The 144,179-nt window shown below is 42.7% G+C and overlaps 2 protein-coding genes across 3 annotated transcripts; one reads left to right on the top strand and one right to left on the bottom strand.

Moving 5' to 3' along the window:
• The first annotated feature begins 25,942 nt into the window (after nt 1-25,942).
• On the top strand, nt 25,943-119,767 carry KIAA0930. 2 transcript variants are annotated; one of them, XM_082280847.1, is made up of 10 exons: nt 25,943-26,272; nt 52,014-52,162; nt 99,165-99,269; nt 100,488-100,565; nt 104,593-104,694; nt 105,800-105,940; nt 107,993-108,187; nt 110,341-110,503; nt 113,129-113,284; nt 114,947-119,767. In XM_082280847.1, exons 1-10 carry the CDS (start codon nt 26,149-26,151, stop codon nt 114,985-114,987), a joined length of 1,254 nt encoding a protein of 417 aa, XP_082136973.1. In that variant the 5' UTR covers nt 25,943-26,148; the 3' UTR covers nt 114,988-119,767. The 2 variants fall into 2 exon arrangements, with proteins under 2 accessions (XP_082136973.1, XP_082136972.1); XM_082280846.1 differs by having other exon boundaries at nt 99,162-99,269.
• Nucleotides 119,768-128,609: 8,842 nt separating this feature from the next.
• On the bottom strand, nt 128,610-141,754 carry NUP50 (nucleoporin 50). The gene is made up of 8 exons (XM_082279857.1): nt 141,530-141,754; nt 138,867-138,945; nt 137,671-137,754; nt 134,487-134,682; nt 132,323-132,982; nt 131,019-131,097; nt 129,869-129,987; nt 128,610-129,183 (listed from the first exon to the last, which is right to left on the bottom strand). Exons 2-8 carry the CDS (start codon nt 138,933-138,935, stop codon nt 128,981-128,983), a joined length of 1,410 nt encoding a protein of 469 aa, XP_082135983.1. The 5' UTR covers nt 138,936-138,945; nt 141,530-141,754; the 3' UTR covers nt 128,610-128,980.
• Nucleotides 141,755-144,179: the final 2,425 nt, after the last annotated feature.

The following is a 144,179-nucleotide window of genomic DNA, read 5'->3' as shown; positions in this document are numbered from 1 at the left end:
CACAAGCAAAGCCAAACAGGGAATTCATCCTCCACTTCCCATGGGCAGGCAGGTGCTCAGCCATCCCAGGGAAGCTGGACTCCATGATACACAACTGTGACTTGGGAAGGCAAACACAATCACTCCAAATGTCTCCCTCCATCTCCCTCCAGCTCTATATGCTAAACATGACACCATATAGTCTAGTATGTGCCTGTGACCAGCTGGGAAAAGCTGTCCCAGCCATGTTCCCTCCCATGTCCTTGTGTCCCCCAGTCCCTTGCTGGTAGAGTGGGAGAGGAGCAGGAAAGGCCTTGGCTCTGTGTGTGCCCTGCTCAGCACTAACTAAAACATCTCTGTGTTATGAGGACTGTTCCAGCACAAATCTAAAACACAGCCACTACCAGCTAGTGGGAAGAAATTTAACTCTACTCCAGCCCAAACCTGCAAACCCCTTCTCATTTCCTCCTAGGAGAGGAGTCATGCTGCTCCACACACACTATTCCTTCTTTGAAGTATACACTGTCCCGGTGAGAGTGCTTACCCTTTTCTGTTGCTTACCCTTTTCTGTAATAGCAAGAAGTTTGGCTTGGACAAAGTCATACAAACTGGATTATTTGAGACTAGGAACCTCAAATGCAGTGGTTGTCAAGTTCAGTCATAAGCTCACAGACTATCCCGGTAGGAACAAAGAAGGAAGCAGGAACACAGTAAGATAGGCACTGTGGCAAGCATCCTGCTAAAATAATGGGTTATCTCTTGGCAGGCTTGGAAAGGCTGCAAAAGCTGCTGGGGAATTCAGTGTTAAGAATCCTTCAGTTTAAAACCAAACTAAAGTAGGTGTGAGGCCTATAGAAAGCTGGGTGCAACAGTGGAAGTTATGGGGTGGCAAAACTGTACAAATGTTGTTTCAAGACTGTTGGAGGAAACTACCATGAGTGTTAAGGGCTGATAAAAGCCATAGGCAGGTGACAATAAAGTTGTATATTATAAGGCAAGCAAGACTCAGTAGGACTAGCATTAATTACAGCGCCCAGAGCAAAGTGTTCTCAATGCAGAAGGCAGCTACCAGCTGATGAGGCCTGCATGGAACACTGGCCATGGCACAGGCCAAAAAAACTGTGCAGTGGCGAGGTCAGTGCTCAGGGGTGCAGCTGTCTTCAGACCCTGACTGCCAGCACTGCCTAGAGGATCATCTCACACTGGAGCTCCACAAACATTCCAGGCTGGCCTGCACCAGTGCTGTAGCTTGGAAAGGTGTTCGCACTCTCCGTGATGCTGCTGCAGTCCCTACATTCCTGTTACCTCTTGGGACTGCGCAAGCAGCTGTGAAGGGGAACAGCCAATCGCTTCATGTTAAAGTCAGCCCCCTGGAAACAGACAGCTGTAATTAATCCAGAGAATTTCACTGAAGTTTCACTGCAGAAGATCTCCAGGAATGTTTGAGCATATACAAATGCTGATGGGAAAGCAGAACTCATTCATGTGGGGTAATTTTGAGATTACATTAAAAAAAGGAACATAATTGCTCAAAGCTCGAACATTTTACAGAGAGCAAAAAAGTTAACAAAGAAGCATAACAAAAGGAGTGTAAAGCTGAACCAAAGAATAACTTTGGAGATGGTTAGACCAGTCCAAGTAATAGGTAATTGGCCTGGGATCTTTTCTGTGTTCATACCGAGGAAGCCTTAACAATTGCAACATTTTTCTGGAAAAACAAATCTGAGGTGTGATGAGTGAAGGCAGAGAAAGCTCTTTAAAAGAAGAGGTGCAAGCTGAACCTAGCATCCAAGTCCCATAAATGCCTCTAGAAAAAGAAGCAGTAAACCCCCCTGTAAATCATATATTGGGGAAAAAATTGGGAGAAACAAGCAAATATGCTAGTCAACATTATCACAGAAACTGAAAAGGCTTCTAAAAACCACAATGTAAATCACTAAATTAAGAAAAGCAAAATTCTGACTGGCAAGTTTATATCAACTGGATGACCCGTTACAAATAAACAGACGAAAAATTTAGAAACAGAAAAAAGCAAGCCTGTGGACAAATCATGCTTAAGAGATGGAACACTAGCAAGCAGCATGGAAAACCAGCGATGCTGTCAGTCAGCAGTCATAGCCAGAACCTGAATCATTCCACATCACAAACAGAGCTGTGAAAAAGCTTTATACAATGTAAAACCAGTGCAGTTTCAGGCAAAGAGGAAAAGCTCTAAAAGAAACCAGTCACAAAAATCTGGATTAGGTGAGGTTCTTAGTAAAATCACCAAACAAGGTTAAAACCTCTATGAGACAGGGAAGCTTTCTCATCAATGTGAAAGCAGGACTTCATTCAAAATGCCAAGGATGACCTAAGCATATGCACAAACTATCAAGGCTTTGGCGTCCCTTCAGTTTTCTCCAAAGACAGAATCAACTTAAACTGAATTAATGAACTAAGGCAAAAGTAAAGAAAGATCAAGATATAGTTCTTTCCAGAAAACCAAGGGCCCACCAGATTTTTAGCCTAAGAATAGTCATCAAAGAGATCATTCAGTAGCAAAGGCCAACAAATTTCATGTATTTAAAAAAAGCTTTTGACAGGCTTTAGTATCAAAGCCATCTTGAAGTATTATGAAATCCAAGAAAAATAATAGGCATGAGAACTCTTCTAGCAAGGGATAGTTTTATATTTTAAGTAAACATAGCTTCAATGAACAGTTTAACAGAGCTGAGTGTCAAATGAAAAAATCTTGTTTCACCGTTATGTCACTGCCTGCTTCATTATGAGAAGGGATAATGAGAATTATATGAGAAAGTATTTATCATTTGTCTTATATAGCACCAGATATCTTAATAACAGCAAGCTTGATTTGGATTTTGCAAATGATACTGTGACCACCCTACCAACACAATTATAAAACACCTTCTCCAATATGAACCAAAAAGCTTTAATAATTAGCAATTACCAAAGTCTAGGGAGAACTCACCAATTTGTAGTTCAAATTGTCTACATGATATCAGCCAGAGTGATAAAGGTGATACCAGAAGAGGTTTAATTAGGCAACACAACAAGAGCTTGCCCCAGTTTAAACACTTACAGTTTATCACTGTTTGGGCTTGCAGGCATATTAAAGGCTGTATCCAGTCAGAGCTCTATCTGCTGATAAATCCTGTTAATCCCTGGGCAGTGCTTAGGGTATGTACATTGTATCCTGAATTATGAACTTGTATTTCATGTTCACCACAGTGAAATAATATATGTACAGGCTTGAGGAACACATTCCATCTCAAGAGTCATCCATTGATTAAGTAATCTGAGCTAAATGAAATGGAGAAAGGGCTAGAGGAGGACCTGGGAGGCAAAGTAGTTTTGCATCTGATTACCTTAGGAATGTCCTTTAATTTGGTGAGCAAATAATTACTTATTTGCTTAATAATGCCTTCTATACACACTGCCATAGGTAAGTCTACAATATACATTAAAAGCAAGATGTTAGCTTTTCCCTTGATATTTCCATGAACTTACAAACATGACTGTTGAGACTATGTGAAGGAGAGGTTAAACCCCCAGGAGGAGCTAAACATGCTTGGACTCCTCCATGCAAACAGCGTGGGTGACAGGGGGTTGGATTAAGTACAGCATTGGGCCTCACATTTAAGTGTCAGTCTCATGGTACTCCCCACTTACTCTGATTTTAACACGTACTGAATGTGGACTAGTATTTTTCTAGGTCAACATTACTATGTGATGAGTGTAGACTTCAGTTTTGCAGTGGTAGAAATTATCTTCTAATCTAAAAAATCTTCTAATCCTGCTTGCTATCCAAGATGAAGTCAGCCAGTTCATGAAGAGGGAATCAGTTCTGTGGGATCCATGGAACTGATTAATCACTGTCAGTCAGTGAGCTGGAAATGCAAAATATACATTTAAAAACTTTCTGTTCAACACTAACACAGACTCAGAAAACAGTTGAACTGTCAGGGACCTCTGGAAATCATTTTATCCAATCCTTCTGTTCAAGACAGGTTACCTGGAGCTGGTTACCCAGGACTGTACCCATTTGGTTTTTTTAATGTCTCCGAGGATGGAGATTCCACAACTCTTCTGGGCAACCTGTGCCAGTGCTCAGTCACCCACACAGCAAAAAAACATTTCCTGATGTTCAGAGGGACCCTCCACTGTGTTTCAGTGTGTACCCATGGCCTCTGCTGGGCACTGGGCACTGCCGAGAAGACCCTGGTTCCATCCTCTTTTCACTTGCCCTTCGGGTATTTGAACACATCAGTGAGATCCCCCAAGCCATCTCTTCTCTAGGATGAACGGTTCCAGCTCTCAGCCTTTCCACACGTGAGGAACTCTGGTCTCTTCATCAGCCTGGCCCTTCATTGAACTCTGTCCATTATGTTCATGTCTCTCTTGTACTGAGGAGCCTGGAACCAGACACAGTGCTCCAGGTGTGGACTCACCAGCGCTGAGAAAGGGGCAGGACTAAGGATCACTGCCCTCTACCTGCTGGCTATATTCGGTCTAATGCAGTCCGGGATGCCACTGGCCTTCTTTGCAGGAAGTGCACACTGCAGGCTTATGTTCAGCCTGATGTTCAGAGGGACACACAGGGGGTCCTGGTCTGAAAGGACCTCCCCCCCCTCAGCTGCTTTGAGCATATACTAGTGCCTGGATTGTCCCTCCCCAGGGGTAGAACTTTCCATTTTTTGTTGAACTTCCTGAGGTTCCTGTCAGCCCATTTCTCCAGCCTGTCAAGGTCCCTCTGGAAGGCAGCATGAGACTGGTGCATCAGCCACTCCTGCCGGCTTGGTGTCATCTGCAAATTTACCAAGAGACCACTCTTCCCCCATCCCGAGCATTAATGGGGATGTTAAACAGAGAGACACTAGATTTACTGTTGTACTGAATGTATTCTTTTATTTGTCAAATTTCTAACTATAGTCTACTTTTATAAAATCAAAACAAAGTAAATATTTGAAAATGCCATCTTTATAATGGATTGCTTTTGATAAGCATTAGAAGACTAAGAACTAATTCCCTGAATTGTGGGGTAGCTGTATTTTCCATTAATATAAGTGAGACCTCATGACTGCTTAAAACTGCGCTTCTTATGGATACTAAACAGCTCTTTCTCTTTAAAATTCAGGTGTCCTTTATGCCATTTCATGCTCTCTGTTCAGCTGACAATTGAACAGACCTATTATAGATTCATATTTTTAGGATGTGACTCACAATTATTTAAAAAAATCGTTATTCAGGTAATGTAACAATGTATTCTAGAGATTCTGCAATTAGAGAAAACTGCTGCCACTGAAGTGTCATTTGAATAGCTCTGTACTGGTGTCTTTCACTTTAGTTCATTAATCCTTAGGCTGTGTACTTCAGGAGTCTCAGATAGGGATTTTGACTTGCAAGCAACTTTCTAAAATACATCATCAATGTCATTCTTACTTTGTGATAAAGGAGAAAAAGCTGTGAAGAACAGGGGAAAATAACCTATTTTTTTCTTGTGTTCATGGCAAACAAATACTGCAGCTAATAATATTGCTGACTCAGGGTCAGCTGCAAGCTGCATTAAATAAGATGAGATTTTGTGAAGTGGTTGGTTGTTTTTCTCCTAATTAATTGGGATGATTTCTGGCCTCTGGCACTTGACAATAACTGATTCACACGTGCATTTCAGTTTTGGAGAAGGTAAATCCCCATTCCTCTAACACCAACCTGCTTTATCTGCAACACTGCTTTGGCTTTGAGTATGTACCTCCATAGAAATTGATAGCATCCCTAATTAATTGTGGAATTAATTTTAAATGGTAAAACCCCCCTCAAAATTAAAACAATGTGTTTTATTCACACTTTCATTTAAAATGGAAATAAAAGCAAGAACAATGGACTTGGAATATGCATAGCCATAGGCTTTGGTCATGCCTAAGGCTGCCTTCCCATGTCTATTTATATCCTAGGTTTCCAATTTTTCTTGAATGTCAATGAAGCTTCTAAGTCAACCACAAAAACCCCCTATTTTTAGAGGACCTCTCCTGAGGTCCTGCCTTAGGCATCTCAGAGATCTCTTAAGCTTACCTGAGAATGACTGCCTTGAAGGGTAGAGGGATAACCCATTCAGGAAACCCATTCCTCTTCTCATATTTATCTTTTCGTTTAATAAGTCTTTCGAGTAACAGACTTACTCTGTTATACAAATCACATGATAAATGGAGGGGAGTTTTTATTGTGTACCTTGTTTACTGTCATTTTGGGCAGCACAGCATTTCATTTGCATAGTAAAATGGGATGCCGATTTTAAGAAGCATCCTGTCTCAAGATATCTGCATCCAGGTTTTCAACAATCCATAAATGGGAAGTGGTCTGAAGAGAGATTTTGCCTTTAGCATAAAAGGAGAAGTTCCGGTTCTTCATAGGTCAAAATGCCTCTAGACAAAACAACATTCAACAAGTGACATTTCAGTAATATGGAATTCTAATTTGGGCACTCTGTTGTAAATGGAACTTTTGACTATTCTTTGTTTTTTTCACTTCTTTCTATATATATTTTTTTTCAAACTTGAACAAATTTTTCTGCTTCAAAGTTTGTTTCTTTGTAAACTTTTTTTTGCCAGCAACCCCCAAAACAAACTACCTCAGATGTGGGGAGTGGGGTGATTGGTGGAGGGTAAGAGTCCACTTTTAGTTTAGATTTCAGTGCCTGTAGCAAAAGTAAAAGATCCAAATTTCAGGCCCAAAATTAGGGTCAAATAATGAGTTTATTCTCCATAAACATACTTTTTTTTGTAGTAAAAGGAAACATTTAGCTACATTATACAGGTAGAATGGTTTTAAATTGACTGAGAATATGTTTAGATTAGATGTTAGCAAGAAGTTCTTCCCTGTGTGGATAACACAGGTTGCCCAGAGAAACTGTGGCTGCCCAAACCCTGGAAGTGTTCAAGGCAAGGTTGGACAGGGCCTGGAGCAACCTGGTCTAGTAGAAGGTGTCCCTGCCCACGGCAGGGGGGTGGAACTGGTTCATCTTTAAGATCTCTTCAAACAAACCATTCTGTGATTTGTGATTTTAATAAAGCAGCTGTTCCCTGCTGGTATCATTCCTAGAAAGGGGTCAGTAAGATTGCCTTACTTGGAATCTGAGGGGATCTATTGTTTTATTGCAGGGTTAGCAACATCCCAGCTTGTCTGCAGCACAGAAGAATGTTCCTGCCTGTTAACCTTTGTCAGTCACTGAAGACTTCCCAGAGCTGTAATTTGTTGAGCTCTGGCCAACTCTGAGCTGAGATCATTTAGAGTTTTACTTCCAGCACTTCAGCCTGTGTTTTCACTCGCAGAATCCTCATGGCTTTCTTTCTAAACTGTAATCTTACAGGAACATATTGCATATCTGGATTTTGCACCCTGACAGCAGCTGTATTTTACCAGTAAACCCCATAATGGGAACACTGTTCATCTTCCTTTAAGAAATATTTGAGATTTTGTTAATGCTAAAAAAGATTTTTGGAAAGGTTTTGTTGAAAGATATTTTTCACATGTGAAGTATTCTAATTTGCAATTATTATTTGAGTACCTTTTAATTGCTCTGTTTATTTCTCTGCTGTGTGAAATTCCTTCATTTAGGGAATGTTTGGAAAGCTTCTGAACTCTGTTGGTGAGGAATATGTAATGAGAAACCAAAGGGAAAAGAGGCCTTGTGCAAGAGTGATTCACAGCTTGTCTCTTCCCTCTCCAAACAAAATTGTAACACCAGCATCTACTGATCACAGTATAAAATAATTTCTTTTGAAATCACTCTTCCATGTCAGATTTCTCTTCTGATGTAATACATAAGCAGTGTTACCCCTAATGAGAAGTGCTGTACCTGGCAGCAAGATCTGAGCCTGAGCTTAAAGGCAGGAGAAAATTACTTTTGATATAGAGCAACCTTTCCAAGCATAGTGCTGGCTGCAGTAAATTGAGATTCCTAACCTGCATTGATTAGAATCAGTCTGAAAGATTCATGCTTAAAAAAAACCAAAAACAGAGGGAAAAAAAGAAAGACTGTCCCTGCCCCCTGCCATGACAGGGGGGTTGAAACTAGATGATCTTTAAGGTCCCTTCCAACTCAAACAAATCTGTAATACCATTCTATAAGGTACTGTAAGGATAATGAAACCTTTCTTTCCTGTTAGGACCCCTGTTGTGTTCAGGACAACTTGTCATCTGTTATAGCTTATTTTAAAGCTAGTTAAGGAGTTTCTTAAGAAGAAATGCAATAGAAGGGATTGAAATGTAAATACAGGGCTGGATTGCAGTTTTGATGTGTGTGCTGTCAGTGGTAGGCAGGAACAGAGCAGTGGTAAGATAGAAAGAGCTGAATATTTAGCTATGAAATGCTGTTAGTACAGCACAGTTGACCATTTCTGCATTCCAGTCCACCTCCTCTTAGGCTTTGGCTTCATAAGAAACCTTTGTAGAATACACAAAGATCTATGCATCAAATGCACCATTCTGCACAAATTTTTTTCTCAACATAGTATGTGTCCCTTCTACAGTTTAAAAAAAATTTCTTCAGGATTAGACTAGGTTTACTAAATTACCCTGCAAAAAACCACTGTTGTGTCATGAAAATGCAAGCAGGTGAAACAAATTATCACCAATCTGCCTTGTTGCATACACATGGGCAAAAGAAAAGAACCTCAGGGCAAATGCTGAGTTTAATTCTGAAATCCTCAAATTAAATTTAGCAACAAGAAGTTTCTGGAGCCTAAAGAACTTTTAGTGTTTGGCCCCAAATGAATAGCTTGGCCTGAAGCATTTCTCACAGACTTAAATATGTGCTTTTGAAAATCAAATCCTAGTGGGCATGCCAAAATGTAACTTCAGGGTTCAAACTCTACTTTGCTATTGGCAAATATGCTGATAAATGCCTGTAATATTGCATTTCTCCCTTCTGTGGAGCTACCAGTTCTCTCACAGTCTAATCAGGGAATGCATGGGGTGGTCTATCTCCATCTCTTTTCCTAGATCTGAGCACATACACACTGTCTGCCCCCATGTATCGCCACACGAGTGATTCCCGAGCTCAGAGGGAATGCAGTGTCCCTGCTGCACCACACACGCCCTGCATGGATCTCAATTCCCAGCTGCTCTCAGTGCCAGGACACAAGTCTGGACAGGTTGGAAGTGGAGGGGTTAATGCTAACGCCTTTGTCAATCCTTTAATAGTCACTTTAGGCTTCATAAATTCAAATTCCCCTTTGTGCTGGGCCAAGGGGAAAAGATAGGGTGATGCATCTTTAAGTAGTGAGGATGAGATCACCTCCTTTTTATAGAAATTGAAATCATCCAAAAGCTGCACAGCAGCAGGCTGAGCACGTTCCTCAAGCTGCATAAAAAACAGCACTATCTGGGAATTTCTTTCCAAATAGAAAGGGAGCACATATCCAGCCCCCTCTTATCTTGAAATATGACTCTTAGACACTGCTTTTATTTCTTGGCAAGAATTGAGGGGTTTGACTGGTTTTTTGTTATTACTTCTCCAGTCATTTAACTCCATCTTAACAGTTGTGAAAGTGAAAACGAGATCCTTCATTTTCCACTGGATGTGATGAGAAATCATTATAACACTCTGAATCTCATCTAGAGAGGAATAATCTGATGCTGTGATAGAGCAATTAATAGTTATAAAGATAAAGCAATAAATCCCACATAAAAAATTATCCTGTCCTAATACTGTGCATTATCATACAGGCTCTTCAGAGAAAGAGTGAATATTGTTCATAAAATAGACTTTGCCCACCATGCAAGCACACACAAGAACTCCTGTACACACACAGACAGCCATGCAGTCTGAATCATTAGTAGGTTGAACACAGCCAGGTAAAGGCCAGAACCAGGATTCCTGCAGGAGTGATTACAACATCACAGGGCATGTTTGCAGCCATGGTATGTCCCCTATAAAACCCCCAAGAACATACTCTAAAGTTTAAGTCCAGCAGGTACATCCACAAATCAGAGCAGTGCCTACATTTAACCACATATTGTGCAAGATGAGTGACATCACTTTGTTCTGACTGTTCTGTATCTTGCATTGCTTACATAAGTCACACTACCATCAGCTTTTCTTGTGTTTCCTGGTTTTAGGAGAGCTCCTCATGCTAGTTCAAAGGACGGGATTCAAAGAGGATTTTAACACCTGGTGTAAGCAGGACAGGAGGGGGTTGAAGGTCTGAAAGTTTTCACTCGTGAATTAAAGGGGTGAGGAGATGAATCACTGCAGTTAAGTGCCTTAGCTCTGGACCCCATCTCTCTCAGTCACAGGTTCCCTGAGCCACAAAGAGCCATGGAGGGTGACAACTATAAGGAAGCATTTCTCTTGGTCATTAATGAGCCAGGACTATAACAACAAGAAAGCACAGCACAACAACATGTACTGGGCTGCTGAGACCTCACACAGACCAGAAGGAATCTGTGCAGCTCCCTAGTTACATCTGTTTCAGGCCCAAACTGCTCCCTGCTTAGAGGCCCCATTCCTGTGTCCATTCACCTGTGCCCTGTGAATGAGTAGACAGTGGGACAAGCTGCCCTGGGAGACCTGGCTGTCCTGGGCCCTCTGCAGCATGGCTGGCTGCATGCCAGCATGGAGCAAAGGGCTTCCTGCACAGAATGCAGCAGCCTGTGGGAAAGCAGAATTATACCACTTCACTAATTGGAAAGTGCGTTAAAAGTCAAGTCCTGCATTATCTTTTGGGGGAAATGTAAAGCAAAGGAGTGGGTGAGAAAAATGAGCTCACCTGTTTTTTGAAATGTCTGTGTGTGTGTACAAATGTGGACTCCACAGCTGATGTTATTTTGATTTATTAATGTATTTGTTGTGTTTTACTGTGGTACAGACAGACCTCTGCAGCACAGTGTTACAGTGCGATGGGTCCTGCTGGGAATGACATAGATCAGAGAACCACAAAACGAAAAATGTGATTACAATAGAATGCAAATTTCATTTCAGAAATAATGTGTTGTTCTATAGCTGTCCTTTCAGGTTTCATTTCCATAAGCCTCTTAGAAATTAAGCTGTGAAATTGCACTCACCTTCATTAACAGCCAAAACCCAAGTACACTGCATGCCATGAAAAGCAGATAGTGTATGACTATCTAATATATCCATACAAGGTATTTATAGTAAAGATTTATGATATTTGCTAACACATGGCCAAATCCTTAGCACTTTAGGCTTGCACAGCTCCATTGGTACATAGCCAATATATCCCAGGTCGGAACACAGCCTTCAAAACCTTTACTCATTTGATTGTTGAAAGGCTGAGGACAGAAAGTCTCACAAAAAATTTTACACTCATCTGAAATATCTGCCTGATAAAGCAAGAACTATATTTTTTGTGATTTGTCCAGGCACAAAAAGCCCAGACTTGTTTCAGCTGAGTTTTTCTCCTGGAAGATATTTAGTAGATGCATACCTAGTTTCTAAACCAGAGATATTCTTTCAAGTTAGTTCTCTACATAACCCTAAATTAACTGAATAATAAAAAGGGATCTGAATGTTTAGAAGGTTTTTATATCTTTTCACTGACTTTTCCTGAAAACCAGTCATTCTATGAGTGCATTACAACTTAAATGAAATAATTTCAAAGACATGGTGGCATTACATTTTTTGCTGTCCAGCTAAGATACTGACTTAAAACAAATGTAAATAAAAAGAAGGTCTCACCACTGAAAAAGTGTAATACCTCTAAAATTAAAAGCTCTGGCTTTTTCGTTAAGGTTCATTTTGTTGCACAGACAGAAATTAAAAAGAACAACACAAAATCAAAGACCAGCATGACTGCTTTTCTGCCTTAATTGTGGTAGGCCAGTGGTAGCTGAACTGCTGCAGAGCCATGTGCTGTAATTCCAGCCATGCTTGGAGTACGCTGTGCCTGTCAGTAGGCACTCTGCTGCTCTGGCTGCTTATCGTAACAGGGATATCAGAGCAGGAAGAAGCACTTCCTGTGCTGCCCACAGGCTGGGCTTAGAATATCCTGCAAAGATGTGAGGCAAATGCTGAGCTGTCCCTGGAAGGCAGCCACATCTGGAAGCTGGATAGTGAGGAGAGTGGAAGAGCTGGCATTCCCATTTCAGCATCAATGCCAAGACAGCACATTAACTTCAGCTTGCTCTGATTTTTACAGAATAGGAGAAGATTAAAACTCTCCTTTTAGAATGTACTTGCCCACATAATAACTTTGGCCAAGTTCTGATCTCAGTTCTTGGTGATGTTGTAAATTCTGTGTTTATAAGCAGCTAATATGACAAAATGTGCAGAGCCATTGTTCTCTTCAGCAAAATAAATGCTGTCCAAGTCTGGGCAGTTTTCAGTTGCACAGGTTGAGCTACATTTCCCAGTGAAATGCAAGCAGAGCAGCTTCCAGCTGAATGTAAGTTCGGCTGAACTTGTCTGGGTAGGGTTTCCTGTAATGCCATCAAATCTGAACCAGTTTACTTCAAGGTACTTTTGGTATTTCTACCTGTTACACACTGTAGACATAGGGAATTCGTGGAGCTAGAATTATTAAGCCAGATTCAGCGCTGTTCTTATGCAGTTACTTGACCAGTGCAGAACAAATATTGCAGCCATTTTTATTTGTTGCTATATTTTGTCAGCCTTTCTTAACAAAAAACATGCAGAGATGAAAAATTGTGCTGTAATTTATTTCAGTTGTTTGGAAACCACGAACTATTATATGTTTATCTCTCAACATACGGGAAATCACTGTCTCCCAAATAGCCAAAATTCAGAGTTGTAGGTTTATTTCTGTTTGACTCAAATATTGATGTCATAAGGAATGTATATTTCTTTTAAGGATTTTTTTTTATTCATAAAAATGCATCTAAAGATCTGAAAGGAACAATAGTTGACTCTTTCTTTGATCAAGAAGAACATCAAATGTGCCTCTCCACGTATTCTCATGCTCTTATCAATACTTCCCCAAGCTTCCTGCTGACTTACATAGGCTGTTTTATATAGACTCTGCTATAAAGTATCCTAACATTTTCTACAATCCACCCAACCTGTCTTCAGCAGAGCTTTCACTACACTCAACTGTCTACCATGAGGAAGGAAATATTTTTCTTTTGTTTGGCCTCTTATTATATCCGTTCAATTTGATTAGATTTGCTATAATCTTCATGTTAAGATTCACCTAATGGCAACTATTAGCAATCCTCTGATTTATTTCATAATTCTAATGAAATACTTGAGTGCATTATAGTATAGAGACCAAGAAAAAACATATCTACTATACCATCCCACTGAAGAACTGAAAATAAATCACCTGGTATTTTTGCACACAAGTTATTTACTTTTGTGCAGGAAGGGACTTATGTCTATGAATCAATGGAATTCTCAGTCAGCCAAAAATTTAACCAGACTTTCAATAATGCTGAAGACCATTAAGCAATGACCAACATTTTTCAGAGTTCAGCAACCACAGCTAACATGATACTTAGCATAATTTTTTCAAAAGAAATAATTTGAAAAAAATATTTTTGAACCCTGACCTATCTGCAGGCATTTAATTTTTTAAAACATCCTGGCCAAACAATGCCACGGATGTCTGTAGTGGTGTGAACTTCATGTACAAACCACAGTCAGTCAGAGACTTGATTTTTATCTAAGTTTAGGAAGTTGATTGTCCTACCTAATTCTTACTTCTCCTTCTTCACTTCATATTTCTGCAGGAACATACTGAACAGGCACAGAAATCCCATAAGTCTTTGTAGACAAAGAAATTAAGGGGAGAATAAGCCCTAAACTGTCATAGCCCAGATACAGAATTTTGGGTGTTTCTCCTGGGTGTTGAACCATCTTGGTTTGCTTTTTTGGATCAAGTTTGCTTTTCTCCTTCAATAGCTTTGGGCAGCCTTTTATGATCCTCCTAAGAATCAAAAAATAAAACAAGGAACCAGAGTCAAAACTTCAGATCTTCAGAGTTTAAGACAAGTATTTAATGATAAGTTTATTTTTCTTGATACGAGCCAAACATTTGAATTTGGAAGCACAGGAGGATTTTTGCTCACCTTCAGGAGTCATGTTGTGGTATTGCATATAACCTCTAGCCCTTTTCATGGGGAAACCAAGAAACCAGTGTCCTTAAACAACTCTAAAGTGTGTTTGCACGTAAGGGTTGTGCCTAAGAGGCTCTATCACCGTCACTAACAAAGGACTTTGGGTGGGAACTGTGAAGGACACAAAAGGGGCTGTTTTACTTTTCTTTGGTCAGAACCAGGTGAACTCTAGTAGCTGCCATTTTTTCCTGTATGAGGTAAAAATAAGTGACTGCTCTTCGAAGGGATTTCTGCCACTTTTTTCCTAATTACTGTCATCTTGTTGACAGGTTCAAATCAATTGAATTCCCTGATTTCATATTTGCAAAGTCAACAAGATCTATCCCTTGAACTTTCAGGATCTTCAGCATGTTCAATCCTGCGTTTAAAACACTGAAGCATGTAATTGAAGACACTGCAAAATCTGTTAAGGGTCCATCATTCTTCTTTGGCCAAGTTGATTTGATGACCATTTCTATCTACAGAAGTTCACGTGCTCAGAAGCTGTTATTTAATTTTGCCTTTAAAAGTAGTTCTATGACTGGTTTGATTTCTTAAATATAGTAGATACTATAGATTAAAGATGGCACAAAAATTTAATTCCATTATCACACTGCTTCTTGAACATAACCACACTGGAGTTATCAGTACTTTCTCTTCTCTCAAATATTAAGTGCTAAGGAGTGGGCCAACATGGGAAACCTGTTGAGTCATGTATCATGAATTGCTCCTGAATACCTGTGGCACTTCAATGCCATTACCATCACATGTGCTGTGCTCATTTCTTCCATTTCTGAAGTCTTCCTCATTACAGCCATGGATACTAATAAATGATTCATAGCTCACAGCACATCTATCTACTGCTTTGGAAACATCATTAATGTGATCCATTCTTGGCTCTAGAAATGGAGTGAAACATTTGGATGGAGTTGCCAAATATTGTTCGTGTCACTTGTCCTTTTGACTGGATCGTAAAGACCTAATGTAAGGGAAAGCTATTTTTTTTAACCTTTAAACTGTGCAGTTCCATTTCACATTCTCATCGGCAATGGAAGAAGCCAAGTTCTACTCTACTACTGGACTGAGGAGCCAAATTATTTTCTGTCACTGGATTTGTCCTTTCAAATTAAGATACAGATATATTAGAAGTATGGAAAAGCTGCAGGGCTCAGTACTAGGGCCAGATTAATTAATATTTTATTGATGATCTGGATGTCCAGATCAAGTGCACCCTTAATAAATTTGTGGATGACACAAAGTTAGCTGGGAGTGTAGATCTGCTGGAGAGCAAGAAGGCTCTGCAGAGGGACCTGGACAGGCTGGATCCATGGACTGAGGCAAATGGACTGAGGGTCAACAGGGCCAAGTCAACAGGGTCAACAGCAACCCCAGGCAATGCCACAGTTCAGGACCAGTCTCCGGTGTACTTGGTTTGCTTGTAAAGATACGGTAAAAACATTTCAAAGTTCAGCAGCCTGAGCTGTAAACAGGGTTCCTTTTCCTTATGGGTTGCAGGATTCCTCTAGGTTTGACAGAAAGGTTGGAGAATGGGAAAAAAGGGAAAAAAGAAACAAAATAAGGAATGAGGCTTGCAACCAGCTATACGGAAAGCAGATTTTTATGATGGTGAAATGTCAGGTGACATTAAAGTTAATGTTAAAGTTCCAAGTTAAAGAAAAGACCTAACAGTTTGTGACGCTTTTGTTATAACAATTTCTTCATCTGACTGCTGTCATATGTGATTTTTAAAAGACTTCTGACATCTAATTTCTAAAGCTTTGTTCATAAGCAATAACTACAGTGTTTAATCTCTTCAGGACAAGGACTCTCTTCTTTTGTCCATGCATAGTAATTAGACCTAGCATAATTTAGAACCTCTAGATAGTGCATGTGTGGGATACTGTAGTATTCAAAGCTAAATGCATGGCATTTTTCCTTTAGTTTAATTGGAAAAGATTACCCTTATTTTTTTCATACTGCCAAACAAAAGAATATGGTCTTCCCAAGTATAATTTTCCCTTTCTACCTCCTGCAAAGCCTTACAGGTGTATTTCCCCTGAACATGCATTACAAGCAAGCCTTTGGAACAAAGCATGACATCAAACTGGCTCATCAAGAGAAACTCTGTCAGCTGTCCATGACACTGCTGAATGAAAGCATTTGTCAGAGCTAACACACAGCCAAGGGAAGCGCTCGCTAATTACCTCCCAAGCCTTCCTATTTACTTGATTGTGCCTGGCTCAGAGATACAGTGTGTGAAACCCCTGCTCTGCAGGGACTTGGTGCTTTCATGTAGAGATGCTAGATCTTCCTTACAGGAAGTTGCTTTTGTCCCTTAATGTTTCCATAAAGAACTGGTAAGATACAGGAAATAATTCTGTGACTTTGGCATCTGATGTTCATGAAGCTTCAACAGTCCCGGTAAGCAGGTAGGAGTAGGTGTATGTATTGGTGCGCACTTCAGCTCAGAGCAGGCATGGCAGCACCCCTTGGCTTCCTTACATGGAACACTGACTAGAGAAAGGATTTTCCTACGACCACGCTTTGGGTGGATTGACAGAGACAGCTGTGAAGAAGGAAGAGATGTTTGCAATACAGGATTTCTTTTGGCCTTAGCGACCAAATTCATGTTTCAAGAGTGAAAAGTTTCTGCCTAAATTCATGGAATCAATTAATCCTCACTGTTCTATAAGCCATTTGAACTGTGAAATTCAAATTGATGTTCTTCAGCTTATTTATTGTAAGTATGCTAAGAACAGCCTTTCTTCAGTGGAAAGACACATCCCACCTCCTGAAGCTCCTTAGTTGCCTCTTTTTCATTGAACTGCATGAAGAAAGGAAATCTCATAGCCTTCTGCCTGAGATAAGCACATAATAAGCTCCCTAAATCTAACAGATGTCTCTACATTTTAAGCTGATCTGGGGAGCACTTTTTATAGTCTATATTCTAAAATATTTGGATAAGGAAGAACAGCACTACATGAAAGAGTACTGTGCCTGAGTATACCCAGAAACTGACTGGCTTAAGACTTCATCTCTTCCTGCTCTGCCTGCACCAGTGTGATCAACATCCCCCAGGACAGTGTGGGAATGTGGAACCAGCCAGGGAACCACCTGCCGCTAACAGGAAGAGCATTGAACACCTCAAGCCTCCAAATGTCTTACTTTTTCCTCCTGGTGGGACCCAAATGCCTTACAGCACAGAGTAAGCTTGTCTACAAGCAGTACAGAAACTTCTAACACACACAAGCCCTCTAAAGTACCATTTGGGGAATTCTTCAGGCATTGTTAAAGGATGCCACAAGCCCAGTTAAGATTTACACATATATAAATTGTCTTTAACAGGAGACAGTATCAAAATACAGAAACACAACACTCTTCCAAGCCTTCTGGAAATATCTGGGTCATACCGGGATTTAAGTCTGATTTATCTATTTCTTATGTTTCATCTTGTCAGGATGAACTTGCTCAATTTTAGTAAATATATGTTCATTGTCAGAGACACAGTTGATTTAGATACAAGACATATTTTCCAGGCATTTCTGTGCATCAAACACTGTATAATACACAAAAAGTTGCAATGTGTGACTGTCAAGATATATGGTCTGAAACTTAGGAGTTAATTGTTTGTAATTCGACTAGATAAGAAAAAGTTTTATTTGAAGTGATCATAAATTGTTGTGAACTCATTAGATGGGTACCTGCTTAATATATACTGGTATAATTTCTATCTTTTTTTGCAATAGCAGATCACATGATTTATAAAAGCATTTGTTGAAGGTGTAATAATCACTTTGGGCACTAATAAATGCTTTACAAACCACAAAATAATTGAGACCATTTTCATAGTTTAAGCTACCCTAGCTAGTTGCATTTACTCAGTTCACCACTGGTGAAAAAGGAAGATCTCGAGACAACTGACTGAGCCACATAACGCAGTACTTGTGCTCGAGGCACGAGCTCTGGCGTGTCCCAGGTCAGAGAGAGTCCAGCTGCGTTACTTCTGTGCGTTACTGGAGCGATTTCAGCATCAGGAAAAGAGCTGCTGGCTGAGCTAGCTAGCTGGCTTCTCTGCAGAGGGAACACCGCAAGAGCCAATGGGATCGGCTCACGTTAGCTTGGAGACAAAGGAAGAGAGAGGCTGTTCTGGTCTGGCTCCTAACAGGTTTATTGTTAGAAGTTTCACAACCCAAACAAGCTCAGAAGGGATGGAATGCGATTGGACCCTCCCCTGAGGCTTGTCCTCAATTTTATAGGGAATTTGAAAACTGCGGTGAAAGGGGAAAACAACCAATGAGTTACAAGCCAGGGGGAGGATACAATTTAACAAGAACCACTGGGGGAAACTGAGAGGCGGGAGTTATAACAGAGAACCAGTGAACAACTGAGTAACCGAGAATTTTCCCGAACTGGGGGAGGCAGCTTGTACCAGGGCGCCGCCCGGGGGGGTGCGGCTTAGGCTTCTGAGCCGCCCATCGACCCACCCTCTGAGTCTGCCTCTTCGGGAAACTCGATCCAGGGGATGGGCTGGGATTGATTGGCATCACGCTGCCCCAGCCCCGCAGTGGGATGGGTCACAGCAACAGCTTAATGCCTCAGATAGTGTGCAGAAAGGCTGGCAGCTCACCCTGAGCTAGTGTGCAGAAAAGTGCATGTCATCATGACTCAGATCCTCCAAACCAACACACCATAAAATTTAGAGAACCATCTTCAGAATAAAATTCCTGTTTCACAGGCTTCCTCTCTCCCTACCTCTGATCAAACGAGGTTATTGTGTTTCGACTTGACAGAAAAAGGCAACATTTCACATACTCTCATTTAAACATAAATAGTACTTTAAGCCTTCAACTTCTTTTGTTTGCTTTACAACTTGAACACAACTTCTCTTCTTGCACATGCAAATAAGTTGATGCTTTTGTAAGATACATTTATTGTCTATATTCTACAGAGGCAGAAAAAAATATTGAGTTAATTAAAAAAACCCTTCAAGATGAACTCCTGACCTTTTTGACACCCACTGACCTCTTCCTTTTACATGATTGAGTCAGTAAGGCTAAATTCCACTCAAAATCATCCTGAAAATAGCTGGGTTTTTTTTAATGTTAAAAGCATTTCTCTAGTGGGAAACTTGATTTCCCTAATTCATGTATTTATTATATATATTGGTATGAGCAACAAAATATTTTGAAAAGGTGAAAAAGTATTTTTATTATATGAGAGAGCACGTCAGAGCAGCGTTCAATGAGGTAATCTGTAGAGAAAAATCTTTGTTCTAGAGGTAAATTGTTGAAGATCACAGAATCACAGACTGGTTTGACTTGGAAGGACCTTAAAGCTCATCTTGTTTCAATCCCCTGCCATGGGCAGGGGCACCTTCCACCAGAACAGGCTGCTCAGAGCTCCAAAGGTTACCTGAATTGTCTCGAATGTAGCTGACCTACTGAATGTTTAAGTAAATATGAATCTAAAAAAACCTGCCACACTGAGTCCTTTATCTGGAGCAGCTGCTTGAGTCATCTATTAGAGCAACCCAGATAAGAGCAGATCTTGTGGAAAGAGCAATTTCTTTTGCTCTCTGCTCACAGATTCTTTCTTATCTTGCCTGTTATTAAAAATATTAACTGATGTTCATTAATACTGAAATACTAACATAATTATACAATATAGTGTAATATAGCACTAAAACCAGTAAAATAAAATCACACTAGTGCCAAAATTGTTAACTTTTCCAACACCCTTTTGGTTACATATTTCTAAAATACCTAGATAATTCTATTGTTGAGACATTTCTAAAAAAAAAAATCTACATCATTACTAGTTGCATTCATAGAATAGTTACTCAGATTTTATTTTGCCCCTATACTTCCAGAGGTGTACACACTAATTCAGGAGTTAAGAAAAACGAATTTCCAAATTATAACATAATTATTTAGAAATTACCTCTGAAAAGTCAGTTTGTTTTTAGAAAGTTATCACATAATTTTCCCAAAAGAATTAAGGATGTAATCACTACATTCTTTATAAACTTTGCATTATTTGATCACTTCTCTGGAGAATGGGTTTTTTATACCCTCTTTTACTGCCTGTTGAGATTGAATTTTCTCTTTAAGGCAGACTGAAACCTGTTCTTTGTGGTTACAAACAGGTCTTGCACTAGCCTTGAGCACCACCTGAAGTGGATGGCAAACACACACTTTCCCGGCAGCAGCCTCCCAGTGTGACACAAGGTCACCTCCCAGCCCTGGCTCGCCTCACTGAGCCCCTGTGGCCTCACCACCCAATTCTTTTCCACCAGATTTGTCCTCTCAAAGGACACAGGTAATACTTAGGCAGATTTACACGTTCACAGTTCTGAAATCCTGTGTCCAAGAGGTGGTGAACATTTCTTTAGCAATTGCTACCTATGAATTCAAAGCCTGTAACACACAGAGGCTGAAGAGTGCAGGCACATAAAGGTGAGACACAGGTAAGGTAACACGTCAAGGAATTAAGCAATGTACTGCCATCAAGTAAGAGTCCTGTGGAAAGCAATGCTGTGACACTCTCTGGGACAGACTTCTCAGCAGATACTTGGCCTGTGCAAGCTCCTGATTACCTCTGCTCTCTGAGGTGACTTCCAGCCAGTTCAGTTTTTTCAGCAGAATCCCATGCCTTGAATGGAAAACCCTACCTAGCCTGACAGGGACTTCTTTCCTGCAAGGAACTTGCTTTTGTCAAGGGACTGCCCCATTTCCTCTTATCCAAGAGCTTAGCTATATGAAAAAAATAATTCCTGCATGGATTTCAGATTTGCTGAGCTGGTGAAGAGCTTGGGATGGGTTCATAAGTGGCTTATGGGTACAAGTACAAATACAGCTCAGGAAAAACAATGAAACATGGATTCTGTGTTAGTGGCTTATAAATCTCAGAAGTCTGTTATCACAAAGTCTATGATTCCTATGTCACTCCTATTGAGATATTTATCCTCTCAGGAACAGCGCAGGAACAACCTGGGATAAAAGTCTCAGATGCAGAAGGCTCAGTGGTTTTGGCTGAAGAGGAGAGGGATCAGACTGGGCTGAAAGCTCTACATGCAAGTTCAGATGTGTTTCTACTCCTACAGTGCAAGGCTGAGCATCTCTGGCTTCCATTCAGTATAACCCATGGCAATTAACAGATGAAAGTAGGAGCAGGGGTAGCAAGAGTGGTACAAAGAAAGGGGGAAGAGCAAAAGAAAACTAAACACACAGAACACCTCTAACTTCAAAATTGCATGACCTTAAATATTCTGCTGTGCATTCAGAGGTCTAACTCCAGAGAATTATTTTAGCTGAAAAAAGATCTTGTAACATTCTGTAGATAAAACCTTCAGTAATTTGTATGTTTAATCTTGGGAGCAAAATCAGGCCCATGTTCAACACGAGGAAGTTCTAGAAGTAGCTTTGAGTTATCTTTCAAGCTGGCCAATTTAAAACAGTTTATAATGGGAGGCCCCAAACTGCCATGTCCTAAGTCAGAATGCCTTGATGCAATTAGGGAGGCAATTAAGTAAAGATTGCAGAATTCCTTTTTGCATATAAACTGCCTGGATGGCCACTGACTCATAGGTATGCCCTCAGCAGAACAGCAGACTGCCAAAGATGGCAATATCCCAATTTAAGACTGAAATAGGATTAGAATTTTAAAATTGCCTAATCTCTTCCTCAAAAAACTGCATTTCATGCCCTGTGATGATCTATAAGCTAGATATAACATTCAGTTGCTACATATAGCTGTTATTAATCTTAATTTCTTTTTATCAGTAAGGGAAGACATGAGAAAAATGGGGGTACTTTGCATGTTTATAATGGGTTGAATAGAACTTCCAAAGCTTCAGAGTTACAAAATCTGTTCCTGCAATAGTTTATGCACATAGAGAGCTTGAAGTGCTCAAGTAAGACACTGGTCTCTGATGGGCTGTAAGTAGCCACACAGATTTGCCAGCATCAGGACTGTCCGGTATGTGTAATCTAGGACTCAGCCAGTAGATGGACACTCAAATGCATTCAATAAGCCCATATTTGCTAACTTGCATGCTCATTTTCACCATTAGATATTCACACCCAGTGTGGTCTTACTAGCACACACTGCAGGCTATCACTATTAGCTACTACTAAAATAAGCATAGTAAGAATATATGAATAACTTATATGACTTTTGCATAGCAAAGATGATTGTTATCAACTAGTGCAAAAGAAACACCCCACAACATTAAGCCAGTTAGATATTTTTAATAGCCTAAGGCTTTTGTATTTACCTTTCTGCTGTATAGAACACACATCCTAAGTTACAAAAATGAATCCAGCCCAGTCTCTGCCTGTCTCGGTTTTGAAAGACAGGTGTCTGCTAAGGAAGGCAGAAGCCTCCCTTGAAGTGGCAGATATAACCCCTTTTCCCTCCAAGTTATTATATTTTGAAATCAAGGGCCTTTAGGCAAAGATGTGGGAAATAGGAATAACAGTTCTTTACTATATATATATATATATACATATATATATATATGTATATAACCAGTCAAACAAAACAACAACAACTATGGCAGTAACAGCAAACACAAACCCAGTCCCAGCCTTCTCGGCTGTCAGGCCCTTTCCCCTCGGGTGCAGTTCCGCTCGCAGCCGGCAGGGGCGCTGGCGGCTCCCGGTGAGCAGGGCAGGTGCGATGGTTCCTCCGCGGCTGCAGGGGGCGCTCCGGAGCGAGCTCGGGAAACACGCGGCAATGGCGGCCTGGGATCCCGGGAAGGGAAGGAACAAAGGCTTCACAAACCCCTGGGCAGCCGATCCCGGACTCTCAGGAACAGCAGGTTGGAACGGCAGGCGGGAACGGCAGGCTGGGACGGCAGGCTAGAGTGGCAGGCTGGAGCGGCAGGGACGAACGCAAATCCCGGGTGGCAGGCGAGATGTATCCAGATGGGAGAACCCCACGGAGGCCCAGGCAGGCAGGGCGAGCTGGGCTACAGTGTAGCGAAAGCTCGAAGCAGCAGCGGAGCGGGGCAGCCACAGCTCGGTCTCCAACAGGGCAGAGAAAGCGGCTTTTGGGGTCCCGGCGTTGTTTCCAGCAGGAAGAAAAGAATGGCCAAAAAGAAAGAAGCAGCAGCTCCTTTCTTTGCAGCTTCTCTCTCTGGACGCTCAGAGCGAACTGACCCCACACCCAGGTGTAGACAAAAGGAGTAGCCAGGCCCGCCCCACTCCCCTTTTTGTCTTTCTTAAGTACAGCTATTTGTCCCCTAGCAACATGCATATGGGAGAAAATTCCTTTAACAGAAAAAAAACTAAGACTAAACTAAAACCCCAACACTGCCCCAAGGCCTATCCCTCTTGTTAATCAATATTTTACATCAGGATGTGAAGTGCATTGTTATATAAGAAAGCACAGGACTCTATCATTAGGGCACTGTGCAGTTTAAAACCTTCCTGGAGAGACACTCCCAGGTTGGCAGGGCCTTTGTGGTCCACAGCTTAGCATAACAGAACCTCAGTGAGGGAACAGGGTAAACCAGAGTTCAGGCCCAAAGGTGCCTCCAGGGTCTGGAGGCAGGTCTGGGGCTAAGCTCAGCAAGGAGCCTGCAGCTCAAGGGCCAGAGGAACAGCAACCACAACTGAACTACACCCAGAGACCACTGCATGTTCCAAAGGGCCTCAGGGCTGAGCTTAAATAGGGACCCCAGTCTGGGGGGGGGGGTGGGAAAGGAGGCCCCAGGTGAGGGTGATCAGGGCAATTAAGACTTTTTAGAGCCCTCAGGACCATAACACCCATTATGGCTTTGTAAGAGAAGATTTTGTGCACAATTGAGTTCAGTGAGAGCGTGCATGGTCAGATAGTGCTCCTGGTGCCCATTGTAGTGATAACATCATGCTAAGTATCGCTGAAGAAGATCTTTAGGACCAATATATAAAGATCAGATACAAAGCCCCCTCTCTGTCAAGACTTTGGCTAGACAGAGTGGTTTCTTGTTTTACAATGTACTGTGGGATCCTTAAAAACCAAAATCAATTAGTATTCTAGGATTCAAACTGATCCTAAGGGTACTTAATCGATAATCTCTTTAAGAAAACAAACTTTATTCCTCTGTTTTCTGGTCAAGTGCTGTGATCTACTAGGAGGTATGTTTGGCTAGGGAAGCCTACAGGAATGAAAACATCTGCATTTTTTTTCCATGGGCATGTTTTGATAGAAGCCAGAGAAAGTAGAAGGTAGGCTGGGGAGCTAAGAAGGGGTAGGAATACCTTTTCATTTTACAAAAGACCTGGACAGGGCAGCAGCAGGTTTCCTTGACTGCTTTTTTAAAGCAGGGTGGCTGGAACTTTACAGATAATGTTTAGGGCACAGCAGAGAGGCTGAACTCCTGGAGACTCTGGAGAAACTGCTGCAGGGTTGTCTACTGGCTGGTGACACAACTGTTCCCATGTGCCCTCAATGAGACAGTGCTGTTGGGATCCAGCAGCAATCTTCAGGGGAAAGACATCTAATCCTTAATGAGTACAGCGTGGCATGAAGGAAGTGAGACTGTTGCTTCTCTGGCAGCAGAGAGAATCATTCCTCCTGACAATGTCGGGAACAACTTGGAGGGTAACAGTACAGGACAGTCTTCTGTTGCTCTTCCCCATGGGGCAAATAATTCACTTACAGGGCTAGCATGTGACTGCAAACCTTAATTCTCTCCAAGGGAAGAGGTGCTTAAGTCCTGAGATTGTATGTCCCTGTTTTCTACTGCTTTGTGAAAGAGCTAGCATTTTACTAGCAAAACACTACATCAACTTCAAATTTCTCTCCTCTGTACAATTCAGTAGAAGGGCCTTCCACAGAAAATACTCACCTATATTGGTGTCACAGGAAATGAGTGCATGGCTGTAAACTGCATTCAGCAGGTGTCTGATTGTTAGTTTATTGGTGTCAAAAGCTGACATGAAACTGAAATTGGCAACATGGGGTAAATATATGCCATTGTGGAGAATAGACATGCAGTATTTGAAAAGTTTTCTTTCTTATTATGCTGTAGCAAAAAGCTCAACTCTCAAATGCTGTCAACTCACATTTGAAGTCCTCTGACCCTTTTGCTTCTTCCCATCACCACTTGCAAGGCCTGCCAAATTTCAAATGGGGCTTCAGAGAAAAGAAGTCTGCCTAGGCCTTTACAGTATTTTTAGGATCTAAGGAGAGCCTAAAGCAATATTATAAACAAAAAAAATGTTGAGCAAATTGTTTGCAGGAGAACTGGACAGGTGGTGGTATTGCTCTCCAACTGTGGCTTGGAAAATCCTTAATTTTTGAGGAAGTTTTGGCCATTGTTGGAATCTGCTCTTCACAACCACCAGCAGCTGCAGGAGGACGTAGGATTCAATCTCTGCAGCACAACCTGGGTTATTCCCTGAGATCACCCATTCATTATTTACACAAGAGATGCTACTGAGGTGACTCAGATCTTGGTAGAGACTTCAGCGGACACCTTAGGTTGGGTTTTGTCCCCACAGGGGGCACATGGGAACAGGAGAGCAAGAAGGAAGCAGCAGCTCATCTATGACATCAGTGGGGTGGGCAGGAGAGATCTGCCTGCAGTAAGAGTAGACAAATCTGTGGGACATAGTGAGAAGGAAGGATAGTGAAGAAGGTGTCCAGAAAGCCTGACCGGAAACAGTCGTTAGATGTCAGGGATGCAGGAAGGGTTTCCCGGGATGCTGGTTGATGTCAGGGATGCAGGATGGATTGTCAGGGATGCAGGATGGGTTTCCCAGGATGCTGCTTGATGTCAGGATGCAGGATGGGTTGCCCAGGATGGCGGTCGGTGGCAGATCCGCCCTGTGGGCGTGTCCGGGCGGATCCCGGCCCTGCTGGTCCCGCCCGGCGGCCGCAGTAGCCGGAAGCGGCGGAGTGCGGCTGGGCAGCGTCGGTGCGAGTGATCACTGTGTCCCGGGAAGGGGCCGGCGGCGACGCCCGGGAAACTTCCCAAAGGGGGAAGCGGCGGGGGCAGCGGGATCAGGAGGACTCCTGGTCATTCCCGTGTTGGGAGCGCCGGGTGCCGCCTCCGCGGCGGCCTGACATGAGCTCATCGGCGGCAGCGGCGGCGGCAGCGGCAGCGGCAGCATGGCCTGTGCCCGGGGGGACGGGGAGGCGGACGGTGAGCCCGACCGCTCCTTGCGGCACATGCTGCGGGCGATAGCGGAGGAGCGGAGCCGCGCCGGCCTCCGGCACGACATCAGCGGCCTCGGTGAGTCGGGCGGGGCGGGCGGGGAGCGGCACCGGCGCCGGGAGCCCCCGGAGGGAGCGGCATCCCCGGCCCGACACCGCGCCCGGTTCGCTGTCAACAACACCTGTTGTGTTCCGCCGGCACGGGGTGGGGCCCTCCTGCCTTCCCGAGCCCCGGGGCGCCTCTCGGGCTCATGCCCCTGCTCTATTGTCTGAAACGCCCTTGGAGAAAAATGGTCAGAAGGCACCGCGCACATCAGCCCGTATTGTGTTTTTTAAGTGTAAACTGCGTATCGTGTGTTTTGGGATGGAAACAGAACCGATTTTTGATGCCTCTTGCCAATGCTCGCTTTTGTGCGGCTCTCAGACGCTCTCTAGAGATTTTGAGCCTGACACCTCCCTTCTCTGTTTAAATGACTTGACACCACTTGCCATGGTCTAGTAAGCACAGAACGTTGTGGCTCTTGCAGGTCAGTTAATTTTTTAAACCGTGGAGGATTTCTGTAGCGCTCTGTCTTGTTTACTTTCATCTTGGTTGATGCAGATTTCACATGGCACGTCTTTATTTAGCTTTTGGCAAAGCTTATGCACTGTAAAACAGAAATTTTAGGTTGAAATTCAATCGACTTTAGGCAACAGAATGGTATGGCAGCTCCTTAACCAAAATTGTTCACATCAGGTAACTCTTCTGGCCAGGCTAGTGAATAGAAATTACTAATTTTTATATGCAGCAGTAGAGATCATGGAAATTGTTCTTCACATCCAGAATTTCTGTCTACCTTATTCAAAGCTTCTGTGTAGCCAGGACTGGACCTGTGTTCTGAGGGGATGAATATCCAGAAGTTCTTGCAGGGGCAGAGCTTGAAATGATGAGAAGTGATGTGCAACACTTGTTTCTTCCATGGTGCCTTTATTAATGACTCCTCCCTCCTCAGCTCATTTATAAGGCCCCAAAAGTCTCCTCCATTTTTGAGTCTTTGTTAAAAGCTCAGAATAAGTTCTTATTCAGGTCTTACAGGCTGTGAGGTGTGTGGATTGACATGGGGAATCTCTGGTTCTCTGCCTTTATGCATGAGTTTGTCTGCCAGTGCTTGCTGTGGTCTCCCTGGGAAGGAGTGAGTTCTCTGTTCTTTCTTTTTGCTTTGCCACAGAGTGAAATCTTGTGTGAACAAAGAGAAATGATTCTTCGTTTTTTATGCCTTTTTCTAATGGAATTGGCTCTGTGTGCTGTAATGTGGTGTTGAAATGTTACAGGCCCTAATAAAGTAAGTAAAATGTTGTGGCAAAGAAATTGTAAACAAAACGGGAGAAATCCCACAAAATCTAAATGCCTGTGAGACTGCATTCATTGGAAAGCTTCTGTCAGGTCCTATTTGGCCATCTCATGTTTGAATGTGAGATAAATACTCCCAGAGAAGAGAAATACCACCATCACTTTCTTTTGCTGAAATTGGAAAAGGGAAAAACTGTGGTAGCTGGTAAGACCATGCGGATACTTCCTCTCTGCTTGTGTTTGAACACACATCCACAATAACCTATCATGGGAAGTCCTGCTGAGTAGCTTTGGGATAGTCACACGAGGAATAGGACAGTGTACCTCTGTTCTGCCAGATGAAGACTTGAAAGGAAAGCTTCAGGAAAGCTGCTTAGCTGGTGGCACTGAGGGGCTGCTCGTGGCTGTAGAGACTTGCTCATGTATGTCTGTTCCTGTGTGGAGATGTGCATTTTGCAGAGTGCTACGTGTTCCCTGATCCATAACGTTGTCATTCCCAGTTAATAAGAGCTATTTCCCCTATGCTGTGGTTGTTGCCAGGTTAGTAAATTGTTTAAATACCTCCCTTAGGAAGAATACTGAGCTTTTGGAGTGGTGCTTGGTAGAAACTGTAGATGAACCCAAGCTGTAATTCTGTGTCTTAAATTTATGCGCGTCTGCTCTGTACTAGTGAATGCTGTTGCGAGGCATGCAACACAGCTGGAATAGCCTGGGCTGTTCTGGAGTACGCTGGGCTCTGGCAGCACAGCAGATGTAAAGGGTTTTCCTCAAGTTCAGAAGTCACGAAAGTAGTCACAGTCTTGTCTGGGTTCAAGTGGTTAACACAGAGATTTTGTCTGCCTTTTGTGCCTGGGTGGCACATAACCTGTGGGACTTCAGGACCTGCACACCCACAGCTGGTTTTATATTCATGGTGGGGTTTTTGGTAATGGCCATATCCTTTTGAGCTGTATCAGTAGGTGAAACCTGTTGTTTTTCAGTTCTCTTCAAATCAGCTGGAAAAGACTCCAACAGTGGCTTTTCCCTAGGTGCTGCTAATCCCTCAACAATAAAATGGGACTCAATGGGTCATAAGTTGGCCATCCTCTCTCCTTTTGTGTATTTCCTAGAAGTGAGCCCAAGGAGGAAGAAACTGCTGTTTTTGCTGACGCTGAGGTTTGGTGAGAGGAATTGCTTTGTTTCAAGAATGTCACATAAGCATTTGGACAGGCTTTGTTCAAAAGTGTAAATCCCCTTGTATGGTGGGGATTTTCTGTAATGTCCTATTTGTGTAATGTACAAAAGGTAGCACTTCAAAATAATGACTCATGTCATTATTTACCAAGCTGGGAAGGGTGATGTCTCTCCAAGAATTCTTGGCTGGATGTTCGTGTCACCCAGTTGTACAGTACTGCTCTGGTGTTGTGCACTAAGCTCCCTCTGAAATGCTGTTGGTTACAACATTTCTCTGGCAAAATATTTCTCCTCCTGAGGGAATGATAGATGTGCTGTGTGTCTCCTCAGCCAGGCTACATGTAAGGCTCTGAAGTTACCTTTTGACCAAACCCCTGAACCAGGAATGTTTTATTTTTGGTGGTTCCTGATACTACTGTGTAACATTTTCAGATGCTTAATTTCCTTGTCCTTCTGTCTTTCAGTGAGAATTTGCCCTGCTTTTAGAGTAGTAGAGTGGGTTTGGGTGGAGGTGTGACTTCATTCGTACTGGAACTTAGAATGAGTAAGAAAAAGTAAATAGATAGATCTGAATCTCTTGAACTGTGGCTGGTCAGTAATGGAGACATGTAGTGGGTGAAAAATGGAGAAGTCATAGGGATCCTGAAAAGAAGGTGAATGCCCTGTGGAGTGCAGCACATGGGGCTTTAACATGCAGCTGAAAACTGAGGTGTGTAACGGGAACCTGTTCCAGGTGCCAGCAGAGAGGCCCAATAGTCTTACCTGTCATGAGAGTTTCTTGTGCTTGCTTTCCTGGCAGCCCTGGGGCTGTTCTGGGACTTGAATGGCTGTTAAGGAGACGAGGGTGTACCTGGCATGGGGGCAGCAGAAGCAGGAATGTTCATCCTCAAAGCCAGAGGGTTGCCTGGACTTGTTTGTGCAGCAGTGCACAAACCTCGGGGCTCATCATGTGAGAAAAGACTGTGGCATGATACATGGGCCACATTGCCTTGATGAATAAGACCTAGAAAGAATTCTTCAGCCTTCCTGAGAGAAGGGAAGGTGAGGTGGCATACAGTAAATGCTGGTCCCTGTGATGGAAACATAATGTGGGTAAAGGGATGAAGAATAGGGGAAGAAATTTTTGGAAAACAAAAGAGGTTAAAATGAAAAGTTAAAAGGAGGGTTAATTTGGATTTGAAATTACTAGATTCAGGCCTTACCTTCTTCATAGTGTAGTAACTTTTACTTAAATTATAATATTCAAGAAGGATATATTTTCATCTGTAACTTTGAAGAAAGCGTATCCACAGAGTAGGTGGAAGTGTCTGCAGAGAATTTCTGCAGCATAGAACTGGTTTGACAGGAGTCACTTTCCAGCAGACACAAAACATTCTTCATTCATGGTTCTTGGAGTTAGTTCAGAGAGTTGTGCAGTCACAGGTGAGAAACTACAAAAGCTGAGAAGCTTTTTTTACTTTTGATCTGTCAATAACAAGAAGGTATGAAAGTCACATCTGTCGTAACAAAAACTTGAGGGATGTATACAGCCAAATTCACCAACTATGGGTAATGTGGCCTGTAATGAGTTTGTTTAATTTAGAACAATTTGATTGCAGTTTAAAATACATTTTTATTACTTTTAACTTGTTATTTACACTATTTCTTTTGCCCTATTTATAAAGTGTTTTGCAGCTAATGAATATGAAATGTTCAGTAAAAAATGTATAGTCAAATACTGAAGAGAAAAAAAAAGATACTAATGTAAGAAACTTACAAATAGTAAAATAAAAAAGTGTTTATAGAGTAGCTTCCTAATCAGTCAAAAACAAAAATACCCCCCACAACATTGCAACCAGGAAGAATCTATTTCTTTCCAGCAAAAGTTCTAGAAAATGCAAACACAATGCAAGATCAGAACAGATTATGTAAATCAGAGTTAAAGTAGATACTTTGAAGTCAAAGTGATTTAACCAGTTTACCCTCAGGTAAATACCCTGAGGTATTGAACCTCAGATTTGTAGTTGGAGAAAGATGAGCAAATAGCAAAGAAATTCCAGTGTGAAAGATGATTTTGAAGCTGGTTTGTTTTGTTGGTTTTTGTTGTTGTTGCTGGCATTGAAAAAAGTCTGGAAGAAATTTCTGCAATCAAAAAATGCATGTAGACATTTGATGTGTAGTTGAGCACTTGGATGGTGTAGGAGGAACCACAGGTGGAGCAAATTCTTTGATCTAGTGGCTTTGGCCGGGGGATGGGAATGTGTTTCTGCTTGTCCAAGGGCTTTGTGTTCTGGGATCCCATCCTGTCACTTCTACAGTCGAGAGTGGGAGTGTCCCTGTAGGATCAGGCCATGGAGAATGGCAATCTGTGGCTAAATGCTAGGCCTGCAGCCCTCCAGGGTTAATACCTTTTTCTGTGTGGGGTTTTTATGTTTGGTTTTGTTTGTCTTTTAAAGGCGATTAATTTAAAATTCTGTTTTGATTGTTCCTTAGAACCCTATTCATGCTGATGTCACTAATGGCCTGTCAGGCTTTCCATCACTCACCGGTGTATTCAGGGATTTGTCATGTGGCTGTGAAGGTTAGCTTCTGTCTGGATTGTGGCAGATATTCCATGCCACATCGATAATATAACAGACTGTTTTTTATTACAGATTTCACTTTGTTTTTAAACAGCTGGGCTATTAGTTTATTCTTTCATTTTAATAGAGATGAAAGCCTGTGAGATTTTTCATGTCCTGCTTGGGAGTGTGCATGCTCTAATTGTCAAAGTCAGACTGGAGATGCTGAAGTAAAGAGGCAAGATTCTTTTAAAAATTAGAAAAAAACCCAACACCCCCCCCCCCCCCCAAAAAAAAAAAATCCCCACAAAATACCTTGCAGAACATTGTTGCCCTACCAAAATGAACAATTAAGTTTCTAAGTCATGGCATACTGGTGTTCATTTTTGGATGCTAGCAGAAGTTGCTGGACCACCCTGTTTCCCCCCCCCTTTTTTTTTTTTTTTTTTTTTTTGAGTGTCCCTCGAGGCAGAATTACGGATCCATAAGCCTGATGGTGGGAACAGTCAGGGTATTTGAGAACATCCATCTCTTATTTATGTGGTACTGTAGCTCTAGTAACCCTAGCTGCTTAGTTTTGTTGTTCTAGTAGTGTACCCTAAATTTTTAGTAAGGTACTAAGCCGTAAATCCATTTGGAAGTCTGAGTTCTGTTTTGGAATTTAAGATGGATGGGAGGTTTGTCTTAGGGATTAGGACACATCTTACCTATAAATTTCAGGATGGATCTTTTAAAGGTTTAACATTCTATCTCTTTGGATTCTTTCCAAGAAATGAAAACTGGAATTTCTTGAAGAATGAAGTGTGTTGGTCTCCCCTCTAACTGTTAGTGTTCAGGGTGCTGATCAACAGAAAAAGCTCAGAGGATGCAGACTCTTCAATAGGTGAAATACACTGTGTCTTATATTCCAGCTGCATTTCTGGAAAACCAAAACCCTGCAGTTAAATAGTTAGTAATGATGGTTGCAATCTGCTCATCCTTGTAAACTGTCTCAGTAGGATCAGGTAGCAGCTCACTGACATTTTAAGTATTACCAGGAAGTGAACAGTAAGGTAGAAAGAGAAAGTCTGCACAAAATCAGTTCATGGTGTCAGGAGCCCACTGAATAGTGAAGCTGCTTTCTACAGACAGTGTTCAGAAGTATGTGAAAGAAGCTGGTTTTGGTCTGTCTGCAGTCCCTTGGGTTAAACAGTGAATTTCAGGGAATCAAGATTACTCTTTTTTGGGGGTGTGTGATCCTAAAGAGGGTTTTGTTTACCTTTCTCTACGCAGGAGATAAAATGCAGTCAGAATACAGGAACAGCAGATTCAGCATCATGCTGCTGCTGCTGTGGAGTTGTGGTCACCTGCTCACACTGCAGCGGTAGTTCCGTTGGCTGAAGTTAGTCAGGTGCACCAACAGTCCTAAGTAATTTTTTTCCCCTGAATTCTTACTGTTTAAGGCACAAATTATACGTGTGAAGATTTATAGGGTTTTCTGCAATTTCAATGCTTTAAAACTGAAGTTCTTGTTTTTTGAGGTTTTGGTTCATCTTGTCTCTAGACAGTACTATGCAGAAGTGGAACTCTGAAAACAGTAGTATTCTTTATCTTCTTACTCTGGGGGTTCCCTAGACATATTTCATTAGGGGCCACAAGTTAAATCCCTTTAGGAGAATGTAGTTTTTTGCAGGCAAGTAATGTATTGTGATGTGAAGAGCAATTCATTTTGGAGCCGTATCTGTCCTGCCACAGCAGTGAGGAAACAGCTTCTAGTGCTGGTATTGAGGCTGCATTAGATGTTTCAGAATATTTTTTGCAAAATTTTCTTTCCTATGTCAGAAAGCAGAGCAGATGGCAGGCAATCATTAGTCCTTCACATTTGAAGCATTCTGGGTTGTTTCCAGATACAACAGTGTGCTGGATATGCAAAAGTGCATTTGAGGTGACCTAACCTGTTGAAATTTGCTGTGTTTCCTTGTAGAAAATGACATCATTGGGCTTTTTGTCCCTCCTCTTTAGGCAAGAGATGCTCAGTGAGTCAGGCCAAGACTACCCCTAGTTTTGCTGTTTGTGTTGATGAAAATCTGTATGGCTCAATAGTGACCCAGCTCTTCATAAGTTCCCATGCAAAGGCCCCATGTCAGGAATTGCCCTGTGTCCATGCCCAGAGTGATTTCAAGTGTCAGGAATATTGTGTTAGGTGTTGCTCCCATTTTATTGATCTGTTGGTACTGCATCGTGTCGGGTCTTCTGTAGAGTATCAGTGAACACTTGGGTGGGGTTTCCTGTGAGCACATGGAGGTGGAAGATAGGTTACTTTTGATTATCTATGTCTGGAAGTAACGCAGGTAGTTTTAACTCTGTTTGCATGTCTAACTGCCAAGCTTGGATAAAAGTTAGAAGTGTGTTGAGAGTTCTTGGTCCTGCCTTGCAGGGCTTTGATCAGCAGAAACTTGAGAAATGGATTAAAATGCCAGTGAAGCTTGAGCTATCTTTCCACTATGAAGAGCTTGATTTAGTTGCCTGGAGATTCCGAAACACCGTGCAGATGAGGAAAGTGTTTCGAAATGGATTTATAACATTCTGCTAAGAGCTGCGAAGGATTTCACTGGAAATGTATTCCTCTGTGTTGTTGGAGAGCAGATACAGGAGATCTTGAATGTCTAGCAGTGTTATAGTTCCAATAAGGGATATGTTTACTTACCTGCCTTAAAGGACCCTAAGAGGTGGGTTTCAAATTTCCATAAAACTCAGTGCTCTGCAGTAATACACAGGGTGTTCAGTGTGATTGAAATAATTGATCTTGAGGAGATGAGTTTATGGCCTCATGAGGGTCACTCCTGCTTAGTGATTACCTGATCTCATCCTTTCATAAGGAAAGCAGCAAGCTCATGGCAGTACAACTTGGAGATAAAGCTCTATAAACCCAGGTGACATCTGAATAATGATGATGCAGCTTTTTGTATACTTTGTAGGAATGTTGAAGTACCTTTTTTTTGTTTGTTTTTAATGAGTAATTTAATTCTGCCTGAATAATGAAGGTCTGAACATGTTTTTCATAACAAGGGTGACTAAACTCTACTCAAAGCATCATTTGAATTGTTAGTAGCCCGTATTTTACATTATTAAAGGGAAACTGATTTCATCCTCTTCGATCTTTGAAATTAAAAGCATAGATTATGTTATGCTGAGTTCTTTGCTCTGACTCTTCAGATTCATTCTGGATTGTTCTTCCTTAGTGGTTTTTCCTTTCTTTCAGTTAACAAAGGAACAAAGACTTAAAGATTTGCATTAGATGCTTTAAAAATGTTACAGGACCAGAATAATTCTTATGAGATTTTTTAATTTCTTCTGTTCAACAACTGTCAGGCTAACTCATTTGGTGATAGATATCTAAGTAGTCGTATGTGTCATACTTAATACAATGCATTAATCCTGTGACACAACAGAAATATTTTTGAATGGAAGAATGATGCCTTTTGCACTTGTTCCACACTTGAGTGCATCTAGTTGTTCCTAGAAGCCAGTGGGGAAAATGTGGTTGTGAGTCTCAAATGGAAAAGTGGAAAGGCAGGCAAAGTGTAAGATCCCAAGTACGCTGTTTGCCAGTTTTACAGTTTTGCTGTCTTGAATTCATTTCTAAAGTAACGTTTCTAGGTGTCTCCAAAATAAAGAGATTAAAAATTTAGACTTGCTGTGTTGAAGCTCACTCTAATATTTTGCTCTGAGGCTGCTGTAGCTGGTGCCAGCAGTGTCAGAGTTGCACTTGGAGCAGGCTAGTGTCCTGTTCCTGGAAGCTGTGCTGTCTTCTGTTCCTTCCTGTGACATGGCCAGGAGTACCACCTGGCCTATAAATAACATAAATTCTGCTTTTTTAACAAAAATATAAATACAGAATGGTCTGTGATTTTTTGTGTAAAAACTTGGAATTCTGAGTTCCTTTCCAATTTGAGTCATTTTCTACAACTGCCAGAAAAGAAGAAAAGTCCGGGTTCAAGTTTTTCACTCTGTATTGTTCTGAATGGGGCAAAAGGGGAAAATCAAGTGTAAACATGTCCTTCCTCTGTCTGTTTTTCTGGTAAGAAACTTTGAAGGGAATCACAAATGTTTCTTCAGCAAAATGCCATGAAGAATGCAACGAGTAAAAATTTGTACTTGCTTGTCACTGTCTCTGAAACCTGAGGTTGAGGGCATTTCCTAAAATTTACAGAAAACAAAAGGATAGGGGGAAATTGGACTTATTGTGGCTGTATCTAAATCCTTGGTGTGTCTCTTCAAATGCAGGATCTATGCTTCAGTGCTTTAATGATTGAATAGAAGAATATTAATATTTCTATTCTTTACTTCTAAACTGTAGTTGCAACATCAAAAGGCAGTGAACTATGTAATCAAAATCTATGGGGAGGATGTTTGTAAGCCCAGTGGTGGGGAAAAGCAGTAAAAGACATTGCCTTGTGGTGTTTGTGCTGAGGAATTTTGTAAGGAAGACCTTTCTTTTTCAGCTCACGTGTTCCCACTTGAGACCTTGTAACTGTCATGAGATAGAAGAAGTGATTTCTCAGTAGATAAAGGTTGTGACTTTCTCTGGTTGTTTATAAACCATTTTTTGTAACTCTTTTTGGCCTGGAGAGAGTGCCTGTTGAGGGTTATTAGTGGGTGGGAGAGACCCAGGGAGGGAAGGAGGGGGAAAGAAGCAGAGCTGAAGTGCCAGACAATAGTCATGTTGCAGGTTGGAGGCAAAAAGCTTGGAAGTGTCTTAACTCTTTAGCCCAGTATTGTGTGGCCTTGGCCAGGTTGCTGTAGTACACCCATGTACAAGCTTTCCAGGTCTGTAGGGATTTGTAGCTGTGCAAGTCTCCCCTTTGGAGAAGACAGTGGGACAGTGATGCTGGTTACCAGTGGAAAGGGATGGCATGTTTTCAGTAGCTAAAATAGTAATGGAAGACTGAACCTCTGTTTATGAAATAGAACAGCAGCTTTGCAGTAGTTGCTCTCCCTTAAGGAGTAGGGTACTGGCTTTAGGGCAGTTTTTCGGGTTCTCTCTGACTGAAGGTAGTATGCCACGTCTGTTACTAAAATTCCGCCTCCCCTCCCCTCCCCTCCCATGACCATTTCCCCAGAGAGCCAGTTTTTTTCTTGTTTCCAGTTGTTTGGTTGTGGACTAAATTAACTTATTGTGCCTTACTTGGGGCTGTCAAGAAACTCTCTTTCCTCACATGTACAAGGTGCCTGCAGCATGAAAATCTGTGGTGATGATAAGGGGATCCATGGTCTCCAAACCTGCACTGCCTGCATGACAGCCTGGGAGTGCTTCCCTTGACCGTTTGATGGTTTCACAGTAAAGTGATCAGCTGCTAGAGGAAACATTTTTCTTCCATGCATGACTGTGATTTGCTTGAAGAGAGTGGCCTGCATTTGCCGTTAGAGGAGATTTTACTAGGATGTAGGTGAGTGGGCAGGCAGTTCACTTTTATTTCTAGCTAAACAGCTATATTTGTTGTCTTAGAAACCTGCATTAACAGTAATGTCAATGCTAAAGGGAGTGATGCCTAATTAGCTGAAATATCTAGTCGCTGGCAAAGACCCTCTGTTGGACAACCCAACCCTGAACAACCTAAACTGGGATTTTTAACGGGCTTTTTAAATTTTTTTAAAGAAATACATTCTTCTTTAGACTGATTGTCTTATGTGTGCATGTCAAGTTGGACACCCAGCTGAAAGATGGCAGTATCAAAGTTGTTTTTTTAAAATCTTGGCTGCAAGATAGATGAAAGTGTTGGTTGTCATCTTCTAGAAGTGAGTGGGTTTGTGGTGTAGAAGGTAAGTGAAAATTATGGCTTCCAGCATAAAGTTGCCAAGTGCTCACTAAGAAAGATGCTGCTGATGTTTCTAACCAGAAAAGAAACAGAATTTGGAAAATACCAGCCTGTGATAGTAAGTATGGGTAGGAAATAACTCTGCTTCTCTGCAAACTGCTGTTGTGATAACTACTCCTTCCTTCTGTCTTGGCAGCATGTTGCTAACTAGCAGCCTGGGCAAAGATAAGGTACTGGGGGAGATACGTACATGAAATTATCAGTAATAACCACAGTCTTTTGTAGTTTTGTAAGGCTGGAATACTTCAAAAATACAATTTGCTGGTTTTACCTGATCTACCACAGTAGTAGTATTTATTAAGTGTGAAAACAGAGACTTTGGATGTCATAAATTTACAGAAGTAGCAACCTTTGATTGGAGGGATTGCTTTGGCAGAGAACAAAAATAGCATGTAATTTAGCAGTGAAAAACACACATTTGTACTGTTATAGACAAGTTTCTGCACTGCAGCAGTGCCAGCATGCTTTGTAAGTTGCCAAGTGACCTTTCGAGATTGGATTTAGGTCTTGGAAAGTTTGGGACTGTTGCTGGGTAATCCTGGAAGCAGCAGTAGGAAACGTGTAACCATTTGTTCTTCTTTCACTGGGTTTAAAGTGTCTGCATCCAGTGGGGTTGCCTCCATTGAAGGAGAATGTTTTCACCTGCACTAAATCCTCAGGCCAGCTCTGAAACACAGCAGCTTTTCTGCAGTAGTTTCTTATGAAAGGCATAACAAGGTGATTCCTCTGGTGCTTCCCTAATGAGTAAATAAAATCTGTGGAGGTGATGCTGCAGTCCTTTGTGGAATTGCACATGGTTTGAGAGAAGTTTGGGTGCAGTTTCTAGGGAACTGAACTACCACATGCTTTAAGAGACTGAAGTACAGCAAAGTAGCTGACGACTGTTGGATGAAAATGGGTTTATTATTTCTGTGCACTGCAATTCAGTAGCACGTAACCATATCCTTTCCATTGCATTGACCCTTGCTAGGATTAGATATTGAAAGTAAACTGCCACCTGTAAAATGCTGTCTTTATTTGGTGTTTCGTACTGACCTGTGATATTTGATGATTCTTCTTTAAATTTATCTTCTAGGGTTACTCTTGTTGGAAAATATTTCTCATGCTGCTATGGTGCCATTTGAATTTCACTTTTCAAAGTGGAAATCTGTAGATGGTACATAGTAGTTTATGCTTTTAAATTATATGGGCTTTGATTCAATGGTGAGTGTTAACTGAAATGATGGTTTGCTCAGCATATGATGTAACAGTAAAGAAGAGACCTGCAGGAAGATGTGTGAACTTTAGGAATATATTTTACAAAATTTTTTTCTAGAGGAGATTGTGTTTGTCTTCTCAGCAGTGATGCTGTACAGCAATTTTCTGCTGCGGAAGAAGTGCAGGTAAAAATGGAAATGGAGAATTGAAATAAATGTGTGTCTTGGTTTGAAAGACAGGTGTCTGCTAAGGAAGGCAGAAGCCTCCCTTGGAATGGCAGATGCAACCTGCCCTTCCCTCCGAGTTATTATAATTTTGAAATCAAGGGCTTTTAAGCAAAGATGTGGGAAATAGGAATAACAGTTCTTTACTATTATATATATATGTAACCAGTCAAACAAACAACAATAACTATGGCAGTGACAGCAAACAATCACAAACCCAGTCCCAGCCTTCTCGGCTGTCAGGCCCTTTTCCCCTCGGGTGCAGTTCCGCTCGCAGCCGGCAGGGGCGCTGGCAGCTCCCGGTGAGCAGGGCAGGTGCGATGGTTCCCCCGCGGCTGCAGGGGGCGCTCCGGAGCGAGCTCGGGGAGCACGCGGCAATGGCGGCCTGGGATCCCGGGAAGGGATGGGACAAAGGCTTCACAAACCCCTGGGCAGCCGATCCTGGTGTCCGGCTGGAGCCTCGGGAACAGCAGGCTGGAACAGCAGGGACGAGCACAAATCCTGGGTGGCAGATGAGATGTATCCAAGCGGGGAACCCCCCAGAGGTCTGGGCAGGCAGGGCGAGCAGAGCTACAACACAGCAAAGGCTCGAAGCAGCAGTAGGGCAGGGTGGCCACAGCCTGGCCACCAGCGGGGCAGGGAAGGCAGGCTTGGGATCCCGGGGCTGCTCTGGCAGAAAGAAAAAATGGCCGAAGAACAAGCAGCTTCCCTCTCTCTCCGAACGCTGAGACTGACTGACCACACACCCAGGTGAAACAAAAAAGAGCAGCCAGGTCTTTTGTTCTTCTGAAGCACCTGGCCATTTGTTCCCCAAGCAACATGTATGGGGGAAAAATCTTTTAACAGATAAAAAACAAAAAAAAGCCAGGGGAGCTCCTAAAACCCCAACAATGTGGATGAAAGAAAGTAATCTCTCTCCCACCTTCCACTTCTGAGTAACACAGAAACCATCCCAAGTAAAATAAAGGAGAAAACTGCAGTGCCCAGAGTCCAAACATGGAGACTTCTTGATGCTTTCGTGCAAGTGAACACTTATTTTTCTTCAATATTCTCACTACCTGCATGAAATGAAGTAACAAATAAGCAATACTGTTTTTTTCCAGGATGTGAGGAATCAAAGGGTCCAAATTTGAAGAACCTCTGAAGCCACAGCCAAACTCTGTGGCCAGTGTTCAATCTCAGGCATGTTCAGTTATACCTTTCTCTGTCACTTTTAGTGAACTTTCAAAATATTGCACAAAAAGTTGTGTGTCCCTTGCATTTTGGCGGCCAGCATTAAGTGCATTCCAGTAATATGTATAAAACTGTAATATGTGACACAACATGGCTGTTGTGTAAACCTTAGCATGAGTTGCTCTCTTCACGTGTCTTCAGCTTAAATAGTACATGAACTTGTGCTGGACTTCCCCAAAGTCATTCTGTGCTCCTCTCCATGAGAGAAAACAAAGGGAAAACAAATGTGGTAGAGGTAATCACAGTGGCAGATCATATGTGAAGTTCAGAAAATGGAATTAAAAGCATTCCAGAAGCTGAAGTTTTCTGAAGCAACCACAAGTACGTCAGAAAGCAGTTGAGGATGTAGATAAGACATGTTATTGGTATCTAGAGCAGTGAGATGAATACTGGGCAGAAAATGTTAGTTTGGTAAGAAAATAGTTAGAGAAAAACCCCAAAGTTGAAAGATGATGCTTGTTAACTCTGGTAGTTGAACCATGTTGTCCCTTCCTCATAAGGTAGCAGCTCTTCATGGGAGTTGTTCTACTGGATTTTAGCTGTTTTCTATATAAGGAGGTGCTCAATTAGCCATAGAAAAAGCAGTTTGGTCCTTAAGAGAACCGTTTTGTATTGTGTATTGTTTTCCTTTCATTGTGCATTGCAGATGTGCCTAAAGCCACACTCAGGTTTACTTCTGTGAATGCCTTCTCTCTTGGGTGAAATTCAGTAAAACATAAAATAGCAGAAAAGAATTGTTTGGATTCAGAAACGGCTGTACAAGATCTTAGGAGCAAGGGAGGCAGCTGAGAAACTTGTATTGGTTGACTGCTCTTCAGTGTCAAGGGTATTCCTCAGGTGGCTGGAATTGTTTCCATTGCTGATGCAGTGGGTTTTTATAAATTTAATCTTGGAAAATTAAAGCATATTAAATATTGAGCTTTCCTATGTAAGGTATTGATAAAGATGCAGTCAAAGTGAAGAGCTCTGGGATGGATTTTCTTAATGCAAAGCTGTGCAGTTTCACACCTGGTTGTGTTTGAAGTGTTGCCTGTAGAAGCTCTAATGTACCCTCTTCTAGGCCTGGTAATGCGTCCACTTGTGCATGAGCACATTTGAAATCCGCACTGTTGTTCTGCCTGTGCATAAAGGTTCTTCCTTTTAGTTGTGCTACAGCTCTGCAATGAGATGTGAAGAGCAAGGGAAAAGAGGAAGTAGTTTTGTGGAAAGGCATGTTTGTGCCCCAAAACTTGTTGCATTAGAAACTCTGCCACTGGGTTTAGCTGATTAGCAAACATCGTCTTCGCAGAGCAGTTGGTATTACCTAGTTTAGGAGCTGTAATTGTTCCCCTGTTCAGTGCAGTCAAAAGAGGATGTCAGGTGTTAGAAGCTGTGAGGGAAGAGATTGAAATCAGTGTTTTGCCACAAAAAATTTCCATGGCATTTGCTCATCTTTAGTATTGTAGACTTGAAAAGGTTCAGAGAAGGGCAGTAGAGGTGCTATGGGGATGACTTTTGTACGGGGGGGTACTTATCTGGTAGGGTAGGACTTGTCAGCCTGGAAATGGGATGCTTCAGGTCCTGTGTGCCACAAGATACTTGTGAAGTAGATGGTGTGACTATAGTGTGTAGGCAGTAATTGCTCACTGTGCCTTTCTGTGAATAAAACCAGTGCTTAAAGTTGGAAATTGGTAGGAAAAAAACCCGCCAAGCCTCTAAAAAAACTCCCAAACCAAACAAAACCACCTCCTGGATGGTAAAAGCTGTGGTATTCATGGTCACAAACAACTGTAGGTTGTGAAAGTCTAGGTGTGTCCAAGGAGATGATGAACAGGTACTAGAATGGCCATCCAGCACAAGCTGCCATGTTCACTGGTCTCTGGCACAGAAACACTGGGGGCTATAAATGTACTGAGGAGAAAGGTAATGCCACCCCTGCATCATCCTCTACTCCTCCCTGTCCATCTCCAGGGCCAGCTGTTTAAGGCACAATACTGGAATAAACAACCTTTGGGCTTAACTCACTGTTCTTACATGATGTTTTTGTATTCCTTGGAATTAAAAGGAAAGTGTTCTTCAAGGGATTTCCTCATCAGGAATACCCTGTAGTAGTGTTTTACTATGGGGTGTAATACAGAAAGAATTTGAAATATTTCTTCTTTAATTTCATACTGTGCAGTTTTTGATTATCTGAATTTAGCTACTTTGTGGTATTTCTATGCTGATCATTTAGTAACTCTGTGGAGTTACTGGATGTATAACTTTGATCATTAAACCCAATGTAAGACACTGTGCTGCAGAATAATACTCTGGTGTTAATCCCAAGAAGCTCATAGGAGACAAGAAAAATAAGCTCTTTGTGTCACTATTTAATTAAACAAGGCAGATCAAAGTGATAGCAGGGAGATGGTTTAGGAAGATGTTAAACTGCAGTTCTGTGGTGTCCTGTCCGGACGCTCCAAGTGGTAGTTCCAGACACTTGATGATACTTATATTGGTAATTGGTGTCTAAATAGGTTCTTGGTATCTCTCCTATGTTTCCATGGATGCTCTTAGGCTCATCTCTGCTTACACTACTTTCAAGTCGTAATCTACACATATGAGAGCATTTTTGACGAAGAATAGCTTAAAGCATGTTTCTCATTAAGTACAAATGAAATATTTGGAAGGTATTTATTAAACTGATCTGTCTCTGTGACAGGATGACATATGGAATAGTCAGGCAGGGCTGCTAAGTAACTTATTCAGACCAAAAGAGTTGGTAATGGGGGCAGACAACCCTCTTCTGGTGGTTTTTTGATTTGCGTTTTCATGCCTTCTGTACAACCTGGATCATTTGGGAATGTTTCTTTTTGAATTCAATGTCTAAATATGTGAAGGAGCTCCTTCAAAATGTGCAGGTACTATGGTTAGAGCTGTCTGACTCTGCTCTCACTGTTTCATCTCCTTCTGATTAGTCTCTCTTTCTCTGATGCTTTAAGTGTGCAGAAGTAGTGTGCTTCACACCCCTGCCACTCCCCACCCCCCCCACCCCCCCGACTCCCCTTTGTTTCTGAGGAAATAATTAAACTTTTGGGCCCTAAAATAAATGTTGAAAAAAACCCTTCAGATACTGAGTTGTTAAGCCCTACTCTCTGTGCTTTGCCCTCCACTTTGTGTTCTCCAGCTGGGGAGGTTTGCAAGGCCAGAACTGCTTTTGGCTGTTTTTTTTTTCCTTAAGGCCTTTCCTAGGTGAGCTAGAACCATCTCTTATGCATTTTCTTATCTCAAAGTACTGTGTTTTCCTTTGAAAACCAGCTGACACCTTCCTTTTCCTAAACTTTTCCTGCAAATTGTGGAATTGGTAGTCGTGTTTGAGGATTCTCTTCACCCTGAGCCCTCCTCTCCCCATTCCAAAAGTCTATGAGTACCACTGGGGCCAAATTAAGTCCTTAAATGCATGAGCTGTGCATTAAGTGTTTGTAACTTGGACTGGCAGGGCTGTCTGTGCTCTTAGGCACAGAAGTAATGACCAGCAGTCCTTTTAGGTGCTGCATGGTATTATATTAATTAATCTTGCTGTGGTCTGACTTTAATTCTTTGTAGATGCACAGAGAAGAGGCAGTTTCTGTCAGGAGAGGTTAAAACAGTAGGAGCTGCAGGAGAAGGAAGGGAAACATTGTAGGTTTCAGGCGTTGTTGTAGGATAGCAAGACTAACTTCATTGACTTTGGTAAAACATGATTTAAATGGAAAAAGCAAAAGTAATTCAAAAGAGACCACCAGATGGATGAGCTATAGGAAATACTTCTCTAGTGATAAATTTTTAAATAAGATAATTATGGTAACCTCTTAAAAAACATGCTCTAGAAGTGAGCATAATAGGTAGTTACACCTGGTAAGAGTCATGTATAATTAGGTGCCTGGACTATATGGACTTCTGTACAAAATCAGCAGGTGGTAGAATAAATGTACTGCCACTTTTTTTGTACAAAGCTGGGGTTTTTTTTTGCAAAAGTCTGCAAAGAGATCTGCCCTTTGTCTCTATTGGATAAATCATTATAGATACTGTTAATAAACCAGAAATAACTGACAGATCAACAATCTAAAGGTCTGCTCTGTGCTGTTGTCCTGAGTCAAATGAGAGCAGCTTTGTGGAGGAACCTTGCTCTGGTCTCTGGGCACTGGCTGTGTCTGCACTCTTCCTCTTGCTTGCCAGGGGCTAATTAGAAGGTAGAAAAACTCAAAAAGGTGTTACAGAAATACCATAATTACATTTAGTAGGAAGTCTGTGCACATGTGTTAGATTGGCACCAGCTATCCTTGTCTTTAATTATTTGATTTGGTTCTACAGCCAAACTTCTTGTTAATCAGGGCAGATTCACACAAGCCCCGGGTGCAGTGCTTGAGTACACGAAGGCAACCAGGGGTAGGGACTTTGGTGTTCCTGCATTCTTCCTGTGGCTGTTTTGGGAAGGGGATGGGAGACAAGAAGTTAGTGTGGCTGTTGAGCTGTCAGGGAGCAGTGCCTTGGCAGTTCTCCTGCGGGAGCTGCAATGGAGTCACCCGTCAAACTTGTGTGGCTGCAGTGCGCCAGTCGCTTCCAAGGGCTTTTCCAAAGGCTTTTATAGCAAGAGCCAGCAATGTCTGTGCAGGAGACAGGATTTGCTGGGGGATGACAGCATAGGGAAATTTGTGTGGTAAAGTGCCATGTGATCCTGCATGGAAGGGGAAAGTAATGCTGCTTGACTGAATCTCTCATCAGCTTTATTTTCTGCAGCTGTGGGATAGTGCCACTGGCATGAAGGTGGAGGTGGGCATCACCTGTGTCTGACACGGGGAAAGGGATGACACCTGCCAGGTCCTTGCCTTGGCTCAGGGCTGGCAAGGAAGGACAAGATTATGGGCATTTGCACTTGCGGGTTCTTTGGGTTTGTTTTATTATGTGGATTCTGTGTTTTGTAAAGCAGAGCTCAGGTCTCCCCTGTGCCCTGTGTCAGAGGTGCTGAGCAGAGTTCCCTGGTTGTGCCTCTGTTTCCTGGCACTTATGGGGATCTGTTGTCTCTGAGACTTCCCTTCCCTGGCTAGATGTGGTTGGAAGTGACCCAGGGTTTCAGAAGGCACTGGGGTTGCTCTGGTGGGAGATGTATGTGCTTGGGAGCCTTTGCAAGGGCCTGGGAAGCAGAGGCTTCTGCAAGAAGAGGCCATGTAGAAGGGGCCAGCTGGTGACCTCAGGGTTCCATGCCTGGAACCTGAGGCCACAGCAGTGGCCAGTGTTACTTGCATAGGAAGCCCTTGTGTAAGCAGCAGTTCCCAAAAGCCTTTACTCCCTGGCACATTGTCATTGGGGCTGGTGAAGATGAAGGGAGCTCTCCTGAGGTACAGACCCCTCCTGGGGTATTCACGCCTTCGGGATGGGACAGCCCCATGGGTGGAGGAAACGCCTTATGCAGAGCCTGTTTAGTGTTGCTTTGGTCCAGATTTATTGTATTTGGGAATTTATTGGATCTTATTTTACCTTCTCTTGGCTGTACACCTGATAAAAGACATTTGTCAGCCCAAAGTCTGGCCAGATAAATCTTTTCAGTCACCACAGGGGAGGTGGCAGCGCATGTGCTGAAGGCAGGGCAGAGCTTTTCCAGGTGCCTCTTGGGAAGGAGCTGGGAGAAGCAAGTGGTGGGACCAAGCCCAGCCTGGATTTGAAGGGAAGTGCCTGTAAAAATGAGTCTTGAGAAGTTCTGGTCCTACTGGTGGCAATTCAGCCGCTGTCACATTGAGCAGCATGTTCTGTGGCATCCCCTGGGTGTTACCAAGGGGTAGCTTTGGGCAGCGTGCCCTGGCTGGCAGGCCGTGGGAGTGGAGAACTGGCTGCTGGAGGAGGAAAGGAATCAGGAAGAGAAAAGAGCAGCACCCAGGAGCTGTTCCAGAGAGCTTGAGGGGTTCCTGTGGCTCTTTGAGAGTTTTTTCCAGAGCACTGGGACGTTTCCCCCATCGGGGGCTCTGCCAGGTGCTAGGAGGAGCCAGTGACAGAGCTGGAAAAGCTGTCAGTGGCATCATATGGCACTGTGTCGCTCCTGTCTGGTGAGGCAGAGCACCAGCCCATCTGTGGTGGCAGGTGGGGGCCTGGATCTGAAAGGAGGTGCCTGTTCAGTTCCTGGCCAGTGGAGCTTTGGGAGTCTGGAGGGAGCTGGCAGGGCTTCTTATCTTGGGAAGAAGGAGATGGGGGGAGGTAAAGGTTGTGTGCGTGTTGAAAATTGTTATATTTTCTGCTCACTTTCTGGTGGGGGAAGACATGCAGACAATCAATGTGATTGGTAATTCAAGCTTCGTTTATTAGCAATACAGAGGCACTTATATAGTGTGAAAGTACAAGCTTATCTGTTCTTTAATTAGTTTAAACTTACAAAAGCGCATTCTTGCTTCTACATAATTGGGTTAGATCAAAGACTACATTTGGCAAGCTTCTATTATTTATGTTTTGTCTTGAGAGATTAAAGATTTTCCTCCCTTCTCATGGTCAGCACATCTTTATCAGAACAGCACTGTACCTCCTAAAAACTCCCTTTTTGTTCTCAGGCCTGTTTCTCACGCAGGCATTTTCTCATGGAGGCTTTTTCTCATGAAGGCCTTTGCTTGCAGGCCTTTGCCTGCACAGCTCTTCTATTGATCTGGTTTTATCAATAATCCATGTCCCTGATCCTCTAACCATTCTCCAACAATTTTCTATTTTTTATTTTGCCTCTGACTCGCGAGTTCTTTTACTCAGAGTTTGCATTAAGAGGCGGAAGACGCGGAGTTGTTCTTCTAATTGATGTTTATTAATTCTTATCTATGGCATAGCTGCACAGAGTGTGCCTTCTAAGTTAACAAGGTGGAAAATGGCCCCGAGTTCTAACTTCTAAGGCCATTTAAAGTCCAAACCATCCAAATATAGAATGCCAACTAATTTATTTTTACTTATAATCCAATAACTAATTATTCATGATGCATTGGTTTTTTGAACCAATACCAAACCACCTAGATTTGTGAAGAAGAAGGAGGAACGAAGAAGAACTAATCCACACCCAAAATCCTCCATATTGTTACTATATCCCATAAACCTAAATTTTCTACATCTCTACATATTCCACCCAGTGATACAACTAATTACACAGCAACAATCTCAGTGCTGTTACAAAATCTGGGAAGCTTTTCCCAAGGCCTCAAGTCAAATGCAGTGTGCTTTTGAAGATCATTGCCTGTCAGCACTGAAAGACTGAAATTCTCTGAACCCAGAATTCCAGCAGAAAATCACTTGAAGGCTGAAGAAAAGACAGTCGATACCTGTTTTTGGTGACAGAGTTTCTTCTTTTTCAGTCAGTTTGGGTTTTCTTCTGCTTCTGGGTGGAGCAGCATCAGAAACCCTTTAGGTTCTTCATTGCCTGCTTCTCTGTAGTGGTGCTTTCTGCTGCTCTCCTTTCTGCTCACCTTCATGGGCTTCTTCGGTCTCTTAAGCTGGAGAGGAAAGAGGAAAGCAGCTCATTTTCCCAGACTCAAGAGGAGGAAGGGAGGCTGAGTGCTTCCTCAGTTTAGCTAGGAGAAGGAAGAGAGCTTCTTCTGTTCTAGTTATCTCCAGACCATTTGATTGTGTCCAGCCAAAAAATTGGTGAGATGGCACAAGCACTATGAGACTTCCTGAATTTGTAACTGCACAGCTGGGGAGCCCAGTGTGCAAGTATAGATTTCCTTGAAATCGATCCTTGCCTCCCTGCAGCCTGGTTCCACACCCTTTTATGGATTTCTTGGCTCATCTCCAGCTGTTTTCTGGATAAACATGTAAGGTAGAGATCTCAAGTTCTTTTGACTGGAATAATACTGAGTCTTTGTCATCTTCGATTAATAGATGTGTGCATGCCACACTTGGTGGGGTAGAACAGTTAACTCTAGGGTGAGGAGGAGGATTGTGTCTGTGGCATGTCTTGCCCCTGTCCCTGCTGCTACCATGATGCCTTCCTGTTTTAGCCAAAGTTCTGCCAATAAAACTTTTTCCCTCTGTGTCACCTGCCTTCCAAATATTGGTTGCCACTGAACTTCTGGAAGTTCAATGGAGTCCTCTTTTTATAAGGTCAAGCTGAAGGGATTAAGTGGTGTCCCTGTACATAGTCATGGGATAGATTTCTGATGATCTGGTTAGCTGGCAACTATCTCTAGAGAGGGACCATCCATTCTGATTTTATGCAGTCATAGTTACAACTTTATAACATCAGAGGCAGTTTTAATATACGTGAAGCATTTCACATATTGTCCTTGCAGAATACTTGGCTAAACTCAAAACAAAAATTAAGTACAGTGTGAATTGCTTAGAACTCTCACTTTGTCACTATGCTGGGGTTGTAAAGATCTTCATTAGTGTTTAATTAACCCCTTAACATCTAAGGATGGCCATTTTACAGGTGATCACTATGGGAGTATTGGATGAAATGAGTTTTATAATGTTTCACAGTGAGGAGTATCTCCTGGCAGACTAAAGGAATAAAAGCATAGGAAGAAACCCTGTCTAGCTGAAATTATTGTTCCTCTAAGCTGTGAGTGGTGCATGCTGAAAAAATGATTATCCACTGAATGGGAAGTCTTTTCTTCTCTTCCTTTGAAGCAAAATAATAACCTGACACTTTTCTTTATCCAATGATTTTTTGGAAAGCATTAAAAAAAATGAATTCACAATTTCCTATGTGGATATGAAGTCAGTTCCCTGAAATGAATATTCAGTATAAAAATCTAATAGGTAAGAAGGAAGACATTTATTACATAGCAGTTGGCATAAATTTTGCTTCTAATGAGGATAAAATACATGTAAATGAATAATTACAGTAATTGTTGTAATTAGGACTTGTTCATGACAAAGGTCTCATATAACCAACTTTAGGTTTATTAAGATTTATAGTCTGAACTCTTAATTCCATTTTATTCCTTTAGAAGTAGGATTTGCTAGGGAAGGAGCGTTTTCAGCAAGCTGACTTGCTACATGCTCTCAACTATAAATTCAACTATAGAAAATTCCCGTTTTCTTCATGGCAAAGCTGGAAGGCTTCCAGTGAGATGCTGTAAATGACCAAAATTACTGTAATGTGGGGATCTAATAGTTGAAGGCATTCATGAGTGGACATACTGGGTCTGACAGTTTCTGGCTTTAAATTGTAATAGATTTTCTCCCTCTCAAGTTTTAAGAAGTTCTGGTTACAAATAAAAATGTTGTCTCCTTTGCAAGTTAATGCTATTTAATAGTAGATTTTGACGGCTAAATCTTCTTGTGTGTTGTTGCACATCCTCTCTGCTTCTACTAGAATTGAATAAAAGCAGCTGTTTTGCTGTTGTTTGATTCTTTTTGGCTTCAAGACAAGTCCTTTAGCCACTGCAGTCACAACAGTCATAGCATCCTCAGGCTGGTTTTAATTACAGCAGAATCTGCAAGCATCCCTGAAGCATGGAGAAGAGTTTTGCATCTCATCAGTTGCAGGTGGGGTTGGAATTGACAGTGATCCAATGTGGCTCTTAAGGGTTTCCGGGGTTTTTTCCCCTGCATTGTACTGCAGTGCTGAAGTAGGTTGAGTGCTGCAGCGCTTTTGACCCCAGGTTTTCTGTTTAAACTAGGGTTGAATCCATGGAATCAGTTTGTCTTGTGTTCCCCAGCGAGGGAAAAGCACACACACAAAGTCCTGGTATCCTACCCAGTTCTATTGTTCTCCTCCAGAATTGTATATGCTATATATATATCCTAAATATATATGCTATAACTACCCCTAAATAGTTAGGTGAGCATAATAATTCCTGTGGTTTATAGCCTAAACCACACCTGATAGTGTCAGCAGCTCATGGACAGCTTCTCAGAGTTCTGCATGTACTGTCAGAATATAGAAGTGGTTAATAAACCCTTTTTTATAATGCTGGGTTTAGGTAACTTGATTTTGCATTATAAACCTAGGAGTGGCTTGGCTAGAGTTATTTTGTTTCCTTGTCTATGGAGCAAACCCAAAGCAGTTTCTGAACACTAAAGCACTTTAAGATATGGTTCTTATAGAATGTACATTCTTTTTTTAGTTTTTCCTTTGTCTTTCTTAGAATTTCAGAGGAACTCAGGGCAATCCTCTTTCCGTGTTTCCTTCTCCCTCCCCATCTAATTAAGGCTGGGAATTCAGGTACTCTAATGCCATGAGATTTAATAAGTGTCTTTGAGACTATTAGTGAATCACGATGAATGTGTGCCATTTTCTGCTCTTTGCTAAATATAAAGGAGGGACTGGGTCATGGTGTCCTCAGCTGTCACGGGTACCACAGGAATTTTCTTAACCAAGTTGAGCTCTGTCTTAGCTGCAGCGATTTTTACCTTCACTATTCCAATTGAGGGGGCTGCTCCTGAACTTTGTGGCTTGAATGCATAGGAATCAGCTTTGAATTTCCAGCCTGCATATGTATCTGTGGGTGGTTTAGAGCCATTTGTCCTTGCATTAGGGAGGTTTGTCCTTAAATCCTGAATAGTTCTTTTTCTCTTCTGGATGTTCCTGTGTGAATATACAGACTGGTGATAATCCTGTCCTTTTTCAGACTGGTTTTGTGAGTCTGAACACAGTGGAATCCACTCTTGCATGGTATGCTCTCAGGTGTAATTGTTCACTGTACACAGTTCAGTCCACCTGTTCCCAAAGGGGACATTCCCATGATGAAGATGCCCAGCATTCTGTGTCTGATCTCTCCAGCGCTTGATTCCATTTGTCTGCTGGAAAAAAATTGATAGTCCTTAAGTACTCAAGTATTTAGTGCAGATTTTATTCAGGATTACACATTATGTTCCATGCTGCCTTTACTAATTGAAATTACTTCACTGCAGTCATGCAAATAAAGTAATTGCAGTGTGGCCTGGAATTAACCTGCACTGGGATCCACCTCGGCCTTTTTCTTTTCTCCCTCAGCCTTTCCATTTTTTTTTTAATACCAGCTATACACATATTTTCAAATACTGTCCTGCTTGATGTTGATTAACGTATTCTGTGCATGGTCCATCAGTGGAATTTTAGTGTGGTTTCAATATTACTTTTTTATTTTGTTTAGAGACACTTAATATTTTTCTTTCAGTCACACATCTGTCTCTGAAAATTTTGGAAGTCTAATCTCCTGCCCAACCCCGTAATTAAAGATTGGAAGAAAGATTTGTCTGGCAAATACTGCACACGGAGTGAAGTAGGAAAATGTGCTGAGGATGTCCTGTAAAGGGTGGATGTTCTGGAGGAGGGGTTGGCAGTTGTACATGTGTACATACACCTCCACCTGTCTTGCTGTCTTGTACATAATACATTATCCCCATTATCCATTTCAGGGTTTTGCTGTGTGTCAGCAATATAATTATTTGTATCTTTTTAGTGTTTTTCTCCTCACATGTTTAAAACAGCTTGATTGTAACAGCCAGTTAATCTCTCAGTAGGGCTTTGAGGAGGGGATGCAATCACTGTAGAGGAATAATCAGCTCCCCTATCACCAGGCACAGTACTGCATTTTCTTCTTATCTTTAACAATACAAAAGGTGCAGCACCCTTTGCTGTTTTATTACAGCTAAGTGCTTTGAAGAGTTTCACAAAATGAGATGTCACCTCTACTGTGCCTCCTTTTCTTGGGCAGAGGCCAACTGCAGTGCTATTGCTGATGCTGATGTCATTTGTCTCCTTGAATGAGACTTTGTGGCATCTTCCTTTTCCCAGTTTTGCCCTTCTCCTTCTGCTTTTTATTGTGTAATTGGGATTCAAGACTTGTGAACTTGTCGTTTCCTGGAGTTGGATTTTGTTCCTTTGTCAGAGAGCGTGAATTACAGTTGCCCCTGCACAGGCACATTCTTGTTCCTGTGTATCAGTTTAAGGAAGACATCAGCTGTTAGTTCCTGAAGGATTGGCTGTAGTCCCCCAAGAGCCCATAAGAAACCTGTTGGCACCTTACGGCTTCCAGTCATTAACTGGAGCATGTACTGTCACTGCATGTCTTTGAAAGTGCTGGAGTGTGGCTTTGATGTGTTCTCCCACAGTGTGTTGGCCCTGCACTTCTTCATGGCACAGGCAGAGCCACGGTCTCCTCCTGGGCCCTGACCTGTGCTTGTGGGGCAGAGGGGCAGATTGGTTGCTGGGATGTGCTTGACAGTGGGCCAAAATAGGCTGTGGACTCAGGCCAAGTGACAGCTGGGCTGTGCACCATAGAAGAACTTAGAGCTACAGTTCTGGTGTTAAGCACAAGCAAAAGTGACATCCTCATTCACAACTCTTATCTCTCCTTTCTTTTATACCTCTTAGGTTGTTTCAAAGATGACCGTATTGTGTTCTGGACTTGGATGTTTTCGACGTATTTCATGGAGAAGTGGGCCCCCCGGCAGGATGATATGCTCTTCTACGTCCGTCGGAAACTGTCCTATGTCAGTGGGGAGAGTACCGAGGGTAAAAAGGTGAGTGATGATGTATTTTAATTTGGGAAGCTTAAGATAACATAGGATTTGGTGTTGTGGAGTACCTGCAAACCAAGGATAAGGAATTTCCAACTCTGCTCACCACAGTTATACAAAATTGACCCATAAGGACCCATGGTTAAGGTTGTGAACTCCGGGTGACCCTGCCTTGGCAGGGGGGTTGGACTGGATGGTCTCCCGAGGTCTCTTCCAACCCTAATGATTCTGTGATTCTGTAACATCAGCAGCAGTGTAAATGAGGTGCACTGTCATAGACTTGAGAAAATAAGAAAGCTTGCCTGCTTTTTTGGGAAGCTGATTTTTGTTTTGCTTTTCAGTGATGATACTTTAGAAACTCAAAGTGCAAGTCTAGAAAGAGAGAAAAAAAGGAGAAGGAAGATGGTCACACTGGTATTTCTAGAAGAAAACTGCCTGAGATACCAGAGTATCAGGAATGAACATCTGTTGGGTGTACTCAGTAGCAGAATGCAAGCAGCCTCCTGGAGCTGGGATACAGCAATGACAAACAGCGGAGAAACTACTGTGTTCTCATAGTTTACATTTAAGACATTTACATTAAGACATTTAAGCCCCTCCTAAAGAACTATTGTTCCTTGCAAACATAGTCAAGTATCCTAGTACTGCTGCACAGGTATTTATTTCCCCATTGGAGGTCTGAGAAACTTCTTAGCATTCCATGGCAGTTTTCATCTTAGGTAGGGGAAACAGAAGCAGTAAGTAGGATGGTTTTATTAGGAATTAAGGTTGGTGGCTGCAGGAAGATAAACGGAGGAAGAAAAGACGGGGATTAATTTCCTGACACGTGTAAATAATGGACACTGTTGTTAAATCGCAGGTATTAGTGAATGGTGTATGTGAAAGTGTTTGTAACCAGCTATACAAGAATTCTCTGGGTTCAGATTTGGTAGTGCAAAGAACTGCAATTGTCAGCTCCCTTGAGAAAAAGATTCCAGAACGTTTTCCCACAGTTTTGGTGAAGATGCAGAAAATGGACAGAATTATCTTCTCTCTTCTCCCTGGCCCTCCAACTTCCATCGTGACAACCACTAAGAAGAAGATGGCAAAATATGGTTCTTTCTCTATCAGATGAATGGTTTAGTCTTCAGCTAATGTGTTTGGAGCTTTAAGACTCGTGGGAGAAACTTCCATCCTGATTGTTGTTTAAGTGACGGTAAATGCATCCCTGTTTCACATCAAATGATATTATGGCTTTGTTCAGCCTGGTAAAAGCATGGGTTGTTTAACCTCTTGTCCTTCTCAACAAGGAAGGTGAATCTCAGAGACAGCCTAGTTGCTTAAATCCATTTGCAGACCCCTGATCCATCTGTTTAACTGATTCATTAGCTTAACGTGTTTGAATCTCTTGTGGATAGGCGACAGTGACATAAACCCTTGTATTTGCTCTCAGAGCATTATTTAAGCTTTCCAAAAGCACTATAAATAATTTTTATTTGTGAGGAGGATTTGTAAGTGATGGTGACTACAAAATCAGCATTAGTGAATCGTGTGTGGTAACAGCTGGGATTAGAAGCGGGCCTTATAGCACACAGCGTTTTGTAACTCTCCCTTGGCTGTCTGTATTTTGCTTGGCTTCTAAGAATTGAACCTTTCTTGTGACTTTGAAGTACTTCAGTTGCTTTCTGAAACTTCATAGTTGGTGATTCATTGGTACTTGTTCAGCTGTCCTCCTGTTTGATTTGACTTGTCTGCTTTGTAGTTCCAGTTCCTCTTTTATCTGATTTTTGAGCCTGTCCAGTGAAGTGAGACAGCAAACAGCTACCCGTACACTTTGAATTATGATGTCTTGGTTTGAAAGACAGGTGTCTGCCAAGGAAGGCAGGAGTCTCCCTTGAAATGAAAAAAAAAATGCAACCCCCTTCCCTCCAAATTACTGTAATTTTGAAATCAAGGGGCTTTCAGGCAAAGATATGAGGAATAGGAATAACAGTTCGTTACTATTATATATCTATATGTGTATAACCAGTCAAACAAACAACAGTAACTATGGCAGTAACAGCACACACAAACCCAGTCCCAGTCTTCTCGGCTGTCGGGCCCTTTCCCCTCGGGTGCAGTTCCGCTCGCAGCCGGCAGGGGCGCTGGCGGCTCCCGGTGAGCAGGGCAGGTGCGATGGTTCCCCCGCGGCTGCAGGGGGCGCTCCGGAGCGAGCTCGGGGAGCACGCGGCACTGGCGGCCTGGGATCCCGGGGAAGAGATGGAACAAAGAAGCTTCACAAACTCCTGGGCAGCCGATCCCGGTGTCCGGCCGGAGCCTCAGGAACAGCAGGCTGGAACAGCAGGGACGAGCACAAATCCTGGGTGGCAGATGAGATGTATCAAACTCCAGAGCTGCGGTGGGAACCCCTGGAGATGTCAGCAGGCAGCATGTGTGGGGGCTACAGAGTGGTGAAGGCTCGAAGCAATGGCGGGGGCAGGGCAGCAGCAGCCCGGCTCCCAGTGGGGCAGGGAAAGGTGGGCTTGGGAATCCTGGGGTTTCTCTGGTAGAAGGAAGGCAGCCGAAAAAAAGCAGAAGCCTGCCGTGCTGACAAATTCCTTCCAGCCTCCCTCTCCGTCCAAACACCAGGAACTAACACCCCACAAGCCCAGGTGAAAGAGAGTAGCCAGATGGACCCCTCCCCCTGTGGCCAGGTCTTTTGTTTTTCTTAAGCACCCAGTAATTTGTCCCCCTGGCAACATGTATGGGGAAAATTCTTTAAGAGAAAAAGAAAGCAGAAGGAGAACTCCTAAAACCCCAAAGTATGACTGTATGGCTTTTTAATTTACTTTGTGGTTTTGGACATTCTTTCTTGAAAAATGATGCCAAAATGTGAAAGTCATACTGTTAAAGGGGAGGGAGATGGAGACTGGTATCTGTAGAAGCTGGATAGAAGTACAAGCCTCCCTGCCACCCACCAAACAGTGCTCTCATTTAGATTCCATGGGGTAGACTGAAAAGGCAAATGAAGGGGAGAGTTCAGATGTTTGGGGACATTTAGGACTAGAACTGGAGCTGTGCTGTTGGCTCCTGCTTTATGCCAGGCTGAGCCAAATGGTCTGGTGATGATTCCTTCATGGACCACATTGAGGGTGACTTTGTAGTCTGGGTGTACCGTGAAGCTAGTTCATTGTAGTTCTTCCACAAACACCACTATATATGTGCTCAGTGCTTAACTGGCTGCTGCAGGTTTTGGCTGAAGAATATTGGCAGAGGTGACTCATCCCATGTCAGCTCAGAACATTAGTTTATGTTCATGAAAATAAGATCTGTGCAGCTTTGAGCACAGCAATCATCGGACTGATGACAAGGACAAAAAGGTTTGAATGTGGAGAGGCTGTTTGAATGCTGACAGTGGTGGTGTTTGTGTCATTTCCATGCCCTGGTGTGATGGTCTGTGTCAGTGGTGTGAAAAACGAGGTTCACTCTCCTGTTAGAATTTAAAGAGTTTAATATAAAGACAATAAGAGACACATAAAATAAAGCAAAGGGATAATGGCTGGGTGCCTTGGCGCTCTGCCAAGAGCACACCTGATGCTCGAGGTGAGTCCTTTTTATACCATTTTTACTGTCTGTTCTTTATTCATATTAAAACTTTTCCAGGAATTGATCTGCATGGCCACTCCTTGGGTCCGCCTTTTTAGAGCATGCGTAGTCTTCTGCCTTGTGGTTTTATTTCTTTTGATTCTTGGGGTTGGGCCCACTAGGTAAGAGTCGATGGTAGGGTGGATCTTTTAATTCTCCAGACAGTCAGGGCTGATTGCAGCTTTGGGCCTCTTTGTCCCCCGGGCAGAGCGGTGATAGCAGCTCTTGGACCCTCCGGGCTGCCCATTCCCCGGGTGGAGTAGCCTTTGGGCCCTTTTGTTCTCTGGACAAAGTGTTGATTAGCAGCTCCTTGGGCCTCATCCTCTGCTCGCTTGGAGGTTATCTTACTTGCTCACACTTGCTAACATTCTTGCTAAAACGAGAGAAAACTACATCCACACAGCAAAAAGCATTTCTAACATTATATAATATCTACTTTAATACTTTGCGAGAAGCCAATACTATAATATATGTTTATAACAATCCCCCCTTTTTCTATTTTATGAATCATTTGGCTTGAGCACTATTTCTTTTTTCTTGGCTTCTAATGTCTGTTTGTTCTTTTCACAGATCAATTTGGCTTCTTCGAGAGGGTCTTTTATATCACTTTGTTTCTTTAATACCATAATTTTTTGTGCTGTTCCAGACATAGCCAACTTTGGGTCAGTAGGCATTGCCACAACTTGCATGCCTTGAACTACGCTGGTGATTAGCCGAATAAAGCAGGGGATCAAGCAAGGGAGAAATATTAGACCAGCTGTAGCACATAAGAGGAAGAAGCCTAGCTTCTTCCACCATTCTTTCCTCAATATGCCATCCCACCAGTTAGCAGTCATCATTGATTCCCATTTTTGGACCGGTACATGGGCTATTTTTCTAATATTGTTGGCGATATCTAGAACAGCATCCCCATTGTCATCAATTTTTAAACAACATTCCGATGTATTGAACTTCCCACACACACCCCCTTCTTCAGCCAGTAAATAGTCTAGAGCCAGCCTATTTTGATATATTGCAGCTCTGGTTTGGCGTTGCTGGCTGACTATTAATTTCATAGCCTCAGCTGTTTCATTGGTTATGATTTCTACAAGGGCTTGGAGTCCGATGATACAATTCAGCATGTAAATTGGGGTTCGATATCCCCAACTTCCATCTTGTGCCCAGGTAGCTGGCCCATATGTTTCTAATATTCGTTCAGGGGGCCATTCCTCATCTTTCCATTTTTGGAATCCTCCAATTAGATCTCTTTTCTTTCTTTTGAAGTCTTCATAGATAGGTATTCCTAATTGATCTCCCTCTGGTTCTGGTAAAAGGAAAAACCCTGGTTGAATGATTCCTAATGTACAACTCCCTTTCCAATATGAAGGGAGTCTTGGGTATGCCCTTTTCCCACATATCCAAAATAAGCCATCTGGTGCTTTCCAATAATCACCTTCTTGTTGATTTATATTCTCCCAAAATTTGAATATTTCTGGGATTCCAAAATAAGGATTTTTCCTTGTGTCATTACACCAAAAGAGTCCAATTTCATTATCATATATATAGCCTTTTCCTTTTTTCTGAGCCCAATACCAAGTTGGTTTTTCTGGGACCCACCACGTGGAAGTTTTGTTGCTCACTTTATACCTTTTACAGGGAGTGTTTCCTATTTCATTAAGAAAGTTCTTCCCAGTTCGCCAGAGGCATTCTTCCCCTATCACTGTTGAACTTAAAATCCACCCCTCAGGTCGGTTCCCCCCCCCCTTATATTTGTCCGGTTCCATTTAAGGAGCTCTACTGGGCCTAGGCTGCTACCTTTCCATGGCCATTCTTCTGTCATCAAAGCTCCTCCACAGACCCAACAGTTGGTTATGTTAAGTTCCTTACCTATCCTCTCCCCCAATTCCACAAACAGGTTTTTTCCTAACCTTGGGGTGTTTTCCTCTTTTAACTGTTGTTTAAGTTTTGCATACAGGTCCTGGCGTGAAGTGAATATAGGGCGAGGTTGCTGTGCTGGCTTTGTATTTTTACTTACCACTTGTTCTTTTACCAAATCTTGGACTGTTCCCCTGGTGGCAGCTGTGAAACAAATCCATTTTTCTCCTTTTGGACAATTGCTTCCTAGTCTGTTTCCACTTGTTCCCAAATTTTCTGTAATCCAATATTTTTCCCCTTTATGCATACAAATACCTAATTTGGACGAGTCATAACAGTGACTGTTGATATGGGTATGAGTAATAAGAAAGAAGCCCCGGTGTCTTTCCATGTAGAGCTTTCGGTAGCATTTGTAACATGGTCTTGCCGGTGTCCCGAAAGGGACCAGGATAAGTGACAAAAGAAGGAATAACAGAGGTCCGGTATGGCTTATACTCCCACCTCCCTTGCCTATGAGGTTGCAACCCATAGCAGGTGTATTGGATCTTCTCAGTGGCGAGTACAGTGACCAACCCGGTCTTGCCCTCTATTTCCTTGTCACTTCCTTTATAGCTTTTAGGCACCTTTTTTAATTGTTTGTGTCTTAGGTATTTCCCATTCAACAGGCACTGGTATTTCCCATCTGCAGAGCAAAGTTTATGATTTTGTCTGGATAAGGGGTTGATTTGTGCTTGACACCTTTTACAACTAGGGTGTCGATGATGTGAAATGTCAGTTTCCCTCCAGACTAATTACTTATATTTGACCTGGCTGGCATGCCCCGTATTAGAATGATTCAAACAGGGTATATGATGTGGCACTGATGGAAGTTGTGATTCTCCCCCTTCTCAATACAAATCACAGGCTAGAATCAGAATATGAGAGTTCCCTGTTTGATACAGTCCCAACCCTTCCTGTTTGAAGTGAGAATATTCTTCTCCAAGATGTCCCAGAATTTGTCCAGGGGTCACTGATATAAATTTGGCTTTTACTGCTCAGTTAGGTGTGATTCTTTGCATATCCCTTGGATTATTCAGATTGCTCTAGTTCTTTGCCACCTGGCCTCCATTTAAGAATCAGTTTGGTGTCACCTGGTTTGGATATTACAGTCCACTCTTCAGGTTCTTTTACAGGTCCTTTGATTCTGCTGGCATGGATCCACCCCCGTTCCTTGGTCCAGACTGCGGCCTCAGTCGTCAGCAGTACCTGAAAAGGACCCTCCCATTGTGGAGTCAAAGACTGTTCCTTCCTTGTTTTTACCAATACCCATTCCCCTGGGTGGATATTATGAATTCTGAACTCCAAAGTTGTGGTTTGAGGGATCATTCCTTTCAGCCTCAAATTTTCAAGTGTTCTGGCAATTGTGGTGACATATTTTTTGACACTTGCTTCTCCCACTTCGTAAGTGGCTGTTTCATGTTGAGTGGTAAGGAAGGGTAATCCGAACATCATCTCATAAGGAGATACTCCCAGATCTGACCTGGGCTGTGTTCGGATTCTCAACAGAGCCAAAGGTAAGCACTTTACCCATGACATTTGAGTTTCAATCATTAATTTTGTTAAAGTTTTCTTCAAAGTCTGGTTCATTCTTTCTACTCGGCCTGAACTTTGAGGGTGCCAGGGGGTATGTAATTCCCATTTTATTCCCAAGGCTTGAGTTATTTGTTGTAAGATTTTGGATGAAAAATGTGTTCCTCTATCTGAGTCTATTTTATTAACCATTCCATATCTGGGAATAATCTGTTCCAGAAGGGTTTTGCATACTACGTTAGCTGTAGCTCTGGTAGCAGGAACTGCTTCCACCCAATGAGTTAGATGGTCTACTATTACTAACAGGAACTTCCATCTTTGTACTTGAGGAAGTTCAGTGAAATCTACTTGGATACTTTGGAATGGTCGCAGAGCTAGCTCGCGGCCTCCTAATGTTGTTTTTCTCATTATTTTCCTATTCACTCTTTGGCAAGTTATACAGTTCCCAGTTATTTGTTTTGCTACCCCAAAGATTCCAATACAACCATAATTTCTCAGAAAATGATCACACAAAGCTTGAGTGCCCCAATGAGTTTTTTGATGCATATCTTCTAATATTCTCTTAGTGAGTGGCTTATTAAGTAACTGTCTCCCATCAGGGAGTTTCCATTTTCCAGATTGATCCTGTTTTCCCCCTATCTTAACTAATTCTTTTTCTTCTTCTTTACTAAATTTGGGGAATTCTAATTCTCCCCTTTCTGGGGTCAGGATTAACATAATTCGTTTAGTCCCATTTTCTGCTGCATCTTTGGCTTCTTGGTCTGCTAGATTATTCCCTCATTTCTGGGGTCATCCCTTTTTGGTGTCCTTTGATATGCACTACAGCTATTTCTTCAGGCAATTTTAGTGCCTCTAACACTTCTGAAATCAGGCCTTCATGTATCAGTTCCTTCCCCTTCGAATTTAGTAAACCCCTTTCTTCCCAGATTTTTCCAAAGGTATGTATTACCCCAAAGGCATACTTTGAATCAGTATAGATGGTCCCCTTTTTGTGTGCTAAATGCTCCAGTGCTCTCTTTAGAGCGTATAATTCACAAGATTGCGCTGACCAATTTGAAGGTAGTTTTCCTTTTTCTATGGTCTGCATATTTATCCCATCGACTAAGGCATATCCTGACATTCTTTTTCCTTGCAAGCATCTGGATGAACCATCCACATATATTCTTTCCCCTTCTAAGAGGGCTTGTTCTTCTAGATCTTCCCGAACTTTTGTTTGGTATTGAATAATTTCCAAGCAATCATGTGCCAAGTCATCTTTTGGTTCTCCATAGAGGAATTGGGCCGGATTGAGGCTTTTGCTTGTTTCTATACTTAGATCATTACTGTCAATCAAAATTGCTTCATATTTTAGTATCCTGGAGTCTGTTAACCATTTTTCAGCTTTTTGATTTAGCACATTTCGGACCGCATGGGGTGTGGATACAATCAGTTTACTTCCAAAGGTGAGCTTACGGCTCTCCTCCACCAAAATAGCAGTAGCTGCTATGGCTTGAATGTATACTGGCCAGCCACGGCTTACTGGGTCCAATAGTTTAGATAAATAAGCTATTGGTCTTTTCACCCCTCCCCATTCCTGGACTAATACACCATGAGCTACTCCATTTTCTGCATTCACATATAAATGAAAAGGTTTTTCTAGTGAGGGTAAGCTTAGGGCTGGTACCGAGGCTAGTTTCAACTTCAACTTTTCTAATTTATTATCATCATCTCTGGTCCATTGTATATTGTCTCCCCCTGTTAATTTTTCATATAAAAATTTTACTGCTTGTGTATATCCCTCAATCCATAGTCTGCAATATCCCAGTAGCCCCAGCAGTCTCCTAACCTCCTTTTTTGAAGAGGGAGGAGGGAGGGATAAAATCCCTGTAATTCTTTCAGGGCTTAGTTTTCGGCTACCTTTGCTTATCAGGTGGCCAAGATATTTTACTTCTGATTCCACAAACTGTAATTTCCTTTTTGATGCCCTTAGTCCCTTTTCCCCAAGAAAATTTAGAAGCTTTATAGTAGCTTCTTTAACTTTAATTTCATCTTCCCCTGATATTAGAAGATCATCTACATATTGGATAATTTGTATTCCTGGGGGAGTGGGGAAGGTTTGTAATATTTCTCCCAAGGCTTGCCCAAATAAATTTGGGGCCTCACAATACCCCTGTGGCAGTTTAGTCCACCTCAATTGGTTCTTTTTCCCTGTGTTTGGATCTTCCCATTCAAAGGCAAAAATATCTCGGCTTTCCTCTGCCAGTGGGCAGGCCCAAAAGGCATCTTTAAGATCCACCACACTAAACCAGTGATGTTGAGGTGGAATTTTACTTAAAAGAGTGTAGGGATTAGGAACCATAGGGTAGCAGGCCCGTGTTCTTTTGTTTACTTCTCTTAAATCTTGCACTAATCTATAATTTCCATCAGATTTCTTCACTGGGAGAATAGGGGTATTATGAGGGGATTTACAAAGTTCTAGTGTCCCATCCTTTATTAATTCTTCTATTACTGATTTTAAGCCTTTTCTCCCTTCTGAAGATATAGGGTACTGACGTACACGAATGGGACATTCTTCTTTGTCAATTGTGACCCTTATGGGGTCAATATCTAGTCCACCCCTATTCCCTTCCCCAGCCCAAACTTCTCTGTTAATTTTTCTTTCATCTTCTTGGCTAAGTTTTAACACTTTGGCCGTCATTCTCCCTTCTTCTGGTATGACCCCAATCCCCAGCTGGATTTGTAAATCCCTTCCTAATAAATTGCTGCCAGCCCCAGGAACTAACAAAACATCCCCTATCCCTATTTTTGTTTCCCCTTCAATAACCACATCTTTAATGACAGGGACCTTAAATCCTTCCCCCTTTGCTCCCGTTACTTTTACCATATCATTACTTACATCACACCCTTTTGGAATATTCATCACACAAGTCCTTTCTGCCCCAGTGTCAACTATAAATTCTAATACTTCCTCTTGGGGGCCTACTTTTAAAGTTATCACAGGCTCCAGATGGTATTTATCCCCCAAAAAATAGAGCCCATGACTTCCCATTTCTCTTCTGTGTGTGTCTCTTGAAATATTTTCAGATCCCTTCTCAGGTGGGGGCATTCCCTTTTATAATGCCCTTCTTCCTTGCAATAAAAACAGGCATCCCTGGGTTGTTCTTGGAAACTTGATTGTGCTGAGGTTTTATTTTTCTCCCTTCCACCATTTCTGTATCTTGAACGTTTAGGAGTGTTACCTGAGGGCTTTTGATTTAGATTTTTTTGGAAGGTACTCTCTCGCATAGTGGCTATCATGATCTTTGCTTCCACTTTGGCTTTTTCTTCATCCCTCCGGACATATATTTTTTGAGCTTCCCTTACTAGGTCCTGTAATGGCTTCTCATGCCAGTCTTCTATTTTTTCCAATTTTTTTCTAATATCTGGCCAGGCATGTGTGACAAAGTTAACTCTTAGCAGGGCTTGCCCTGCTAGGGACTCTGGGTCTATCCCAGAGTATTGTTTCATATTCTTGCGGAGCCTCTCCAGCCACTCAGTTGGGGTTTCTTCCTTCCCTTGCTGCCCCTCAAAGGCCTTTCTGACATTTTGTCCTCGAGGTGCCCCTTCTTTTATCCCCTTGATTATCAAGTTACGATAATCATTCATATGTCCCCTCCCAGCTTCATCATTTTGGTTCCAGTTAGGAGGTGTAATGGGCATTTTCTGATCCCCGGGTGGACCTTGTTGGTTTTCTCTTTCCCAAATTTTTATGCCAGCAATTCTAATCATTTCTCTTTCTTCTTGGGAGAATATTATTTTCATTATTGATTGCATTTCTTCCCAAGTGAAAATGTTGGGACCTAGGAACTGGTCCAACTGTTCAGCTGTACCTGTGGGGTCTTCTAATAATCCTTTAATTTCCTTTTTGAAATTCCTAACCTCTGTAGAGATTAGAGGAGCATTCACAAAGCCGGTTCCCCCTCCTCCCATAGGTACTTCTCTTAATGGAAATAAATGAATTTCTCGGCTTCCCTCTGTTTGTTTAGCAATGGAGGGATTGTTGGGCTGCCTCTGAGCCTTAATGGCACCTCTTGTATTCTGGTATGGTGCTCCTTCGTTAAGAAGAGGGTTTATTTGGGAAGAAAGCACCGAACTCCCCTGGGGAGGAGGGGCAGATTCAGAGCCCGGCGCTGAAGCCGAATATCCTGCGGTGCAGAGGGTGGGGGTGGGGTGTGGCAGTGAAGCCGAATACTCCGGAGCACAGGAGGCAGGGACCGGCACTAAAGCCGGGTTTCTCAAGGCAGGAGAGGTGGGGGCTGAGGCCGGGACGTGTGACGTTCCTCTTGATTCAATTGGGGCTGCTGGGATTCCCGGGATTCCCGGGAAGGGTGGGATCCCCGGCATGGGCGGGGGCAGGGCTCCCTCCCCCGCTCCATTGGGGCGGGAGAGCTGCCGGGGGAGAGGCCCCCGGAGCCGGCAGAGGGGGGGGTGCGGCTCCTGGTGCTGACGGCGGGGGCAATACTTCTAAAGGGTCCCACCCTTTTTTTCTCTTCTGTTTGCTTTTCCTCTGGGGTTTCTGATATTTTAAAGACTTTGGTTCCCAGAGGTTTTGTAATTCCTGTCCAGCAAGAAGCATATTCTCCCTCCTCAGGGTGAGATGGCTCTTTTGAATTTACAAATACATTTAGAGCCTGGCAAATCCATGCCTCATCAGACCCATATTTTGGCCAGTACACATGATCAGATCTGATTTCCTTTTTTACCCACTCTCTCATGCAGAATTGAATCATTTTTACTTTATCTTTTCCTTTTGTGGAAGGATCAGTTTCCCAGTTCGCGAGTTTGACCCCAAGGGGACTGTCTTGGGGTATCTCCTCTGGCACTCTTGAACTTATTCTACCAGGTAGCTGTCCCATTTTCCCAGGAGTTCTCTATTCCAACTTACTCAAAATACCAATTTATCCCCCCCTTTGAAATACTAATTCATTCCTTTAAAACACCAATCTTCACTGCTGTAAAGTACTACCCACCCCTTCACGGTACAAAAAACAAACAAACAAAAAAATTATTACAGCCCACCTCCCCAAAAACAAAGTTAACTTTTAATTACACAGTCTTTCATTCACACATTCACTCCTTTTTAATATTTATTCACTCACTCATTCTTACTCACAACAGAATAATAAGGTACCTCTTTCAAGTCACTTGTTAGTATCCACCCATGGGTATGAAATAATCCTTAGGATTCTGGGTGCTCTTGGATTTCCCTCAACCCAGCACTGTTAGCATCCAACCCCAACTCCTCTTGGGGTACTTTTAGACCCTGGGTGCTCTTGGAGTTTTCCTCAACCCAGCACTGCTAGCATCCAACCCCAACTTCTCTTGGGGTACTTTTTGACCCTGGGTGCTCTTGGAGTTTTCCTCAACCCAGCATATGGGGGGTGTAGCTCCCACTTTACAACCCCTTCCCTGGGACCCTGTCCCAGTCACCCCCGGGAGATTCTTTCACTCCTCTTATCTCTCGCTTCGTCTCCTCGCTGGCCGCTGTTCTCGCGAACAAGACAGAACCGCAGCACTCAGAGACTGCCACACTCGCTTCGCAGATCTGGGGCAACCAGTCCGCGTCTCATTCACACACACTCATCTCCTGTAACCACCCCCTTTTTGTTTGGACAATACTTACCAGTCCTGTTGCTTTTCCAGTGTCTGTGGGATATTTGTCGAGAGCGCTCTCTTTCATTTGCTTTATTTTTGTGTCTTGTCCTCCGGGTGTTGCCCTGCTGCCACCAAACCGCGCCAGAGGATGCCAAGCAAGGGTCCTGCCAATTTGGGCAGGGGGCGCCTTACCCTCGCTTCTTGAATCCTCCCACGCTTTTCGGAGGCGAGGTGTAGATCCCGGGTGGGGCCCCAATTGTGAAAAACGAGGTTCACTCTCCTGTTAGAATTTAAAGAGTTTAATATAAAGACAATAAGAGACACATAAAATAAAGCAAAGGGATAATGGCTGGGTGCCTTGGCGCTCTGCCAAGAGCACACCTGATGCTCGAGGTGAGTCCTTTTTATACCATTTTTACTGTCTGTTCTTTATTCATATTAAAACTTTTCCAGGAATTGATCTGCATGGCCACTCCTTGGGTCCGCCTTTTTAGAGCATGCGTAGTCTTCTGCCTTGTGGTTTTATTTCTTTTGATTCTTGGGGTTGGGCCCGCTAGGTAAGAGTCGATGGTAGGGTGGATCTTTTAATTCTCCAGACAGTCAGGGCTGATTGCAGCTTTGGGCCTCTTTGTCCCCCGGGCAGAGCGGTGATAGCAGCTCTCGGACCCTCCGGGCTGCCCATTCCCCGGGTGGAGTAGCCTTTGGGCCCTTTTGTTCTCTGGACAAAGTGTTGATTAGCAGCTCCTTGGGCCTCATCCTCTGCTCGCTTGGAGGTTATCTTACTTGCTCACACTTGCTAACATTCTTGCTAAAACGAGAGAAAACTACATCCACACAGCAAAAAGCATTTCTAACATTATATAATATCTACTTTAATACTTTGCGAGAAGCCAATACTATAATATATGTTTATAACAGTGGGAAACAAGTGTCAATGAATCCAGTGGTTCCCAGGTTTTGGTGCCTGTCTTGTGTGATTAAAAGTAGTTCCTGCTTGTGGGTTTGGATTCTTCTGTGCTTACTGGAGCTGAAGAGCGTTGGCAATAACATTTGATTTTAAGTTGAAGTGTAACAGAAGATAAGCAGAAAAAACCTGGTAGGATCAAGATTAGAGGTTCTGCTCTGTTTTGAGACTGGATGAGAAGGGCTTTGGATGCAGCTTAGTCACGATAGCTTTAAGTAATAAATTATACCATTTGGTATGTCCAGTAGGTGCTGCTGTTAAACTTCTCTACCATCATAAATTTTATTTTAAAGGGCTTTTTAAATTATCTGCTTTGCAGTCTGTCAGGTCTAAGAGACTTTCCATTTGCTTCTCTTTTCCTTCCCACCAATTTCTAAACTGAGCATAGATGGATGAAACAGCAATTAAGCTCCTAATACATGAATGCCAGGGCAGAACTGCCTTATCGAATTCTGGACTATATCCACTACACAGACTCTTGGATCCCAGAGAAGTACATTTAATTCTGTCTTTCCTTGGCATGACACAGTAACACTCTTGAAGTTTTCCTTGCCAAGTTATGAAGATACTTCTTCTCTTGGTGTCTTTATGCAAAACCACAGACCTCCTGTGTCAGGTTCTGTGCAGACCAAGGCATTATGGAGTGTAGCTTTTCCCAAGGTTAAGGAATTTAGCAGGATTTTGTAAGGTGGAATCCCTTTGACTTGTCGCTCTTTATTAAGTCAAGACTCAAAAGCCACTTTGCTGCTGCCTCTCATGCCAGCTGATGAGACCTACTAGAAAATGTAAGCCCTGATCTTCGCTTCCAAAGAGTCTTGGACACTGCAGGTTTGAAAGGTTAACATGGTTGGACTCTGGATTATGATTTTAAAATGCTGTTAGGTCAAGATTGATTAACTCTGATCTTTCTGTAGAGAGCAGCTTTATGTTCTCCTGGGAATCCAGAAGATGCAGGTATATAGTGTTACACAGACAGCTGGGAAATGAAGATAAAACTTCAGTGATGGACCAGCAGGTTGTATTCTGCCTTTCAGCGTACCTTTTCACCTGAAAAGGTACCTTATCTACAGGGCAAAGCAATTAAAACAATAAATGTAAGACACCTTGGTCATGTTTTGAGCTTGCCTGGATATTGGAGTAGTTCCTATTTTCTTCAGCATCTGTTACTGTATCCCGCAGCCATAGGGAAGAGAGGAGAGAAGATCCAACAGGCAGGAATTGTGCAGCAAGATTGATTGATTTAATTCTTTTACAAACTCTTTTATAGACTTTTTTCTTCATAGTCTAATTGGACAAAGGATCAGCCACCCCCTGGGTTGATTGGCTAGAAATCCTAAATATCCATTGTCAAAATATTTTTCTACTGTACCATAAACATAGTTCTACAAGGTTGCAGGTGTTCATAGTTTACAGAACTTCTGCAAATATCTTCGTGAGAGAGAAAAGTATCTCACGGGCTTAGAAAGAAGCAATAAAAATTCTTGCTAGCAGCAGTATTGTATCCACAAGCATCCTATGAATGTGGAGGAGTAGAGTTGCTGCCAAATGCACAGGTTAGTCATTAGGACTGTTAAGTCTTCAAAAAGCTTAAGCTACTGATGTTGTGACTGCAACTTCAGAAACAGAACTGAACAGAGCCATGGTTTACATGTTCATGTGCATCTGGACCTGTGACTCGACAAATACTGCTTGTGGTGTGACCAGTCAGTTTCCAAACCTAAATTACTTCAGGCACATGACTTGCACTGAAAATCATAGGATTTTCCTAACTGAATCCATAATTCACTGTCACCATCTGGCTGCCTGGAAGATTCAACAACATGAACTCAGCATCTAATAAAAATACAAGTTTTAAGAATCCTTCATTACTGGCTCTGTTGCAGTGTTGGGGTTTTTTTCAGCCCTGCAAGCAAACAGGATGTCTCCAGAAGAGCTCTGTGCCAAAAATTGCATCTTTCTTGCTGAATAAATTTTCTCCTTGTTCATGGGTAGTATGTGGGAACAAATGATTGCAACACATGCAAGCAGATACAGAGTTGGCTGTTGTGCCTCAGCTCTGCCATTGTGCTGCACTTGTATAGGTATTGCAGTGAGCAGGCTCCTGCAAAAAGTTCAGCATCCAAACGGTGCTTTTATTTTGAAGCATGAAAAAGGAACCCTGACATTATCAGATTGATTAATTTTTTTGTAAGGAGCTCAGCATCTTCTGTGCAAAGATTTGACCTTTCTTTTGCAGTTCCCCTTGCCAGAAACCCCTGTGCTTTCTCATGCTACTTTGCTGATACTTGATTGTCTAAATGTGTGAGCATAAAGGAGTTGCTACCTGAGAACCTCTGCTCATGATGCACTTACGAAATCATCAGGGTTGGAAGATGCCTTTAAGATCATCAAGGCCATCTCCATTTCCTCTGTGTGCTGTGGCAGACTGCTTGGAAAAAAAGCAAAAGAAAGAATGTACTATGATGAGTGTGACAGGAGCATCTTTTTTTCCACAGAGAATGATCCATGCTGTCTGTGACCTTCACTATGCTTGTGACACATGTGACAGACTAACACCAGTCCAGGGTGGTGATGCTCTCATCTTCTGCCCTATTTCCAGAGTAAATTCCTGTTGAGGCAAAACAAGTGCACAGCTGAAATACTTTCACAGTATCACAGTTGCAAAACTCCAGACTCAGGAGGGGGTGTGGGCTGCAGGGGCATTTTTAATAAATTGCTTTATATTGCTTTCAGTCTCTGAAGAAATCTTCTTAAGCAGTCAAACAGGATGACAAGAAAGCCAGAATCAGATGTGATTTTAATATGAATGGCACTGAAAAGTGGCAGCCTGCAGCCATGTGGCCAAGAAGATGCTCTGTTCTCGACTGCAGAGAGCAACTTCACTGGGTAGGGAAGAAGCCCAGACCCAGTTTTCCCATCTGATGAATTATACTGAATAATTCAGTATCAGAAATGCATCATATCTGTCTGAGTCACTGGGGAGCGGAGGGACAGAAGAGCACTGCTAGTAGGCTGGGCTTGCATCCTGGAAAAGCTAGAAGTGTCTGCTTGGAGCTCCCTGAAAGGCCTCATCAGGCCACTGGTTCATCAGAGCACTTAGTGGATTTGATCTGTGGATTACAGGCTGGTCAACTTGCTTACTAGAGGTATGGGAATGTCTGGGTTCAGTGTCAAAATTAATATGCAATTCAATTGGAGCTCTGGAAAATCATCATCATGTTTGTAGTAACATTGGTAATTAGAATTTAAATGTCTAATGTCTGGACGAGGGTTTACTCCCACCCTGTCTTCTGGTTATTAACCCAGTTTATGCATTTCTGTATTCAATGGAGGTGGTTTGAAATACACTGATTTATTACCATTCTGTAATGTTCCTTCTCCCATGGCAGTGTCTGCTGCCTACGGATGTAATGTACCTTCCTGAATCCTGGTGACTGGATACTGCAGAAGGCACGCTGTGTGTTGCTTCAGGTACTTGTGCTTCTCTATGAGCTTCAGAAAGGCTGGAAAATAACAATACAGGAATAAGGTAACAGTGAGCAACTTGTTACACCTGAAAATATGAGTTACTCTGTGGTCTAGGACCATATTTGATAATGTTTAAATAGTCACACATGTATCTCTTCCCTTCATTTTGGAAAGCTGATTTAGCAGATCATGGAGCATTTGGGGAATGAAAGTTGGTGGGATTCACATAGTAAAAGTGTGAGGCAGCAGCAAAGATGACTTTGTCAGGATCCCAAAACCAAGTCATTCTTGCCTTGCTGATGCTGCTCAGCATATTTGAACTCCCAGCCTTGTCTTACTTAGCCACTGTTAACCACTGTCCTGGTGCCACAGCCAGGCTAGGGATAAACTGTTTCCACACCCATGTGACTTATGGTTTGCACATTTTTGCTTTCCCCTGATTTGTTTGATGAGCATCTTCAAACATTCAGACTGCTCCATTATTTGAACAACTTGCACTTTTATTTTTCATCTTTTATACCTCTTTTGCTATTTCTGGAGTTACAAAGGCAGAACTAGATTTTTGGGGTTCTTTTCACCTAAGTAATTTGAATTATGGTTGGTTGAAGTCAGCTTTTAATTCTCACAGTCCTGTTAGCATTCTCAGTCTTATAAGTTACTCATTCTTATCACTCCAGAATCTTTCTCATATACGATGTGCAGATACTGAAAGCAGATGTGTAGGCTTGTTAAATCTTTGTTTCCTATGTCTGTGACTTGCCAATCAGAAGGAAGGTCATGTGCTTCTTGAAAAGAAGAAAACAGAATACATTTGGTAGGTATTCCTTGTGATGAAGTACTTTTACAAGAGCTATAATTAATTTTAAGGTGATTTCTTTAATACTGAGATATAAACTTATGTAACAATGAGAAGAAAGTAAGAATTCAGTGAGAAAACACAATCTCAAGGCAGTGCAGGATCTAAAAAACTTGTGTTTGATGTGTCCCCTCAAATGAGGAGGGCAAACAGTTATTTGCTGTAGAGTGATGAAGGGCAAAGGTTACAGGAGAGTTTTTTGTCTTTGAAGATGGAGGAAGCTGCTGTTTCTAGCTGCCAACTGATGGTATAGATTTCCCTGCATGCCTTTTACTCTTGTTCTCATTAAGAGCTAAATGAGATCTGACTTTTTGAACTTCACCATTCAGTTCAGAGCTACTCATAGACCAGTGTTTGTTCTTCCCCCAAAAGGACACTTGGGTGGGAGGAGAGGGTGCCAGCAAATCAAAGCTGGGAGATGTTTGCAGTGATACCTCATCTCTAAGAGAGTTGGGATAATGAGCAGTGTAATTAACCCTAAATTTTAGGGCTGGACTTGACAAATCAAAGCACTTCTCATTCTAAGGTAAACTAAATTGTTAACTCCAGGGCAGTCTTAGGTTATTAAGCCACTACCTGCAACCAGAAACATAAATGACAGGAGAAAGATTAGGTTGTAAGGAATTAGAGGAATTACAGCAGTACTAAAACCCACATGAATAATGGGAATAGCTTTCCAGGACTGAATATCAAAAGGAATAAAGTCTACGTGTGAGTTGACTTCGTTGTTTCAAGCTGAGACTGCAACTGCAGTTGTTCAGTGGAGACAGTAAGGGATCCAGTGTGTGGGTGCAGCTCCCTCTGAGAGTCCCAGGCTGAGTACCATCAGTACCTAGAAGGTACCAGGGTGGGATAATAAAGTGGTGAAAGATCAGAATTTTAGCGTATCTTACCCAGAGTTTTGTTCAAGGAAAAAAACTCTGCTTTGCTCTCCTTCACAGCTATTTGAGGCTTTCTCCCTAAGAGCTTTTGGCTAGCTGCCTTAGGGTGGTTTTCTAGTCCCTGACTGTCTGCTCTATGCCCAGAAATGATTGTTGTAGCTTTAAGGTGGGTCTGGGGGTGGGAGGAGCCTTGGGGCTCTTGGGTGGGCTTGTTTCAAAGCCTCACTCCCAAGTGACAGCGTTACCTTGTTTCGTAGCTAGCTTGGTTTTTTGTTAGCTTAGGCAAGAAGTTTTTTTTCCTTTTCCTGACCTTGGAGACTGTGACAGCAATCCTTCGGTGGCCTTTGTTTTTTTTCCTGAACTGTTCAGGTTGGTTTTGGTCCAAGATTGGAGAATTGACGGGAGAAGAATTGGCCGGGAGATGGCCAGGAAGCTGAGGGGCTGCACTATCTTGCTCCCAGATCTCAGAAAAGCCAACCCTGTGAAAGAAAGTGTATGGAAAATCATGCTATGAAAAGCCAGCATCCACAAAGGAGACAGAGGAGTCCTACAGCTTTATTCAAATAAAGGGAGAGAGTCCACTGGGGCACACGCCTGTGGTGTTTTCTCCCTCGGATTTTGGAGGGTGTGGCCTCCTTTTATCCTAAACTCCCAGCCCTCTTCTGTTCGCCATTAGCTGAGGTACTAAAAGGTATGGCCTTCCTGAATGGCCTACCACATATCCTCCCCTGAATCTGTCATTTTACCCCAAAGTTCAGAAGTTCAGGCTTGTGCAGACCCCCTTGCTGTTTCAGGAGCCCAGCTGTCTGGGCTCTGTAACAAACCTGCTGCCCAAAGTTAGTAGAGACATTAAGACCCATTTTAAAGACATTAACACCCATACCTTCACCCATCAAATTGTTTGTAAAGACATCTTCCCTATCAATCCCTCCTTTTTTATTTATCTTTATAAACCCTAGTTATTATTAACTTTACCAGTTTGAGACAAATTTGGAGGAACATCCGAAATGAGCGTCCTCTGATAGAAGGCAGGTTACAGCCATCCCATTCCTCCACCAGGTTTGGAAAGAATTTCCCTCGGAGGAAAGTGAAAAAAACACCTGTTTATTTAATAAGTAAAGTGCATGGAGACACGGGAAAGAAAAAGAATAATGCTAAATAATGAAACCTCTTGCTGTGGAGAGAACCTGGGTAGATTTCAAAGTCCTTTGTGGGTGTGGCTTTTTCCTCTCCGGAGCTGGGGTTCGGCGTGGGCCCCCTCCGGGCCAATGATGTAGGGTATCCCGATGATGTTCCGGTGTTCTAAACAGTTCCAAAAGAGAAGAAAAAGAAACCAAAGTCCCAGGGCTCCATGCTTTAGCTAACGAGCAAAAAACTAGCTAAAAAAACAAGAGGAATGTAACTCTTCCCTGCTGCAGAAGTAGAGCAGCTGGGCAGGAGACGCCAGCGAGCTTATCTGTGTTTTGAACACAGTGCTGAAGGAATTCTACCAGCTCTCCCCCCTCTCCCATAAAGGTACAGAAAGGCACAGGGTTCATATCTGGGCATAGAGCAGATGACAGGGGACACACATCATAAAGTCACCCCAAGACATTTGTAGCGGGTTCAGTTCGTAAACCGGACAGAAACACCAATTGAGTGTAGTGGTTTTGTTCAAAATATCCATTACTTACTTATTTTCTTTCTGTGAGATAAGAATTAGGAGAAAAGCAAAGCAGGCACAAAACTGAAAAGAATATGAAGAAGTTTATTAACTTATTAGACCTAAAAGAAAGGGAAAAAAAAAAGTTAGACTAAACCTTCAGAACACCTTCTTCCCCCCCCCTTTCTCCCTTCTCCCACTGACAATGTAAAAAGACAACCCTTGAGATTTTCAGTCAGTTTACCACTTCTATAATAACCTTCTTCAGTTCACTTAGGGAGAGGAGTTTCTCTTGCTCATGCTATGGAGACATCTCCACAAGAAACAGTTCTCTCATGGCTTCAATGTCACAGTGTTGCGGGTTCGGTTTGTAACCGGGCAGAAACACCAATTTAGTGTAGTGGTTTGGTCCAAAATACTCATTACTGTTTATCTGCTGCGAGATAAGAATTAGGAGAAATGCAAAGCAGGCACCAAACTTGAAAGAATATAAAGAAGTTTATTAACAGACCTAAAAGAGGAAAAAAAAATTATACCACCTTCAGAACTCTCCTCCTCCCCCCACCTTCCTCCCTTCTCCCACTGACAATGTGAAAAAACAACCCTTAAGATGTTCAGTCTGTTTACCACTTCCATAATAACCTTGTTCAGTCCATTTAGAAAGAGAAGTCTCTTCTTGCTCATGCTATGAAAACAGTATCACAACGAGACAGCCGCCCACTTCCAAATATTGTTCAGTCCATTTAGGAAGAGGAGTCTCTCTGCCTGCGTGTGAGTCCTTTCCCCCGACTTGCGGCTTTTCCCGCAACTGCTTTCGAGGGTCCACTCTTGAAGTTTTTTGGGGTACAATTTTAAGGTTGAGCCGTTCAGAAACAAAAACAGAGGCCCTTCTCCTTCCCTGGGAGCAAAGGGTCTTCATCATCTTCATCGTTAGGACTATCTCTGGGAACATCTCTACGGACTGAGGTTTTCTCCTTTCCCGTTTGGAGCAAAAGTCCTCATCTGGTTCATCTCTCCCTGTCCAAACTTCTCATGAAATTACAGCTGCGTCAGCATCTGCCTATCTCGGCGCAGGTGCTTTTGCTTACGAGTTGAACACTCCACCCCCCATATCTTCATGAAATTACAACAGGATACTCTGATATATCATAGCTTCACAACAGAATTTCAGCTTTAAGCATCTCCTCTCTCTCTTCCCTCAGGTTTTCAGCTCTTCACAGCAGTAAAAGGGTTAATCTCACCTCGGCCTTGCAGCTTTGCAGCTGGAATGTTGAATTTTTCTTATCGCAGTGGAGAGGGGGGAGAGCCCAGCTGCTCCGGCTGCCCACGGCAAGGCAGTGGGGGGGAGTTCCACGGCTGGAACAGGTCCCTGACTTCAGGATGGCCATGGCCCGGCCCAGCCTGGTCCAAGCAGGGCCTGGCCGGGCCCGCTGGGCCACACATGGGCCCCGCAGCCACCTGTCCCAGCGCCGGAAACGAGAGAGAGCTTGGAGGGGGAGTTTGCCTATTTTTAAATGTGGATCACAGAGGTGTTCACAACTTTAAGTGGCTTAGAGAATTGTCCATATTCAAACTGGCCAGCTGATAGGTTCTATCAGTTCCCAGAGGAAACTGTAAGCACCCCTTAGCAAGGACATCCCTTCCGGGACTATGCTTGCTAACCTATGACACACAGTGAGAGAGCTGCCCTGGTTGGTTTTCTGCTTGCATGTGAGAGTACCTTCCCTCGACTTACAGCTTTCCCCACAACTGCTTTCGAGGGTCCAGTCTTGAGCTACTGGGGTACCATTTTTAAGGATGAGCTGTTCAGAGGTAAAGGTTCTCTTCACCCATCTCTGGGAGCATCTTCATTTCCAGAAACAGAGGCCCTCCTCCTCCCTTCAGAGCAAGGGTCTTCATCACTTTCATCTCTTTCTGTTCAAGCTTCTCATCAAATTACAGCTACTTCAATATTTGGTCATTTCAGCACAGGTACTTCTGCTCACAATTACAGTCATTTGCTTATTTCAGCACAGATACTTCTGCTCACAATTGCAGTTTGAATGCTCCACCCCCCCCATGCTTTCATGAAATTACAATGGGTACTCTGAGGTATTGTCGTCCATCACCATAGCTTTACAACAGAATTTTAGCTTCTAAGCTTGAAGCAACTCCTCTTTCTACTCCCTCAGCATTTCAGCTCTTCATGCTTCACTGACTTTGGTGTCTCTATGGCGTTTTTTCACATGCCTTCACCTTTCCTCTTCCTCTGACTTGGGAGAGGATTGATGTCTGCAGATTTCATCTGTTCTGGAGGAAACTTACAGCACTAAAAGGGTTAATGTCACCTGGGCCTTGCAGCTGGTTGGTCACATGATCTTTGCCGCTGCCTTCAGATGAATCTTCGGCCACACTGGAGGGGGGGAGCCAGGCTGCGCCGCCTGCACGGAGCAGGGCTGCGGGGCTGGCCTGCACTAAGGGGCTGCGGGTGGAACAGGGCCGCACGGCTCCAGGATGGCTGTCTTCTGTCTCTGCGGGGCTGCGCTGTGGGCCCCCCAGTTACCTGTCCAAAGGCCCGAAGCAAGAGAGCTTTCCCGGGGTTTGTTTGTTCTTAAATGTGGATCACAGAGGCATGTCAGGCTTCTTAAGTGGCTTAAAAAGTTGCCAATATTCAAACTAGCCAGTTGATAGGATCTGTCAGGTCATAGAGGAAGCTGTAAGCACCTCTTTGCAAGAGCATCACTTCCGTGGCTGATGGAGCCTCTAACAAAAAACCCAAGCTATGCTAAACCATGACAACATTCCACCCCTTATCCCATATTGTCAGCTCAGTGCCCAAACTAATGTATTCTAACTACACACACACATCAATACATACATACATACATACATACATATATATATATATATATGTATGTATGTATGTATATATATATACAGCTGTGTACAAACAGTGACACTCAGGAAGCAGTGGTATATAGGCATTCCACATTACATGTGGCTCTAACCCAACACCAAATCTCCCTGTGGTACTCAACATGTTGTTCCATCCCTCTGTCCAACCAGGACCCTGAGGAAAGACAACCCCACAGATGGGTTTGTCTGTACTCGAGGCAGAATTAACCCAAACAGTCTTTCCTAACAGGCCTCTGACATGCACTACTGGGACCTTACCTCCATCCACTGTATGCAGGGGCTCAGATTGGGCAGGGCCAGCTGGATTGGTGGAGCCTCAGGTCTTAACTAACCAGGTGGCCTTTGCTAGATGCTGCTCCCAATTTTTGAAAGATCCCCCACCTAGTGCCTTCAAGGTGGTTTTAAACAATCCATTGCACCATTCCACTTTGCCTGCAGCTGGTGCATGGTAAGGGATATGGTACACCCACTCAATGCCATGTTCTCTAGCCCAGGTGTTTATAAGGCTGTTTTTGAAATGAGTCCCATTATCAGATTCAATTCTCTCAGGGGTACCATGCCTCCAAAGGACTTGCTTTTCCAGGCCAGGATGGTATTATGGGCTGTAGTGTGAGGCACAGGGTAGGTCTTCAACCATCCTGTGGTGGGCTCTACCATTGTGAGAACGTAGCACTTGCCTTGGTATGTTTTAGGCAGTGTGATGTAATCAATCTGCCAGGCCTCCCCATACTTGTATTTGGACCACCGCCCACCATACCATGGGGTTTCAACCACTTGGCCTGCTTGATCGCAGTGCATGCAAGATACTGTCCATGATTAGATCCACCCTTTGGTCTCATGCCCACTTAGAGGTGGCATCTCTGCCTTGATGGCCTGAGGCATCATGGACCCATTGAGCTAGGAACAACTCTCCCTTGTGTTTCTAATCTAAGTCTATCTGGGACACCTCTATCTTTGCAGCCTGATCTACCTGCTCATTATTTTGGTGCTCCTCATTAGTCCTGCTCTTGGGGACATGGGCATCTACATGGCAGACCCTTCACAGGTAGCTTTCCTACCTGGGCAGTGATGTCTTTCCACTCTTCAGCAGCCCAAATTGGTTTTCCCCTATGCTGCAAATTAGCCTTTTCCCACTTTTCCAGCCATCCCCACAGAGTATTGGCTACCATCCATGAATCAGTGTAGAGGTATAGCTTTGGCCACTGCTCTCTTTCCGCAATGTCCAGGGCCAGCCAAAACAGCTTTGAGTTCAGGTAGTTGGCTTGATCCACCTCCTCCTTCAGTAGCTTCTGCAGCTTGTCATGTGGGACTCCATACATCTGCTTTCCACTTTCATTTCATACCTATGATGCAAGAGGAACCGTCAGTGAAAAGAGCGTAGCGTGTGTCTTCTGATGACGGTTGGTTGTATGGTGGAGCTTCCTCAGCACATGTCACTTGTTCCTCTTCGTCAATGAGACCAAAGTTTTCACCTTCGGGCCAAGTTGTGATTATTTCCATATCCCAGGGCGATTCAGTTTTCCGATACAGGCACGCTGTGTGATGAGAGCAATCCATTTGCTCCATGTGGCATTGGTGGCATGGTGGGTAGAAGGAACCTTTGCTTTGAACATCCACCCCAGCACCGGTAGTCAGGGTGCCAGGAGGAGTTGTGCTTCAGTGCTGATTACCTCTGAGGCAGCTTGAACTCCTTTTTAGGCTGCCAAGATTTCTTTCTTTGTTGAAGTGTAGTTGGCTTTGGACTCTCTGTAGCTTCGGCTTCAGAATCCCAGTGGTCAACCCAGAGTCTCACCAGGCACCTTCTGCCAAAGGCTCCAGGACAGACCATGGCTCCCGGCTACAGAGTAGAGCACTTCTGGTCCTGTCCTGACTGGGCCCAGGGCTACTGCATGAGTGATCTCCTGCTTCATCTGGGCAAAGGCTTGTTGCTGTTCAGGGCCCCAGTGGAAATTGTTCTTTTTGCAGGTAACCAGGTAGAGAGGGCTCACAATCTGGCTGTATTCAGGAATGTGCATTCTCCAGAAGCCTATGGCACCTAGGAAAGCTTGTGTTTCCTTCTTGTTGGTCAGTGGAGACATTGCTGTGATCTTATTGATGACCTCGGTGGGAATCTGACACTGTCCGTCTTGCCACTTTACTCCCAGGAACTGGATCTCCTGGGCAGGTCCCTTGACTTTGCCCTTCTTGATGGCAAACCTGGCTTCCAGGAGAATTTGGATGATTTTCTCTCCTTTCTCAAACACTTCTGTTGCGGTGTTCCCCCACACAATGGTGTCATCAATGTACTGCAGATGTTCTGGAGCCTCACCCTTTTCTAGTGCAGCCTGGATCAGTTCACGGCAGATGGTGGGACTGTGCTTCCACCCCTGGGGCAGTTGGTTCCAGGTGTATTGCACACCCCTCCAGGTGAAGGCAAACTGAGGCCTGCACTCTGCTGCCAGAGGAATGGAGAAAAATGCATTAGCAGTGTCAATAGTGGCGTACCGCTTCACTGCTTTGGACTTCAGCTCATACTGGAGCTCCAACATGTCTGGTACAGCAGCACTCGATGGTGGAGTCACTTCATTCAAGCCACAATAGCCCACAGTCAATCTCCGTTCTCCTTCCGATTTGCGCACAGGCCAGATGGGGCTGTTGAAGGGTGAGTGGGTCTTGCTGACCACCCCTTGGCTCTCCAGCTCACAGATCAACTTGTGGATGGGGTCACAGCATCTCGAGTTGTCTGGTACTGCCGGCGGTGCACTGTCGAGGTAGCAATTGGTACTCTTTGTTCTTCCACCTTCAGAAGGCTGACTGCAGATGGGTTCTCTGAATAGTCCAGGCAAGGTGTTCAATTGCTTAATGCCCTCTGTCTCCACAGCAGCTATTCCAAAAGCCCACTTGAGTCCCTTTGCGTCTCTGAAATACCCGCTTCGGAGGAAGTCTGTGTCCAAAATGCACGGGGCCTCTGGGCCAGTCACAATGATTTGTTTCTTCCACTCATTTCCAGTCGCTCACCTCAGCTTCCACCAGGGTCAAGTCCTGTGATCCCCCTGTCACCCCAGCAATAGAAACAGATTCTGCCCCCACATGTTGCGATGCGATTCTTGTGCACTGTGCACCAGTGTCAACCAAGGCATCATATTTTTGTGGTTCTGATGTGCCAGGCCAACGAATCCACACAGTCCAAAAAATATGGTTTTCCCTGGCCTCTACCTGGCTAGAGGCAGGGCCCCTCTAGTTCTGGTTATCGTTCCTTCCCTGAGCATACATTTTAGAGGTTCCTTCAAGGGGATTGGACGTGTCCTCTTCCATCATGCCTGACAGTTCGGCTATGGGCAACTGGAACTGCTTCCTTTCTGGTGGAACTTCCTTTCTGAGTCCTGTGCTCCTTCAATTCATGCACTCGTGCTGCCAGAGCAGAAGTGGGTTGTCTATCCACCTCTTCATGTTTTCCCCACTATCACATAGGAAGAACCACAGCTCACCTCACGGAGTGTATCTTCTCTCTCTACCTGGGGGATGTCAGCATCTGGTAACAGAATCTCTGATCTGTACCACCGAGATTTGGAGAAGGCCCTCTTTAATCTCTTTCTTGAGTTCTTGGTGATTCTCCTCTATCTTATCTTCCACTTTCTGCAGACATGTTTCCACAGCTGCAAATTCTTGCATGTGTTAGGCCATGTACAGCATCTGCATATGCTTGGTGCTTCTTCGCCATTTCACCCATGGTCTCATCCCCATCATCTGGTTTCATCATTGCTAACGCAGAAGCGTATTCTTGCAGCCCAAGTCATACGAGTTTTTGCCACATCACTGATGTACATCTTACCCTGTCTGGACTCCTCAATCCTGGGTCATCTGTTTAGACAATCTCTACCACTGCTAGTTCTCTCAAGCACTGGATCCCTTGTTCTGTGGTCTTCCATGGGGTTTGCTGCACATAGAAATCATCTTGGCACAGGTATCTTTTCCTCACACTTCTCAAGAGCCGTGTCCAAAGACTGAGAGGTTCAGGCCTCTTTACTATCCCTTGGTTGATAGCCGGATCATGTGACAGGGATCCCAAATGCCTCACTTCAGTACTGTCCAAAATGGTATCATTGCCTGTAGCATCCCAAATGTGGAGCATCCAATTTAATATATATTCATCAGGCTGTCGGGTGTAGTCCTTTCTCAGGCCATGAAGGTCCTTCATGGACATGGACTCAATAATGATTTCTGGTTCTGAGTTAGTTGCTGGCTTTGAGGATCCTTACCCCACATCATCATCTTTCACTGGGCAATTGATATTGGTTGTGTGTTTTTTTCTCATGGTAGGAACAACTGTCGATGGCTTAGGCTCACAGTCTGGTTTGGCTGCAGCTTGAGTGACTGAGATGTCTGCTGATTTATCTTCCTGCCCCTCTACCTTTACCTGCTGCAGTGTGTGATAGGCATATGCCAAGGCCCAACATATTGCAATGAGCTTTTTCTCATTAGACTTGTCATTGCACTTCTCTTTCAGATATTTCCCCACCTCAGCTGGCTTCTGCATTTGTTGGGGGGGGGGGGGGGAAATTCCAGGCTATTGAGTCAGAGAATTCCTTCAGGGCTTGGCCCATATCCTCCCATTCCCCACACCACTCAGGATTTTCCACGCCTGGGTCAGGTGTCTCATCAGCCACCCTGGAAATCTCATCCCTCATTCCAGACAAGCTGCAGACCATATAGAGGAAACCTACCAGATAAAATACCAGGAAGGTGGTCTCTCTAACATCCAGGGGAAACTGAACATTCTCAAAAGGTGACATATCAAATTTAAAGGGGAAGGAGATGAAAGGCGGGGAAACCCCATCCCCTCCTCCTCCTCTAACAAACTGGATGCAATTACTGATAAATCCCCAAAACAGGCTACCGAAAGTAGGACTGGGATTAGGATGGAGAAACAACAGACCATGCACATTTTCAACAACTGCCAGTACCTCTGTTAACTTCCTGTAAACCATTATCACTGAACACAGCAACAAACTGGATGCAATTACTAATAAACCCCCAAAACAGGATACTGAAACTAGGACTGGGATTAGGATGGAGAAACAACAGGCCATACACATTTTCAACAACTTCCAGTACCTCTGTTAACTTCCTATAAACCATTATCACTGAGCACAGCAAAATAGAAATCTGGATTCTTGCCCAGAATCCACTTTTACTCGGTAAAAGTTACGTACCAGGGAAAAAAATGGACCAATCTGTGGATAGGCAAACAGGCCAAGAGACCAGATAGACATTAGTACCTCAAACCAGAGAGACATTATGAACTCAACCAACATGGTGACTACTTTACCCCAGTAAAAAAGTAATTAAAACCAAAATGTAATTATCACAGTTTTTCACTTTCTTCCAGGCCCTGTGCTGAGCACAACTAATTATTTGTCCTGGTTTAAGGCAAATTCGGAGAAATGTCCGAAATGGACATCCAAAATGAACATCCTCTGATAGAAGGCAAGTTACAGCCATCCCTCCCCCACCAGGTTTGGAAAGAATTTTCCTTGGAGGAAAGTGAAAAAAACACCTGTTTATTTAACAAATAAAGTGCATGCAGACATGGGAAAGAAAAAGAATAATGCTAAATAATGAAACCTCTTGCTGTGGAGAGAACCTGGGTAGATTTCAAAGTCCTTTGTGGGTATGGCTTTTTCCTCTCCGGAGCTGGGGTTCGGCGTGGGCCCCCTCCGGGCCAATGATGTAGGGTATCCCGATGATGTTCCGGTGTTCTAAACAGTTCCAAAAGAGAAGAAAAAGAAACCAAAGTCCCAGGGCTCCATGCTTTAGCTAACGAGCAAAAAACTAGCTAAAAAAACAAGAGGAACGTAACTCTTCCCTGCTGCAGAAGTAGAGCAGCTGGGCAGGAGACGCCAGTGAGCTTATCTGTGTTTTGAACACAGCGCTGAAGGAATTCCACCAGCTCTCCCCCCTCTCCCATAAAGGTACAGAAAGGCACAGGGTTCATATCTGGGCATAGAGCAGATGACAGGGGACACACATCATAAAGTCACCCCAAGACATTAACTTAACCTTTTTTAGCAACCTGGCATGGTATAAAGATTAACATTTGAAACACCCCCTCCCAGCTTTTCTACATCTGGCCTCTGCATCAGGTGTGGCAAGTAAATACAGAGAATAAAGTAGACAATGACAGTTCATATTAGCCCATTAATCATTAGAGGTCATTGTAGGTGATCCATGGCTACTGATACCAAAGGTTTCCTGTTACAGCGGGGATTACCGTAACAAGCATATATCAAACCAGGAGTTCCGTGGAAAAGAAGTATATATGGACAGGTTCTTGGTAGATGTTTCAGAGATCTTTATTTCTCCAGCCGCATGGCCGGGGCTCTGCTCAGGAACTCCCCCAGTCACGGGACCCGAGGATCCTTGGCCACACCGGGGAACACAAACCAACCAATCGGGAATGAGGCTGACCAGGGGCAGGTAAACCCCGTGCCTCCCCCCCAGGGCCCATCTCCCAGGGCTCCATGGCAGGGGGGGAGACCCCAAGAGTTTCCTATCCTTTTCCTCCTACTGAGAAGTCCAAATCTCTGGGTTTTTAGAGATCTTGACTAGAATATGATGGGTCCACCTGTGTTCAGCTGTCCTGACTGCTGTTCCTGCAGTCCTGGTTGGATGTTACGAACAGCAAAGTCCAAAGGCAGTGTTTGTGCTAACTGGGTGTCCTGTCAAAGAGATTTCACGAGACACAGTTTTCTGGCCACATACTGGTTTAAATATACATCTTCACCTCCCCACCACATTGAAAATTAATTTAAAGGGGCATGATTTCCTCGGGGTTTGGCTCTTATTCTTGCCAAAGCTAGTGACAAAGCCGTTACCCATGGCATCTTAGTTTCTGTCACCTGCTTCAAAGAGTGTTTCTTTATTTCTCCATTTATCCTTTCTTTGGAATTCTCAGGGTGCCAGGGGCTATGGAGGTCCCAGTGAATTCTCAAAGCAGCCATAATCCCTTGAAGGATCCCCTTGTAAAATGAGTTCTCCCAAGTCCACTGTCTCTGCAAACCCACATCCTGGAATTATTTGTTCCAGAAATACTGTAATAACTGATGCAATAGTTGCTGATGTGACCAGAAACACCTCTGGCCATCCTGCCAGCTAGCATACCACTACCAGAAGATATTCAAGCCCTCTCACCCAGGGCATCTAAGCAAAACACACCTGGCATCCTTGGATAGGACATATAACCCAAGGTCACTCCCCCACCTTGCAATCTCAATAGCTCATTTTGCTAAAACAAAAAGACCCAAGGCAGTATGTCTTTAGGAAGGTCTCTGCCAATCTTCAACAGCACCAATGACACCCCCCCATGGAGTTGTTTTAATATTTGCAGGGTCAAAGCTCCTGGCATCCACTGTTTACACTGTCCTTTGTAAATCAATTCTCCCTTCTTTCTTCTGCCCCACCACTTTTAATTATCTCCAACTCCTCTGGTGGAAAAGACAGCACCACTGCCCCCTCCCCCTGGCAGTGGCTGAGCCAGGGAGCAAAGGGAGGATCTCAGAGACCTCTGGCAGAAGTGCTGCTTTCTGAATATCTCCACTGGCCAGTTGATTACCTATTGTCTTTTCTGAGTACCCTGCCTGATGTCTCCTAACATGTATTATTTCTACCTCTTTTGGTAAATTCACCACCTCCAAGAGGCGAGTAATTGAGCTCTCCTAAGCAAATGTTCTTCCCTGCAAGTTAACAAACCTCTCCTCCCGGTTTTCCAAACGCATGTACCACCCCACATGCATACCTTGAATCTATAAATATATTCATCACCTTTCCTTGATACACTTTGCAGGCTTTTATTAAGGAATACTATTCTGTGGTCTGTACTGACCATGTGCATGGTAGTTTCCCCTCTTCTTGCAATTCTCCTCCTTTTACTATATCCAGCGACTTGTTTTCCCCCTATGACTCTTGAAGATCCATCAATAAATACCTTTCCCCCATTTGGCCAGGGGTTATCCTCTAAATCTTCCCTAGCTCCAGTCTGGAGATCTGTTACCTGGATACAGTCATGAGTCTCCTTTAAGGTTCCTTTCTCAGGACCAGTTAAACAGGAGGCTGGGTTCTCAGTTCTAAATCCTCCTGTTCCATTAAAGAGGTTTCATACTGTAACAGCCTGGTGCTGGTCATCCATTTAGAACTTGATGCCAGACTTTTAACAATTCTGCCATCAGTTACCATCAAAGCCGTGGCTGCACAATTCTGCAGACAACAGAGCCTCAGTTACTGTTAGAGCAAACAATGGGCCATCCCCTTGCCAATGGGTCAAACATTTTAGCACTAGAATTCCTTTGGCACAGCCCTGCTTAACATCCACATACAATTCCAATTCCTTTTCTGAGCCTGGCTGAAGTTTTGCTGTCTTTCTGGTGTCCATACCACAACATCGGGGCTGTCTGGATTTTAAAAGTCACAGAATAAAAAGTCCTTAATCCAGGTCCTGCAATACCTTATTAATCCTAAAAATTGTCACAGCTCCCCTTCAGTTCTGGGCAATGGCGTCTCCAAGATTCCCTGGACCCCCTCTGGGCCAACACACTGCAAGCTTGCCATTAAAATACGCCCCAAACATTCAACCTTTCCTTCAACCTGTGCCTTCCTTTCAGACACTCCAAGTCACCCTCCTCCAGCCAGAAAATCACAGTGGCTTCCCGTACCTCTTCCCATTCTCCCAATAGGAACAAGCCCTTCATATACTGAAATAACTAGGGATGGAGTAAATTCGGTTAATACCTTGCACAAATAATCCATTCTCCCCCTTGTTCCCACTCAAAGGCAAAATACTGTTTACTGTGCTCTCTAAGTAGGCATCCCCAGAAAGCATCTTTTAAATCAAGTACTGAATAGTAGCAGTGTGAGGAGGGAGCCTGGTTCAAGATGGTATAAGGATCTGGGACCATGGAGTGCCTGGGTTTAATAGTCTCACCTACTGTTCTCAGGTCCTGCACCGTAACTGGTAGGATAGGAGTGTTATAGGGGGACATACACGGCTCCAGAAGATCTGCCTTTAGCAGGGATTCAGCAACAGGCTGCAGCCCCTTCCTTCCTTCCCTTGAAAGAGGGTATTGCTTTTTTAGACACCAGTTGTCCAGAGATTACCTCAGAGTAATCTGGAGAGGCCTCCATATCCAGTTTTCCATATTCCCTTGGGACTGCCCACACTTTTGAGTTCAAATTAACACAATTCCCTTAAAAAATTCAAAGCACCTAAGCAAACCCTGCTACATGAATAGCCCAGGCAGGTACACCTTGCAGGACTAAAACCTGATATTCTGTAGCTGCGATACTTGCAAACAAACTACACAAAAAGGCAGCTCCACACATTCAGCAAACTCTCACGGGTATCCCTGCGTTACTTTTATACTGGCTAAGTTCAAATTAACACACAGATTCACCGACAGTGGTTGACTGAGACACACCTGCTCATCTTTCCCACTTACCAAAAGAACATTTGAATAATTGTCCCCCCTTTGGCATAAAATTCAAATTAGACAGAGAGGCTCCTATGTCTACTAGGAAACACGCTTCTCAGTCCAGCAAGGGCTCCAGTGTGTTGAGCCCCTGATACAATAGGAGATCCGGATACCCTTAACAATCCATTTCTAATGTTCTCTTTTTTACAAATGGCACATTCATTCCTTCCCAATCGCTGTCCTGGTGGCTGCCCCCTTCCCTTTGGTCCTGGGCCTCCCTGCACTTTTTCCCATTGGGGGTTGTAAAAACTGTGCCATTATCCTTTACCTTTTCCTCATCCTTTCTTTCACATACCTGATGTGCCTTTCAAAACCAGTTCTTCCAAGGGCCCACTCTGCCACCTCTCCAGCCCCTGCTCCCACTGTCTGTGGGCTCTCACTCTCCCACAGCCGCTGAACTCTCTGCAAAATCACTCTCCTCCCTGGTGACCCAAGCAAAATCCCTTCTGATATTGGGCCAGGCTTTGGTGACACATTGTATCTTAAATCAAAGTAGGTCACTGTACTTTACACCACACACCAAAGCCTCTCCCCGTCCTGACGCAGTGTCCAGTCACCCCCCCCAGCACACCTGTCCAGGCCCCCGGGCCGCTCTCCCAGCACCGCAAGCTCTGTAAAGCACCGGGTCCAAGGCACAGCTCAGCGGGCAGGCACAGCCGACAATACCACAGGGATGGGCAGGTAGCCAGGGCGTCCTGCAACCTCATGGGGGCTGGGGGGCCACTGCTGGCTGCCCCACAGCCTTGGCTCGGTCCTGCATCTCCCCCACAGGTCCACAACCCGTGCTGCTGGTCCTGCATTTCCACACCTGGCCTCGGCGCTCCTCACCATAGAGAAACCCCCTTAAGCCCTGAGTAGTAAGTGCACAAACCCAAATCCTGCCCCTGGCTCTATAATGGCCCGAGGAGGGGTAGGGCTGTAGGAACAATACCTCCCTGCCTTCCCTATCCTGGAAGCCAGGAATACAAAAGACTTGCAGCCAGCCCTATATTAGACTACAGATTTTGAAGATAAGGTGGAGAGCTTCCTAGACCTCTCTGTTTCTCTTTTCTTTCCTTATCACATAGCCTCCCGTTGCTCTTTGCCTTAATCATGTTTCTCCACACTCCCCTTCAACCAATCCTTTCCCAAACCAACACCATATTACCCCCTCTGGGTGTGGATTGCTGAGACCCTTTCTCAGCTCCTCTTATTGCCCCCTCTAGGCATCCATGTCCTTAACTACCTCTGGGAGAATGTGCAAACCATCTCAACATTTTCCCAAAGGATCTTTCAGAGGTATTTTGGGATCGTCATCCCTATGGTTGAGACTCTTTTTTGACTTTCCTTTGCTGCCCATCCTGGGCATCCTGCCATGTTTTACTCCCCAAAGTTGTACTCACTGGTGAGATTTGCCGAGACCCTTCTCAACTTTCCCTTACTGCCCCCTCTGGGCATCCATGTCCAGTGGTCCCTTCCTGTGGACTCTTCACGGACCCGCCTGGTCCACCTGTCATCTGTCTCCTGGAAAGTCTCAGGTACCAATCAATCACCCAGTGGCCAGCGCCGAAGAGAGCTGGTCACCAAAACTGGGTGTGGCACGCCTCCAGCTCCTCTTGCTACGTGCCAGACCCAGACAGTGGAAGGATTCGGGACGATACCCCATTTGTATGGAAAATCATGCTATGAAAAGCCAGTGTCCACAAAGCAGACAGAGGAGTCCTACAGCTTTATTCAAATAAAGGGAGAGAGTCCACTGGGGCACACGCCCATGGTGTTTTCTCCCTTGAGATTTTGGAAGGTGCAGCCTCCTTTTATCCTAAACTCCTGGCCGCATGGTGCCCTCTTCCGTTCCCCATTGGCTGAGGTACTAGGAAGGTACGGCTTCCTGAACGGCCTACCACATATCCCCTCTTGAATCTGTCATTTTACCCCAAAGTTCAGAAGTTCAGGCTTGTGCAGACCCCCTTGCTGTTTCAGGAGCCCAGCTGTCTGGGCTCTGTAACAAACCTGCTGCCCAAAGTTAGTAGAGACATTAAGACCCATTTTAAAGACGTTAACACCCATACCTTCACCCATCAAATTGTTTGTAAAGACATCTTCCCTATCAAAAGGACCCTAAATCCACCATTTTCATCTTCTGTGAAGAGGAGACCAACATCAGAGATTCATCAGGTTCCCATCTGTTTTTGCCCAGGCTGCTGTGTGAACCCATTGGTTTTTTTCCTTCCCTGAGACAAAAGCCGACACCTTTTTTTTTCTCCTCCCCACTATGTGACAGCCATTTTGTTTTTTTTTTTTCTCTTTCCCTGGCATTTTGGGGTTTTTTTGTTCTGGTGTGGGGGTGTGTATGGAGGGGGGCAAGGCCTGACAGTTCAGTATCTAGCATTTATTCACCATTTTTTCCCGTGCCATGTTGGCACTCTTTTTGTGAATAAATGGTTGGTTTTCTTCACTTTCATCCACTACTGTTAATCTCTCATTTGCAGAAAGGGATTGTTGGAACCCCTTTTTTGTTAGGGGAAACACTCATTCCAGAGCATTCTTCTCCTAAACTTGTCTCTAAACCAAGACACTAGCACAAGGAAAAGTTCCTAAAGTTTGTGATCATTCGGTTATACAAAGGGGTTGTGGGTACAGAATTCAAGTAATTGATACTGAAGCAAATTTTTCAAAATGGGTGGTTTGTCTGTAGCTGAACTTTGCTTCTCGCAGTTTGCAGTTGCTCTGTTGCAGCAGGCTTTGTTTCAGCTTTATAGCTATGGTGGGTGTTGAGTTGCCATAGCTACTGGGCTATGCTGCCTTTATTACGTGGGCCTTTATGTGGGCTCCACAATGTGTTCTGGGAGAATCAGGTGCAACTTCTGAATAATTGATAGTATCCAGAAAAAGGGAATAGGAATTTTGTCTTGGAGGGCATTCTTTGCATTGTCCTCTGCTGTTACCACCGGTGAAAATTTCAGTAGCCATAATCCTAAGAAGAAAGCTCCTCCATATGACATCTGAAATAATCTTTCTTTTTCATTTGAGGACACTGTTGCATTGTTGAATACAATTGTCCCCTTTTAAATATTATCTTGGATGTAAATATTCTAGTGGAGGCTTGTAACATCAGCTTCCCTGCATGACATGACTAGGAGCGCACCCTTGCCACAGGGCTTCTCTGCGTGCTTCAGAAAATAGCAGGCTCCTTTGATTTCCTTCCCATTTAGCAGAGACAGGGATGTCGCTGGTGAACGGATGCATGAGCAGATGGGTTTTCCTGGCCAACTGGCCAGCCTAGCCTGTGTCCTATCAATTACCTGTTCTACAGCGCTGCTGGTCAGCCAAGCCCTGCTCTGAACAGGGCTCTCTCAGGAAAATTAATCCACAAACACTAGAGGTTTATGTCCAAAAAGGAGACAGAGGAGTCCTGTTACTTTATTTGAATAAAGGGAGAGCCCATGGGGCATTTCCCCTGGGGTCTCTCAAATTTTTGGAGGACGCAGCCTCCTATTTATCCTAATTTCCTGGCCGCATTTCCCTCTCTCTTTCCGCATTGGCTGAGGTACTTGAGAGGTACAGACTTCCTGAAATGCCTAATACATAAGACTTCCTTCTAGTGTATACCCCCCCCTTTTAATTCCTATGGAATTTATGGTTCTTCCCATTGTTTCTTTCATCTCGCAGTATCTAATTTCATTTATCAGCAGACCTACAGTTTGTTTGTAAAGGCAAATCTCTCTCATTCCATCCGTCAACCATTGTTTCTTTTATCTCTCAATGCTAGTTGTATCTACCAGCAGGCCCACAGCTTGTTTGTAAAGGTAAGTCCCTCATTCCTTTCAGCTCTGTGATTCTGGGGCTTCCCAGCTTGTTAAAACACAGGAAGCACAAGTCCTGGGATATTAGACCAACAACCCCCATGCTGTTTGTGGCAGTTTCTTGGTCTGAGAAAAAAAACGCCCTTTTCCTGTGCTAAAGGGTCCAAGCAGCTCCGAGATACTGTCTTTTTTCCTGAATTGCATCATGCTGTTGATGTGTATAGAGAAGGAAATCAGAAGTCACCTGTGTTTCCCTGTCTGGAGTTGGGGGATTTTGCCAGAAAAGCTTCATGCTGCAGGGAAAGTTTGGACATGTTTTGGCAGGTCACTCTCCGTACAACCAACCTTGCTGAAGCTGAAGGAGGTGCTACAGCTAAAGAGAGACATTGCAAAGATTGCAGTGTTTGTCACACAGACCTACATTGCTGCTGGTTTCAGGCACTCTTGTGTGCAGTGTTTCCTTTTCCTAATGAATTACCTGCACCCTCTCTTCAAGAGCCAGACGAGCAGGAATCACAGCACACAAACCCAACCAAAGCTGAGTAGCTTTTGCTCAGACTGAATCTACCTTCTGCTAATCTCAAACTAGGCATCTGCTGGTAAAAACACCATGAAATGTTCAGCCTAGGAAGAGTGCTCTGCATTAAATCAGGGTCATGTGGCTTACTAATTTTTTTTTTTCAATTTTTTTAATTGCAGAAATCAATATAACCCATCCTTTCCCCATTACTAGTATATTAAATTAACTTAGAACATTTGTGAGGCTGATTTGAACCTTAGGGTCTCTAAATCTTTATCTAAAATAATACTTTGAAAGTTTTAAGGGTGTGTATATGTATTTTATTCTTTTAGTTCACTTCGTTAGGAGCAAGCCTACTGGGATTTGAAGTGTTCAGGAACTACGGTGAAAGTAAAGAAACTGAAGGCCCTTTATCATTTGCATTCCAATGGAGGTACACTGCTATATGACTGTCGTGGTTTAGCATAGTTTGGGTTTTTAGTTAAGGAGGGCTCTATCAGCCACGGAAGTGGTTCTTTTGCAAAGACGTGCTTACAGCTTCCTCTAGACCAGACAGAACCAATCAACTGGCTAGTTTGAATATTGGTAACTTTTTAACCCACTTAAGAAGCTTGACACGCCTCTGTGATCCACATTTAAGAACGAACAAACGCTGGGAAAGCTCTCTTCCTTCTGGCTTTTGGACAGGTAACTGGGGGCCATGCTTGGCACAGCCCAGTGGAGCCAGGTGAGGCCCTGCTTGGGGCAGCCCGGCCGGGTTGGCTGTGGCGTGTCTTGGCTGAGATCTCAGCTGCTTCTGCTTGCTGGACACCCAGCGCAGCCCCCTCAGTGCGGGCTGGGCCGGGCCGGCCAGGAGACAGACACCCTGGAGCCGCACGGCCCTGTTCCACCTGTGGCCCTGCTTCGTGCATGCTGGCCCCACAGCTCAGCCAGCCCCTCCAGTGCGGCTGCTGAAAAGAAATGCTACACCAAAACAAGCTCTGGCCGCCACCCAGCAGAAATTAGGTGACCAACAGCAAAAGGCGAATTCCAGCTGCAAGACCCGGGTGAGATTAACTCTCTTAGTGCTGTAAGATTCTCCAGAACAGATGAAGCCTGCAGACATCAATCCTCTCCTGAGTCAGAGGAAGAGGAAAGGTGAACGCACGTGAAGAAAACACCATAAAGACACCAAAGTCAGTGAAGAAGGAAGAGCTGAAACCCCGAGAGAGGAGAAAGAGGAGATGCTTCAAACCTAGAAGCTGAAATTCTGTTGTAAGGCTATGGTGATGGACTATGATACATCAGAGTACCCACTGTAATTTCATGAAAGCGTGGGGGGTGGACCGTTCAAACTGCAGTTGTGAGCAAAAGTACCTGTGCTGAAGTAAGCAAATGTTGAAGTAGATGTGATTTGATGAGAAGCTTGAACAGAGAGAGATGGAAGTGATGAAGTCCCTTGCTCCCAGAGAAGAAGAAGACCTCTGTTCCTAGAGATAAAGATGCTCCCAGAGATAGGTGAAGAGAACCTTTGCTTCTGAACAGCTCATCCTTAAAATGGTACCCCATTAGATCAAGACTGGACCCTCGAAAACAGTTGTGGGGAAAGCTATAAGATGAGGGAAGGGACTTTCACATGTGAGCAGAGAACCATCCCGGGCGGTTGTCTTGCTGTGACATTGAAGCCATGAGAGAACTGTTTCTTGTGGAGATGTCTCCATAGCATGAGCAAGAGAGACTCCTCTCCCTAAGTGAACTGAAAAAGAGATTATTATAGAGGTGGTAAACTGACTGAAAAAATCTCAAGGTTTGTCTTTTTACGTTGTCAGTGGGAGAAGGGAGAAAGGTGGGGGAAAGAGAAGTGTTCTGAAAGTTTAGTCTGATTATTTTCCTTTCTTTTAGGTCTGTTAATAAACTTCTTTATATTCTTTTAAGTTTTGTGCCTGCTTTGCTTTTTCCTAATTCTTATCACAGAAGCAAAATAAGTAAGTGTTGGAGCTTGGGTGGGTCGGACAGTCGGGACGGACGGAGACGAGAGATCTCTGCACTTGGAACATGCGGTTTATTGCAAAGGGCGTGGGTACAGGGGCACTGCTTAGAGCTGCCAGCTGCAGCTCGGAGCAGGCCCAAGAGAGCAAGAGTCTAAGCAGGTAAGTAAAGAGAGAGAGAGAGAGAGAGGATTAAGAGTGCCTGAAGTCCTGGTTACAATACAATAAATCATCTTCTGTACTGAATATTCTAATTTTCACTAGCCAATCTAATACAAGATACAAATCCTATAGTATTTACATACAGCCTATAAGAATTGTTATATTACCATAGAGTGTTACATCTTAACTCCTAAAAACTACTCTTTGGACCCCTTCTGCTGAGCTAGTAGGGTCTGCTCTGACCCTTGGACCTGCCTGCAAGCAGAGGGTATTGTTCAATCAAGAGGGGATTACCTTCAGTCGGCCATACCATTGTTTTCCAGTTGTTCAGTAACTAAGACTTGGTATCTCAAAGGTGGCCTTCATTTCGATGTCGCTTATAGTTTTCATATTCCCAAAATCTTTTGTCAGGCAGTCATATTTATAAGGCTTTCCTGTTTCATCTTCCCCAACATTAAGTAATGGATATTTCAAACCAAACCACTACAATCAGACCCTTTTTTAGGACTCTTCTAAGCATTCCAATGACTTGTTATAGCTTGAGCTACCTCCAAAACACATTTATCAATGATAGCCTTGGTTACATTAGTCACAGAGGTGCTGCAGAAATCCATGAATTTTGAGAATTCATTGAAGATACTACATTATAAGGGCACTGGAGAGCTGAGGTTTGGGGTGAGAATTGATGTCTTTATGTGTATTGGGGAAAAATATATTAAGTTTTGTGGCAGAAGGAGCCAGAGATGACTACTTATGCCCCAGAGTTTGTTCTTGCTGTCGAACCAGGTGGTTTGAATAAAAATCTGCTTTAGTCACGAATTCTCTCTCCTTCGCATCCATAAACCACCTTATTGCAGTAGTACCTCTGGTGCTGTATGAAGTCGTTCAAGTTATTTGAAATGTGTGTGTTGAAAGGATACAGAAAGAAAAGGAAATTTAGTGTTCTGGCCATCTTAGGAATATGCAATTAGAAGTTAACTGTAACTGCAATGTTAATTTTTTTTTTTTTTTGTCCTGCTGTGGCTTGATGGCTGGTGTTTAGCATTTAGCACCACTTCTTTGTTGTACCTTGCATATTTTTAATGATTTTTTTCTTTTAAGACATCTTTCATTCCCATAAGAGAAAAAAAATTCCTGAGTGTTTATTCTTGTAAAAAACTAATCTTGTAAGTCCAAATTTATAACTAAATAGCTTGTGCTGTGTGAAGTGTGATCTGTATTAGTTATATACGAGACTGATATGGAAGCAACTGAGTATCCACTGGACCAGGGAGGTTTTCCCGATGCCTTGGATCCTGGAGAACCAATACTGCTGCTCAGAGAGGGGATGGATGGGGATGTGTGTCTGTGCCTGCAAACTCTGAAACAGCTTCACACTGTGGTGGTGCTGCTGCTTCATAGAAAGCTGCTTAGATGGAACAGGAATACCAAACAGCTGCTGTCTTGTGCCAGGCTCGTGCTGTGGCAATCCATAGGTACCGGTACCAAAGGGATCTGGTTTCCTGCTGCTCTAAGTTGAGTTGCTGGAATGAGGGAACAGGATGGCACACAGAAATCCCAGCTGTGTGATGAGGTGCTTAAATAAGTGTCTGTGGAGCTACAAAGTATTGGTTGTCCAAGAGAAGGGTTGTCTGGAAATGGAGATTATGCTCTGCAGTGGTAATACCAGTTTGCTCTGTTAATGTCCACCCAGGTTACACCATTTAAAGTACTCAGCATGAAAAGAGGTTTTTAAAGTGTGAGGAAATAAAACAAGGGGCTGATGGATAATGTACAAGAAAAGAGCAGAAGAAACTAGGGCTGCTTGGGGGTGAATCTGAGGAAGAGAAGGATTTTAGTTCCTTTGGTCAGCAAATTTAGAAAGACCATTTAATTTGGTTCGAATTTAAGACATCATTTTGAAATGACACTTTTCTGCTACAGAAAAGAGAGGTAAAAGGAAGTACCTGGATAAATGTGAGAATGATGCTTCTAATGTTGAAGCCATGAGAGCTGGACATGCTGTGTGATGGGGCTTTTCAAACCTGAGCACGTGCTGGGGCATCATTCTAATTTCATTGCAGATGGATCCATTTGAAAGAAGCTTTTTGCTTTTATGGATTTTTCCTGTTGTTTTGAAGCAAACATGTCAGTGTAAGATCATAGAAATCAAATTTTGGTCTCTGTATTTCAGCTGGCTCTGGGGACAGTAGAAGTATTTTCTTGTTGAACTTGTGTTTGTGGAAAAAGTCTTGAATTTTGTTCCCTGAGTCTTTTTCCTCTCCCTTTTCATGTTCAATCCTCTCCCCTTTACTCTTTTTAGTGAATGTGGTCTGAAAAAATCCTGGAAAATGGTTCTACTTACAAGCAGACCTGTAATTCCATTAGACTTCTATTTAGAAGAAAACCAGGATCTGCTGTTTTGGCTGGCTTCTCACTGCCAACAAAATAGTGCTTCTTGTAAACCCTGTTTATCATGAAGGCTTTAAACCTGGACTGGGGTCTTAAATGGATTTTTCCATGTTTAATGATAAAAATGTTCTAGCTATCTGAAAGTGGATAACTTAAGATGTGCATTATGTTACACTAAGTGGGTGGCGAAGGAGCACAAGTTCTGAGGAGGTGCCTAATGAGAGGCACAGAGGTGTCCTAAAAGTATTTTGTCTGGTCTAAAAGATTAGCAAAGATTAACACATGACAAAAAAAACCCCAAAAGCCCAAGCACAAAACCAAAAACCCCAAAACTGAGTATTCAAGATCTTCTTGATATATATATATAAATATATAAATTGGCATGACAAGATCCAGAGGCTGGCAAAAGGAAAGCAGCCAAATTAAATGAAGTTGCACACTTGGAGCCAAGAGGATGATTAATCATTGGAATCATTGGAGTTCTCAAAGCAAGGTATTTTCCTAGGCACTGTCTAGTCAAAGGTCATTTAACTGGGTTATGTGAGGAAGTAAAAGGGTAAAATGTCTGTGGCATGTGGGAGGTCAGCCTGGCTGAGGCCCTTCTTTACAGCTGTAGCTCAGGAACCTCAGGAACTTGATACAACGGTGGCATCATGGATTTCAGCTCCAGAAGGGTCACTCACTTCAATGAGCAAATATCTAGTTTGGCTTCTGAATTTCACTGGGAATAAATAATTAGTATTTACATAGTTGTTTCTGTTAATAACTTTTAGCACTTGCAGAAGGGCACATCTGATCTAGAGCCAGGTAAACAAGCACAAAGATGAGGCATGGCCAAGTGAGTCAGTAGCAGGCCTGGAAAAAGACCCAGTGTCTTCTGGATGCCTGGCTGGGACAGATTTGTTTCCTGGGAGGACTCAGCTGTCTGAAATCCAGCATGTTCTCCAGTCCACGGAGAGCTGTAATTCATGGAGATCCACTCTGCCCTGACCCACAGGTTGTACACCAAGGAATCCTACCTCGAATTAGTGCACAGGGGGAAAAAAGGTTGAAGAAAGCCCTTTTCCTTTCAATATCTGTGACAGACTTGCGAGGCATTCCAAGAAAGAGTTGTTGAGCACTGGCTTTGTAATTGCTGGGGAGAAGTTGTTCATGTGTGAGTGAATTTCACCAGCAGAGAGAATTAGTGACTGACTTCTGCAGGGGGAGGTTTAAACTTCAGTGTTATGAAGTGGTTAACTTGGCTTAAAATAAAGGCTCCATGGATACAGAGGCAGGAGAGACAGAAACGGTGTCTGCTGAGTACTTGGTTTTGCTTTCCCTGGTGTTACTTAGAGCTGGAGTTTTACCCTGCCATTACTCAGTCCTGCCTTCACCCTGTTTTCTCACTGCATCTTTCCTTCAGAGACAGGATGGCTGTCTCCTTCAGAGACAGGGTGTTTCTGGATTTTCGTTCATGTCATGTTTCTGTGCTTTTAGGTGCAGAAGTGCAAATATTACCTTTGTTTGGAGATGAATTTAAATTAGGTTGTTTGCCTCAACTGCTCACATCTTTAGGTTTTTGCAGTAACTGTCATTAGTTTGTGTAATTATATTGACAATAAAAAATCATGGATGGGAATCTTGGAAGAAATAAAAAAAAAACAAAAGAAGAATGATAAGTCTATAGACCTTTAAAAAAATATTTCTAAGTTTAAAAATTAATAGTTAAGAACAGTGTGTTCAGCTTTCATGGTATCTGATGATAGTGGCAATCCTGAAATTTTACTGTTTTGCTGTTCTTCACTATATTTTAGTATTCCAACTTTATTTATTTTTATTCTAGTTTGTATTGGAAATGTTTAACTACATTTACCTCAGTGTGCTACGTCATCATTTTATATTTGTCTCAGCTGCTCCAGTTCGTTAGGATAGGTAGAGTTGTTTCTGTGTTCTGAGATTATTTGGGATTTTGCATTTGCTTGGTTTTTAGTATAGCTGAAAATCGTGTATGTAGTTGCATCCAGTCAATAGTTCCAGTGTGAAATCTTTAGAAGAAGGTGTGGGATGTTGATGCTGGCAGGTGCCCACCAAGACCACAGCATCACTGTCAGGCAGAGAAAATACAACGAAAGGTTCGTGAGTTGGGGTAAGGGCAGGGAGCGATTCCTCACCAGTTACTGTCATGGGCAAAACAGACTTAACTTAGGGAATTTAGTTCCACTTATTACCAATGAAAAATAAAACTAAATCTTAAAAACACCTTCTCCCCACCCCTCCCTTCTTCGTGGCCTTCTTTCCTGGTTTTCTCCACCGTTTCACCCCTCCAGTAACACAGGGTCATGGGGAATGGAGGTTATGCTAAGTTACTCACACATTGCCTCCACTTCTTTGTCCTTAGTGTGAGGGCTCATCACACTCTTGCCCTCATCTAGAGCGGAGTCCCTTGCATGGGAGAGTCCTTCAGGAACTGCTCCAGTGCGGGTCCCTGTGAATGCTAAAAGGCAGGAGCAGAAAAATTTTCCAGCTCTGTAGTTTGTGAAGTTTTTCCTTTCTCATGCTTTAGCTGAGAAACAGAGAAATCCAGCTTCTCACAGCTTCCCTGTGAGAGCTTTCGTTCTCATGAGAACTGGAGGGATAACAGTTTGTAAGAATGTAAACCATTTTTGCACTTGCAAGTTGTTCTGGAAACTGTAGAATTGTTTTCAGTCTTGTGAGAATAATATTTGGAAATGGGTGTCTTACTGCTCAGCCTATCACTTTGAGAGGTGGTGAGTGAATAAGCCCATCATGTAATTTCTTTATTGCGAACTACACTATAAAAGAGGAGAAATTCATTAAATGAGGTCTTAGCTCTGCTTTGGCCATATCATCTGACCTGCATTGTCGTGATTTCGCCATTCTCTGGGGATAACAGCAACAGGTCCCTTCCACAAGGTCAGTCCTTCAGGAATAGGCTGTTCTAGTATGGGTCCCCCACAGGGTCACAAGTCCTGCCAGCAAACCTGCTCCAGCCTGGACTCTTCTCTCCACAGATACTGCCAGGAACCGGCTCCATTGTGGATTCTCCACAGGGTCACAGCCTCTGTTGGGCATCCACCTGCCCCTTCTTAAACCTGTTATTTCTGAGGTGCTGCCACTATCACTGACAGGCTCAGCCTTGGCCAGCAGCACATCCATCCTGGAGCTGCCCTGGCACTGGCTCTGATGCACATAAGGAAAGCTTCTGGCAGCTGCTCAAAGGAGCTGCCCGTGTTGCTCCCTGTAGAGGGTTCAGTTCATAAACCAGGCAGGAACACCAATTGAGTGTAGTGGTTAGGTTCAAAATATCCATTACTTATTTTGCTTCTGTGAGATAAGAATTAGGAAAAAGCAAAGCAGGCACAAAACTTAAAAGAATATAAAGAAGTTTATTAACAGACCTAAAAGAAAGGAAAATTCAGACTAAACCTTCAGAACACTTCTCTTCCCCCCACCTTTCTCCCTTCTCCCACTGACAATGTAAAAAGACAAACCTTGAGATGTTCAGTCTGTTTACCACTTCTATAATAACCTTCTTCAGTTCACTTAGGGAGAGGAGTCTCTCTTGCTCATGCTATGGAGACATCTCCACAAGAAACAGTTCTCTCATGGCTTCAGTGCCACAGCGAGAGAGCTGCCCTGGTTGGTTCTCTGCTTGCATGTGAGAGTCCCTTCTCCCGACTTACAGCTTTCCCCACAACTGTTTCTGAGGGTTCAATCTTGAGCTACTGGGTGGGGTACCATTTTAAGGATGAGCTGTTCAGAAACAAAGGTTCTCTTCATCCATCTCTGGGAGCATCTTCATCTCTAGGAATAGAAGCCCTCCCCCTGAAGGGTCTTCATCACTTTTATCTCTAGGAATAGAGGCCCTCCTCCTCCCCTGGGAGCAAAGGTCCTCATCAAATCACAGCTACTGTCATTTGCTTATTTCAGCACAGATACTTTTGCTCACAATTGCAGTTTGAATGCTCCACCCCCCCATGCTTTCATGAAATTACAATGGGTACTCTGAGGTATCGTCGTCCATCACCATAGCTTTACAACAGAATTTTAGCTTCTAAGCTTGAAGCAACTCCTCTTTCTACTCCCTCAGCATTTCAGCTCTTCATGCTTCACTGACTTTGGTGTCTCTATGGCGTTTTTTCACATGCCTTCACCTTTCCTCTTCCTCTGACTTGGGAGAGGATTGATGTCTGCAGATTTCATCTGTTCTGGAGGAAACTTACAGCACTAAAAAAGGGTTAATGTCACCTGGGCCTTGCAGTGGAGTTCGCTTATTGCTGTTGGTCACATAATCTTTGCTGGGCAGTGGGCATCCTCAGATGAATCTTCGGCCATGCTGGAGGCAGGGATGGTGGGGAGCTGGGCTGCGCCGCCTGCACGGACCACGCCACGGCTGACCTGGCCAGGCTGAGCAAGGCCCAGCCCAGCTCCGCTGGCCTGCCTGCAGCCCCCCCCCCCCCCCCCCCCGCTACCTCTCCGAAAGCCAGAAGACACGAGAGCTTTTCCAGGCTCTGTTTGTTCTTAAATGTGGATCACAGAGGCATGTCAAGCTTCTTAAGTGGCTTAAAAAGTTGCCAATATTCAAACTAGCCAGTTGATAGGATCTGTCAGGTCATAGAGGAAGCTGTAAGCACCTCTTTGCAAGAGAATAACTTCTGTGGCTGATGGAGCCTTCTTTACTAAAAAAACATACTATGCTAAACCATGACACTCTCCTGCTACCAAAACCTGGCCACACAAACCCATTACAAAGGGGTTTCCAAAATATCCTCTGTGGCGCGCACAGGACCATCCCCAAGGGACACATGATGTGACTCTTGGGGATGGTCTGTACAGGGCTGAGAGCTGGACTGATGATCTTTCTGGGTCTCTTCCAAGTTGTCATATTCTGTGATTAATTGTTGGACTTTGTCTTCCCAGAGACTCCCATACCAATGGAAAATAAGCAATAGCTACAGGCTGGACCATGCTGAGCATTAGTGTAGTGACCTGCTTGATTCTGAGGGATTGTGTTAAGAGAAATATGTATGTGTGTGCATCCCTGATTTTATTAATTTCATTTTTGCTAAAACATACCTGTTACAGGAAATAAATGAAGCTCCTGTCCAAAACTGGGATTCTCCTGCACAGACTTGCCTTTCTTCCCTGTTTGCCCACACATCCCATGTTTCCCCAGTTCATTTCTACACAAAGCCTTGCATCATCAGCAAAATCTGATCCTGACAGAAAACTAGGAAGCTACATGATGTGCAGCTTCTGATACCACTTTTATATTTGGAAATAGGTACCTCTAAGTAATAGTTTTCAAAGAGATGTGGTATTTTCTTAGCAGGTTGAAGTTGAAGTTTACCGGAGGGATTCTAAGAAGCTTCCTGGCCTGGGAGACCCCGATATTGACTGGGAAGAGAGTGTCTACTTGAACCTCATCCTGCAGAAGGTAACAGTGATGCTTATCTAATTTTCACAGGCTATTTATGCAGTTTTGCCTTTCAGAATCTAAGCTGAGATACTTATTATTTTTCGATAGAGTCCTAATAGCTTTCTACAAAAAACTTTAACTGTATGCAGTGAAGCTGGGCTGAGTTTTGTTGTCCATAACAAAGTTTTGCAAAAGGAAGGCTTCATCCATTTTAATGGGTTTTGAGAGTGAATGAGACTTAGACAAGCAGCATTTCCATTAGAGTTCACAGTACTGGTGCAGCTAAGACAGAAGAGTGGTAAGTGTAAATGCAGTGTCATGTATTATGCTGGAGGGTTACTGCTCTTGACAACAGAACTTTAATAAAACATTTGGTGGTAGGAACATGAAGGCAGAACTAATTATTTCTTTAATTAACTCATAGGTTGTTTGGTTATTGTGTGTGTTACGTTGGTGCTTAGGAAAGCTGAATATTACTGTAATCATTTGAGATCCCTTAAAAGTTTTGTTGATTATGATCTCAGAATGGGAAACTGTTGGCTCAGGCACACATCCTGGAAAATAAATAGTTTTCATTCTCCCTCCTTTCTCCCAGAACTCTCTTTGCAGAACTTCTCTGCAGAGAGCAGTTTTTGCCTTTATTTGATACTCAGTAAAACCAGGATATGTTTGCCACAGTCAGAATTCAGAGATATTGTTACAGCTGGCCATTGCTGTCCAGAGCTATTGCACTTTCTCCTTATAAGTTTTTTTCAGGTTGTTTGGAAGGCTGTGCTAGTGTTTTCTGATATCTCTAACATGTCACTGGTGTTCATTAGTGTGTCTCTTTTTCCCTGTTCAAAGGGAGGAAATCTTTTCCATTTCTATCATAAAGTGTGCTTAGGGATGTGTGTGTGTGTGTGTGTGTGTGTTTGTGCGCGCTGCTTATTCCCCCATCTGAAATTAAGTTCATGTTAAACTGTATCAGCAGGACTTTCCTTACCCATTGGTTGTGCACCTCAACAAGCAGCTGTGCAAGAGATTTTGGTGTTACTTAGTTAATGAAAAAACACAGGTTTGAAAATCGTAGGAGGTTCAGTATAGTAAAGAGTAAAGAAAATGGCAACACCAAAATATCATGCTTTTTAGACAGACAGCTAAAAAAAAGTGAGACAGAATGTGTTCTGCTTCATGCACACCAATGTTTTGTTTTCCCAACTCTAAATGTTAATTTCTCTGTATGGTGCCCTGTTCCAGCTGGATTATGTGGTGACCTGTGCTGTGTGCACACGCTCTGATGGAGGTGATATTCATATTCACAAAAAGAAATCTCAGGTGAGCTTCCCCTTTTATTGCTGTGGATCAGAGGTTGGTATCCAGTATTACCTAATCTTAAAAACTGGGGCAGTGGTTCTCAGGCTGTGCTTTGACAGATTCATCCTTGTGAAGCATCTCAAGTCTTTGTATAGTGACATTTCTTGCCAGTTACCTAGATGGGAGATGTAAATATCCTTTATAGCCCCTCTTTGTAAATTTTGTAAATTGTAAAGACACCTTCAGGGTGTATATCTTTGCCTGGTGGATTTAGGGGAGAAAGGGAAGGTGCTGGGGGTAGGAAGGAATATGATGCCTAACTGTTCCCCAGTCCGAGACTAAACCTGAAATTGTATGAGATCTGGGTTACGAGGAGCCTTCAGGGTAAGTTTCTAATGTAGAGCTGCTAAATGGCAGACAATTTACTGATTACCAATTTATATTTTTATTATTTTACAAGATTCTTAGTTTGTCTCTTAACCTGCTCATTCCTTTATTCTCCATACCCTAGGCTTTTATCTTTTCTGTGCAGTTAATCCAGGGTTTAGCATAGTGGAAGAGACTGAATAACAAGCATAAAGGGGATAGGAGCAAGAAACCTGAGGCTTCCCCACTCAATTTCCAGTAGATCTTGCAACAACTTCTTCTAGTTAGCAGAAATTCTTCTTTAAAAGGCTCCTGTTGCCTTCAAAAGCCTGTTTATCCCAGGCATTTCCATTCCCTTAGTTCATGCAGGAGTTTGCATGGTTTTACCGAAATTAACCAGTGCTCTTTAGTTTTTAATTATGTTTTGCCACTTTAAAAGAACTTTTTCTTTGCCTACAAACAAAACTAGGAATGCTGATTGTTGTCTCTGTGATTTACATTGATTAAGCACATAATTTTTTCTCTAGGTGTTGTTGAGATGCCACATTGCCCTACTGATTTAAGCCTGTTATTTCTCATTGCTTTTTTCACTGTTGGCTAGTCCAAATTTCACCCCAAGTTAACTTCTGCAAATGTTTTTGAGAAAAATCTGTGAATATTATTTGCAGATTTGAAAACTAGGAAGGAGAAGATGAGGGATATGCCCTTACTGCATGTGAGCAGTATTTAGAAGGAAGAGGAAGTTTTTTGTTCCTCCTTTCTAGAGGCTCCTACTGTGAGACTGCTTATAAATTGTGTCTTCCCTTTTTCCACATTTAAACTTACCAGAACATACCAGTAACATTTCAGCATCGTTGCGTTGATCTATAGAGAGAGCAAAGGCAATTCCATATGCTGTGAAAGCATGTTTGCAGTTGGGCATTTCGTTGTCACGTCCACCATTGAGCTGTTGGTGTTAAATGAAGGAAATCCAGCTGGTTTGGATCTGCATTACTGCTCTGATGGTTCTTGCTTTAAAAAATGCGTCTTCTCCTGCCCATGTGCAGCCAGATGTTGATGGCCTAAGACCTGTTGTCCTACTCCAGACCTATGACAAATCTACTCTGCTCATACAACTGAATGCATACGGCATGAAGCCAGAAGGAAAAAGGCTGACTTTATTTTGAAAACTGCTGGCTTGACAATAAAATCTCCACAAACTGTATTTTCCTCAGGTGTGCCCGACTGGAGATGAATTTGGGAGGATGTTTTGCTGTTCATTGGCTGGCATAAAAATGAGGATGTCTAGAAGACATCTTGTTTCAGGCATTGGTGCAAGTAGCATTTTTGAGGAGTCTGGGTACTTTCTAATGATGTTTCTGGTGTTGAAACAACCTTTCTTTTTAATTGTATTTCAATGTGCTTAAAGGCTGCATAGATACAAATAAGGAAAAGCAACCCTCTCATGAATATCTAATATCCTGTCCTTAATTATGTTTTGTGTTGAATGGTTTGTAGCAAGAATGTCTTGAACTTGACAGCCTGGTCAGATCCAGAGCTTTCAGCATGTTCACAGTGGGCTAAGATTTGACAGGTTTCTGTAATTCAAAGCTTTGTTTGTAAACAAATGTGGAAGGAAAGAAATCTGCTTGGTATGAATTCCTTCTCCCTCCTTAACTCCTTCTCCTTAACTGAAAACCAAGCTATACTAAACCACAACATTCTCACATAATTTTTACTAGATTTTTCACATACTTATACAGTCAAACCCCATAGAAATTAATTGGTTCAATGTTCATTGGTCCCAAGTTACACAGTTCTTAGTATTTGCTTTCCTATTGGTTATCAATCTCTTTGCCTTCAATGTTAATAGGTTCTCATTCTTCATTCCCTTATCTCTCTTTTCCCAGACCAGGTGTTTCTGACCATGCCAGGGTTGATGTTTGGAGTTGATATTCGTTAATGGTTGTTGATGGTCATTATTTTTTGTGTATCTTCTGTGCTACTCCCAGTCTGTTGAGATGTTAAGCTCATCAGGCCTTGAGTGATGAAACAGTCCCCTGAAAAGAAACTTTGATTGCCTTCCCCCCAGGGCAAAGATGAACAAAACCCCTGACTAAATTTACATTAAAAAAAATTAAACTTGGTATCATTTCCAACAGTTTTAGACAGTCTAAAGAAGTGGGCACTCTGAAATGAGTAACCTCCCCCTTGATTCCAACCAATCCCTTTCCCCCAATAAGGAATGAAATACAAGTAGATTTAAGTGAAAAAATAACATTTTATTAACAAACAGACACCAACAGGCAGGGAGAAAAAGTAAATAACTGCTAGAGACCAAACTGTTAAAACTCAAAACCCCATGGGAACAAAAAGAAACCCAAAATGCCTGAAATACCTGTTCCCAAAATGGCGCCTGCAGGAGGCAGCCATGTAACCAAGGGACAAAGGGAAGATGGTGTCACACTGTTCCCTTCCAAGATGGCACCTCCCAGGTGGCCACATGTCCCCAGGAACAAAGAGACAAGATGGTGGCAACCCCTACCAGGAAGGCAGGAGCCCACAGAGCAGTTCCAGAGGCAGATGGAAACTCACCAGCCTGTGTGGGGTCTGCGCTGCTGCAGCCGCTTCCTCCTGCCTTTCGCGGGCTCTGCTGCTGCTGCCGGGCTCTGCAGCCTGGGTGTGGAGTTGGGGGGGAAAGGGCCAGTCTGTGGGCACTGGCACAGGGCGGCCTGGCCCCAGGAACTCGCTCGCTTTTTTTCTGGCTGTTGGCAGAGTTTGCAAAGTTCACTTTGAAACAGTTTCTAATTGCAAAATGCAATTTCTACAAGTAGCTACAGCTGCAAACCCAAAGCCGCCACAAAAGAGAGACTCTCCATAGCCTTCTCTCCTGGAAGGGCTTGGATTGGAGCGAGGGCTACTACAGATGGGCGCCTGTGGAATTCGCCCCAAGGCAGCCCAAAATCACTAACTGCAGTCTCCCCTATACAAGGAAAAAAAAAAAACCAAAATTAAGAGAGAACAAAAACACAGAAGGAAAGCCTGAACAAAGACCAAGTAGCCTGCAAAGTGAATACTACACAGCCAAGAGCCCAGAAACTGCCTCTGTGCCGATTTCAAAAATGCCCGTGATAGCACCTCACACACACAAGGTCTGAGGCTGTAGGGTTATAAAGATACAGTAACAGTTTTTGTATGCAGGTAGATATGGAATAAAATAGCATTATGAATCACCCCAGGACAGCCATGCTGCCCTTACTGAGGGAGGTTGATCTTAGTGTGGTACTAAGTAAGCAATAACAAATTAAAGTGTTGGATCAGCTGCTTCATGGTAACTTTCTTGCACTGTGGTATTTTACTTTGCAGCACATTGCAGCAACATAAAGGCATCTGAAAGTGATGATGAAAAAGTAGGATGGTATACTGTAGTATGGTGAGAGGTTAGGTACACAGGTAGATTTACTGTGGAGAAATGGGTTTTTGATTACTTGCATGTGGAAACCAAGGATTTCTCAAGTGCCATTACTGCAAATCTGGCTTTAGTCAGAAACCAGCTCAGCTGTGCTTGAAGGATGTCCAGCATCTCTAGTGTAAGTTAGCAGTGCCAGCCTGAGATGTTTTGTAATTACTTGCCTTGTGTTTGTGTGTCTATTCCCAAGCACATTTAACTGAGAAGAGGTATCTTTTTCTGCATCTTTCTCAGCAAGTGTTTGCATCTCCAAGCAAACATCCGATGGACAGTAAAGGAGAGGAGTCAAAGATCAGCTACCCCAATATATTCTTCATGATTGACAGTTTTGAAGAGGTGAGTTCCTTGTCGCAGCAGCAAAGTTTTGTCCTATTCTAGTCGTAGGTCCTGATTAGCTGTTTTCTTGTACCTTTTGAACAAATGTTCTTGGGTAGTTGCGGTTTATCTTCTGCGAGATCTTATTTTATTATATTTTATTTTACTTTGTCGCAGTGGCGTTGGATGGTAAAATGCTGCGACCTTCCCAAAAGCGTCTCCAAGGGAGGAAGCTGTTCGATGCAGCCACCACACACACACACACACACACGTACGCACAGATACACCAGATAGCTATCAAAAACAGTCCAACGATAATGGAGCAGGAAGGGTCTTCGCATGGGTTTTACGGGAGAGGTTTATTGCAGCCACACTCGTGCAGGGTTCCAGAGAAGTATCCTGAGAACAATGCAAGGTCCAGGGTTTTATATGGGAGCAGATTGAGCATCAGGGACCTATGATCTGAGGGCAGGGGGCGGCACACAGGTGGGGCCAGGGTAAGGGAACCAATAGGGAAATTCTGAGTGTGGTGATGGGGCAAGGGGTGGAGCAGCCAACGTAGCCAACCAGGGAAGCAGAACTGGGGTACATTAACGTAACAGAACAGAGCATCTTGGGAGAAGCTTTTTCAGTCACCCTAACCTAAAAAAGAACCTAGGACTTGTTCCACCATAGGACTCCTTTTGTTCCTTGTCCAGCAGGCCCCCCACCCTCCACATATTTTATTTTATTTTATTTTATTTTATTTTATTTTATTTTATTTTATTTTATTGTATTTTATTTTATTTTATTTTATTTTATATTTTATTTTATTTTATTTTATTTTATGTTACCTTCCTCTCTCTTTAATATTTGAAATCTGATCTTAAAGCTGTATTTAGGCATCAGTACCTATGATGGGCTAAAGCATGAAAGGCTGATATGAGGGCTGCTCATCTCAATGTGTGATTTGCAGTGTGCACTGCCTGGAGTCTGTTTTCTTGAAAGGCTGGGGTGAAACATTCTGCTCCCTTTCAATTTATATTGAAAGTTCCTTGGGTGTAAGGACAGCCATGGGAATCAGAACGTATTTCAATTTGAACAACTGCAGTTTGCATCCAAGTGTTTCATCTTGCATCTTTGGCAGGTTTTCAGTGACATGACTGTGGGAGAAGGAGAAATGGTCTGTGTGGAGCTGGTGGCCAGTGATAAAAGCAACACCTTCCAAGGGGTGATTTTCCAGGGGTCCATCCGCTATGAAGCACTCAAGAAGGTCTATGACAACAGGGTAAGGAGCTTCTGAAAGACCATGTCCTTTGCAGCAATGGTGCTCTGACTAAATTTTCTTTGTAAAGAAAATTTCTAGATTCTCTTTGGCTGATGCTGTCATCTTTTTGTCCTATTAGATCAGCTGCATCATTGTCTGTCTTTTTTGGCTTTGAAAATTAGGTGAAAGCTACTGGATTTGGCTCAGATAGCTGAGAGTATTGAGATTGGGATATATTCCTCTGCTGTTTGCCAAAAGGAGGGGAGGTAGGGATAAGTAGTCAAGAGTGTGACACTGGAATGGACTTGAACAACAGTTCTTTGAGCCCCTTCATTTTCTTGAAAGGTCATAGATATTTCTGTATTCAGAGAAGGTATGATTTCATGGGAGATGTTAAACTCTGGTAATTACCTTGCGATAACGTGTATTTTTCTTCATTGTATTTTGCACTCATGGCTGTTTTCAAAAGACCCTTGTAGTCTCACTGCCACTGAGAAAAGCTTTCTCTGCTTTCTACAGAAACATGAAATACCAGCACTTTCACCTTCAAGTTAGTAAACTTCTTAAATGGCTTATTATGAAGACAATCCTGAGAGATTTTTAGAAACAAACAGAAGAAATTCCCACAATATCTACTGTGTCTGTAAAGTTCTCTTTGTTTCTGCCCTTGTCAGGAGAGATGCTGAATAATTTCCCTTCTTGTTGTTTTAAATGTGAGCCATTACACTCTTCCAGCAGGTTTCTGAGAGAATATGAAACAGAAGTTGTTTCTCTCCCACCATCATCTTATGGCCTTACACAATCAGCAGCTGGGTTATTAAAATAAATGGGAATGCAGAATCACTGAGGACAACATAAAAAGAAAGTCCTGCAGTGGAAAGATAAGATCTGATGTGGTAAAGTCGCCACATAGTCTAGGAATGTTCTGATTGACCACACAGCTACTTGACATTATTTTGTTAGATGAAGTAAAATTGTTAATTTTTCAAATATTCCATTATGGCCAGAGGCAAACCTTGAAATTTTACCATTATTTTTACAGAACAGGAGTAATCTCTATGCTTTTGAAGGTTACTTCATTTCAGTTGTTTCAGGGAAGGTTTATATTGAATACTAGGAAAAATTCCTTTACTGGAAGGGTTTTCAAGCACTGGAACAGGCTGCCCAGGGAAGTGGTGGAGTCCTCAACCCTTGAGATATTTCACACGTGTAGATATGACACTTAAGGACATGATTTAGTGGTGGGCTTGGTTGGACTTAATGATCTTAAAGGTAGTTTCTAACCTAAATTATTCTAGGATTCTGTAATTCTCAGTACTATACAAGCTGATGAGCATCTTGTCCTTTTCATAAACTGACGAAAATTGCAATAAATCACTTAAACTTATGGATAAATCCTACTTATATCACTTAGCAAAAGCTCGACTGTTTTCATATTGGTCTGTTCCTTTTTTCAGTTCTCAGTTCAATTCTCAGTTCAGTTCTGCTGACTGGAAATTGAGCCCCTGTGTCTGTTTAGGGGATTTAAAGTTGTCAGGGTGTCTTGGTGAGCCATGCAGTGCAAGTTAGTTGTGCTTGGGGCTGGTTCCTCATATTTTGGTCTTGAGAGTATGGACATAAAAATGTCAGAAATTACTTGGCACAAAGTAGTGACCCAGTTGTGGGGTGTGCTTTGCTGGTTTGAAGCATCTTGTGTGTGTGTGTCTATTGTCTTTTGGACTCAGACGAGTGCCTCGGCACAGGATGCATTGTGTTGTGCATGTACCTGCCTGTGCTCTCCTGTGCCACAGTGTGTGGGCCTGGATAAAAAGTTTTGGTTTTCTCTCAGTGTGCCATTGGTAACTCTGCCTTTTGGATGGCTGAAGGAATTGGTTCTTCTCAGAACCTGTTTTTGTCTCTGTAAAATTACTTTCCTTTTGGAGGTCACTTCAGATTGTGGCTTAAAATGTTTCTTGGGAATCATTATCCACTATGGTTCTGACATTTTCTTAGATAACTGCTTTCAGAGGATGTTATTTTCAAGTTGTAGAGCTGTTATTACATGTTTTTCTCTCCTGCCTTGATGCATTGTAGGTGAGTGTTGCAGCTAAGATGGCTCAAAGAATGTCTTTTGGCTTTTATAAATACAACAACATGGAGTTTGTCCGAATGAAAGGACCGCAGGGAAAAGGGCATGCGGAGATGGCAGTGAGTAGAGTTTCCACTGGTGACACTTCACCGTATGGGACAGAAGAAGATTCAAATCCAGACTCCCCAGTGCATGAGAGAGTAAGTAGCAGACAGAAATACTTTCTGAAGGTGAAGCATGAACATGCTTTGTTCCAAAGGCAGGAGGCAGACTGAAGCTGGGGTTAAGTCCCATCGAGGTGCTGCACTTAAGTTTGCCTCTGTGTAATTTGGTTGAACTCAGTATATGAGATGGATTTTTTTAATGCAGTTTCTCCTGAGCAAATGCTGAATACAGAGATGACTGGATGATTCATACTTCTGGAGGAGTGTTTTGTTGAAACAACAGCAGTCTTGATGCCAAGGAAACCGATGATTCTGCCTGTTTTCTATAAAATACATAGATTCCACTTCTGTGCAAAATGGGATTTACCTAGAAATGTGGAATTTGTGTATTATATAGGTTGCTTTCTAAACCTCACAGGAAATGGTATTGTTAGGTTTTGCCACTGAGGAATACTGCCAACACAAAGCCTGTATAATGCTAAACAAAGATCACGGACCCAGATGCATCATACATATGCTTAATTTTAATGCAAGTGCAGTAAAATGCCAATAGAATCAGACCATAGATGCGAATTTGGCCTTTATTCAATCCTGAGCTTTATTTTCCATTACAACATTTTACCTGGTTGATGGGGATTAGGCAACATGTCTTCAAAATATTTGCACAGACCTGGGCTGGGTCAGTACCTGCTAGAGTCTAGCATGGTTTCCTGTGTAGTGTGGCTAACCTGTATCATTTAAAGATCTGAAGAACTGCTTCTAGAGATCTCCATGCAGGCAGTGTGGTTTTTGTTTCTGACTTGGTAGAAAGCAACATGAGCTACCAGCACAGAACTCATTAACTGGATGTTCTTGCTCTCTACCACAGAAATACAGCCTGAAGAAATCAGGCCTGGAGGGACAGCATGATCTTTTGTCTCCAAGGCTTCCAGTGTCAGCTGGAAAATGTCAAATTAGATTTGATAATGTGTTACCACTGCTTTTTGCTAGTGGTTTTAACGGTGATACATCTGTTTCTCATTCCACCCACAGTGTGATATGAAATGACTCCAAAATTAAAAACAGAGGCAAGCACAAATTAGAAATTAAGTGTGCTGGGGAGAGGATCAGTTGGGTGTTACAATCCCTTTCTTTTATTTTTTTAACATTAGTGATAGAGGGACAACATGGAGTGTTTCTGCAGTGTAACATCAACCTGGCTTGGCTGCCATTGTCACTCCATGTCACCTCCCTCTGCATTCCTTTGGACAGATATGAGCAGTGTCAGGTGCCAGCTCAGGAAGAGTTAGAGGGTTGTTAAATTGACTGTGTGAAGAAGAAAAGACAAGATAAAAGTTACTCACATCCATTTGCAAAGTAGTTATCCCTATTTTTTTCCTTTTGAAATGAAACTATTAAAATAGTGCAATCACAGCCAGTACGTCAGCACTACATTTCAGTTCTCTCCAAAACAGGTGTGCTGGCTTTAATTGTAGTTTACTCAATGGCAACTACTGCTCTGAAAGAAGGGTGTCTCCACAGTTTTGTCCCTAATTTGTGTTTCACCACAGATGGTTCCATCCATGTATTTGTCATCACTTGGACTAACCAGATCATCTGAGGCACCACAGCTTCATTTTCTCCTTCCAGTATTGAAACATGACACACATAAAAGAGAACATTGACTTCATGTCTGCCTCAGTGTGTTGTGCTCAGGAATTTGTGACCCTGCTCCCCAGGGACACTGACCTTCCACAGGGATCCCATGGGACAGCCTTCCCAATAGGGAAACTGCTGCCTTGTGCGTGCCAAAGAAATGAAGGTGCACGATTTGAGTGTGTTCAATACAATACATTCTTAGCATGTTAAGTCTCCTGAATTTCAATATGCAAAAATAAGGTTGACATTCTTGGTGCCTAAATTACTAATTTTGTGCCGTTATGACTGTAAATCCTTGTTAAAAGTGATCATGTGAGGAGAGAGGTTTTTCTTTATTCATGTAACAGTTGAGGGTTGTGATACACCAAAATATTTTCCCCTTGATGAGCATTTTGAAGCTGAAATGTTTACTCAGTTGAAATTCTCTAGCCGCTTTGATAAAACATATCTAGATACCCGTCATCATTCTGATTTTTACACATGTGACCGCCTTGTGGCACATGGAGGGAAAGCCAAGACTTTCTCCAGCATTTCTTCTATTTCCCTTTCAGGTTACCTCTTTCAGCACACCGCCAACCCCAGAACGTAACAACCGCCCATCCTTCTTCTCCCCATCCCTCAAGAGAAAAGTGCCCCGAAATCGAATTGCTGAGATGAAAAAGTCCCATTCAGCAAACGACAGTGAGGAGTTCTTCAGAGATGATGATGGTGGAGGTGAGAGAAGTATTGACAGCTAAACAGACTTGTCTGGAGAGGGCACAGAGCTGTGGAAAGGTATCCCAGTGAAGGGTTTTCAAGCAGGTTTGCAGGGTGGAAAAACGAGAGCTCCACAAACAGCCAGTGCCTCTCTGAAAATAAGATTTTTCACAAGCTTGAGTATCTCTGAATATGTTAAAACTTGTTTCTTTTATGTGGACCCATTTGAGAGAAACTGGAGCAGCTGAGATCCTCCCCCTTTCCCAGATGTCACACACTTTGGGGGCACTTCTCCAGGTATAGTTGGGTAGGGCATGTTCTCAGCAACAAGTTCTTTGAATTCTGATTTGATCCAGAGTTGGTTAAAGCTGGTGAAAAGGTGTTTTACTTCAACTGGCTTTAAATCAGTTCTGAACTCTATAAAGAGAAAACCTAATGAGTTTGTATAATAGTTTAATGACTTGTGGAACTCTTCCTTTAAATTCTAGTTACTCAGCAGGAAACACCTGACAAGATGAAGCCTGACTCAGAATATAGTATATAAATCCCAATCACATCACAGTCTTGTGAGGCAGGAAACTCAAAAATGTCAATGTCCAAACTGCTTTTCATATGTTTAAAAACAATTCAGTCAACAAATCTGTCTGTTGGCATTCTAACAGATAAACACAAAGGTAATTTCCAGATTACAAGTTCTGTTTGAAGTAGCAAAGATACTGCCTATCAGAAGTACTGGACCACCTTAGCTAGTAAAGAATTGCACATTAAAAAACAAACTGAAGTGATAATGTTTAATGCAAATTCTGTGGCAGTTAAAAAAAAAAAACTGATGGTAGTTAATTCAGGGTTCTATCAATAAAAACCTTCGCTCATCTCTTTTTCCTTAATTTGTCTAATCAGCATCTATGTTATTTGAAATGTGATGTGTTTAAGTATGTTTTACTAGGCACAGTGTAGTGTGGGGAGAAGGGCAGCTTTCCCCACATGCAGTCCTGTTTTTGGTGTCTTTATTTTGGAGGTTGCCCAGGAGAGAACAGGGTTCAAGGTGTTTCTCTGGCAGCCTTCATGCATGATGCAGTGTGTCCTCAGGGTTGTCTTGCAGGGTCTGATCCTAGACTATTTAATCATAATGATGGAAATGCTTTTTATTTTCATATCCTTTTCCTTCTAATATATTTATGGAAGTAAACAAATTGTAGGTTTTTCAGATATTTTATAGCGTTCATATAAAATACCAAGAAATGGTTTCTAAGTGTTTTGACCTTATTGTTCCTCATCTGAAAAATAAAAAGAGGACTATTTTAACAGCTTATGCTAGGAAGTTTAATTTATTCAAAGATGAGTTTTCTACAAGGAGTAGTAACTAAATTGAGATTTTTTTACAAACTTCAGAAACCTGAGTGTCCTACCAGTGTTTGCTCAGGAGCTGCAGTGGTGAAACCTTCTTATTTTGTCATGAAAAAGCCAGATGCAGATGCAGAAGATGCAGAGATAGGAGCAGAGATTTGGGTGCATCTTGGCTTTGTGGATGGAGGAAAAGATGTGGATTGTGTAAAGATCAGCAGTGTCCTTGGTACAGCCAGTGCTGCTGCAGAGTTGCCCCAGTGCAGACAGACCTGTGGTGAACAGGAACAGCCAATCTACGCCCAAGTCAGTGGCTTTGCTGTGTGCAAGCATGGTACACGAGGAGAGTTGTGTTTATTGCAGCAACCAGAGTCAGCTCCTTCTACCCTAATCACCACCGTGCTCCTGGCATAGTGGTCATGCATGGGAAGAGGGAATATACAGCTTGACTATACATACACTTGTATAGGGAAGGAGGGAAAGATTTTCAGAATTTTTTTCCTCCCACATTGTTATGCATCTTTCTATAGTAGCTGCCACCATGAATTTTCCTCTTTGTTTGGATCAGGATCTGCTTTCAGTCCCAGAGCTTGGATCACCCTGGTTCAGAATCGATATGTTAACTTCAACATCTGCTTTTAGCATTGTGGGACAGGGCTGAATTTTACAGGAAAATAGAGCAAAGATTTAAAAACATTTCAAAAATGTAGCACATGGCTGTGGTAGAGACCTGCACCTATAAAAAACTCCTCTGGCCTACAGGGGACTCAGTATCTTTTTGTTTTAAAAGTTACCTGGGGACATCTAAACTAATTCGGAGAACAGTGGCTCAGCTGAAGGGTCCTAGGTGTGCCTCAGGGTGTGCATGGAGGTGTGCAGGAAACTGTGGTATTAATGCTGCATCTCCCTATGTCTGCCAGATGTCAATTCTCTTCAAAAGAAACAATTTCTGTTTTGTTACTCTGGTGAATTTCTGCATGAGTAAGTACTTAATCTTAGGGCTATTCTATGATTTTGTGTATGAGAGAAGGCTGAGTTAGGGTTCTGCTGGTGCAGTGTGGTAGCACAAGCCCTCTCCTGACTTTTTTTCAGCTGCTACTGCTACCATTAGCTTCAGTGTAAATGGTGAACTCTCTGCTAGGCAAGGTCTGTCTGGTTTTTAAAAAGCAGTTATGATAGTGTCCTGCATGTGATTTGTCTCTAAACAATGAATAGGAGGCTTTCCTCTTTTTTGAGTTTCAGAAGTGTTCCAGTAAAGTACAATCCCTTGAGACTTGCTGTCTCTTCCTGCCTTTGCAGATCTTCACAACGTGACAAATCTCCGGTCGCGGTCCCTATCTGGAACAGGACGCTCACTGGTGGGCTCGTGGCTGAAGCTGAACAGAACAGATGAAAATTTTCTACTCTATGCACACTTAACATACATCACTTTGCCATTGCATCGAATTTTAACAGGTGAATTTTGACATGCATTGTGCACAGCCTACAATGTTGGGGGATTCTGCTGTTAAGACAGAGGAAGGAGTATTTCTCTGTAATGCCACTGTAAATAGGAATTTATTTCAATTTAGAAGAAATTACAGATTCCAGTAAAAAGTTGGTCATTTGTAATTAAGGATGGATTTTGAACATTTCAGCAAAATATGTAATTATTCCTTATGATCATTGTGTTGATAGTCTTACAGCAAGTTAGCTGGCATTACCAAGGTCACTCACTCTCTCAGCACAGGCATTTTGGAGTTCACAGAAGATGTATTGTTTCAGCTGGCATTTAATACATGCTCAAGAGGGTGGCACAAATGCCTCCATGCTCAAATACTGGCTTTGAGCTTGAACATCTTTCTGAGACTTAATTTGTTGAACATACAGTTGCAGGAGTTGGGGTATGTATCGAGATACACAGAAATAGAGCATGAAATTTCTGGGCTGTAAGGCAGAATTTTCATCTGCAGTTTTTCACTACCCACATTTGTTTTAGCTTGACATGTTGTGTAGGTCCTGTTTCCAAGGCCTTTTTGTAATCAATATATTTGTGCCAGTAGCAGCTTTCCAGGAAGCAGGAGCATTACATGTGGGGCAGGGTGAAGTGGGAAAGGTGCTCATTTCTCTTGGGTAGTTCAGAAAACCTGTACTAAGATATTAAAATCCCAGTGATAGTGATCAAAATACTTTCTAAAAATGTCTTGAGTTTATTGATAAGACTTCACTCTGACCCTTCTGTCCATGTTGGATAATCACACTTCTGTCACCATCTCCTTATAATGTCAGATGATCCAGTCCCTTAGTCATCTCTGTGGCCATTCACTGGACTCGCTCCATTGTGTTCAATTCTTTACAGGTGTGGTTGGAGCCCTCTGGAGCTGGGGATCAATTTTTGCTCATGTCATCCTCTTTGTGCAGTTGTGTTTGAACAGCCTTTTAATTGTGTGCTCCCTTTTTCCATGTTCCTTGTTCTTTGTGTAGCCTAGAAAAGAACATAGCAGCCCAGTTTCCAGATATTTCTGCGTAATGCCTTGCCATGTTGGTTTTACTACCCATATTTAGAAAGATGCCCATGATTACAACAGAAGTTTTACAGGGTCATATTCTGTCCCACTTGGGCAATATGGAGTTGAGAAGCCAAAAAGAGGAGTGGGTTTTTTTGGCAGCTTTTTGAGTGCAGGAATGTAGGCTTTGGACTATAGAATGAATAAAAGAGGTGAAATACTTGTACCCACAGAAGTCTCCTTAAGGGGCTTGGGGATGCTGCATTTCTCCCTTAAAGAATCGAAAACCCCTTAGCAGCTCTTGTTAATGGCACTTGCGCTTGTTTCCCTGGAAAATCACTCCCTGTATAACATATGTTGCTTCATCCCATTACAAATGATTGTAGATCAGCTGTCCTCTCCACATGATGGGATATATTTGCAGTTTCTCATCTCTCAGATCTTCCCAGCTGCATCCTGGTTAACTCAGATTTTAACAGGCAAAGCTGCGTACTTGTCATGTTTTAGATTCCTGGTGGGCTGTGCCGCAGTCCATTCTTACATCTCCAGTTCTCCGTACTTCCTGGTACTGTGGCTGCTTTCAGAAGCCTCTTAAGTTTACTATGTCTCTTTATTTCTCTCCCATGCCCAGATATCCTGGAAGTGCGGCAGAAACCAATCCTGATGACATAGCAGAGAGCGGGCACTGCCTTGGAGCCTTGTTGCCAAGTGCCTATCCACAGCGGTTTTCCGTGCTAACACTACCATCTAGTGTCAGGAACATAGACCTCCGCAGGAAAAAGGGAAGTCCAGGAATACCAGCCGATCAAAAGTGCCTCTTTCTTCCTTCCTCTGCTGTCACACACCGAATGCCCACATCACTGGAGTGTTTCTGACTGGAAGAGGACTTTCAGCAAGATAAAATGAGAAGGGGCTGTGTTTAAACTGAGTCAACACTTTATGGACAGTTTGCTACTGTGTTTACTTTATAACTAAGAAGCCAACAATATGTACAGAATGTGTTAAACTTTATATTCTTTGGGAGAAACATTCTGAGAATTTCATAATGATTTGCTATTGGACATCGCTCCATAGACTCTGGCCATACCCTCTGCTCATCTCATCAGCCGTGTGCGAGCGCGTGCACGTGTGTGTGTGGAGCGGAGTTGGGGAGAGAACAACTTCCTGCTAAGGGAGGAAAAGGAAAAAGATACATCACTGTTTTGGTTTGTGCAGCAGGTCAGGTCAGAGCTTAAAAGAGGCTGAAAATGTTCCCATTTTTCATCTGTCAGTGTTAGGAGAGGTGAACTCTGCTGACAGATTTCTGTATCTACCAAAGAACAGCAACATTTTCATCCTCAAGAACTGGCTAAGAAAACAAGCCAGTGAAAAGAAGGCTAAAATGTGCTGCTATAGTAAAGCTGAGGTTCATCTCCAGTACTAATGCTGCTTACCTTTCTCTCGGCTGAGTCAATACCAGTTTGAGTCTAAAGTGAAAAAATGGGAGACTGTAATCGGTCTCCAAAGGCCTAAAACCTTACCAGTAGCCCATCCTCCTGCATGCACTGGACTTGAGAGTTTGTAGACTCGTCCTTGCAGTACCCTTTGTAGCCAAGGAGGGCATGGGAGCTGCTTTATGGTCAGGCAGCTTGCCCGGATTTTCTATCTTTGGTTGTTATATGCTGAAGCACAGAGACCTTTCTTGAAATCCAAAAGACGGAAACATAATTCTGTTCTGAAAAGTGACTAAAAATTGCATAGTGGGAGGTCTGAAAATTGTGTGTCAGGAGCTCTCAGGAAAACAGCCTTATGTTTACACATGAAGTGCAGCTCTCTCTAAACAGCAAAACTGCTGTCCTTGACATTTGAAAACAAAATGATTGAATGCTGAGGTTACTGTGCTCTGACTGTCTGTTTTGATGTGAGAGCCAGTACATACTTACGTTTATTTAGGATCACACAACAGTGGGAGGGGTGGCGTGTCTCTTGGGGCACGTCAGACTCCAGCACCCGCACAGAGTGAGAGCAAAGATGCCGTTTTTGTCACTTTTCAGACTCTGAGCACCTAAACCTGATGCTGTGGCATGTGCTCTGAGCCTGGATCTTTGTCTCCCTCATACCTGGTCTTTCCCAAGTGCTTTGTTGTTACTCTCACAGTAGCATCTTGACTTAACCTCTCAAATAGAACTTCCTGCTTTTTTTTTCCTCAGGCTAGATTCCATGGAAATAGCTCTACTTCAGCATAAAGGCAGACCAAATTTGCCTTTCAGCCCAGCCTGATGACTGGCATGGTAAGGAGGTCTGTCAGTATTTGAGGCCAGGCCTGGAAGCTGTCACCTTAGCACAGCGTGGTGGCCTTTCTTAAACCGGCAGCATGAGTGTATGACAGAGACAGCTGACTAGTTTTCAGTTGGCTTCAAATATGTTGCAAGGCGTTAGAAAAACGTTCCCTTTGTCATTACCAGCGTACCCACTTTTCATGCTGCAACCTTGGAATGTTGCCAGTGGTTTGTGTGTATGTGAGGGTGTTTCTACCATCTAACCTGGTTGCCCCAGGCTTTCTCCTTGAGCCCCGGGAGAGGTGGAGTCTTCACTCAGCAGCTGAAGTGCTCTCTCAAGGAACTTGCCAGGCAGCCTGGGTGGGTACCTGAGATCCCCAGGTAGTGTGCCTGACATCAGTTGGTACAGATATTCTCTCTTTGCCCATGCTGAGAATTAAACCACTCCTCAGCTAGAAAACAAGCTTCTCAGTGTGCTCCTTACTCTGTGCTTTCATACTGCTGGACTGGGCAAATCAGTGCTTGGTTTTCCTTTAAATGCTCGTTGCAGAGGGAAGGGAGAGAGGGTTCACATTTGTACTGATCGTGACAATAGATACCTTTCAGTCAGGCAGCTGGAGGAACAATGTAAAAATGAAGTGTATCCACATAGGACCCTCAGTGGTAGGTGCCTGAACACTTCTCAGTGGACAGGGATTTGTAATGCTCCCTTGGTGTTGTGTATTATGTTTAGGTGGTTTAATTTTGTGTGATTTGAAAGACTGAGAAAATCTTGCTGTGTAAGATTTCAGAGCAAATGAGGAATGATTCTAAGCTAGTGCATTAGTTTAAAAGCAGTGCTATGGAAGGTACACTTTAGATCCTACATCTGTTGTTCAGGAGGTATCATCTGCTTTGTTACATGTATATGGTTGGATTTTGATGTCTAGTGTTTGAAGGGCTGTAATGTCCTAAAAAAAGTAAATTTATTTCTTGTATCTTCCTAGTGCGATATGCTATAGATACGTTGAAGACTCTCCTTTTCTAGTAGAAAAGGACTACAAGTATGCCCTCATGGACATCCATGGAAAATAGAGGTCAAAAAGTCTACTGAATGTCAATAGTGCTTTTTGGAAGCAAAGATGTGCCAGATTCTCAGTTATTCCTTCTTTAAACAACTATCTTGGACTTCTTATGTGTAGCCAGTGGTTCCCACTTTCTGTTATCAAATTCCACATTTTTTTCTGCTTTTAAACAAACCCTGAAAATTATAATTGGTTGTCCTTGTGTGGACAGATTGACAGAGAATTTGATCAGTTTTGCTTGAGTCAGGATGGCACAGCTGGACCCTTAGCATTCTATTGCACTACATCAAAAAAGAAAAGTGAATGTTAGTAAGAACCTCTCACCATATTAATTTGAAGGGATTTAAATTCTGTAGCTCCTAAGCAGTAAATTGGATTCAGCCCCTGTTGGCCATTAAGTAATTGCTGCAGAGGGAGCTGGCGTGTCCTGCAATGCCTTGAAGGCTGTTTGGCCGTCAGTGTCTTAATGGTTGGGGCACAGTGACTTTGATCAGTTATGCTGATGTTTGAAGATGCAGCTCGGTTAACAAATTTGGGAAACTTTGCAGAACAGCTTTATTTCTTTTTGGAATTCCATCATATGTCATTGCTCAGTTAACTCCTTCCATCCTTCTGCCCATTCACTCCCTCTGGAGATCAAGGCTTACCACTTGAGCTCTTCATAGATGTTGTATATTGATAGATATCAAATTATCAAATACAAGGATTTGAATCTTTTCACCCATAACAAGTTTTTCACTGCTATCAATTTAACCAGTATAAAAAGCTTGTTGTTTTTTTTTTTAAAAGAAAGCTCTTAAATCAATGATTTTTTGTTAGCTGATTATTGCTCTGCCTTAGAGACCACCATGTACATGAAATTATGTTCTCTTACTGCCAGCCAGGACAAGGGGGATTCCAAATCTCCTTTTAAAAGAAGATGCTTTTAGAATCTCTATGAGCCTTTCATCTGTCTTGGCTAATCCAGTTTGTGTTGGTCCCTGTTCCTTCTCTTTTTATTTTCCCGGTCTTCACTGTTTACAAGGCTTGGGCATGTTGGGCTCTGGATTGCTGTTACTCAGTTTTCTATTTCTGGGCATGTTGTGCTCTCCAGAAAAGAGAATTATTTGCACAGGTGGCTTTTCACAGTAACGTGTTTTTCCCAAAGTATGTTCATAATTTAGACAGTGAAGTCCTTGGCCCTGCAGGCAGATTTCTTCCAGCAGACCCTCATGTGCAGAATCCTGTCTGGTCACTGAAGTTCTGTATGGATGTGGAGTTCAGGGAAATAGACTACACTCTTAGACTATTGACCTGCTTCTTGCCAGTCATTATTTTTTTCCTTTTAGAAATGATTGCTTGCCCTTGTGTTTGTAGTCTGAAGCTTCCATATTAAAGATAGATAAAATCTTCAGAAGTGCCTAAGCCCTGTTGTTACCCAGTGGGGTTTAAGAACAAATTTTTATTTAGGAAAATAATTTATTAGTCTTAAATTCTATCTGTGTTGTGTGTAGCAGTGTCAAGAAATGACAAGTTTATAGTGCTTGGAAGAACAGTGTCTCTCTTATGGACTCACCCTTTATGTTTGAAACTCTCATGGTTTCCAAAGGTCATGGCTGAAAGCTCTAGAAAGTGGATTTCCTGTGCTCACAGCGATCAGATGTCTGAAAATGCCTTACACATTCTGTGAGGTGTGACTGAAAGTGTGTGGTGCTGGTGTGTAGAAATTCTGTGTCAAAAATAGGTGCGGTAGAATCCAGTCAAAGGCATTGTGAAGTAAGTAGCTTTTACACCAAACCTGAAACAAAAAGAGTATTTTACACCAGAATGTAGCTGTTTGGATACTTCGTCAAGATAATACAAGTCTGCAAGCAGGTTGTAATGTTGAACGTTCTCTGTGTAAATATATAAATATTCTCAGCCTAATTTTATCAGCCTAACACATGTTGCATGGTTTGGGTTTTATTTGCCTCATCGATCATTGGTGTTGCTTAAAAGGTGATGGGTTGAAAATCGTGCTGGCACTGTACTGAGCCATTTGAACAAAGAGCAAGGAGAATGTTGTGCACCAAAAATAAAGTTGACTTTGCTTATGGCAGCAGTGAAGAAAGTGTTGGACCCTGCAGCAAATAAACAGACCTCTTTAACGACCATGAACTCTATTAGTGGTGTTTTCTCTCTACTGTACCTGGTGATGTTGGAGTTTGGATGTATTCCTTTCTGGTGGCTGGCACCAGTGGTGGAATAGTGCTCCCTGGCACTCATGTAGGCATTGCCAGATACCAGACTAATGAGGCAGAGTCGCCTCATTGCTCTTCATTCTTACTGCATTTGGAGGAAAGCCCAACTTCTGATTCTGCTATGGAACCTCTCAGTGGTCAGCCCCTGACAACTTGACATTGGATAAGGGGAAAGAAGGTAAAAGTCAGCGTAGTCCTGAATTTGTTTACAAAAGTTTTTAATTTCTGCCTTTAGAACAACCCTTCTAAACTGATCTGTGGTTTGTTCTAAACTTGATTATGTCATCAACATTTATGTTTGTGCAGTGTATAATAGTGAGGACTGATGGCTGTAATGGTTTCTTCCTGATGAATTCAGGAAGAACTTCAGTGCGGGTTTGTGCATTGTCACGAAAAGGAGATTGCATTTAGATCTGCACTGTTTACACTGCCTTAAATTGTGTGTACTGGCAGGGATCTGCCTTGACTTACAGACATGCAGGGCTCTGGCTCCTCCCTCTCCACTTGATTTTTATGACTAACATTTCACAGTCAAATAAACCTTCAGGGGATTTTTCTGTCTAAATTAATTAAACTCTCCTTGAACAAATGTTACCAACAATCTCCATGAGTTGGTGTGCTGAGGATTCCATTTCAAAGAATCCCAGACCAGGATGTTTTATGAATCCATGTGGTAGGTAACAACATTTATGCTAAGCCATGTGTGATAGCTCAGAAACGTGTGAGATATTAGGGAGAATTATAACACAGAGCTTAAGAAGAGCAGGATGTCTCAGTTCTTTACATGGATATTTGAGCAGATTGTTGGCAATGTTGTTTTGTGACTGCACATGCAACTGGGCAGGAATCTTAGCTGGTTGGGAAATACTAAAATATGGCTTTGAAACAAACTGATTTTTTTCCTTGAATGCTTTAAGTTGAAAGGTTTTGGAAGCAGCCATAATGGAGAAGCATTATTTAAACCAGTACAAAAGGTAAAGAACAGCAGAACCTCACGAGTGGTGGTAATAAACCTCCCCTGCTTTATTAGTCATTCAGGAGTTTGGACAGAAAAATGTTTGCTGGTTTGGGGTTTGGTTTTTAATCCAAATGCTGAGGGAACAGAAGACTGCCATGTACATATTTGAAGAGCTTTCCCAGCTTTACTGAATTAATTTCTTCAATATACTAAAATACAAATACAGGATTAACAGTGTGGAAATATATCTTGCTCTATAATGTCCCTGCTTTGGGCAGCCAAGTTAACTCATGTTCTTTTGTCCTGGAGTGTTGTGTCCTGCCTGGCCACACCTGGAGAGATCCTCCCAAGAAATACCCTAATATTGCTTGGCACAGAAGTTTATCATTGAGGTCTGCTTTTACAAAGTAAAATCACACTTTGGAGATTAAAGGAAAACTAGCCATCTTTGTTAGCAAACAGTTACTTGTGTACTCTTCTCAGAAGTGTGTTGTTCCTGAAACTTGTAATTGAAACTTTGCAGAAAGCAAAGGAGTAAAATGCAGGAAGAATATGGGTCTGATTTTCCATTAACAGTGTAGATGAGAATCTGGGAGGGGCTGATGCTCCTCAGTAAAGAAGACATTAAAATACATCAAGGAAAATATGAGTTAATTCAAACTCTGTCCCCAGCCTGGTTCCTCACAGAGGTGTGGGATCTAGTGACTTTCTTGTCAGAAATAAGTACTCAGAAATAAGTCATTTCAAATGTCAGAAATAAGTAATTTATGCTTCATTGTGCCAGGAAACTCTTCGCCAAGACAAACTAGTTGGCTTTTCCTAGTAGGGTTAATGTTGACTGAGGTGGTATGAAAACTAAGGTAAGATGATCCACTCTTGTTTAGACAAGACACACAAGGGTTTGTGTGCACAAACAGGATTTACTTATGTGAGGCACATGCTCTTCCACTGCAGAAGATAAAGTTGACCTGCCACACAGCTGTCTTTGGACCTTCACACATGTGTACCTCATGGCACCTGCACAGAAAGAAGGATTTTTAGGCAAAATCTCCTGGGTGGAACATGATACGAGTGGGAGAGGTCGGAGAGGACAAGGATGTGCCTGTTCAGCAAAGCAGATGAGGCCACTGCAGAAGCTTCCTGGGCAGTGTGAGCATTCTGCTGGAGCTGCTGCTGTTACATGGGTGAACTTGAGGTAATGACATAAATGTATGAATAGTAAGTGTGCAGGTAGTTAAACTGCATGTTCCTGAATTCACTTCAAATAAACTCTTTCAAGGAAAATGGGAATGAACAGTTTTAAACCTTTGTTGAAATGAATGGAGCTGGCTGATAATTTTCTGAAATACCAAGTCTTCCTGCACAGCTCAATGAAGAGTACCTACACTACAAAAAAGCTTGTCTTGTTAGTTACAGCTGCACTAAGGTTTTCCCTGTTACCTGTTTATGCCAACATGTGGGTGATTCTGGTGATTCATGAATCAGAATTTCACAATGTGTGCTGACTCACCCCGTGCTCTTCTGCCTCCCATCTCCCCCAGACGTTAAAATGTGGTTATGATTACAGTTCTGCTTTTCCTGCTGGAGCAATATTGCTGTGGAGATTCAGCAAAAGCAGTTTACAAGTCTACAGGCCTTTTGAATTCCCACACTCAGCCTTTAATTCCGATGCAATCATTCTGTTCATCTAAACCCTACTGGAAATAGTGAATGCTTTAAGCCTGCACCAAGTCTAGAGGCTTTCCTTTGCTCCTGAAGGATGAGAGGGTCGCCAGAACCTACTCTTTCATCACTGCAAGTGTCAGACTAGGTTCTCTTTTGAAAAATAGTGATAGATGTATCATCAAGGAGCAAGAAGAGTAATTACTATTCAAGCTTCCTTCTCAGCAAGAGTTGGGAATGCCATGCTTCCTGCTATGGGTGTCTGTGGTTACCCTGCCCACCACAGGAGATCAGCACAGGTGTCATTCCTGACTTCACTGTAAAGGTAAGGAAAAACAGATTTCGTAAACTGCCAAAGTAAGTAAGTTTGGTATGTAAACCACCATTTTCTTTTCAGTGGTTTTTTTTTTTTTTTTTTACAATGAAGAAGCCATCTGCAAGCTTTCCTTGTAATTGCCATCAACAGAATTGCTATTTGCAGGTGAGTAGAATGCCCCAAGTGCCCACCAGTCCAGGTAGGGCTCCAGATACAGCATCAACCATAGTTCAGACAAAAAAATTTATAGTGTATTATGTCATCCATGCTGTAAGGTAGTAAACTAAAGTCACACTTTTTCCTCAGTGGTACTGCCTGAACAAGAAAATTCTGTTCATATCTTTGAAGCCTCCGCAGACTTCCAGAGATGATGAATTTCTGAGTTACCTCTCAGAAAAGGTTATGATGTCCCTAACAGTAGTACCCAATAAACTGATTATTATGGGTATTTATTTGTATTATAATCAATTTTGACTGTAATCAAAATAAATATCCATATACAGAATGCTCATAAGCAAATAAGAATTTCTAAACAAGTGTGATACCTAAAAAAATACACAAACCTAACAGAAACTGGGATAAGTACATTGACTACTTCAGACAGTGTAATTCTGCTGCTATTTCTTTATTCATCCTGTACAGCCTTTGGTTCCTTTGTGCTACTGCTATATTTCATGCAACTCATCTTCATGTGCTCACAGTAATATACTGTAGCTTGTGCAGTGGTTTGCCCTCCAGCCATCACCTCCTGAATATTCAGAGCAGTTTGTTGCTTTTTTCCACCTCAACTTTAGTTGTCTAGTCTCTTACAAACTTCCAATGAAGCAAATATTTTACCAAAGCTGTTGTCCAAACTTTGAACTTGTTCACACCTTCACATGTCCTGCCTTGTGCAAAGATGGTACCCAGAGTTCCTTGGCTGGCTCTTGCTCTGCATTCACTTTCAGTTTTGTCTTTAGCATGAGGTTTATTACAGCAGGTAACTTGTCTGTTGAAGCATTGTTTGTATCATGATTAAAATGTACTTCTTGCCATCAGTATTTTCTAGCCAGTGACACACATGCACAGCCTTCTCATGGTTTAGCCCCAGGCAGCAGCTCAGCCCTTCACTCCTCCCCCTGGTGAGATGGGGGTGGTTAAAAGGATGAGAGTGGGAAAACTGGTGGGTTGAGATAAAGACAGTTTGACAGGAAAAGCAAAAGCCATGCACACAAGCAAAGCCAAACAGGGGATTCATCCTCCACTTCCCATGGGCAGGCAGGTGCTCAGCCATCCCAGGGAAGCTGGACTCCATGATACACAACTGTGACTTGGGAAGGCAAACACAATCACTCCAAATGTCTCCCTCCATCTCCCTCCAGCTCTATATGCTAAACATGACACCATATAGTCTAGTATGTGCCTGTGACCAGCTGGGAAAAGCTGTCCCAGCCATGTTCCCTCCCATGTCCTTGTGTCCCCCAGTCCCTTGCTGGTAGAGTGGGAGAGGAGCAGGAAAGGCCTTGGCTCTGTGTGTGCCCTGCTCAGCACTAACTAAAACATCTCTGTGTTATGAGGACTGTTCCAGCACAAATCTAAAACACAGCCACTACCAGCTAGTGGGAAGAAATTTAACTCTACTCCAGCCCAAACCTGCAAACCCCTTCTCATTTCCTCCTAGGAGAGGAGTCATGCTGCTCCACACACACTATTCCTTCTTTGAAGTATACACTGTCCCGGTGAGAGTGCTTACCCTTTTCTGTTGCTTACCCTTTTCTGTAATAGCAAGAAGTTTGGCTTGGACAAAGTCATACAAACTGGATTATTTGAGACTAGGAACCTCAAATGCAGTGGTTGTCAAGTTCAGTCATAAGCTCACAGACTATCCCGGTAGGAACAAAGAAGGAAGCAGGAACACAGTAAGATAGGCACTGTGGCAAGCATCCTGCTAAAATAATGGGTTATCTCTTGGCAGGCTTGGAAAGGCTGCAAAAGCTGCTGGGGAATTCAGTGTTAAGAATCCTTCAGTTTAAAACCAAACTAAAGTAGGTGTGAGGCCTATAGAAAGCTGGGTGCAACAGTGGAAGTTATGGGGTGGCAAAACTGTACAAATGTTGTTTCAAGACTGTTGGAGGAAACTACCATGAGTGTTAAGGGCTGATAAAAGCCATAGGCAGGTGACAATAAAGTTGTATATTATAAGGCAAGCAAGACTCACTAGGTGCTCAGAGCAAAGTGTTCTCAATGCAGAAGGCAGCTACCAGCTGATGAGGCCTGCATGGAACACTGGCTATGGCACAGGCCAAACAAATTGCGCAGTGGCGAGGTCAGTGCTCAGGGGTGCAGCTGTCTTCAGATCCTTTAACAGCAGGATTTTCTAGGCAGGAGTTCACCTGCAAGCAACTTGTTATACAATTCATTTTATTAATGCAATGTTATACACTCGATTCACACAAGGCAAATTATTCTTCCATTCATTTATTCACATTTTCCATGGATTTTTGTACATGTCCTCAGTGTATCAGAACTAATGAAAACATTAATATACATGTTATGTAAAACTTACGGATCCACTGAAAAATTCAGAGCATTTTGAAATCTACTAACAACTAACAGATCATCACATTCAGCATCTTCATTGGATTTAGACTAGCTCATGCCACTTTACATTGTTTAATGTCATTTAATTTCTGCACACAGGCATCAGCTACAAAATTTTATTAAATGCAAGTAAGTTAAGGCATCAGAAAGAAAGTCTTTAATGACATTTTAAATGTTACAGTGCTGCAAAGGGAGCTGAACTTCAGTTTTAATAGCAAAGCAAACCTCCTGATTGGTTTATGTTCTACAGTATGTTCATTTGAACTGTAAATTTAATTTAAACTTTCACATCCATCACCCAAAAGGGGTTCAAGGAACACACTGTTGTCCTCCAAAATAGGTAATTTTGAGTACATTGCAAAAAAAATACCCAACAAACCAACAAAAAACCAAACCAAACAAAAAAAAAAAACCAAAACCCCAAAAAACTAAAACTTGAATATTGCAATTTAATATTTTAAAATAAAATTCAAGCCAATTGTAATAATCTCCCTTAGAAATTATTCTGAGAATTAAAAGAAGCAGAGATGTATATTTTCCAGCTGAAACTTCAAAATTAGAGGAGGAGGAGGAATGGATAAGACACTGCAACATCTACATGTAGCTGGAACAGCAAAGGCATTAACACAAATGCGGGCAGAAACTCGCATCTTTAATATCAGGTGTCTGATATCCAGCTGTTAAATACATTACCAACCAAAACATAGGAATGCCTCCTTGAGTTGGAATTCTGATCAAAATTCTTTCCTTGGATAGCATGTGCCAGTCTGTTATGAAGGCAGCAGTACACTGATGTCTGTGCACTCCATGAACTTTGCTTTTTCATTTAAGGCCTTTATTTCTATGTAACAATCTCTGGCCTTTTACAGCATTTTAATATTTCTTAAACAGAAACTGAAGCATCATCAAAAATTTCTAACAGTGCTGGGAAAGGGCTGTGCTTTATACCTGAGCACCAAGTATGTCAGTGTGTGACTGACTTTTCCTGCTTCATAGTCCACATAATGATACAGTCCCCATGAATAGATGTTGATTAAAATCTGACTTGCAGGGAAATTCTTCCCTGTTCTTTTAGAGGCAATTTTCCCGATGTAAAATGTTCAAAATTGTATGTTTATGCATATATTTGACATTCTAATGAAGGTGACATCCCAGTTTTTTACCTTCCCCTGGTTCTACTGATTAGATACATGCACTGAAGAATTCAGGTGTTACTTGCTGAACTTCAGGACTCATGCCTAGGGGAAGGTTTAATTCTTTCCAACACAATTTATTATTCTTCTACTTCTTTTTTCTTTGTGCCCTCTCCTTTGAAAGAGGCCTGAGATGTACTGTCTGAATTGGGCCACATCCATGCGTGCAAAACCCCACAGCTGCCCCTCTTCAGAGGCAAAGCATAAGGAAACAAGTGTTAAGTTCAGTTTGTTTGTCCACGTTTCTATGGATGAAGGAACAGTTCCAAATCCATGAGCTTTTTGAAGTAAGCAAAGACAAGCCCAAGCATTTATAGACAGAGCTGTTCTTTATGGGATGCATAACGAAAGCTCTATAAACCTTTCTGCACAGAGACAGGGTTAAGACATTAGTCAAAAGACAAATGCAAAATTAACTGAGCCCTTGGACTAAACAGAGCCTGGACTAAACTGTTAGGCAACGTTCTGCTTTTCATTCATACACATTTAGATACACCGTGTCAGCTTTGGACCTCCAATTAAGGTAGCAGCAAGACGGTTTTTTTTTAAAAAAGCATCTTATTTTGAGGAAAGCAATGTCACTGACTTTTAATGGTTTAAGAACTTAGCCAGATGCAAAAAGAAACCCCAAAAGGCACCAGTTTATTTTTCAAATATCTCAAATGGCATCTAAGCTCCCTTCACACTCCAGTGTTAAAAATGCAATTCCTGTAGACCAAGCATGGCTGAAATGTGAGCAAAGGCCTTTGTTTTGGAACTTTGGTCAACAGGGCTATAGATAAAATCAAGATTTTCCTCCTTTTAATGAAGAGGGGAAAAAAGGCCATAACCTGAACTGTGCAGTGAATTAGGCCTAGAGGCAGCCATTTGTGACCCCCCAGAGCAAGGGGGGCAGGTGAGATGTGCTGCACCTCCTCAAATGGTGTTATTCCTTGCTCCCAGCCCACAGGATGCCACTGTGCTGGATTTCCAGGTCCCCTATATGAATTGTGTCACACCGACTTTTTTTAAGGAAAAGGGTTTTTCCTCTGTGTCAGAGGTTTTTCCTCTGTTTTTCCAGAGACAAAACAGTACGTTTGTTCCATCTTGCCAGAGCTAGTCAGTGCAACACATCTGAGAGCAGTTCAAGTTTCATACTAACATCAAGCTCCTGGAGAAGTCCTAGCAGAGTTGGAAGCAAAGTAGAAAAAGTTACTAGGGAAGGAGTTTACAGCAAACATTTGAAAAAAAGAAAAGGATTAAACCACCAAACACAGCCTGACAAAGTTGTGGGAAACCAAGACCAGAATGAATGTTCTGATCCCCAAATTATTGCCATCTGATTAATTTTAACACAGCTGAAAACTATGTTTACAAATTACCCCGTGCCCCCTACATGCAACAGAAAGCTTGTGCCAAAGCTGCACTCCGCTGTTTTATTTAATGCAGTGCAGCACAGCGTTGAAGCTTTACCACATGGAAGAATACATACTGACAGACACCCTTGTGTATGTGTCTCCTGGCAAGGGCCACAGGCAACAGAAAGGTCTATAAAAGTCCTGAAGTTTGTTGGTGGGAAGAGCTCTCTCCAGCAAAGTACCAGCAGCAGGACCAAAGCAGCAAGTCCAGCTCTGCCCCGGCCAGGTTTCAGGACTAGGGACAAACACCTCGGAAGGACCATGTTACAACCCTTTGCCTCTGACCTGTCAGAAGCCAGGGGATGCCAGAGTGTCCAAGATAAAACTGTCTTCCAGTTGTCTGCTTGTACTATATTGCACATCATTCATTTGTTGCTACAGTAAGAACAGAACTGACAGTTCCTCTCTCGGAACCACTACTGTCAACAAGACTACCCAAGCAAATTCTCTTTTAAATATCTGCAGTTTCTGAGTCCTGAAAGCACGTGGGTCTGCAAGGGTACAGACACAGCACAATGTAGATCATTACTGGTGGGGTGCAGTATTGTCACCGAGTCTGAAAAGTCAGTCTCACCAGAATACAACAGACCAATTAAAAATCTGCAGTCTAGAAACAGTTTCAACAGGTAAACTTGAACATCCTCCCTTCTCAAAAGAGGAGGTGGTTGCATTGTATTGCATTGTCTGTGAGGAAGCTCTGGTACCATGTTTTTGTACTTGGATTTCTGTCCATTTGGTCGACTGGTGCTAAAAGCATATGCTTGGATTTACATCCATGTGCTTTATCCAGAAGAGGTCCTGCATTTAGATACTGAAAATGAGGGAGCACAGTCCAACACTTGAGTTCTATTAAAGCTTTTATTAGCTAGTTTAGCTTTTCCTCACATCATTTTTCCAGAATTCTTATAACAGTTCTTAATATCAGAGTAAAGAATTAAATGTTCAAGTGAAGTTAGGGGGAAAAAAAAGAGCAGCAGCAGTTTGGCAATAATTCCTCAAATTATGGACTGCAACTTATTTAAGCCTCCTTTTTCTCCAGTAAGATTTTGTGCAATTCATCTGCATCCTCACTTGTTTTCACCCTTATTAGCATAGTGACAGGAACAGCTGGATTCTTCTCATCAATCGGTGGATTAGGAACACAAACTATAAGAACATTGTTTTTTCCAGTTCTTGTACATGGCATCTTAGGTGGAATTAGAACATTCAACAGTATATTTCCTGCATATGAGGAGGGGAAAAAATTACAATTAGTCATTTTCTAGCTTTTACTGCAATACAGTGTTAGTATAGGTACGAACTAGAGATTTAGGGTGGCGTTTGGAAGGAAGGCAATTCAGAAACATCGTGTATGTTGGTCTTCTTCCCATAGCATCCGTTCATGGCCATTGTTCTCAGATTTCTTTCCTCACTAGAAATGAGAAAATCTCTGCAAATACTGCATCCTTCTTTTTTAAATGGAGGAAACTGAATATCAAATGATAGTAGGGACACACAGGAGAAAGGGAAGGGGACAAGGGAGAAGCAGCAAATGAGGAATCCAGTCACAGTGCTTAGTTTATGCCAAGTTACTCATTCTGACCACCAGACGCAGTTCATATGCAAAGCAAAATGTTCTGATACAGACAGACATGTTAACCTGGACAAACCAGGGTAAAACAGGTACTTTGTATCCCCAAACATACACCACAACCTTTACTTCTTGCACTGCTTCATGTGCTCTCTTTTGTAATGCTCACTAGAGGCATCCAAGTGTTTGTCAGTATTCTAAACTATTCAGGAAAAAAAACCTAGAAAGGTTTTCACTAATTGTGTCTGTTAATGCTGTGTAAAAAAGACAGAAAAATCCTAATGCTTAGCAAGGAATTTTGACATCAAGACTTGTTACTGGGAGAAATGTACTTACCTAAATTGGTGTCGGCTCGTACTAAGAGTTGAGTTTTTTCATTTCCTGCTGGTTTTAAGTGTAATGTTCCTACGCCTTTTTCTTTAAATTCATTATCCTTTTTGTAGAACAGTTTGCACCTGTGGAGAAAAAATAAATCCAAAATCCTTGTTTGTGCAGCCATGTAGAGATGAAATAAAAAGATATCTTCCAAATACAGGTATCCATCTGACTCACAGTAACAATAATCAAGAGTTAACATGCTGTGAGTAACATAAATCTTTATTATTCTTGACCTTGTTTCATGTGCTAATGGACAGCACTGGCAGCTCAAAGAGAAAGTGAATTATTTCTTTCAGTATTGAAATGATAAATGCATTACTTTCAGGGAAAAGTAAAAGGCACAGCAACCTGTACTCAGGGTCTGTGAGGAGCAATAAATGTAGGCTACTTTTAAAAAACACTAATTAGAAAGCCAGAAGAATTCGCTGTATCATTCTGAAGTTGTAATAGGACTTTAATGTACAATTTATAAACATTTTTTAAGTGAAGCTCTAACTGAAGCTCTAACCTAATGCCATTTTAATAAAGTAGCACACACTTTCTTTCAGATAAAGCTAATGGCTTTTTGTAGCAGGACAAGTTCTGTGCTGAGTGTCAAGCAGACATGCAATTACTTGGACTACTGAACATGATTAGAAAAACTGCTTCTAGTAGAGCTAGTTTCATTTTGAGCTTAAAAGCGCAACTTGTTCACTGCTTTATATAATAATAATAATAATCAGCATTTTCCAATGGAAGAGTCTTATTTTAGGCTATGCATATCTATCTGATGGATTTTCCAGCAGTACAGTACATGATTTCTGTGGTACAGGCCTTGCAATTTAACTGTACAAAACCTGATGCAGGCAGAAACATCTTCAGTTGTAAAAAAGCTGATCACATGTACAACACAAACTATTAGAGTTGTGTACAAGATACAGAAGAATTTTAGTAAGATCTTACACATCCCTGCCTATAATTAAGTTTTTTTAGGAGTTCATATTCTGTGTGGACTCCTAACAAGTTTATTAATTAGGAAGTCACAAACGTATCATTAATTATGCACTGCAGTGGTGAAGAATAGCAATATGCAGGTATTAATTTTATTTTCCAAGTTAAAGTCACCTACTTCTTTGAGTAGAAAGCATCATCTTCTTTTATTTCATTAACAATGACTTTTGGTGGCTCTTCTTCCTCCTCTTCCCCTCCTTTACAAAGAAAGTTTTAATAATGTTAATGTTGTGAGCACAGATTTTGGTACTGTATTAGAAGTCCCTTATGCCCACCATGGTTGACATGGACACATGTGGCCAGTCAGTGACAGCCAGAACACCTTTCAGTCCACATGAACTCTGCAGCAGCTTCAGCTACAGAAAAAAAGTTTTACTTGCTTTTCATTCAGCTCTTAAAGCAACTTCATCCTCACCTTCAGTATATATGTGATGAAAATACCCAATCCATACCAAACAATCAAGCCCCAAAAATATAAAGCTTAGTAAGTCAAAACCTCCTGTTTGAACAGAAACAGTTTTCACATTTCAAATATGCTCCACAAATGGGTTCAAGTAAAGCACAATAAATACTTCCAAGAGCCAAGTTTACTTTGGGGGAAGGGAATTAAGTTGCAGAATGACAGACAAGAGAGAGTGGCAGATTATGCCTTTCCAGCCCCTCAGCTACTGGGATTTCTATCAGCCTACTGTAACCAGCACAGGTAAAGAGCAGAGTAAAGCTGCCAGGTACTATGTAACTTTGTTTGCTTTACAATCTATTCAGTCAAATGGACTAAATTGTTCTGTTTCTCATGCTTTTTACTGCAGGGATCTCTTGATAAACCTACTAGGAAAAGCAGTAGGATTAAGAAGTCCAGCCGGCTCAAAGATGAACACACCAGCTGCTTTAAATTTCACCAGTTCAAATCCTGTCCTCAGAAAAAGGATGATATTATATATTACATTACAGAATGTATAAATCTGACAGAAATATCTAAGTCTTGATAAGCACATACTTTTAGTGTTGCTTACATAAGGCTGGGATCTCCAGTTCGGAGTATAATTCTGCACTTTCAAATTCAAGAATAATGATGATCACAGAATATAGAATTTCCTGAGTTGGAAGGGACCCACCAGGATCATTGAGTCCAGCTCCTGATCCTACACAGACACCCCAACAATCCCACCCTGTGTCTGAGAGCGTTGTCCAAACATTCCTGGAGCTCTGGCAGCCTTGGGGCCATTCCCAGGGGAGCCTGTTCAGTGCCCCAGCACCCTCTGGGGGAAGAACCTTTCCCTGATAACCAACCCAAACTTCCTCTGTCACTACACCAGGCCATGATCATGATCAATGCAATATTGCATTTTTATAGTATTCTTAAGTCACATACACTCACAGCTGACCATTAAAATAACTACAACAGAAACACATAGAATTTACCTTTATCATCACTATTGCCACTGTCTGTCTGAGCTTCCAATAAACTGGTGGATGCTGCAGTGACAGACTTAGCCTGGTTTGCGTCTTTTCCAAACAAACCTGAATTCCCAGGAGACAATGAGAAACTACTAAGTGTTCCTGAACCAAGGGAACCCAAAACAGAACTGTCAACACTCTTGCCAAAATTAAACGAGACAGTTGACGTAGCTCCTAACGATGGGTCTCTTTTTTCTGATGCAGATTGAGGTTTTTTGTCTGAGGTATCCTCGGTTTTGTTGTTTAACAAAAATGTGGAGCCTTGCTGGAGCTTTGAACTCCCAAATGCAGGAACAGCCCGTGGGCCAGGGGTCTTGCTGCTTTCATTCTCAGAGCCACTGTCACTGCTGCCTCCATGCTGCTGCTCAATGCTTGCCAAATACTGCTCGTAGTCCCTGAAGATGGGGGTCAGGTCGCACAGGGGGTTGGTGTTAACATGCTTCACTATCCAGTCACACACAGAGCAGTTGAGAGCAGCCAGCTGTTTGTGGTAGGTGCCAGAGCCATGTGCCACACTCAAGGCGCTGCCAGATGAGCAGGGCTGGCTGCCACCATTGGCTCTTGGGCTCACGGCCTTTTTCTCAGCAAACACAGCAGCAGTGGGACCATTTGACATTGGGGATCCTGTTACAAGAAAAATCACAGAATTACAGAATATCCTGAGTTGGAAGGGACCCACATGGATCATTGAGTCCAGCTCCTGGCCCTGCACACACACCCCAACAATCCCACCCTCTGCCTGAGAGTGTTGTCCAAACGATCCCAGAGCTCTGGCAGCCTTGGGGCTGTGACCATTCCCAGGGGAGCCTGTTCAGAGCCTGAGCACCCTCTGGGGAAAGAACTTTCTCCTGATATCCAACTTAATACGTTTGGTTAATAAGCTCTGATTTTAAAAAATAACACAACAAAACAATACAGATGCTTTGCTGACCTAGTAAGAAATGTGGCTTAGAACCTTCTTTTTTCCCCAGAAAGCACAGCTCTCTTAAAAGTCTAACTTACATGCTCAATATTTCTTAATCAAATCACTTATCCTTACTCAGCTGAGCTTCTTCTTTTGGGTCACCACACTGTGCCCCAGGTACTGCCATGCCAGTGAGCAGACCCAAGTTTTAAGCTTAGACGAGTAAGTTAGGGATAGACAAAGTAGATGGAGGACACTGGTGTATTAAAAAAAAAAAATCCAAAGACATCTTGTACAGAACATCAAAAAAATACATGTTTTATATATTGCCAAAACCTTCAAAATCTTACAAAAATCTTACAACTTTAGCAAGTTATAACACTTGTTAAATCGAAATACTCAACTTATCTCTTTCCATTTGTGCTTTAAACCACCCTGAGTGCACTAGCCCATGATTTTACATGCTTTTGAGCACTTTCATATAAAAAAACCTAAGAAGCAAACTGGAAAAAGTCTCATTGAATATATTTCTTAACATAAATTAAGTTTCCCTTAATTTATTCAAGCTCACTGAAATCTCAGTTACTCTAAACTTCAAACTCCACCATTTCTATTCTACGGCATGGTGACTCCAAAATTCTGTGGTGGCAGGGTTAACATCTCTGCATCTCCAACACAAAGGGACAGAACTAGTATTTCTCAGGGAATTCCAATGCATGAGAGCTCAACTTGCCAAAGTATTTCAAATGCTTAAAATGTAGGTATAACTGTAACAGATAAGATTCCAGTAAGACTGTCTGCAACATCAGATGTACAAGGAAAAAAGATGAAGACTTTAGCTATGCAGCATGTATTTTTTACTGAAATTCAAAGAACTGGGACAACTATTTAACTGGAACATGTTACCAGATGCTTTACACCTTTTGCAGATTGCCTTATGCCAGCGCCTTCCATTTCCATCTGTGCCTACAAAACTTTTACCTCCAGTATAAGAAATATGAATTTAGCTGCCACCTCTTTAAACTGCATGCATTTGAAAACTTGTCCCTCCAGCACTGTAAAATCTTCTTAAGAAATCTTACAAAGAGGTCTAAAGTCTCAAAACCTTAAAACACAACTACAGGATGGTCTAAATGTGTTTTTTTCCCTACTAAAATAACCCTACAGATTTTATGACTGAAGGTCATGAAGGTTGATAAATATGTATGCTTATTTAAAACTTACCAAATGCTGATTGTGTTTCGGAGGCACCCTTCAAACTGCTGAAAGGAGGAGTACCAGAGACACTACTGCTTCCATTAGATAGCCCTTCTAAAGGCTTTATTCCTGCACCATTCCCGAATCCACTGAAGCCACCTCCGCCTTTTCCAGAAGGCAATATAAAGCCTTTAAACCCTTTAAAAGCTCCTCCACTTTCAGACTGGGCAGAGAAAAGAAGAGAGACAACCAGTTACATACATCTTCTCCACACAAATCCTACCCCCACTTACTATTCCTGATATCCTCAGTTTATTTTTCCCCAGTTCAGCGTGTCATTCCATGCATTACTGTGTCAGCTATGCAAACAAAATTAACGGCTTCCTTATGATACACACTGCTACTGTTTTTAAAAGACTCAGATGTTTGGTATGAAAATAAACTGGGTCTAGGATGTGGATACATGGAAGTTGTTCAGAGCTGTGGACGTGTTTGACTACTTATTAGACATTCACAGCGTCTTGTTTTCTTTAAATAATTACACAGGAATTTCAGGTTTATTTTCAACAACTTTTAGCATTTACAATGGCAATCAAGAGCCCAATACTTCAATCCACTCATTACTCTGGAGTCACCTATGAAACCTCTGTGATTTACCCAAAATATTCCAATGTGACTGATGGAAGATGCAAAGACAGACTGTACTTGATCACAAAATATCTATCTCTGCAGCCTTTTCATTACCCAGTTCTGACCACTGTCTTTGCAACAATATTAGTTCATGGTATAGTTTCTTACATGTTTCTAAAAGACAAAGTATGATTAACATGCAAATAAAGCCCTGCTGTGGAGGGCTGGGAGCCCTTGGCGTGAGAGCCCTCTGCACTTCCTTGGAGCAGAGAGGCCTGAGGGCAAAAAGACTTTCCCCAGAGATAAGCAACCTTCCTCCCGGTCATGGCGAGAAAGTGAACCACCCCCAGCATGCCTTGTTTCTCTATGGTAATAGCCTGTACCCAGTTGGCTAGCTGGTTTCTACCCCAAGCCCTGCCTTTCCCATAAAAGCCCCCTGTTTCTGCCCCTCAACAGGGAGTTCTTGTCCCTGGCCTCCCCTTCACAGGGGCTGCTGGACAATAAAAGCCACCTCTGTGGAACTGCTATACGAGGCTCCTGTCTCTCTGTCCCCAAGTTCGCCTTGGGTAATTTCACAACGAGCTGAATCACAAGAGCTGAAATCACTTGTAGCTGAGAAATCACTACACTTGGTGAAATCACTTGTTGCCCAGGGAAGCCAGAGACCACTCCTGGAAGAATTGTTCCTTGCAGGACACTCTAGGAAGGTCGTGGCACACCAGGTTGTCTACCCTCGTCTCTCCCAAATAGCAACACACTGCCACTTCTAGGTCTTTGGAGGTAATGAACTTTTACTACTGGAAGTGAACTTTCAGTTTCTCTGGAAAACCATCAGAGGAGAACTGCTTCCAAGTTTCATCTGCTTTTGCCACTGAAGAAATGGCAAAGCTTGTCAATTTTAGCTGTATTCCAGTATGTGACCTTGTGGGTATGGGTCTTTTTGCTTCCTTTTGTGCTATCTTTTCCAGTGCAGTCCTCTGCTCCTCATTACTAGGTAGGCATTTTTATTTTGTCTCTCTCTGGTCAGTCCCACCTCTCTCTCTGGACATTCCAGTTAAACTGCAGTCTTTTTCACTGCAGCATTCTGCCTGCTCCATGTGGGAACATCAGTTAGTTTCAAGTTCATGTTTTTGTAACTATTTCACAGGTTTCTTACGCAACCTCAGCTGTCCTGTCATCTCTTCTGCATTTTAGACTTTGTCCAGCCTGTTGTCCTGGTTTTAGCTGGGATAGGGTTTAATTTTCTCCCTAGTAGCTGGTACAGTGGTGTGGTTTGGATTCAGGGTGAGAAAAATGTTGATAACACAAGGATGTTTTACTTGGTGCTGAGCAGGGCTCACTGCAATCAAGGACTTCTCAGTGTCTCATGCTCTGCCAGTGAGCAGGACACAAGGAGCTGAGAAGGAGCATGACCAGGACACTGATCTGAACTAGCCAAAGGGATATTCCATAACACAGAATGTCATGGCCAGCACAGAAACTGGGAGGGGAGGAGCGTGGGTTGGCTGGGAGCAGCTGATCACTGCTTGGCGATGGGCTGAGGTCAGCGGGTAGTGGGCAACTGTCCTGTGCATCACTGATTCTTCTTGGGGTATATCTCTTTCTCTTTTTGTTGGTTCCCTTATCATCATCATCATTATATTTCAATCATTAAACTGTTCTTACCTCAACCCAGGGTTTTTATCCTTTTTTCTGATTTGCCTCCTCATCCCGCTAGGAGGAAGAGTGAGTGAGGGGCTGCATGGTCCTTAGTTGTCAGCTGGGGTTGAAGTACACCAGGCCCTTCTACCAGCTCTAACAGCCTCCTCCCAGTCTCCTGACTATTTCTACAACCGTTTCTACAACACATCTGGTCCTCTTTCTCATACTGTTCTGTTTTTCCTATTCCATTTGCCCCAAATGTCTCCTTCTCAAGTTGTAGTTTATGTCTTGCATCACTTCTTTCCAGTACAATCCTTTATTTAACTGTATCCTCTACCACATTTGTGGCTAAAACTACTCAAAGCATTAGTGGGCTAAGGCAGCTTCCTCATTTACAGTGCTTGGACTGCAGAAGGAAAATCAAAAGCATAGAAGACTGTCTAGCTCTTAACTGTGCCTAGTCCCATCCAAACCTAAAGCAATCTACGTAACAGGTAAAACTCCAGGCCTATTTCTAACATGATGCACGCCCTGTTCAAAGGATGTCTATACAAATACAGCTTCTGAGACATCCTCCAGCCCTCCAGTATGGATAACCAGTAACTTTGCATTTCCATACTTCCATCTCTGTAAAAAAATGGAAGTAGTAAAAATGCTATTTTACCCATTTGTAAACAAAACTGCGTCCGAACTGCTCTTTATTTTTACTTCGAAAATATGCAAGAACACCCTCCTCACCCAGTCAAACTTTTATCCTTTTTTTGCCTTAGCCTTATTCTTGGCATGGTACAGTACAGCCAAAGTTCATGTGCACATCTGAGCTGGTGAGTTGAAATGATATTCAGCATCACTACAAACCTAAGTAAGTAAAATCCTGAGCATGATGTTGTATTTTGTAACTGAGTAAATCTCCAGCACTCATGTTCAGTGACTACATTACCTCTGACCCAATGTTTCGGCGCTTTGCTTTTTTAATAGCTCTGTTCTTCAGGACCTCTTCACTTGCCACAGAGAATGTTCCCACCTTTAAGAGGAAGTTATGGAATCATTACTAGAATTCTCAAAATGCACAACATGAAGGGACAGCCAAGATCAGGTTTTGAACACAACTCTAACACTGCTCCCAAACAAACAAGGGAAGAAGTTAAAAACCAACCCACCCCAAAAATACAGCACCATCTATTAGCTTGCCAGTGACCTGAATGTGAGTTGATACTTGGAAAACTCTTTCTTGTTCTGCAATATATTTCTCTTTGTGCTATCTCCATTTTATTACAACAAATAATGTAAGTTTTGCTTTGCTTTTTTTAAACACAGCTCTAAGCTCTCTCTGCCAAAGGGAATCTGCCAGTAATCCACAGTTTGCAGCAGATATATGGAGATGTAGGCTCTAAGGAAACCTCCTGCAGCCTGCTGTAGTTCAAACTTAGCAAAGGCAGCTTATGGCTCAGTAGGAGCTAATGGCTCCCTGCAACAAATAAGGAAATTAAGTTTTCTTATACTCAAATTCCTGAAAGAGTCAGTTTTGTCTCCTACATTTACAGGCCTAAGCATTTAACACTTTCATTCGGACAAAAACTAAACCAGTTTGTTTAAACATGAGCCATAAGGAAGTGTGAGACATTAAAGGCGAAAATCTCTTTTTACAATCAGGTTAAACATACCACTTGAGCTATTTGCCTAATTCCTCTGGCTGTGTGCGGGCATTCAGCTAAAATTAACATAGTTCTGAAATTAACTATTACTGACCCTCCAAAAAAATACTGGAGGCATGAAGAGCATTTATCTCCAAAAATCAAACCTGGTTTTCCTGTCAATTAAATAAATTCCTATCACACATTTGAAGAGTCCAAAAGCATTTTAACAAACCTGAGGTTCCCTCTAGAAACATGAAGTTCCTTTCTCCAGAACCACGGATGTAATTTTAACTTTTAAAAGCTGCTTTGCCATATGGTCTGCAAAACTGCAAGTTTTATAAAAAAAAAAATTTAAAAATTAACTTCTATAAAATTATCGCTAATTGCTACACTTTTGACCAGTTTTAGTGTAGGTTTTACGAACAAGATACACAGCACATGTAAACAGCAACTCTACTACCTCCAGGGGTGTGTAGGGGGGAACTAATGCGTAGTTTACCTCTTCAGCTTCATCCTCCTGGTCCCAGTTTCGGTCAGTCAGTTCCTTCTCTGCAATTCTCTTTGCCATTTTCCCCCACCTAAGTGGAAGAAAAAAAAAAAATCCTAGAAAGAATTACACAGAAATTAAATTCTAAGCAGCAGTGATCTTCAATTTGTATTCTTAGAAAAAAAAACAGGAATTGCAGTTCTTGTAGAAGCAGGTCAAGATTGGAATGACAACTGAAAACCAAGTGTTGTGGCAAAAACAATCAGCAGCACTTGAGATTAAAGTTGTGGTGATCAGCCATATTCAATCTTAAATTAAAGCAACAATAGAAATGTGCAGTTCAGTTATGTGACAAGTTTCCTTCAGCAGCTGGAAAAATTCCTTTCAGAACCATAACTCATACACTCTCATTCTGAAGGGCTACAAAAACCCTAAAGCTGTGGCTGAAACATTCCATATTCCACTCCACATTGCCACCTCAGGATACCCATGTAAGCAGCAAGAAAAAAGTAAATTGCTTTATAATGTCTAAAATAAATACTGATGAGGACCCAGTGAATCAATTGGGCAGAGAGCTTGATTAAGACTGAAGACAATGCTCTCCTTTAAAAAATGGGATTGGTAGGCCATTACTAATTTGAAATTTGAGAAAAATTACAAATAAATCAGATTGGTTTTCCTACAAAGGACACATAGGTCATACCATGGATTTTAAAGCAATTACTGTAAGCAGACAAATCATCATTTTGCTGGTTTTCTCTGTGATGTAAAGCAAAATCAGCTTTGGGGAAGTAGTATCTGTAACAGTTCTGAGTCCCATTTTACTAAAGTACAACTTATCAGCTGTGTATAAAACCAAAGAAAAAAAACATGGTAGCTGGGTTCAATCTAAAAAACCTGGTAAGCAATCACACTACTGGAATTTTATGTGAAAAAAGAGGTTTTTTTACTAACTATGGTCATATCTTCTGACACTAAATATGAAAACTTTCCAAAGGAAATATGTAGTTTCATTGCAATTTAAATCTCAAGCAAGCACAAAAATTAAAATTCTTCCAAAAACCCCCTTGGGTTTGTGATTAAGACCTGCCCAGAAAAAAAGGAAAAAAAAATCCAAAATAGCTGAATTTCAGAGCCTGAAATTGTAGCAATACATTGTTACAGAGTATCTTGTTTAGATGTTGAAATGTTTTAGAACAGTAAATCCAGCAGCACAGCAGTCTTGGAAATCACACATCCAGGTCCTGAATTTTGTCTGACACACATCACAAATAAGGTCAGGTTACTAGAGCTTCTAAGTAGAGAGACAAAGATTGGCTTGTGTATACATATTTAAATGCCCTAATCCACACTGTCTTGAAAGTAGATGTCCTTGCTTGATCCCTGGGAGACTATTTCAATCTAACCCATTGAAAAGCTAAAAAAGAAGTTATTTTAAAGTCACATTTATTTAAATAATTGTTTCATTACTTTATTTTTATACAGAATATATTATATTATGTAATACATTTTAATTTTAAACTTATAATAAATAAAAGTATTCTGTATATATATTCTGCATATATTAAGCATATAATGTAGTATTACATTATTTAAATTTATTCATTTTATTATTAAATTAAATATTTGAGTTATTTAAAGAGCACATTAACTACCAAGCCTGTCCCCCACCAAAAGAGGGAAAACCTTTTCAACCTGGGCTCCACGTTCGCTGCACCCACCTGTGTTTACACAGTTTCTCTACAAAAGCACTGTAGAGGATCTAGCACACATTAATCTAACATGAATCTAACCAGAGAACCTGATGTATATTCTATCCCGTGAAACAAGAACCAACACAAACCCACATCTGGTTGGTGTTCACAAACTTCTCGAAGTTTTAGGAACACAAGCTCTGAACAGGCTGAGATGGAAGTATTCTGAGAAACATATCAAAGAACCACAGAATATCCTGAGTTGGAAGGGACCCACATGGATCACTGAGTCCAGCTCCTGGCCCTGCACAGACACCCCAACAATCCCACCCTGTGCCTGAGAGCGGTGTCCAAACGCTCCTGGAGCTCTGGCAGCCTTGGGGCCGTGCCCATTCCCTGGGGAGCCTGTTCAGTGCCCCAGCACCCTCTAGGGGAAGAACCTTTTCCTGATATCCAGCCTAACTCTTGTTCGATTAACAAGCTCTTCTTGTTTAAAAATAACACAACATAGATGCTTTGCTGACCTACAGAGATCCGCCCAGGAACTTCACTGCCCTATTTAACGCAGCCGTTTGCGAGCGAGGCTTAGTTGGAGATTTGCAAGGGCAGCATCACCGGAATACCGAGGGGCCGGAGCCCCCGCGGTGCTGGAGGGAGCGGAGCCGGGTGCCGGGCCCCGGCGGTGTCGCCGCGGTTCCGGCGGGAGGAAGCGGAAGCCGGATGCTGCCGTGGCCACCCCGCGCCCCCGTGGAGCTGCTGTTCTGCTTTGACTCCCGGCTCCGCTCCCTCCGTTCCGGGGACGCCGCACGTTCCCCGCACACCTCACAGACCCCTCCGCGCGTTCCGAACCCTATGAACCTGCACCGGTGCGAGGCCCCCAAACCCCCGCCGCCGCCCCGCTCCCTCCATCCCCACCCCGTACCCCCGTGTGCGGGTCTCGCTCATGCCCGGTTACCCCTCCCACCCCCCCGCGGGACTCACCCGCTCGGGCGGGCGGTTCTCTCCCGCCGCGCTGCGGGGCCGAGGCTGCGGCGGGCAGGAGGCGGGGTCTACTCGTAGGCTGCGCGGCCCCGGGGCACACTCAGCATCCCCCACTGTGCCCCCACAATCCCCGATGCCGCCCGGCCCGACCGCCCCCGCTGTGTCCACGGGGGACGGGGCTCGGTGGGAGCCAAACCAGGAACGCCGCGTCCGCCGCCGCCGTCCCGCGCCTGCCCGCACCGCGCGTGCGCCCGGCGGGGGCAGCGGGGCGGGGCCGGGAGGTGCAGTACCGCCGGCGGCTGCGGGGGGGCGCCCCAAAGGCCGCTGCGAGGGAAGGGAGGCGCCGTTCGAGCCGTGCGTCACGTGGCTTCCGGCGCAAGCCGCGGTCTTACCAAACTCTCCGAAATGGTCGGGAAAAATAAACCCCCCAACGTCGTCTTTTAGTGTCAGCGAGTCGGGCTGACACTAAATCCTTGGCCAGGAGCCTTTTGTGGGTGCCTGACAAAACTTTGGCCTCCACACAGACGCTGATAAAAACTTTCTCACCTATTCATACATTTTTATCAAAATAATGTTCACTGCTTCTAAATTACATAATTAATCATTTCCAACATGGGAAGCGCCTCCGGGCGGCTGAGGGGCGGCCGTGCCCTGGGCTGTCATGGGCTATCCTGCTGCTCGGCCCTGCTTCCTCTTCCCTGCTTCCCTGCCGCTGATTCACTTTTCTCGTTGATTTTTAATTAATTTTTTAAATTAACCATGATCAGGATATTAATTATAAGCAGTGTGGTAGTATGTGCACTAGACCTGTAGGAAAACATAGTCCAGAAACTTGCTAAATGGTGGCTTGTTCCGATGATCATAGGAAATACCTTCGTGACAGGGTGAAAGTCACCCCGAGGCAGGGGGTTCCATCCAACTCTCTCCGGCCTGAATGCTGAAAATAAAGACGGTGATTTTGTCTCAGTGGGGGACAGAGAACAGCAAAGAGCAGCAGAAAGACGAATCCAGCGTTGCCCTGGTAAGACACATTCGATTTGAGCTGAAAAGGTCACTGCCCACATGATTGCATCACGATGGCCGCTGAGGGTATGAGGCTGTGGCAGACTGCTTTTACCAAGGATGAGGCGTTTGAAGTGGTTTACTGGAAAGAACCAAGAAAGTCAAATACCAAGAAGCAGGGGAAAACAAAATCTTTTTAAAAATACATTTTTATTAAAGTAAACATTTTCTTCATTGTTTGTGCATTTTGTTATTCCAGAAGTGTAGCTTTTTAAATTGCTTTGTCTGTCAGCTCTTATTCGTTGTAAGTAAGGCACTCATGGTGCTGAAGGGAAAGTCCATTTGTAAAATATTCTTTCAATAAGGAGTTTTTCAGGGTCACTTAATAGTATTCAGGCATTTCCTCATTGATATTTTTTATGTTTGTGCAGGTGCTTGGAAGATTTCTGAGGAATTCCTAGCAAGTATTTTAACTGGAAACGTGGCTGTTCTGTTGTATAAGGACTCCTGATCTACGCTAAGCAAAATAACTGGATGATTAGAAATATTCAGCCCTGTGTGGTAATACAGGGTCGGCACCTATTTCTGTTGGCAGGCACCAGGTACTAGGTGACAAACTCGGTGTGGATCCAGGGTTAGAGTTTTGTTAGAGGTTTTCCTTTTGTCATTGTCTCTGGCTTGCAGTATTTACCTGATCAACTGTTAAAAACCCAAGTACCTCAAATAACTATCTTTAAAAGGCTTTGTTTCCTGGGCTTTTTGGGTGTAGACCAAATATTATAAAAGAGAGAATTAATGTCTCCCAGCAGTGAATTGGATTTGCTAAAATGTCACCACCAATCTCTTCATGAGCCCCTCAAAATACCATGTTGTCTCTTGGTCCTTAGCGGGAAAGAATATGAGTTGAAATGAAATAGAGTTTTTTCTTAAGTAACAAAACTAAATATGTTCTAAACAACAAAAAATCACAATAGCAAAGTGAGAGGTCATGTGGGAGATCTTTTACAAAAGCTGCACTTCAAAATATCAACTGACTTAGAAATTTGAAAGTTGATGGAAATAATAGTAAATGCAATTCTTAGAAAGGGATTAATGTTTGCATTAAAAATAACTTTTTGGATTAATATGGGTAAAAAAGAAAAGTTTCTCCTAGTGGTCTATAAGATGTGTTGACTTCAGTTGTTAATCTATTAATTTATGTAAAGTTAGGCCTGAAACCTCTTTCCTGTATTTTCAATTTATTTTTCCAAATTCTGCTAAAATCAAGGTGCCTCAAACAGAGCTGTTCTCCCCAGTGAGGAGGATGTTGGAAAACGTATCAGAACTCCCAATTTTTTAATACTCATGGAAGGAACAAACACAACTGTCGTTCTTTTTGTCTCTTAATAGGATTGTCCTTGCCATAAACTATTTCTGACGTGTTGTGCTCATCTCCAGCACAGCAAGGACCAAAGGTGACTGTCTAAGGTAATTAGAACATTTATAGAGGTTTTGCAGGTATGATGCATAAGAAGGTTCATCTCCAGGCATCAAAGAGCTCTGGAAGACATAACATCCATTTCCCTAAAGAGACAGATCTCCACATCATACAGAGGGTCAGTACAGTAGATGATCTATGCAAATTATTAATGGTTTCTTCCCTAAAATA

The sequence above is a fragment of the Coloeus monedula genome (assembly GCF_965178545.1).
Source record: "Coloeus monedula genome assembly, chromosome: 4".
Taxonomy (NCBI): Eukaryota; Metazoa; Chordata; class Aves; order Passeriformes; family Corvidae; genus Coloeus; species Coloeus monedula.
Note: the sequence above shows the minus strand (reverse complement) of the source record. Positions and strands in the feature narration are given on the sequence as shown.

Coding starts and splice junctions, on each gene's coding strand:
- KIAA0930 (XM_082280846.1), top strand. CDS start 26,149: ATGGCCTGTGCCCGGGGGGACGGGGAGGCGGACGGTGAGCCCGACCGC. Junction 52,163..99,161: donor AGAGTACCGAGGGTAAAAAG/GTGAGTGATGAT, acceptor GTATTTTCTTAG/CAGGTTGAAGTTGAAGTTTA. Junction 113,285..114,946: donor ATTGCATCGAATTTTAACAG/GTGAATTTTGAC, acceptor TCCCATGCCCAG/ATATCCTGGAAGTGCGGCAG.
- NUP50 (XM_082279857.1), bottom strand. CDS start 138,935: ATGGCAAAGAGAATTGCAGAGAAGGAACTGACTGACCGAAACTGGGAC. Junction 137,755..138,866: donor AGGAGGATGAAGCTGAAGAG/GTAAACTACGCA, acceptor TTCCTCTTAAAG/GTGGGAACATTCTCTGTGGC. Junction 132,983..134,486: donor CGAAACACAATCAGCATTTG/GTAAGTTTTAAA, acceptor TTCTTGTAACAG/GATCCCCAATGTCAAATGGT.